This window comes from Callospermophilus lateralis, chromosome 5 (assembly GCF_048772815.1).
Source record: "Callospermophilus lateralis isolate mCalLat2 chromosome 5, mCalLat2.hap1, whole genome shotgun sequence".
NCBI classification, from domain to species: Eukaryota; Metazoa; Chordata; class Mammalia; order Rodentia; family Sciuridae; genus Callospermophilus; species Callospermophilus lateralis.
In genome coordinates this window covers 13,835,225-13,979,403 of record NC_135309.1, presented here as the reverse complement: position 1 = coordinate 13,979,403, position 144,179 = coordinate 13,835,225, and the positions used below count along the sequence as shown (strand labels likewise).

Sequence of the window (144,179 nt, the reverse complement as noted above, 5' to 3'; positions counted from 1 at the left end):
CACTTGTATGCAGTATCTCACGTCAGATCCGTAGACAGAATGTGGATGGTGTCCCCCACCGGCTGGGGAGGGTGTGGAGCTTGAGTCCTGCAAGACAAAGGTGCTCTGCAGGCAGGTGGCACTGCAGTGTGGATGTGCTCGGCATCACGGGGCCGTGAGCTGAGAATGGCTAAGATGGTGGATCTCCTGTTACAAGGGAGTTATTTTTTTCCATCATGAGTCCCTCTGAGGAGTGCAGGTGGGTTGTAACCTGGGTCCCGTGTAATTGAGAACGACAGTGTTGCAGACTCAGGGTGACAACCAGTCACCGACGAGGCACTGTGGGAAACCGGGGCCTGGGCACGGTGTGCTGGGGAAACGGGGCTCTGCGCTTGTCCTCACATAAGCACACTAAGGAAACGCTGAGGGAAGCCCCCTGGGCTTGTCTGGCCTGTCCTCGACTGTCCAGAGCTCCCCTGGCTGGATCCAAGGGTCCCATCTCCACCCCCAGGGCATTTGTCACAGGTGGTCATCTCCCTTTCTGGAACCTTCCCTTCATCTGGCTTTAAGGACTCCGCCTCCTGGTCCTCCCTTACTCCTTACCATCGCCATCTCAGTCTCCTTCCCTATTTTCCCCACCGCCCTGCGCTCCCCGTGCCAACGTGCCCAAGGCTCTATCTCCTTCCACCCACACGGACTCCCCAGGATGTTAACCCCTCGATGGCGCCTGACCTCACGTCTCCATCCTGGGCCTCTCCCCGCAAGGCCTGTCTGGGGGTTCTTCTCTTGCTGGATACTTCCACAGAGATGTCTAATTGACATCTTAATGACCAAATAGGAGAGCAACTTTTTTTTTTTTTTTTTTTTTTTTTTTTTTGGTACTGGGGATTGAACTCAGGGGCGCTCGACCACGGAGCCACATCCCCAGCCCTATTTTGTATTTTATTTAGACACAGGATCTCACCGAGTTCCTTAGCGCCTCGCTGTCCTCCTGCCTCAGCCTCCCCAGCCGTTGGGGTTACAGGTGTGGGCCAACGCGCCTGCCGGAGACCCAATGTCATATTCCCCTGTAGCTTCCCTTCTCAGGACACAGCAACTCCACTGCCATTTGCTCAGACCATGAACCTGGAGTCAGCCTGAACCTCTCTCCCACATCCCACATTCAATTTACCAGTAAGCCCCGTCTGTCCAGGCGTTGACGTCTGTCCAGGCTTTGACGTCTGCCCGGAATCTCTGTCTTTGTTTCACTGCTATCCACTTGCTCCAGGCCCAGCAGCCGCTCGTCCCCTGCGGTAGGATTGTTGCCGCTGCCTGAGGAGTGGTTTGTCTGCTTCTGTCTTAAACTCACCTCTCCACTACTTATTCCCCAAATAACAACCAGAGTGATCCTTTGAAAACACAAGATCCTGTCCTTCTCTGATCAAATCCCCAGTGGCCTCTCCTTTCAAAACAGGATGAAAGCAAAGTTCTTACAGCACCTACAGTGCCCACCTAATTGGGTGCTGGTGCCTCTGTGACCTACCTTGTCCCACCAGCCCCTCTGTTCCTGTATTCCCAGCCTATCTGTAATTCTTTGAACATGCTTAGTGGCTTCTGCCCCAGGGCCTTTATGCTTGCTCTGCCCAGAATCCTCTGCCTGCTGACAAATCTGCATGGTGCTCTCTGTCCTCGCCTCTCTCTACTCTCAGGTCTTCTTATTAGAGAGAATCCTCTGTCTCTGTATATATCCCTGCACTGGCCCCCCATCCTTTCCTGCTTCTACCCCTTACCTTGCTGAATTTTTGACAACAATACCTAGCACCCTCTGACCCTAGGTCAGGGCTATGAGGACAGGGACCTTGCCTGTGCTGCTGTATCCCAAGAGCGCAGTACGATGCGCACAGTGGGTCCTCATCAGCAGGTGTCCAGGGAGTCAGTATTGGGGGAGCATGCTCAGCGTGCCCATCTGCCAGGAGGCCACGGCCTGTCAGTGTCCCTGAGCTGTGAACTCGCGGAGCTGTGTCTTTCCCACAGGAGAGGACGTCGCTGTCGCAACAGCCTCAGAACCAGCTGCTCTAGGTGGACTTACTGGGTGATACCATGACCTGTCCCCAAACTGGAGAGCTACGTCTTGTCCCCATTTCTGCTATGGTCCCCTCAAGAGCCCACCCCCCTGCTGAACCTCTAGCCGGTACCTCTATTGCCAGGGATGCCATTTGCCCTGGGCACAGCCCGTCCTGGGAGGCTGGGCTTGCTGGCCACGGGCCGCAGAACCAAGAGCAACTTTGCTTCGAGATCAACCTGCCCCCAGCCTGCCTCTCCAAGCCAGAATCTTTCCTTCCTCCACTCTCACCAGCTGGCCTGGCAGTGACATCTGGCAGCACTGCACTGATTCCCAGGCTTTTTCTGTGCGTTGCCATGGAAATGGGCCCCTGGTACCCCAGAAAGATATATTCCAGTGTCATTCATTCCCACACCTGATTGCCTTCACAGAGCCCAGAACACACACGCCCACGTGCACACACACAGTGACCTCAGTGCGAAGGGCTCTAACTGCCCGGTGACACCACATGAGAAGGAGCGAGTCACACGGCAGGCGCTTGAGACTCACATGGGCTGCTGTGTGGCTCACGTGCAGGGTGGGGGGGTGGGGGTGGGGTAACCTTGACTCACAAGTGCATGGCTCCTGGCAGGAGTCGCTCCAGCTCCTCCTGCATCCCGCCAGGAGGCCCGTCCAGGAGGGAGGCTTTTGCTTTCCAGTGAAATCAAATCTTTGTTCTAGGTCCGCTCAGGGGAAGGGGAAGGTCAAGGCCTTGCTTTAGGTAAGGACCATGGCAACCACGATTCCCTCTTAACATGCCTGCCGCTTCACACAGCGGGCACCTCCCGTTCCTGGGCTGAGGAGGGCCCGGCTGGCCTCAGGGACCTCCTGTGTTCCATGACCTTCCTGGGGGGCCTGCCCTTCGAGGGAGGCCGAGGAGGGGCCTTGTATACTGCAGGAGCCTCAGGGGAAATTCCTGGGGTTTACAGATGAGCTCTGTCCATGTGTGCAATGCACAAGCACATGCTTCCCATACACACACGTGTGTGTGTGCGCGCACAGGCTCATCTCATCTAGGCCTGCAGAGAGCCTCTGGTTATCCCCCACCCAGATGTGTCTCTGTACAGACATCCCAGCCCACCTATCTCCCAGGCAATATGGGCTCCACGGACACCTTTCTTTTATGACACACACCTGCAGAGGATTTCTAGAGTGGTCAACCCTTTTCCATGTCATTTTGCAAAGATCCTGAAAAACCAAAAATAAACACCGATGGCCATTGTAGAGTGAGGCGCTACTCCACCCACCCAGGGGCTTACAAAGGCGGGGACCAAATCGAGCTTTCCAGCCCTCAGCGCAACCCCCACTCGAGGTCCCGACGCCCACAGTGTTGGAAACAGGTCTCAGAGAGAGGTCTGCGCTCCAGATCACAGCAGCTTCTTTCACAACAGCCAAGAGGTGGAAGCAACCGAGGATCCGTCCACGGATGGATGAGTAAAGAAAAAATATGTGGTTCATAGACCATGGAATGTTGTTACTCATTCTTAAAAGAGAGGTCACTCCAACCCACGCTACAACACGGAGGGCGCTTGCTGACGTGACACAGGTGGGAAGGACTGAGGGGTGGAGGAGGAAGGTGCTCCCGGGAGGCGCGAGATGCTGTGGCACTTCCTCTCGGGGGGGGCTGGTCCTTTGAGTCGGTGGGCGGCTGGCAGCCCCGGGAGGGTCCCCCTGAGCACTCGGCCTGGGCACCTGGAATCCGGGGGAAACATACGGGGCTGGTGGTTGCCCCCATCCAAGAGGTCCAAGGACAAAAAGAGGCTGGGCTGGCCTGTCACCAGAGGAGGGACATTGAGGTGGCAATGGCCAATACTCTGGCATGACTGGGGCAAAGAACAGGGGAGCACCTTCCCTGAATATGTGGATCTTGTGCAAAGGAAGTCCTGGTGGGAAGTTCTACCCCAAAAGGCCACCTGGGTGCAAAGAATCCCAAAAGTCCTCAGGGGTGGGCAGCTGGCCAGCCCGACAGCAGAGACAACCCCTGCCTGGTAGGAATCACAGCCGCGAGGTCCCCAATGGAACCTCGAACCCAGAGTGTTCACAAGAGTCAGGCTTGAACCTCTGCTGAGCCAGGGGGCTTGGGGGGACCAACCCCAGCCCATGGCACTGGGGGTCAGCTCTCTAAACCTCTTCCACATCGCCTGGACACACCTCAGAAGGCCTACGGAGTGGGAAAGGGAAGGGACACCTCTTTCCCAGGTGGGATCTTCTGTCCAGCCCCAGGGGCAAGTGGTCAAGGCGAGGGACACCTGATAGTTTCTCCATCATACATGGGGTTTTAATCATGGAGATGAGGGGGTTCTTGAGATGCCAGGACGTGGGGGCAGGGTCTGAGTTCCTACCTCTCCAAGATCTCCTCGGCCAGGCAGGGAGACAGCGGTCCCACCAGCATTTTGCAAGGACGGTCATTTCAAAACATGGATTTCCTGGCGGCCTGGAACCTAAAGAATTCTGCTCTTCTCTGAAGTGCTCCTCCTAGGGACAGAGTGAGCCGGACACAAGGACCCACAGGGACCTGGGTCCCAACTCACATTCACACTCACACTCACATCACCCCTCAGATTTCCTCCCCTGCAGCACCACACACCCACACACACACACACACCATTGTTATTTGGTTTTGTTGCAAACTGACCACAGCCAACCTAGGAAAGAGGGTTCCAGCAACCGCAACAAAAGGACATATTTGTTTCTTTTAGATTTAAGGAAATTAGAAACACAGCACATTTAAGGCCCCACGTGATGACTTATCTTTGAAATTTTCATAATTTTGGACACAAGAACTGCAGTGCGAGCTTGGGCCACTGTGAGCTTGGGCCACATGTCAGGTGGAGCATTGACTATCCAGTGTCCACCGCCTCTGACCTATGGGACTCTATCTTGTGGCGCTACCTAAGAAGGTGCCTTTGTAAGATTCTATGTATACAAGCGGGTAACGGCTCATGTACAGCAGGATTTCCGTGGAGATTAAATGTACAACAAATACCAGGCCCTAACTGTCTATTCAGGTCCATCAGTTTCCAGCTGTCTTGTCCACGTACGGATGGGCGGGAGGTCCTCTGCTGCCAGCTGTGTTGCTCAGTTTTCCAACATCCCTCCCTTGACGGGAGGGAAAGGACTTCAGACTCACTTGTCTTATTCTCTTTCTTGACAAGAGCTCTTGCTTATTCTCTGATCTTTTGTTTTGTACCCTTTTGTTCTCAGAAAGCAATATTCGCTCTCTCCTTCTGAACACAGGATTGTTCTTGTTCTTGGCAGTTTCCTTCTGTCCCCAGCACCATCTCCATCACCTTTGGGATCCTTTTTATCTATTTTTTGTTGTTGTTGTTCCTGAGGCTCATTTGGTTGCCTAGAGACTTTGGCTGGTTCCTGTTTAAACTGGGAAGCTGGTGGAAGCCTTTGGGGGGGGCTTGCTGACCTGAGAGCGGCTCTGCCCGCGGAGCCCAGGGATCGGGTTTGCCCTCGGCTCCTCAGCTTCCTCGGAAGGAGCACGCCAGCCTCCTGCCTGGGTTGTCACCCTGGGAGCCAAAGTGGCTCTCACTGTCCAACATGAACTTTTCATTTAATATTCCTGTAAAATAAAGTCTTCTGCCCCATCCTGATGATTCCCTAATCCGTCAGTGTTATAGGAGGGACATTCGCCTGGATTCACTGGCTGGGTGATGATGGCGGTGGAGGTGATAGTGGTGATGGTGGCAGTGGTGGTGGGAGGTGCACACAGGCAATGGGCAGGCTGCATGTCTGTGTGTTGAAGACGGCGGTGGAGGTGAGAGTGGTGGTGGTGATGGTGGTGGTGGTGATGATCTTGGTGGTGGTGATGGTGGCGGTGTGCTGGGGACGGCTGTGGAGGTGATGGTGGTGGTGGTGGTGGTGATGATCTTGGTGGTGGTGATGGTGGCAGTGTGCTGGGGACAGTGATGGAGGTGATGGTGGTGGTGGTGGTGGCAGTGTGCTGGGGACGGCGGTGGAGGTGATGGTGGTACTGATGGCAGTGGAGGTGACGCTGCTGGTGCTGGTGCTGACATCGCCCATCTCAACCATCCCTACCGTCTTCAGCTCCACTCCTCCCCCCAGCACCGAGATAACTGGTGTCCAGCTCCTGAGATGCTCCCAGTCCCCCGGCTTCCCTCTCATGGGTGTCCCCATTTGTCAAGGAAGTAACTCTTGATCCCATCGCTGCCCTTCTAAGAGAGGATGGGCAAGTGGCAGCCCCTGACCTCTCTGCTTTTGTGAACTTGGACCTCTTTTTATTCCCTTGTCACTTTAGTGGGGTTTGAGGAAGGAGCAGATACCAAAAAAAAGAAATTAATTTTTCCTTTAAGTGGAAGTTCCCCACTGCACTTTTGATACTTAAGTTTGGCTCCTTTTCATCCTATTTCCTGCCTTTTCCCTACTTTTTTTTTTTTTTTGTATATAAGGAGTAGGCTCCATCTCAGCACACTGAGACTCTGGGCTCGCCTCTGTCCCAGCCGAGCTCCACACCACAGCCCTGTGTCTCTCAGAAAATAGAAAAGGCCTGGGCCACTTTGATTCTTGAGTTTTTCTAATGATTTTTTTTTTTAAATGAAGATATACTGAGACAACAATGAGGAAAATTAAAAGATATTTTAAACATTTGCATTTGCCAAATTCATTCTTTCAACACTGAAAAAAAATTACAAAGCAATATAATTATGTTCTATTCACAAGATAATTACAGGATTTATTAAAAGTGATAGTTGGTAACATATAGGCAGAGCGGCCCAGTAATGATCTGTGGGGTAAAACAGTGTGACGAGTGTCTTCTTTGAATTTCATTTCAGCATCCAGAGACAATCTCAGCCTTCTGAGTCCTATGATTTCCACAGACAGGCTTCCACCCCCTGTCTGTGCCCTGCTCCACGGGTACACCCCTCCTGCCACCAGATGGGACCTGGAACGTGGGCCGGGCAGGCACAGAGGGCAGAGCTGGAGTGAGCGAGTGACCCAGCTGCAAGCTGCAGCAGCTGCTTTGCTCCACAGGCCCCGGGTTACTTGTGACCATGTCCCTGGGACTGAATGTCTCCAGGTCCTGCCTGACAGGGAGACAGAAAAGAGGTTAACTAACCCACATGGTTCACCCCCCTTTCTGATGCTTGGACCTCCAGACCTCCACTCCGAGGACTTGGAACGTGGGTGGAGTCCTCCCGTTCCCTGTACTTTAATAGACACTTAAATACAAAACAGGGTGGGAGGGTGACCGGTCACCATCTTCCTCCTGACCCACCCAATGAAGGGTCTGTTTCTGTTCTTCCACACTTTCTTCTACCAGTGAGGCACCACAGGCAGATGCACGTGTGCCCACAGGCAGCCCTCTAAATGAACGGAACACTGACTCTGAGATCAGACAGACAGGGGTTCAAATCCCGACTCCCTGCCTGCCCTTAACAAGTAGATGACTTTGGCTTTGTAACCCCCTCTCTGCTCCAGCTTCATCTGGACAAGTGATTTCATAATATTGTCCACTGCATAAGATGATTTCAGAATAAGATAATGTGAAATGATACATTACAATAACACTGGCTGGAAGTGCCGATCACGATGCCGTCGACATAGTAGGTGCTTGAGAAACAGCAGCCAGATGGCTGTCATGGATTCTTTCATTCAACTAACATTTAATAAGCCTTTAGGAAGTGCCAGGAAATAGGGGGGGTTAGACAGCGCACCTGTCTCCCAAAAACGCATCCTCCAGGGTCAAAGGGGGAGGTGCACACAGGCAATGGGCAGGCTGCATGTCACATGCCCAGGACTTGCCTCTGGGATGCGCCAAGGATGAGGGCAGTCAGGACTGCCCAGGAGGATGGACAGGAAGAGCCCGACCGGACGAGGGGTGGTCCAGTGAGCCCTGGAGTTGGGAGAACTTGCAGGAGACAGTTTGATATTCTGCCTTGTGTTAACTGAGCATCCAATTACAAGCACTTTTAGTGCTGCTACATAATCTTCCCGTCGTTTTTAATGACTGCATAATATTACACTGCTTCAAAATACTGTACTTGCCGTCACCTTTCCTCCGTCATTGGATTTTTTAGGTCACCAATTTGGAGCTATCATCGATATCCCTATGATGAACACGCATGTGACAGATTTCCCTCTCGGGGATTATTTCTGTAGGATGAGTTCTGGGTCAAAGGCTAGGAGCCTTTTTCAACAGCTCCTGTGACTCACTGCCAAGCTGTTGTCAAAAGCCTCGCATGAGGGAAGTGTTAATTTTACGTATTTTTGTCAGCACAGGTAAAATTGGTGCTTCCATGTTGTCTTAGTCTCCATTTCCTTGACGAGTCGTTCCTGGGGAACCTCAAGGCTGCTAGGGCAGGAGAGGGCTGCGCGCTGACTCAGACCCGGGTTTGGAAGGGTCCATCTCACTGTGAGAAGCCGGGTTTGTCTTACTGAAGGGCAGGGGGACCAGGGGCCAGCCAGTGACACTAATGGCTTTCCACCTCTCTTCTATGGCTGACTAAATGGACCATTGACCTCACAAAAATCACCATCGAATGTATTTAACGGGGGAAATGTTGTCATTTCCAACCCCGACCACTTTTTTAGGAAGGTGGCAACTGTTAAAAGGGGACTCTTGACTCCTCCACCAGCTCTTTGAAAGGTGTAGAAAAGCACTTGAAACCAGAACGCCACCTGTGCATGTTCCATTATTGATTGACAAGTTGCTGTTTGCGCATGTCCTAGAGCCAACAGGGTTCGCCTCCCTTTCTGATGCTTAGACTTCCAGACCTCTACTCCATTTTCTGTTGCTAGAATGAACTACCTGAGACCAGGTAATTTATAAAGAATAGAAATGTATCGGGCTCACAGTTTTGCAGGTTTGGGAGTCCAGGGCATGGTGCCAGCCACTGTCAGCCTCTGGTGAGGGCCTCCTTGCTGCAGCACAACATGGCGGAGGGCAGCACATGAAGGGTCTCTTTCTCCTCTTAGAGTCCCTAATGCCATCGTGGGGCTTCATGCTCATAACCTCGTCCAATACTAGTCTCATCCCTAAGGCCCCACCTCCCAAAACAGCTCACGGGAGTTCAGAGCCTCCGTTTCCACCTCCTGAACTTGGGGTGCATATTCCAACCATAGCACCTGTCCACTGTGCCCTCAGGGGAGGGGACGAGTGAAGGTCCCTCAGGATGGAGGGGAAGATTCGAGGAAGTCCGTTCTGGAGGAGACGAGGCGGAAGCACCCCTCTGCTCCCTGAGGTGGCTCCTTGGAGGGGAAGCTGGGGTGAGATGGACAAACCAGCTGCCCAGGATGCTGGCTTCCCCATCCCAGGGAGGAGCCCTGGGGATGGCCTGGCAGGAGGCCCCTGAGAAAGTGGGACAGGCAGGGTGGGGAGGCGTGTGGCATGTCCCCTGGGGCATGGCAGGGAGCCTGTGCAACTTAAGCAGAATCCTGCACACCACCGTGTCCAGCTGGTGCAGGGGCAGGAAGGAAGCCCATGCAGGAGGAAGCGGCTGGATAAGTGAGCCCGCGGGGAGGGGGGGGAAGGTGGTGTGAAGTATCTGCACCCTCCCAGGGACCCCAGCAAGGAACCCTGAGTCACTAAGAGAGGCTAGTGTGAGTGGACTCAGGACCAGAGGCAAATGGCTAATCATGGTCCTCAGCAGTGGGAGGCCACACCTTGTCCCGAAGGCCAGTTGAGACTGGTCATCCTCAGCAGACCCCCCAGGCTGGACCAGGCGGTCCACAGCAGGGTGGGTCGCAGGAACCATGCAGCTCCCGTCTACCCGCACCAACTGCCACCGCACACCACCCACACGTGGGAGAAGGTGCCTCCACCCGTCCATTCACCATTGCTATAAAGAAACATCCGATGCTAGGTGCTTTATAGAGAAGAAAGGTTTATTTAACTCACGGTTTGGGAGGACAGAAGTCCAAATGGCACGATGCCGGCTCTGGTGATGTCCCCCGTGGCTGTGACACAGCATGGAGACTTGCATCGTGACAGAAGCACATGACAGAGGGGGATCTGACACTCAGACCAGGATGACAGAGAGCTGGAAGGGGCTCTTTCAGAACTCACTCTCAGGGGATTCCAGGGTTCCAGGAGAGCTACTTAAGGTCCTTCAGAGGGCACTCCCTGCGACGACCCGAAATCCTCCCAGTGGAACCCGCGTCTTAAAGCTCCCGCCATCTCTAACATCATCACCCCGGGGACCGAGTCGGGCCCACTCTATCTCCATCCAAACATGGGGGCCAACTGCTTGCATCACAGAGGCAAAAGAACTTGGAATTCCCAGGGAATTCTGGGAAGGAGGGAGGAAGCCACGGAGGTGGGAAGGCAGGAGACGAGTTGACAGCCCGATGACAAAAGGCTGTGCCCCTGACAAGGTCTCCCTCACTCACCCCAGGACCCAGAGGAGCTCCCATCTAGCTGATGCCGGACGCTGGGTGGTGTGTGAAATAGAAAAGGAGCCTCCATTCCCAGCCTCCTCCCTCTGAACCTGAGGATTTTTTTTTTGGTGATCTCTTCCTTTTCTTCAAGGCGGCCCAGCAAGAGAACAATCTTTCCGGGATCATTTTGAGAATGAGACAAGGGAATGCTTGTAAAACTGACGGCGGTGGCAGGGGACTGGGAGCAGCAGGTGTCAGCAATGACGGTGACGATGCTGATGTGTTTCCTACCCATTGTCCGTCTCTCCTCCTCCTGCCCCCAGAGCCCTGCCCAGCCTCAGTGGCGAGTCCCTGGGAGTCTGAGCCAATTGTAATGGTGTGAAACACACCCGATCGCTCAGACTTCAAACAAAATTAAAACCACGTCCACCAGGATTTAGATCGATGCATGTTGAAATGTCAACATTGTAAATATACCGGATATGCTACTGAAGTTAATTCTCTCTCTTAATGTGGCTTCTAGAAAATTTTGAATTCCATATGTGGCTTGCATTCTATCTATGGATGGTGCTGCTGCCCTAGACAGCTGACAGCTTTTTGGAAACCGTAAGTGGTCTTTCTACAAGGGTGTGTGTGTGTGTGTGTGTGTGTGTGTAGCTGTTGCGGGAGGCAGAATGAATCCCGTGGCTGGCCAAATCCGGCCCGAGCTTGATTCCGTGGATGGGAGAGTGCTTCAGAGGCTCTGTGAAGGAGCCTGACCTGATTACATTGTTTAAAAGGCACCGGCAGCAGGGGCTGGAGGGACTCATAAACCCAGCGCCCAGAGAAGCGTTGAAGTGAAGGAGAACCAGAGGACAGTGGCCAGCCCCATGGGCTCTGGGGCCAGGCTAGTTGGCTGCAGTTCTAGCACTTGTACTAACTAGCTGTGTGACCTCCAGCGAGTTACCTAACTTGGCTGTGTCTTAGCTCATTCCTCTGCAGCAGGGTCTGTTTGATCCCTGGGTTGCTACAAGGTACCCGAGTCAGCGTGGGCTCCCCTAACAATAGGCCAGGTGGTTTATAAACAGACGTCGGCTGCGGATCTGGAAGCCTGAGGTCAGGGTGCCAGCCTGGTCAGGCCCTAGGAAGGGCCCTCTTCCAGGGTGCACACTGCTGATCGTGTCCCTGTGAAAGGGCACTAATCCTGCCCAACAGCAGGTGCCAGATAAATGCCAAGCCCTCCACAGGGTCAAAGGCTGAAGGCACTGGCTGTGGAGACCTGACTCGGGCTGGAACTAGAAAGTGACCCAGCTGTGGGAGGCGCTGTCCCCTGGGCGGACTCACACCTGGGACTCTCCAGTCAGCTCCACAGCAGGGTCGGCTGCTTCTGTCCTTGGGCTGGGCTCTGGTGGGCAGGCTGGGCCTGGAGTCTGTTCAACAAACATGTTTTCCGGGAGGTTCCTTCGCTAGCCCAGTGGCTTTGGTCCAACCTGTTCTCCTTTTGTAGCCGGGATTTTGTAAGAGTCCAAATTCCAGGTCAGCAGCACAGCCTTGCTGACCACGGGGAGCCGGCCTGGAATGCAACCCCGCGGGCTGCCCAGGCCTCCGGCCCCAGGCGTTTCCCAGGGAGGCTGGTAAAGCAGGAAGGAGGTCCAGGCTCTGCACAATGGCTGCCCCGGGGTTCTTTTTCTTTTTTTCTTTTTCTTTTTTTTTCCTCTGCCCTTTTTTTAAAGAATGAGACACACCTGTTCTCTGCCTCAATCTGCTTTACAAATAAATCCAATCCTTTGGCCCCGAGTCTTCCATTTATCGAATACTTCATGGTTCACAGACGATTCCCAATCCTACCACAGGCTTCAGTTTTACAATGGGGTGGGGGATCAGAATTCAGAGAGGGCCAGTGACTCGCTCCAGGACACACAGCCGGGAAATGGCAGGTACAGGGGTTGAGATTTTCCTACAAAGCAAATCAGGCAAAAAATAGTGTTTGTGTTCAGTCCTCAGGACTCGGAGCTAGCCCTTCCCTCTGGGAGTGGAAGGAAGGACAGGGTCCCTTGTTCCAGTGCAGGTGTCATCACGGGGAGGGATGTAGCTCAGGAGTGACCTCACACTGTCCTCTTGTCACAGTTCAAACCTAGCCCCAGCTTCTCCAGTTCATCATCCACTACACACACACACACACACACACACACACATACACACACATACACACACACACACACACACCACACACCACACACACACACACACACACACACACACACACAGCCCTGGGGATGGAAACCAGCGACCTTACAGTTGAGATGCACCCCCAGATTGCCCCCCTTTTGTATTGGGGTAAAAAGTGCACGAGGTCCACCTTTTAACACATTTTCAAGCCTACGGTTCAGGACTGCTAGCTCTGGGCACCCTGGCCTGCAGCAGCCCCTTGGAACTCTTCCACTTGGTGCGACTAAAACTCTCCAGCCGCTGAGCAGCGACCCCTGCAGCCCCCCAGCCCGCCGGCCACCTCCGGGCTCTGCTGCTCTGCACTGAACCATCTTGGATCCTCCCAGACGTGGAATCCTGCCGAGCTGCCCTCCTGGGACTGCCTGCTCCATTTTTTAAAGGTCTGTCAAAGTAGCCAGGTCGGTAGGAAGAGACCTGAGTTCCGTCCCCAGCTTGGCCCCCAGCCTGAGTCTCGATGACCTTAGGCAGATCACTAACCAATCCGTGGCCAGGCCTCAGTTTTCTTCTCTGAAGAAGGGGTGTCGAGCCTTAAAGAGCTGGTGCTCCCCTCTATGCTTCTGAACCTTCCAGAAGACGTTCCAGAAGACATCAGCTTGGCTCTGCCACTGACCACCTGGGCCCAGGGCAATGCGTGTCCCGACCCTGTTACCCTCGGTGTCCTGCTCCACCGTCCTCATCCACAGGTCCCCTGAGGCCTCCCACAGGTGGCCCAGGATCCTCTCCAGGGCCTCAGAGCAGCCTCCCGAGCAGTGACAGTAGATACACAGGACACCACAGTGAGGCGCAGTCTCCCTCTGCCCCCCACAGCAGCCAGGGGAGGCCTGGGCACCATCCCAGAGTGGACAAGGCCCGTGGGGGGCAGGTGCCATGTGCTCGTTTCCCTAATTGTCCTGGCTGGTCATTGTTTCTGCTGATTAATTCCCAATTAACACTGGGAGCCCAGCATGGGCCTGATTCTGCAGCTTCCTGGAGCCAGTTCCCAGATCTTTCTGGCATGGCTCCACCCCGGGCCTTCCTGCTTCCACAGCTGCCCCTCAGGGAGGGCCCCGGAGCTCACAGGGAGCCACCCTCCCACGGGACTGTGACACCAGGCCCATTGACACCATGCTCCATCGGTGGAGACTGAGGCTCAGGGAGGCTGAGTGGCTCCCACTGTCCCACAGCCGGTAAGACCTTGGTGGCGATGAATCTGCCCCTCGGGTCTCCAGATGGCCTGTGCACCCGCAAAATGCTGGTCTCCGCTTCCTCCTCCAATCGTCAGAACTCACGGCCCTGCCCTCGCAGGACCTGAATTCTTCAGAAGCAATAAGCCCATAGCCCAACGCCAGGCCTTGTCTTCCCGGAGGCACATCTGTGACATTCGAGGGGTTTCCAAGCTAGCCGGGGGATCTCCCGGCTGCGTTAGGAGTACACAGAGCCATTTGGCTTTTAATAACATGGTGAGAAAACAGTGCGACTTTCAAGTCTTTATTAGGCCCGGAATGCATTTTCCAAAGCAGGAATGAGCTGACACAGGCAGAGTGTCAGCTGGAAAAACAAGGTCTGGGTTAGGTGGCCCAGAAAAGCCCGCTTTGGTGCCCAGAGCTTCCCATTGACTTCAATTTGCTGGTTAGCACAGGCCAGCAGAAGCATTGTCCTGTCTGTGAATGCGCCATTGGAAATGACCCCACACAGTTAATGGGGGTTTAATAGCGGCTTGCTTGGTCCTTGGTAGGGCTCCTGTTGTCATTTTTAGTAAGAAAATTACCCCGTCGGTCATTCCCTTTAAACCCCCAACAGTAATAATTAGCCAGGCCCAACGAGAACCTGGCTACCCTTGACCTTGGCTGGACGAAAGCTCAGTGACCCTTTAAAGACTGTGGAATCATTTCATTCTGGCCGGCTAGGGAGGTGAGGTTGTAGCAGACGCTTGGTAGAAAATGGTCATAATTCACATTTGTCTCTAGTTTCATGTTTTTTTCAGAGCCCAGGGGGTGACCCTGAGTCCACAGCGAGGTCTCTCGAGTAGGGATCAGCAAACCCAGCCCAGCCCACGCCTTGGTACAGGAGTCCTGCAGGCCTGTTACTCACTCTCTGTGCAGCTTTTGCCCACCCCCCCACCCCAACAGTAGAGGTAGGCAGGCCTGGCAGAGGCCACTCAGCCTGCAGAACGTTAAATATTCACTCTGATCCTTTACAGAGAAAGTCCAAGGGTCTCTGCCCTCATTCATGAAGGCCAAGTGTGAACCCTGCATCCATCCCTGCCCAGCTGTGTGAACTTGGGCCAGGGCTTTGACCCCTCTTCTTGGAATCGTTTCCTTTACCTGTTCCTTAAAGCCTAGGCCAGCACCTGTGTGCGGGGTGCTGCTGAGCTCTCCAACCTCCTCAGCCACAACACTCCTTTGGCCCGTGGGTGGGCCTGGCTACGCGACTTTCCTGGAGCCCTGAAATATGAGGGGCGGTCATGTGCGGGTGTGGCTTCCCCGTGCCCTGTCTGAACAACACCACGTGCTTGAATCTGGAATGTCCCCAAAGGCTCATATGCTAAAGGCTTGGGCCCAGCTAGGCACTATTAGGAGATGCTGGAAACTCTAAGAGGCAGAGCCTAGTCGGAAATCTTCAGATCATTAGTGGGGATGCCAGGGGACTGTTGGACCCCAGACTCTTCCTCTATCTCTTCCCAGCCATGAGGTGTGGCCAGTTATGCTCTGCGAGGTGCCCCCACCATGATGTGCTCCCTCTCCGCAGGCCCAGAGCGTGGAGGCCAACTGATCATGGACTGAAACCTCTAAAACTGTGAGCCCAAAGGAAGCTCTCCTCTTTACAAGTGGGTCATCTCGGGTGTTCTTTACAGCAGTGAAAAGCCGTCAACACAGGCCATTTATAACCAGGCGCTGCAGAACTGAGACTCGCTCCAAGCTCCTTCCCCACCTGGGACCCCCACGGTGATCTCCATGGAGGCGTGTGGGTAAGGGAGGAAGCTGGGTAGCTCTGGTGTCTCGGGGCTGAACTGAACTTGGGGAAAGACACAGAGCCCAGACGAAGGCGGCAGGAAGGACAGCAGTGACCTTTCCCTGGCAGAGAAGCAAGTGGCAACCACAAGCCCTCTCCCGCCAGTCTGTGGTTCGCACCTCTGACCTACGCTGCTCCCACAGGCCACTGGGAGACCCGAGCTCCTCAGGGCCACCCCAGTGTCTTAACCAACCCCGGCCCTCAGAAGGCCGGCTCCCCAAGTGACCCAGCATGGGCACTTAGTCACTGTCTGGCCCGTGTGGACTGAACCGTGAGGTAAAATGGAATGGAGTGAGCACGTCCCCGGGGTGGGCACCCACAGGGAGGCGGGGCGCGTTCGTACCGATCTTTCCTCAACTGAATTAAATACTTCTGAGCACCAGTTACCAGAACCAAGTTGTCTGGCGCTGCCACCTGCCAACTAGGTGACCTTGGGCAAGTGCTTTAAAGCCTCTGTGTCTCCCTTTCTCACCTGTAGAACAGCACGGAGTCCGGGTCCGCGTCAGGGTGTAGCGAGCTACACAGAGAAAGTGCAGACAGACACTGCTGCAGATTGGATGTGGTTGGTGTCCCCCCAGGGGTCAGAGTATGGGAAGCGTGGCCCCAGAGTGTGGTGGTGCTGGGAGGGCGCAAGATCTATAAGAGGCGGAGCCTAGTGGAATCCATTGGGTCATCAGAGATGCTTGCCCTGGAAAGGAATTAATGTAGTTTCCATGGGACCCTGGTTAGATCTCTTGCATGTGGTCCACCATAACACCATCCGCCATGATGTGATGCCGCCAAGGGACCCTGACCAGAGACCAAACCTGATGTTGAACTTCTGCAAAATTGTAAGCTGAATATACCCTTTTAAAAAACAATGCACCCAGCCTTGACTATTTCATTATAGCCATGAAAAATGGACTATGACCTATGCCAAGCACTGGATGAATGCTGTTAGTGTCGTAGGATGCAGGATTCTGCCCCTCATTCCAACACCCTCCAGTTTGTCGGGCTCACAGCCCTCACATACCCGAGAGCGCTCACCAGCCCACGTTTGACTGCTCACATTATCCTGCCATCATCCCAGCCCAGCTCAGAAACCATTTTCCTGTCCCCAGGAAATTGGAGCAGCATTCCTTCTAGATCCTGACCCCAGGTAGGACAAAGCCTGATCCATACAGTGTCGGTCACCCTCTGGGCACCGTGCACCCCCCTCCCCTCTGTGAGGGCGGGGGCACCTGGCAGGCCTGGCTGCACCTGGCGTGTTTGTGTATTTCCACTTTCATGCTTCAGTTGTGGTCACCCCTGACTCATCAGTTACTTAACAAGCTCCAGGACAGTTCCTCTTCCTTGTGACATCTCGTCAACAGCCATTCTCGCTGGGAGACCACGGGCTCCACGGGACATTCTGTGGGCTCAGTCCTCCCCTATCCCTGCTCCAAGGGTCATTCAAGGGCAAAGACACTGCCTTTTCTTTCTCTTGCTGTGTGTATGTGTGTGTGTGTGTGTGTGTGTGTAGAAATTTGCTTGTCATGGGGGGAAACGTAGACCCTCTGGCTGGCTGATCAGGAAGGTTATTATTATTATTATTATTACTTTATTATCTTTTAGTCTTGGTTGGACACAATACTTTCATTTATTTTTATGTGGTGCTGAGGATCGAACCCAGCGCCTCGCACGTGCTAGGCGAGCGCTCTGCCGCTGAGCCCCAGCCCAGCCCCAGGAAGGTTATTATTTTTAACAAAGTACTAGTAGCTTCTAATCACTGAGCATTTGCTCTAAGCCAGGCAGCCTGCTAAGCACTTGAATTAACCGGTGGAGTGCTCATGATAAGATTGGGAGGCGGGTGCTTTTTGCACACTACTTTACTGACGAAGAGACTGCCGCTCAGAGAATAACTTGAAGGGTCCAGGGCAGGATCTGACCCCAGCCTGTCTGACTCCCAAACTGTGCCCTCCACCAGTGCTTCTCAAATGTTTTGGCCCACGTAGTTCAACTTGTTAAAGTTGCACATGCTGATTTGGCTGGTTTGGGCTGGGGTCTAAGACTTAGCCTTTCCGAGACGCTCTCCCGCAGGTCCGTGCCGCTGGTCTGAGCGCACATTTTTAAGTCACAGAGATCTAAATGACAACTCGAGTTCTTCCTGACCTGCAAGGTTGATGGCAGGATAGTCAGCAAAATTCTTTCCTAGAAGAATTTCCTGAAATGGAATGATGAGAAAGACTGTGGCCAGGAGTCTCAGGTCTGAATTCTAGCGGTTATTTCATGACCATGACCTTGGACAACTTCCACACTCAGAAACTCAGTGTCCCCGTTGGGAGGATGAGGACAACAGTTCCATGCGAAGGAGGACCACAGAGGCTAGAGGTGAAAATGCCCCTGGAAAAGGACTCTGTAGGCTGCGGCAAAAGCTTCTAAAGTGACTCATTATTAAAGTAATAAAAACTAAAATATTCTCATTACTAATAACAGTTTCCAATTGAGAGAGCCCTAGGTTGCATTCACTTCATTTTTCATTTATCCCCCCAACCTTTTATTATTATTTTTTTTAACCATCTGTCTAACGATCAAGGGTAAAAGACTCATTGAGATGTTTTATTGTGTTAATTAGGGACCTCGGCCACTGGCGCCCTGGAGCCCTGTAGAAGGCTCTGTGAAGAGTTGTTTTACACTCACAAAATGATTTTCCCAAGCTCCTTCCATTTTTGGCAAAATAAATGGAACAGGAGGAAAGCATGGATCGAGAGAGAGAGAGAGAGAGAGAGAGAGAGAGAGAGAGAGAGATCCCAAGGCAGGCAGGAGAGCTGGGCAAAGCTGAGGCCCACTGCGGCTTCTCCGCCTTGGGGTCCAGCCCAGAGCTCAACAGATGGCTGCAGGAGACATTGTTAATCTGACCAATGGCAGGCTGGTGGAAGGGGGCATTTCTCATGAGCGCCACGGTTTTCCCTCTGCATCACACACAATGCCATGGGCTGCAAAGTCTTCCTCCCACCATCAAGCGCTGATCCTGAACTCCCCTCCTCAATTCTACGCTGGCCTGAAGATGCGGTTATACCAACAGGACAGGGCCAACGAGATCCGGAGCCCCCCAGCCCAGGCCGTGGAAGGACTAACAATCTCTGCTGTCCCCACTTGGAAGCCAGCTGCACGCTTTGCCGGAGCTTGGCGCTGACTGCTGTGCAGAGTGAAGCCATTCCTGGACAGGGACCGCGAGGGTAGGCCATCCTGGGGCTGTGGCTCCAGGTGAGCTTCCGTTGGGTCAGGCTCCTTAGCAACCTCAGCTCCACCCATGGAGTGAGAGGACCCCCGAGCTGAGCCCAGCCAGCCCACAGGATTGTGAGAATGATACAATACAGTTCTTTGAGGCCCTTATGTTTTGGGATGGCTAGTTACATAGCAGGTGATAAATAAACTGGCAGATGTTTCTTTTGAATCTGTTTTTTTCCTATTCCCCTTCCATTTCTACATCCAATAAACATTGCTGTGTCTTAGGCAATGGCTCACAGCCTGGTGCCCACAGCAGCAGGTACATCACTTGGAAATTTAATAGAAATGCAAATTCTAAGCCCTACTACCCCAGCCCTACTAGATCAGAAACTGGTCCAGCAACAAACCTCAATGAATCTCATAAAAAACTCAAGTTTAAAGACCACTGGGCTCAGACGATGGTTCTCCCTCCCAGCTGTGCATGTTCACCACCTGTGGACCTTAGACATGCACACTTGCTTTGGGCTTCCTGACGGGTAAGGCCTAGTGAGTGTGGTATTGAGCATTCCATGCTGATTTAGCTGCATGGCCACGTCGCCTGAAAGAAATAAAGATGGTCCTCATGGTGTTTGGATTCCCTAGGTCAGCACTTCAAAGCACAAAGGATTCACCTGGGATGTGGTCCAAATGCAGATTCTGATTCAATGGTGAGTCAGACCTTCAGGATTTCTACTGTAGACATCTCTCAGCCAAACCCATAAAGGATTGGCTCCAGAACCCCCATGGACACCCATGTGTGCAGACATCCAAGTCCCTGATATGAAATGCTGTGGTATTTGCATATGGCCTATGTTCATCCCCCTCTGTGCTTTAGATCATCACCGGATGGCTTATAATACCCAATGCAATGCAGATGTTCTGTAGAAGTTGACATACTGTATTGTTCAGGGAGTGATGTTGAGAAAACAAAGTCTGACAACATTTACATTTTTAATCTGCAGTCAGAACCAGTAAATCGGAGGACTGTCTGTACCCTCACTCCCAGATGAGACTGATGTTGCACACCTCACCTGGAGGAGCCTCGATCTGGGGAGTCAACGTCATCTGGGAGGTCTTAAAAGGCGTTTTTAGGACCCCTACACACACTATAAATGCCTTGCCCTGGGTAGCTATATAAAATGCTATCAAAGTGGCCACCATGTCCCTACCATGAAGATTTCAGGGTATACCCCCATTGCAGCTTTGCTTCCGAAGATCAAAAAGATGTTGTCCAACAGACACGGAGAACGATGCTCTAAGGCAAACAGAAGGGCTCTTGTTAAGAAAGCCACTGGGCATGGCCACGGTCTAACTGGGGTGGGACAAGGAAATGTTTTGTGGCCAGATAATAAACAGCCTCGAACTTCAGACTCCAAGTTCTGAATTTTATCTATGGTTCACGGGGAGACATGGAAGTTTCTTCATAGGGGAGTAATGTCTCTGTGCAATCAGAACCTGGTTCCCACAAATGGGAGATGGGCTTCCCTGATTGCCCATCTTTTTCACGACCACAAGATTTATATCACAGGACAGAGAGACGCCAGGGAGGCTGGGGGGCCTGGAATTAAATGCAGCAGACCCATATTTTGAAACTGGCGACTCGTCTTCCCTGAAAGTGGACCGTTCCCTTGTCTTTTTGAGAAATTTGTCCCAGGCAGAAGGAATAACAAGGTCTTTGCTTGCTGAAAGCACAGCTCGGCTCACATGTTCCAAAAGTAAGGCTCTCCATACCACGATGAGCAGAAAAATGTGCGTGATGGAATGAAAAGCCTGCTGCCTGGCTACCCGTGGGCAGCCTTGGTTACTATGGAAAATTCCTGATTAAAGTCAGCAGAAGAATTTCCTAGCTAGCGACTATTATTAATAGGAGGCTCAGCCTTTCGCTGACATTCAAAATTGGGTTCTTTAATATGTCACTGCACAAGCAGGTGATTAAACCCCTATGTTTTTTAAAAGCAAAAGAGAATGTACCCACCTTCGCCGGGCTGAGCACCCTGTTTAATAACCCACGCGGTCCTGCTCAGTTAGCATGAGAACAAAACTGCAACCATGAAATTATTTTAACAAGACCATAAAAAAAAAAAACAATTTGCTTGAGTGATGTTCAGGGAGAAGGGGGGACCCACCCTCTCTCTAAACTAATTAAACTGTACTATATGTCCTTGGTTGGTTCCTGACATTTTTCTGGTTCACTCAGTTTGAAAGCCTGCAAGAGGATCGGCGCCAGGCTCCAAAATGCCTAACTCAAAACAAAAGCAGGGTCCCCGGAGAATTCCTGGGCATCCAGCAAATTGAGGGGAGTTATTTGGGGTTAATCAATGTCCTTCAGTGACAATCACATCTTGCCTCGTGGAAAAGATGGGAAACAAGGAATCCCTGTGTGAAGCTCAACTTGGGATGAACTGAGAACCGACATTGACCTGATTATGGCTTTGTTTTATGTTTTCATAAAATCATAACCTGCTCTGGGTTGGGGCGTTGGCAGGGCCTCTCCTTTCCTACCCGTCCCCTCCACTCCAGCTCACGGGGGACTTGCCTTTTTCCCACTCCCTCCGGCTATTACCAGAAGCCACTGGCAATTTCCTGCACATCTTTACAGACAAGCGCCCTCTTCCCAGCTTGGAAGGGACCAGACATTGATTAATGGCTGGGAACTTTGGTTTCTGGCAAGAGAAGCAGCCGGGTTGAAGCTGAAGAGGCCTCTGGGTGTTGGTCAAAGTCAAACTGGGACGCAGAATGAGGGTCTTGGACGCAGCACAGCTGTGCGTGGGTGAGACGGCAACCCCCTGCTGAGAGGCACGCCCTGGGCGTGGAGCAGGGATATCACAGCCCTCTCCAAACTCACGTTTCCCAGCCCTTTTGGAATTTCAAGAAAGCATTCCCTTTCGAAAAGCTCTGCCATTGATGAGGCAATTCTTTAGATTCTGAAGAACTGTAAAGCACAGATAGAACAAACCATTCACTTCCACTGAAAGCCAGAGACAGAGACAGGGCACCGTACTTGGGGGAAACAAGATGAACCCAATAGAGGTGCTCTCTGACTTCAAGGAAACAAGACTGTCCTAGTTTCAGAGAGGAATCGGTGAAAGACAGCAGCGTGAAGAGCGGCAGCACTCCCGTGGTGATAAGGTTGACCGTTTTCATTACCCGCCTCAATATGCAAAGGGCGTGGGTACCTGGACATGTGGGCACACAGCTGTCAGACCCTACTTAGCTCCTGGTGATGGATGGTCCTGGTCTCCGGACTGCTTTCCCACTCATCCCTCCACCTCAGCCCGCAGGAAAGTCCCAGCTGGAGTCATGGTTATTACGAAGGAGAAAATAGTCAGGTACAGTGGACTAAGAAAGTACCCTGTTTAGGAGTCTGAACTGTGAGTCCCGGCTGTGGAACTTAGAACCTGTCCAAAGGGGGACAAAACGTCCATCTCTCAGGACTCCAAGATAAAACACCTCAACCCAGTGCCTGAGACATTGCCAACCCTCCATGTCAGTCCTGTCCCCTCCTGTTCCATGTGTGCCTTGTACACAGGTGGCAGGCCATGCTACAGCTCTGCCATGCTGCCCCCTCCCCATGCCTCCTCTCCAGGGCCATTGCACATATTGCACATTCTGTCTCCCACCCTAGAGCGCCATAAAAGGGGTAATCTAGCTCTTTGAAGAACAGCTGCTCACATCCACAGAGAGGAAGTGTCACCAGGAAGAGAAGCTGCGGGAAGAGCAGCAACCCCTGCTGGGCTCCTTCCTGTTTTGAAACCCAGGGACTCACTTGCAATAGAGGATGGGCAGTAGAGGTTAGGGAAGAGGGTTCCCAGTGCCCTAGGCGAGAAGCCACCTGTGGCCGGTACTGGCATGACTGACCGGGAGCTCTCAGCCTGCTTCTGGCTTGTCGACAGACCCTCTCTCTCCGTGGGGTCGCATTCTGTTAGAAAAGCAAGGTGCTGGCCGGGCCATGTTGGGTGGCCCCTGGTGTAGGAAAGGTGGCCCAAGGGAAGGTTACTCAACCTTGGATCCTCCTTTCCTGTCCCCATGGAGACGTGGAGCTTCGGTAACCATTCCCAACTGTCTGTCGGCAGCTCATCAGAAGCACAAGACCTGGCCCTCAACCTGACACCAAGCCACCACCCGCTTTAAAGCCCCAGGGCGCCTCGCCTGGACGCCTGCAATTGTCTCTGACCACTGCTCTCCGCACCTCCACCCAGGTCTCCCTCACTCCCCACCGCAGTGGGCCGTCTCCTCAGACTAAGTCCACGCATTACAGGCCTGGCCCATCAGAGTATGTCACCCCAGCCAGGGTGACTGGTCCTGCGACGGGCTGTAATCTAAGCCAGTGAGTCATTGCAAGTCTCATCTGGTACACACTCACTGTGTGCCAGACACGGGCCAAACCCTGAACAGCCTCACCTCACCCGCCCACTCTGGGGTCAGCACTCTTACTCCTAGCTGGGGTGAGAGGGTGGGGGTAAAAAGCTTGCCAAAAGAACCAAATGAGGTCACGATCAGAACTTGAACTCTATTCTTTCTGACTCTGGAACCCGAATCTTATAATTAAATGTGAGTGTGGACCTAAAGCGCTCTGGGTATGTTTTCTCCCAACAAGAAGGTGTTACGCTCTGAGGGTTTGTCTTCTAGCAAAGCCGACAGGATAGTCCGATACAGACAAACCAAGGAAATAGGGACCCACCTGGGGGCCTGGCTGCCTGCAGCTCCGTGAGGTCATCCCCTGCTGCCAGCAGGGCAAGGCCAGCACTGCTTGCTGCCTTTCAAGCTAAGTCAGTGTCTCTCTCTCTCTCTCTCTCTCTCTCTCTCTCTCTCTCTCTCTCTCTCTCTCTCTTATTTTTCCTGGATAAAATCTACCATATTATAATAACCTGCTACATCTTGGTGGATGGATCAGCTCGTTCCTCTGAAATTGATGTGGATGTTTTTATGCATTCATCCTAGAATGAAATCTGCAAGCGTCCTCCTCTTTGGTTTAGTAGGAAGTAAAATGAGCTTTGTGACAAGTTCCTGTCTCCTCAGTGCAATTTAACAGCCAAACTGAGACAGGAAGAGTCACGCTGTGGCTGTGCCCAGGACCTGGTCGGAAGGGCCCAGTGTTTAGAGCCATGTGACCACCAACCAGGTGCAGGGAGGGACTGGTAAACCCAGGAGCTGGGAGCACTACTGGGGCTCAGAAAAGCATACCCCAAAATGTAGGCCTGAGAAGCAAGCTTCCCTCTGCCCTCCTCCTGCCCTCCTCTTCCTCCTGCCCTCCTCTTCCTCCTGCCCTCCTCTTCCTCCTGCCCTCCTGTCTCACTCTCTCATCTTCTCCTGAGGGAAGCCATGGAGACTGGAATTCTCCCCTAAGGTGGGGCACAGAATTCAGGACCTTCTTTCCCCAAAGCCAACCATGAAGCCAAAACACACCATAAGTTTCCCCACTTTACCCTATAACAACTGGCCATGAAAAACTTAACACCCTCATTCCGGAGGGGTTAGGGAGAAATACTACAAAGGGAGGACTGAGAAGATTCCAGGCAGATTCTGGAAGATTCTGGCTGGGTTTCCACCCTCGGACCCCAGCATTAGTTCTGACCCATTTATCCAAACATCTCCAAGGCCAGGCTGTCTCTGCTTCAAGAGACCTGGGCACAAACACGGGTGGTTCACCTGGGGCTCTGGCCCTCCTTCTGAGGGCTCTGGGCATGTAGAACTCGTACTAGACAAACGTGCTCAATTCTTCTCTTGCTGGGCTCTCTTGTTACAGGGACCGGCCATGACACTTCAGGCAATGATTACCCCTTTCTCCCCATGGCTCTGGCTGAGACGGCTAATCTTGGGTCTCAGGTCTGGTGCAGGGCAGAGCTCATTCAAGTCACATGCTCGGCATCAGGCTGCCACATACCAAAGGCTCCAAGATTGCAGCTCTTTTTATTCCTTTTTTTTTTTTTTTCCTACTAAGAGGAAGAGATGGTTTTAAGACTCATGAGTATTGGATTAATTAATTTATCCCCCAATCCAAGCGCACATGCATCTCCTCTCTCCTTTCTCCTATTTGTCCCTTTAAAATCAAATAAAATACCATTCCTCCCATCACATGATCACCGATACAGCTATTTCTTTTAAACTGGAAAGTGCACAAGACATCACTTGGTTCTCCCTGTAATAAAACCCATGATGAGGTTCTTAGAATGACCCAAATGGTAGAGTCAGAAAGTAGAATGGGGGTTGCCAGGGCAACAGGAGAAGGGACTAGGGATTGCTGTTCCAAGTGTCTAGAGTTTCAGTTTCATCACGTGATGATGATAGAGGTGCTATCTGCACAGCATTGTGAGTACATTTAGAATCAGTGGCCTCCATATTTTAAATGATTAAGATGATCCATTTTATGTTTTGTGTATTTCACCATGATGAAAAAATTTGAAAAACAATTGGATTTTTTCCTGATTATAAATTCAATATCCATGTATTCTGGAAAATTTAGAAAGTTCAGAATATTAAGAAGTAATGTCATTAACATTCACATCCTGCTGCCTAGAGAATTATCATCAGTGATCTGTTGTATTTCCTACAAAATTGTTATCTATGAATGTTTATTTTTGAAGATGAATAATATTATTCCACGTTAAAAAAAAAAAAAAAAGTTAAGGCACTTCTTTCCAATTTAGGTGACAAACTTTTTCCCATGAGGTAGTAGTATACATTGTCCTTATATGATACCAATAATTCAGCATCATATTTTCCTCCAATATCTCAGCCACTCTTGAGAGCCAAATATGTCGCTCAACTTTGAGAAAAACTTAGGATCCCTTGTGGGCTTGTTGATTCACCAGCTCCCTTCCTGGTCTTGATCTCACAGATCCACACATCCTTCATCCCTTGGTTCTCTGTTTGTGGTCTTTATTGTAGGGCTGCTGTGTGTTATATCAATACACATATGTAACTTCAGACGTAGAATTGTAATCTGCAGATGGAAAGAAGTCAACTATATCTAGTCATTGTGAAGTGATTTATCAAAACGTTCATTTTTCAAAGCTGTCATAAACGCATAATCTGGAAGTCGAGTGATAATGAAGTGTGTGGGGGGCCGTGTTCCGCGTGCACGTGACAGGCACAGACCGCGCAGAGACCGAGCCCTGCAGCCCTGCTCCACCCTCCACGAGTCGGGCTCCTTGGCCTGCACAGGCTCCTGGGAACAGTGTGTCACTGGAGCGTGTCTGTGAGCTCAATCTGCTATCTTCTGATAAGCGGATGACTCGTCCCCTCTGGTGCGCAGTGGTCACAGCCCCTGGCCACTCCCCGGCCTCCAGAACGGCACCTGCCCTCCACTGCGGCTCCCACCGTGGTTTTCTTTTTGTTTTCAGTGCAAATCTGAGCACTGACTCTCCTTAAACCTGTCAGTGTCGCCTACAAGGGACACTTCGGAGCTCCCTAGGCTGTGCCACCCTTCATTTCGAAACTGAGAAAGAGACCCACAGCAAGAAAGCAAGTGAAGGCCCTGGGGACCGAGCTACCTGGAACATCTGGGTCTGGGCATGTGCATAAGAGCGTCAGAAAGGCCCTGTGCGCTGCAGGAGGGTCAGGAGAGGACCCTGGGGAGGGCGCGAGGTCCCCTGCTTTGTCCTCACGGGCTCTGGGTCCTGAAGCTCATCGCGGACTCAGCTGTGATTTCAGGCCCAAGGCCTTTGATTGCAAAGTCGAGGAGGGATCCAGGGGCCGGCTTCGCCTGCATAAGGCGCACCCCGTCTTGCAGGACCGGGTTTACACCTGGACCGGATTTACTATTGGTCTCCCCTCTGCAGCTCGCTGAAGGCAACGACTGCGAGGGGTGGCGGATTAATCTTCGTGGTGTAGACCTGACTGCGGGTGAGAGGCAGCCGTAGTGGGAAAGAGCGTGGGCTCTGGAGTGGAGGAGAGCCGGGTCCCAAACCCCACTACTGGGCCTGAGACCAGATGGGCGTCCCAGCAAGAAGGCTTCACCTCCCCACCTCAGCGCCCATCTGCAGAGGAAGCCAGGCAGCGCTTGTCCGCGTGCTGGTCAGGTCTCCATAAATATCCCGCCGACTCATTTCCCTAAGAACCCTCTAAGGAAACTACTGTATCAAACCCATTTCACAGGTGGGGAAACTAAGGCCCAGGGAGTGCGAGCAAGCGCTGAATTCAAACCCATGCCTGCACCAGAGTCCCCTGCCCCACCATCACCTGCTATCAGCCTGAGTGGTACCATGCCAGGAGCCTTAGAGAAACCAGGGTTGGCAAAAGCTCAGCTCCAAGCCTCCATCCAGCTCCCCTTTCCTCTAAGGAAGCAGGCGGGGAGAGTAGCACTAGTGAGGAGAGGGGGTGAGGCTGGCCCCTGTGCTGTTCACCGCCCCCAAGACAGCAGCTAGATGCCAGCACTCTCTCCTGCCTCTGCCAGGGCAGAATGGGTTGACTTCTTCCCGCTGTGGTCGTGGCCGCTTGGCCAGGACCCCTTCCTCTAGATTCATCCATATTGGAAGACCACACTGTGACAGGCAGGGTGGGACCCTCCTCTGGGCTCTGACTGCGGACTCTGCCTGTTTCATGGCCCTTATCAACCTGGCTGGTAATTACCCTGACTCGCCCGGGGCAAGAGTACAGCACTCACACATCATCCGTCCAAATCTTCAAAGTTATAAATCAAGCTAAAAAGCTGTTAAATAAAAGATGTTTCATCCACAGACTTTGATAAATACATTTGCCTAATAGTCCAGAAGACCAAGATGGAATTTTAAAATGTCTGTGTGTTCCAGTGTGGTGACATAGGTGACGGGTCCCCAACTCCAGCCTGACCTGTGCTCTCACTTCTCTTCCTGCCTCAGGCTCTGCCCTGTGCTGAGATGGGCCTTGCCCAGGCAGGAACACCTGAGGGTACCCCAGCCTCATGGACAGGCCCCACCATCCACGCCCCTCCCAACACAGGCTTAGAGGACTGTTCATAGCTTGTTAAGACTTGGGAGGAAAGGCCCCGGAAAGGAACCCACACATTTCCCAGAAACACGCTATTTGGGCAAAAAACCCATGGTCCCTGGGTGTTTGCACAGAGCATGATTTAAAGCAATGATGTCTCAGAGAAATATAATGTGAGCCACAAGTGTGAGTCACATGTGGAATTTCAATATACTAGTAGCCCACGTCTTTTTTAAAAAGTAAGAAGAAACAGGTGAATTCAATTTTAGCTGGGTGTTTTACATTGCCCAATATGTCCACACTGTGATCATTCCAACATGTGGTCAGCAGTCAGTGAGAAAGGCTCGGGGGCAGAGGCAGAGGGTGCCTATTCACAGTCAACTGACCGTGTCCATCACCATCGCTGTCCCCATTTCACAGATGTGCAAAGTAAAGCTCGAAAGTGGGGCCAAGAGCTCGGTTTCATTCTGGCACCTGGAACTTTCCATGGCCTCACTCCACCTGCGGCCCTCCTCAGTTACCCAGATCAATGAGGTATAAGCAGTCAGTTCTGGGACAAACATTCAGATATGGAGTACAGTTTGGAACATAGGATGGTGGTGGAAGAGAAGTCACCAATGAGACATCCATGGGCCCTGTTCTTTGTTTGGCAAGAGATTTAAAACTTTTTTTTGTAGATTTCACTTTAAAAAATTCCAATTTCTAGTTCCATTTGAAGAAAAGTCAGCATGTCTGGGTGCCTTGGAGCACCACTCCCCCATGGCTGGAATTATTGGGAACTGAGTGGTGGCTGTTCCCTCTAGAGTAGGGTGTCCTAGCTTTCTCAACCCCACCATTCCTGCAACCTCACATCTGACCCACTTTACCTACTGGGATCACTTGACTCTTTTTGTCATCATTTGCCTCCCAACCCCTCATCCTGCCACCATGCTGATGGTGGGATCCAATAGCGTATATTCCTCCATCTGACTCCTCAAATCTGCAGCCACAAGTCCTTGAGGAAAGGCAGGGATAGTGGGAGCTTTCAGAGAGTGTATCAGTCAGCCTTCAGATACTATAATGAACTACCTGACAAAATTCACTTATCAAGAGAAAGGGGTTTTTTGGCTCACAGTTTTGGAGATTCCAGTCCAAGATTGGAAGACTGGTTGCTTTGAGCTTCTGGTGGGCATGTGAGATGGTGATGGTGGGAAGCATGAGGCAGACCAGACTCTTTACCGCATGGCCAGAAAGCAAAAGAGGAAGAGGCCAGGGCCCCATAGTTCCCTTTAAGGAAATGCCCCCAAATGACCTAAAGACCACGAGGCCCCCACCTCCTGAAGTTTCCACCACCTCCCAGTATCACCACCACAGGAACAAGCATTAAACACACAGACTTTGAGGGACATAGCAGAAGGAGTGCGAGTTTTCCCACAGGAACTCCACAGGACTGTTCTGCAGTTACTACTGAGACAGGCCCCAGGAGGGAGGCCTGTGGCATACAGCTCTGGGTGCCACTGGGGGACCCTTACCCAGCAAGCAACTTGGACAAGGGTTCTGGAGGTCAAGCTAGCTGCTGCGGAGGCACCCCAACTTTCCTGGGCAATCTCCCACTCCTCAGAGTCCTCTTGCGTCCTCTGAGCCTTGTTTTAGTTACAGAACATTCCCTGGGGACTAATTGTCTTCTCACTTCATCCACTACTCAGGGAAGTTGTGTATGAACTCCGGGACTATTTCTTTATCTTGTTTTCGGTTCTGAAGCAGGACCCTCCCATGCCTACCTTACCTCTCGGCAGGAACTCACGTGGAGGGTGTGGCCCCGGGATTACCTGTTGGAAAAGGAGAAGCAATAATAAAAAGGGAGCTGATATTTCCATGGCTGAGAATGAGGTCATGCATGGGAAAGCCTTTGCCCAGCTCTGGGCCAGCTCTGAAGATACAAATGCCCCGGGAATTTGCAGTCCAATGGGAGAGCGCGGCACCGAAGCAGGACAGCGAGACGGCACCTGCTGGGGGTGGCACAGGAGGTAAACACGAGACCGTCTTGGATCTTGGATCTTGGCACCTCCCCTGAGATGGGATAGCTTCTGCAGGAGGTGAGGACGACTTGGAACTCAGAGTCAGCTCCTCCCGGCCAGAGGAGCTGCGGGAGCACAGGGCTGGGCGCTAGAGCAGGTGAGCAGCAGGACTGACGCATCCTTGAGCTCTAGACAAGACTGCGCCGGGACTGTGGAGTGCGGGTGTGAGCGCAGTGACCGCTCCAGGCTCTGCCTGTAAGGAAAGGAGACCAGTATTTGCCCTCCTTTCCCAGGTTCTCTGTCAGTGTCACCGATGTCCACCCAGTTGACGGAGTCACAGACTTGGACGTTCTCTGGGATGCCGACTTCATCTCGTGTTTACCTCCTGCACCACCCCAGCAGGTGACAGTGGCCTCCAGAGGTTCCCCTGCCTCCGGTTCCTTCCCCTGGGGTGACTGTCTGCAGCATGGCCAAGGTGGTCTTCGTAAAACGCAGGCTTGATCTTGACCCTCGTGGGCAGAGAGGCCTCAGGAACTCCCCGTCTGTCAAGTTCCTAGAGCAGTCAGAACTCAGCTGATTTAAACAGAAAATAGAGGCCTAAAGAGGCTACAGGGGGAAGCACAGGAAACCACCAGATGGTGTTGGTAGCTGTCACAAGGCTGAGGGTGGGACTGGGGCTCCACCTTCTATTGCTGCATAATGAATCCCTCCAGCACAGCATTAGAACCACTGCCACAGGCTCCGCTCTCCTGTGGCTCTGCGGGCTGACTGGGCTCCGCTGGGCAGCTCTCTTCCACGTGGTGTTGGCAGGGTTGCAGACACCTGGGGCTCTCCTGGCCTGAGATGGTTCTTTGGTCCTGCCAGTGGATGTCCTGGCTGCCAGCTGGAGCTTAGCTGGAAATGTCAACCAGAGCTTTTCTGATCTCCTTCAGGGATCAGTAGGGGCCCAAAAGGCAGGAATCCAATCCATGGGTGTGAAAGGAGGAGCTCAGATCTCCTGAGGCCCAACCTCGGGAGTTACCCCGCATCACGTTAGCTGTGTTCTATTGGCCAGAGCAAGTTATGGGTCAGCCCAGGTGCAAAACAGTCTCCGCCCCTTCCCGGGCGGGGCCTGGAGAGGTGAATTCTGCAGCTGTCTCTGTAGGAGGCATCCCTTACTTGCTTATCCCCGTTACCTTGAAATGGAGGGTGACTTAATTAATATCTATTGGGGATTGGCGGATCAACTGATCCATTCATTTACTAATTTGTTGACTTGGGACTCACTATCCCAGAATAGATCAGTAGTCTTCAAATAAGGTGCTGGGAGCAGCCAGGTGGGTCATCAATAAAAAGGAGACACCTGTAACTTCAGATGAGAATAACACACCTTGCAAAGTATTTCTAGGTTTCATTGGCCACATGTCTGGACCCTACCAGCTAACCCTGGGTTAGACGACCCAGTAGAAGAAAATCTTAGTCTCTAGAGAAAGAAGTTTTTATTTTTGGTGGGCCAAAACCCCAAAACAGATCCCTTCTCCCCTTGCCCCGGATTCTCCTCTCATCTACCCTGTATCTCCGGCTCTTGCATGTTGCACAGGCTCATGAAGTCGATGAATATTCTGAAGGACTAGAAAAGGGAATTGTTTTTTGTTTGTTTGTTTGTTTGTTTGTTTTAAAGCTTTTTGTGTTGGTCGGCTTACTGTCACTGTGATAAAATACCTGAGACAAATAACTTAAAGGAGTAAAGGTTGATCCTGGCTCACAGAGCAGAGGGTTCAGAGGCTTGATCCCTTTGTTTTGGACCTCTAATGAGGCAGAGCAGCATGGCAGGAGCAGGAGGTGGATCAGAGCTGTTCAGCTCAAGGCGAGCAGATGCAGAGAGCAAGCTGGGGTGGGACAGGAAAGGGTGGGGACAAAACAAACCCCTCCAGGGACCTACTTCCTCCAACTGGGCCCCGCCTCCTGAAGTTAGCACTACCTCCCAATTGCCCATTAAGCCACAAATTTACGAATGGATTAAATCACTGAAGGGGTCAGAGTCCTCATGACCCAGTCACCTCCCACAAGCCTCACCTCTAAACGTTGCTACACTTGGGAACTAAGCCTTTAACACATGAGCTTTGGGGGGACACTTCAGATCCAAGCCAGAAGGCTCACCCTCATCGCCCAAACACCAACACACACACACACACACACCGAATGCATCCACAGATCCTGTCGGTTCTGGGAAAATGATCTTCTATCTAGTCATCATCCATTTCTTAAGTCTCCACCATCCCTGTCACTTATCTATAAAAATATTGCTTTGCTCTGAAAGCATTGTTGCCTGTGGTTGTTAAAAAAAATAAGAGGGCACCGCCCTTAAATGTTTATGATAACTCCTGCTCTTTTTCTGTCCTTAAATCAGGTTAAAGGGAAGTCAGACCCCCATCGAGCCAATCCCTGGTCTTCAGTGATAGGTGGATAGGTCTGTGTGGGTTGAACTGTGTCACCCAAAAAAAGATTTGTTGCAGCCCTGACCCCAGTGCCTTCCGGTGGGACCTGATTTGGACACAGAGATGTTGACGATGTAATTAGCTGAGATGAGGTCATCCAGGAGCAGGAAGGGCCCTTAATCCAATATGACCAGTGTATCAGAAGAGAGAAGAAACGCAGACCCTTGGACACTCCAGGGAGAGTGCTCTGGAACAGCAGAGGCAGAGACTGGACTGTTCTATTTGCTGGCCAAGGGATGCAGAAGATAGCCAGCCACTGGGAGAAGCCAGCAGGAGGCTAGGGAGCATTTTACCCAAGTTCTGGACAGCCCTGCTGGCCACTGGCTGGGCCCTCTGACCTCTGATGCTGTGGGGGACCTGGATGATCCCGTTCCCAGCCACCCAGCTTGTGTTCTCTCTCAGGCGCACGGATGGACACAGCTTCGTCTTTGAATCTGCAGCTGGCCGAGTCTTTCCAAAGGAAGCAGGTGATTGGTTTCAGCCGGGTGAGGGTGAAGAGGACGTTCGAAGCACACACATGCTCTCAGTGGATTCTAAAAAAAGAGTCACTTTGAAGTTAGAACACAGCTCCTCTTTTCTATCCCCAAATAAGTAAATAATAAGTTCTCGGGATAACAGGGGTGGGAACGATGTCGACTGTGAGTATCCTGGGCCCCCTCCCTCCACTTAGTCCCTGAGTGGCCTTGACCCGGGTGTCAGGCTCCTGGAGGAAGCACTGCTCATGCAACGGTCCAGAGGAAGGCCCTGCAGGGAGGGACCACGGCTGGAGGTGCCGGGAGGGGCAGGGAACAAACCAGGGTGGTGGAGCTGGCCGGGAGGGCTCAGCAGAGAGAAGGTACCACTCTAGGGCTGAGGGACAAAGGAAATGGTACTACTGGAGTCCCTGAGGAATCAAGGCATTGAAGGATGCAGAGCTGGGCAGCCAGGTGGCATCCAGCCAGGCAGGGTGGGGAGGAGAGAGAAGTCTCTCCTCCCACGAGTGCTTCCCATTGGCTGGTCCCAGCAGGAAGCCCAGAGGGAAAGGGAGCCCAGAAGCAAAGACAGAGGACAGAGGGCAGAGAGAGAGAAAGACTCTGGGGATTTAAATGGAGAATAACCAGTCCAGCCAGTTAGTCTCCATTCTGATCTTAGTATTTCCCTCTGCTGAATGGGCTTGAGAATACTGACCTGCGTGTCATTAACCGGGGAATGAGTTATTAGGCACTTAGCGCAGTAATTGGCCCAGAAGTCCATTCCTGATAAACATCTGGTGATTAAACAATCGACTGAATTTTTTTCTAAGGCATGCACATTAATTTTCTTTTTCTAAAAAAATAAAAACCTCCCATGATAGACTTGGATAAATTATGCCTCAATTCTGTGCCATAGAAGGTACAAAGGGAATTGTGCAGCATATTAGAGATAATGAACCCCAAGTTGAATCGGGGATTCCAGAATTCAGGAAGGAGGCTTCGAGTCAATCTTATCCTAAGGAAGCACCAAGGCGTAGGCACAAGGGGAGACTGGAAACCAGTTGACCCAAGACATTTGGTTCCTTGTAGGATGGGGAGCAGTCACATGGAGGCACAGGTACCATGACTGAAACAGCAAGCACCGTCAGTGGTAGATTGGCCAGAGCACACTGGGGTCCACGTCGAGTGGTCCAAAATGGTGCCCATTTCCACAGACTGTTGACTTAACGGTTACGTGGAGGATGGGGCTTTGTTGAGGCAGGTGGGCTTTGAAGGGGAGGTGAGACAGGAGTCATTTTTATCCTTAGGAGCTGTTTGAATCCTCCCCCAGTTGCAGGAAGAAAGGGAAGGAATGGATTGAGTACCTCTGTATGGGGGCTGATGGGCTAGAAGGTTCCTGGATGTTGCTTCAGTGAATCCTCATAGCAACCTGCGGGGACAGCCAGGAAAACATGCCCAGGGCTGCACCTTCCCACATGCTCTCTGAACTGGGTGGTCCAAGAGGAACTCAAACCTAGCATGTGATTTTTCCCCTCCCACCATATGAGGCAAACCCATTGGCCACGCTCCCAAGGTATGGTCTTAACAAATGCTACAGAGACCTTATCACCATACTGGGAGAAAAAAAAAATCAACATGGGAACAGGAAAGGAGGCCTAGATTTGAACTCCAGCCTGCCTCTGCCCCGGGAGTTGGTGCCACCACATACCATGGCATGTTCCATGGTCCCAACAATGGCTTCCCCTCCACACACACATTTTAACATCTCAAGAATCAGAATAGGTTTACAATCGATGGCATGTTAAAGTTTAGTGGATAGTAGTTCTTCTTCCTGAGAGATACATAAAATAAGGGGAGCCCCGTCATTGTTGGTCCCTTATGTTTATCAAATACAGTGGATTCTATATCCAAGCGCATCTGTGGCTCCAACCAACTGCACATAGAATATACTTGGGGTAAAAAGAATCACATCTTTCCTGAACATGTACAGACGTTTCTGTCATTACTTCCTAAACAATACAGTGTAACAACTTTTTATATATTATTAGGTATTATAAATACTATAAGGGTTATTTAAAGTGTAAAGGAAGATGCATTCATTCATTTGTAGGTTATTTTTTTTTTTTTTTTCATTTGTAGGTTATATGCAAAAACTATGCCATTTTATACAAGAAACTTGAGGACCCACGGATTTGGGGATCTACGGGGGTCCTGGAACCAAGACCTGCAGACACCAAGGAGTGACTGTATGTCATTGCTGTTTTTGTTTCTCACAGATGAGTAATTTTGCCTGTTTACAAGCAAGTCCGGGGGCCCCTGACCTTGCCTGTCCTGGGACATCTTGTTCTGTCTTCACTCGCCATCTCGTCCCTCCTCTAGGGTCCAGCTTGGTCCATTTGTGCTGGCTACTGTTGGGTGCTTGAATTCCCTCTCCCTCGCCCTCGTGGCCCACAGAGCCCTGATTGGATAGAAGTTTCCACCTACCAGGAGAGGTACTCCATTCCCATCCCAGTCAAATACCACCACAGGCGTGGGGGATGGCATTCCCACCCCTTGGGGTCAGTTGGGGGCTGGACTTGTGAGCCAGTTCCACTGTGAAGGAAAGGGTGCTGGGGACACCAAGAGAAAGCCAGTGTCCCCAGCTTTTAAAGAGGACATGAGAGATTTTCTTCTGTCCCCTTGACACGGTCCGGTCTTGATGTGCCTGGCACTGCAGGGACCTCAAGGGGTACTGGGTTTGGCAGAGGAGTAACACGGAAGGAGCCCGGCTCTGGTGATATGGCTGAGCAGAGCTGCCTCCCCACTTCCCACCCTTCTGCAGGACCACTCCCTGCGCCGCGAGATTAAAAGGTGACCTTATCATAGAAGCCACCTTGGGTTTGGCTTCTCTGTCGCGTTCAGCTGAAGGCGCCCTTTTCCACACAGTGTGGGAGCTTTCCCTCTACGCTGGCCGGCTCCACTTCGTCCCTCAGGTCCAGCTCAGAGTCACTCCCTGTCACCTCCCTGTGGATGTGCCTCCTTCAGGCCCGTCACTCCTTTATCCCATCCTGCTGCTTCCTGCAGCGCCCCCGGGACTCATTAAATGTCCCTTATTTAGAGAGCAGCCTCCTCCCCACGCTGGAACATAGGCCCCAAGGGAGCAGGGACGAGTCGGTCTTATGCTTTCCCTGTCTCCAGGACTTAGCTTGGTGTCTGGCACATAGTAGGCACTCACTGAGTCATTTCTGCAGGAATGAGAAGTGGACAGCTGGCCCATGCTGGCCTTCTGAGCCAGGGCTTCCCAGAGAGAGAAAGAGAGAGAGAGAGAGAGAGAGAATTATTTATTTATTTATTTATTTATTTTTTAGTTTTTAGTTTTCAGCTGACACATCTTTGTTTGTATGTGGTGTTGAGGATCGAACCCAGGCCCCACGCATGCCAGGCGAGCACACTACCGCTTGAGCCACATAACCAGCCCAGGCCTTCTGTCTTGTTGGACACTTTTAGGATTCTTCATCTGTCTCCTCTTGGATTCAGGCTTCTGGTTTCCCCTCACAGCGCCAGCTTCCAAGCTCAGGACGCGGCTTCCAGTGGATGACCAGTGGCTTCCCCTGACCACCAGCAGTCTCCTTTTGCAGATGAACTTTTAGACAACAGGCAAACATTGCGTAGGCATCTTCCTGTCTGCAGTTCCCTTCCCTGCTCAGGATGGATGATGCCATTCTCCAGGACACGACCCTGGTACAGAGTTTGGACTTAGCATCCCTCTGGTCACCCCCTGCTTTCTCTGCCAGGAGCCCCCACCTAACCTGCTGTTGCAGGAAATGTTATGGTGGTGATAACGTCAGGGACCCCCAAACTCCTCAGAAGATGAACTGAGGCTCGGACAGGGAAGGAATCTGGCACTAGGCAGTGGGCAGAAGTCATGGGAAGGGATCCTAGTTCCTCTCTCTCCACATTCCATGTTCTTTCCAATAACCGGCTACTTGTCTTAGATGGACAGAGAAAACTGGGGTCGAATCCTAAAATGTTATTAGCTCCAGGGTGACCTAGAGCCCATCATTTCAATTCCACGAGCCTCAATCAGCCCACCTGCAGATCGGGGTGTTTAGTGAATTTCCTTGTGGTGTGTGTGTGTGTGTGTGCGCACGCATGCATGCATGCATGCAGGGGTGTGTGTGTGTGTGTGTGTGTGTGCGTGTGCGTGTGCGTGCAGTCCTTAGAAGATTGTGTCGGTTGATATAAGGGTAATAAAGCAACAAACAGCTTTTACTCTAAATCCGTGTTTGAAGGCCGGCCTACACTGGGATTTTAAGGTTGGACCCTCAGGAATGTGCATTTGCTGCCTTGTCCCCAGCAAGAGGCTTGGTGTGAAGTGGGCACCCTCTGCTTGCCTCCTGCCTGGCCCATTGACCTTCCCCAGCCCCTGGACATCTGGTGCCTGCACTGATCCATTAGCTGCCTTGTCTGCCCCTAGAGAAGAGCAATTCAGGCCACCATGAAATATTTAAGCAGCCCTGACAGCCGATCACTTACTGCAATAGGGTTCTGTTAGGATCCTGGGTTGGGTTACAGATGAGAGGCCTGAGCAGCAAAGGCAGAGAAGTCAAAGGCCCTGTGCAGGGCTGCCCGCAGAACAGGACAGGGACACTGGAAGACAATGGCAGCTGAGGATGCCACTTTGTAAAGAAATGCAAACTTGTCAAGCTCACTGCCTTGCAGGTTTCTAAAGAAAAGCCAAGGCCTGGGATTCTGTTCCAGATGGCAGACAATTGCGGGCTTTAGAGTTTAAAAGGTCTGGGTTCCGATCCAGCCTGGCCATTCTCCAGCTATATTATCTGGCAAGTCACTAAATTGTGCTGAAACTCAGCTTCTCTGTGCAAGGTAGAGAGCACCTACCCTGTCACCCAGATCACAATGAGATTTAAGTGCAATCAGGTGTTTGGAGGTGCCTGGGATATGTCCCCCTTCCACCTTAATGGGGACATCGTATCTGATTTGGCTTTAGGAGTGAGTCAGGTGTCTCTTGGTACCTGTAGGATGACTGTGCTCAGGGTCACCTGCATGGGAGCCAAGTTCCCTCCATCCAGCCAGGTAAAACATACTCCAGACTCTTAGAATTTCTGTTCTGCTTCTTTCACTCCCTGCCCCCCAAAAGGATCTGAGGCTACGGAACACATTTAACTTTTATTACTGTTATATAAAAAGAGCAGGAGCAATGTTTACTGTTTACTCTATAAACATCATGAGCTCATGTTTATAGAGAGCTCACTACACGCCAGGCCTAGGTTGAGTGCTTTGCCCACGTTATCTTCTTTCAAAGATAAGCACAGTGCCCGTCCCAGCAAGCAGCAGAAGCAGAGCTGCTAAGCATTGATGGCCCTGACTGGCTCTAAAGCCGTAGCAACCCTGACTTTTAGGTCATGGTTATAAAATAAATGGTTTCAATGGGATCGGAAGAAAGATGGGGGAGGATTGTCCTGGAGAGCTTTAGAGTTACAATAGCAACAATGATTTTTTCCTGTAGAAATGTCAAACACTAAAGGTGCTTTTATAGCTGGGGGGTTTGTGACCATAAAACCTAAAACCTAAATGCCATCAGTTTCTGCTGGTGTTGGATCACATGGCACCTGCCTTATCACCGACAGCTCTGACACAGGTGCAAAGCATCCACATATTTCCTTATCCTTTATGATCTTTTTCAACCTGAATCATGATAAAGTCTCTACAATCTAGCAAATGTTACAACTTCAAGTCCTTTGGGCTATTGCCCTTGTGGTTGGGAGGTGGGTAACTGCAAAGTCAACTGTGTGCCATAAACAATCCATGGAGTAATGTCCAGTTTGCATGATGGACACCCAAAAGCTGATGGCTGAGTACCCAAGGCCTCTGAACTCCCTGGCAGCCCTTGCCCAAAGATAACCAAGTGGAATCTGAGCCAGACTTCCCTCACTCCAAGGAGACGGAGACGGCAGATACTCTAACGGGTTACCTTGGCTTAGTTGCTTGAAGGTGGGGTGCCGTCCTCCTAGGCTCGTGGTGGGACGATTGCCTCTGGCTGTGGTTTCTATAAATGAAACAGGGACTCTGTCTGCCCTATTAGGTGCAAGTCAATGGGATTTGGGGGATCTGGGCTCCCTTCCCCTTACCCCCAGAATATTCCAAACTCCATCCTCATGTCCTCACAGAATCTGGACAGTTCTCTTTTAAGGTGGGCTGTCTACTCCCCATTTGACAGATAAGGAGAAGGAGGCTCAGAGAGGTAAGATGAGCTGTCCAAGGTCACACAGCCAGGAAATGGCAGGGTCTGAACCAGAGCCCAGATCTCCTTCTGAGAGGTACAACAATGTGCCCAACCACACACAGAGAGCAGGAATCCACAGGGGACCAAGCCCAGCACCTACTCCAGTCTACCCCACAGCCTCCTGCGACCATTGAGCTAGTTAAAAAGCATCTGCTACACACCTGCCAGGAGCCAGGGACTACTGGGGGCTCTTACACTATGACTGTGAGCAAGACGGGATTTGTGTCCCCAAGGGGCTCACCTTGTAGTGGGAGAGAAGATGACAAATGAGAGAGCTGGTAGGTTGACAGAACCATTCTTCTTGGGACTGGTGTCATGGCAGAAATATTCAGGACTCTGGCAGGGAAGAAAGGCAGAGGTGTGAAGGCATGTCCAGCAGGGAGATCCAGGGAGGGCTCCCTGGAGGAGGAAACTTTACCTGAGAGCTACATGACAGGAGCAGCTATGGCAGGGAGAACAGGAGGGGCAGGGCCCGAGGTTAGAAGAGCTCCCCTGGGACAGAAGTGGAGACCAGAATGTGGCCCGGAGATCATGAATGAAGACCAGAAGGCTCTAGATGCAGCTGGACAGAGGTGGCCCCAGGGTTTGAGCAGGCAGTGGAGGGGTGGGCACCCTCAAGAAGAACGCCGGACATGAAGAGCTCAGGCAAGAGGTAAGACCACCAAGGTGCATTTTAGAAAGACGAGTGTGTGTGTGTGTGTGTGTGTGTGTGTGTGTGTGTGTGTATGTGTGTGTTGGAAATGGGGGTGTGGGGGAGAGGTATACGGGGAGAGGTATATGGGAAGTTAGAGAGATGCTGCTATGGATGCCCAGGCATGGCCAGATGAGGTTGGTGGTAATGAGATTTGGGACAAGTTTAAAAACAGCATCATCTGTATTTGATGCTTTGGGGGCAAGCAACAAGCCCAGGGCTGGGGGCTGTTCAGAATGACTGCCAGGCTCCTGGCTCTGGCACAGCAGGTGAGAGGCAGAGCTCTTCTGAGGGCATCGCAGCAGGATCTGGGGGCAGAGCTGAAGAGCCCCTGATGTGAGGCCACCAAAACCCTCCACCCACAGCACCAAGATAACAATCCCCCCTCTGCCCAGAGCCTTCCGGGAACCCTGGCCAGACAGGCCCCGTTGCAGCCAGATTGGGTTCTGTGCTCTCTAGATTGGGTTCCTGGAAGAGCTGTTCCATTATTGATAAGGAGCCCTCCTGACATCATTGCAAGATGATGAGGCGCTCCCCTGGCTGCCCTGCAGATCTGGGTCCTCCAGCTCAGTGGCCAGAATATGAGGGGGAGGGGACAACACTGAAATGCAGCCAGAAGAAAACATTCAGCACAGAGAAAAATGATGCTGTTGTAAGAACTCACACCTCCCAGCCTTTGCTGTGTCAGGCATGCTCTTCTAAGGGACCGTACTTTTCTTAAGAACTCTAACATGGAGGTCCTATAATTATTCCCACTTCACAGACGAGAGAAGTAGGCAGAGGGAGGTTAAGTAAGTTGTCCCAGGTCACCCATCTTGCAAGGGGAAAATCCAGTTTTAAACCCCCTAATCTGGCTCCAGATTATAGACTATGGACTCCCCATTATTCTGAGTGCCTGCAGGTGCTCTTGTGGGGAACTGGAGCTGGAAGCCGAGGAAGCCACTCTGCTTTCCCTTACTTAAAATGAGTGAGTTGGGGCTGGGGGTGTGGCCCAGTAGTAGAGAACTTGCCTATTATGCATGAGACCCTGTGTTCACCGCAGCATTGCAAACAAACAACAGATGAATTAGCTGGAAGACCACAGGAAAACATTTAACTAAGCCCCTATCTGGTGTTTATATTCATCACTTAGATTGATTTGCTAACCTCCTTTGAAGGGGGAATCTTGTCATCCCATCCTACAAGATGAGAATACTAAGGCTGGACAGCTAGGAAATGATAGACCTGGTAACCCAAGGGGCAATGGCTGCTCCCACCTCACTGCACATATATGTGGATAACACGTTCACACACCGTGCAAGTTCATTGCCAAGAACATGACTATTTCCACCGGAGCGCACTTGATGCATAGTGTGCAACTGCCATCTCAGGGTCTCCATCCCCACCAAAGCCCAGTGGAAAGTCCCTTCATTCTTCGGCTACACTCCCACTGCTGTTGTGTTTCTTTCCTCTGATGGTGGACGCCTGCCTTACTTTTGTGATCTGAAGAGAGGAAGCAAGATCCCAGACTCATTTCTCTAATCTTCCACCAATTTACTGCTTGGAAATATTTAATCACTTCTTTTCATTTTGCTGTCTTAGAAAATGTTTCCCTCTCCCTCTTCCTTCTCCTTCTGTCCTTCCTTTTCTGTTCACCCAACCAAATGTTCCTGAGCAGGGTGCTGTTGCGGAGACCCCAGCAGACCAAGCAAACAGCCTGTCCCAGCTCTGCCCCTCACCACCCTGTGGCCTCGAGTAAATTCTTCCGCGCCTCACAGTCTCAGCATTACCATCCACAAAACAGGCTACCCCTGCCACCTGTGCCACGTGGGTCGCCACAGAGAGGAAACAGCGGCAGAAATTCTCCCATGGGACACTTCATACCCAGTGGTGCTCAGTAAATATGTGCGGGGCACCAGGACTTCAGTGTGGAGGGAGACAACAGGAACACTTTCCCGTCCCTCCCCACCTGCTCTTGTCAGGAAGATGTTTTTCTAGGTCACATCCAAAGCTGCCCTGAATCCTTAGGAAAACAGGGCAGACAGCGGAGAGACAGAACTAAGGTGATTCCGCCCATGATTGAAGCTGCTGGCTTAGAATCAGCAGAAAGCACCCTAGGGCTGGTCCAATCCTTGAAAGAGGCAACATGCAGGTCTGCCCAAGGTCCTGGCTCTGCCAAACACCAGCTCTGTGACTTAGGGACAAAAGTCCCATCACCCCAGAACCTCGTGATCATTTTCCATAAAGTATCCTCAGATCTGTTATGAAGATAATGCGAGAACTGTGTGCAAGATCAGGGCATATGGAATATGGACAGAAGAATCTTAACTTTTGTTTTCTTTTTGCTAAGTGGGCATGGTATAGGTGGGGCGCTTGTCTAAGACAGATTTTACTGGCCAGTTAGAATTTTGGCAGCTCCATTGAGAGCACCTAAAGGGTGGGCACTTGACAATTTCATATTCTCACTATTCAACAGAAGAAACTATGAGAAATACACGTGTTCTGTCAATGGGAGGAAAGGTAAGTATGGCTGAGCCACATTTCTTGCATCCAGTTTGGAGCTAGGTTCAGGGACAGCAGTCACCTGATTGCATCTCCTGCTCCCATGGCAGAGTGGGCTCCAGGTAGGCCTTTTGGGGAGACTATGATTACTCCAGTTGTCAGCAACCATCGAAGTGAGACGAGTGGGTGATGCATGGTTAGGTAGAAGGAGTAATTCCAGGGTTCTACAGCACGGGGAGGTGACTTTACCTCACAATAGCCTAGTATATGTTTTAATAGTAAGTAGAAGAGAGCAGCTCAAAGGCTCCAAACAGGAAATAATGGGGAGAAAATGAAGATATTAATTCCCTGAATCCATCAGTACACACTCTATCCATGCATTGAAATATCACACTGTACCCCATAAGTATGTACAATTGTTAATATGTTAAGGAGAACATTTTTAAATGTTAAACAAACAAACAAAAGTGGGACAAGCACTGTGAGCAGACCCACACCCTCCACGATAGGTTCTGAGCTTCACAAAGCACACACAGAGCTTACTGGGCCCATTCATGCAGTCAGCTCATGCATATGCATGAAGGCGCTGTTCAGTGACCAATCCAGGGGCAGCTTCTCAGCAAAAAAAAAGGAAAGGGCATTAGACCAGGGAAGCGGAACTCTATTCAAATCTATGTTTTTGCTTCTTTCTTCTCTCTGAGCCTCAGTTTCCTCATTTGTACAAATGAGGACAATCTAACCAGGGCAGTGGGGAATATTGCAAGAGAAAATTGATATGAGAATTGCCAAATGCAGTGATTGGAAATAGTAGGGGCTTAACAAATGCCAGTTAAATGAAAATCTGCTGGGGACTACAGAGTTGTTATGGCTTCATGTATATTTCTTGGTATCCCAGGATATGTCAGCTTGGTGTCAGGCTCTGGGCATATGGAGATGAATAAAACATGCCATTGTGGGGGCCTTGTATTCACGAGGTCCCTACATCTACAGAGTCAACCCAATATCAAAATATTTTTTAAAAATTTTCCTTTAAACTGAATATGCACAGACCCCACCCCCCTGCCCATCATTATTCCCCAAATAATACAGAAACTATTTACATAGAACTACATTCTATTAGGCATCACAAGTCATCCCGAAATGATTTAAAGTGGGCAGGAAGATGTGCAGATGTCATATGCAAGTACTAGGCCATTTTATATACAGGACTCGAGCATGGGTAGGTCTCTTGGGGGCTTGGCATGCATAATTCAAATTAATCCTGAGAACCACTATATATGCTAGATGGCTAGGTCCCAGAGGTTCATGTGAATTCTGTCCACACAGGTCTCCGGGGTTCCTGATCTCAAATTAGACCTACAAACCACCTTTCCTGAGAACTCTTTTCCTAAGATGGGGGGTGGAGAAGGGGCAGTTTCTGGAACCACCCCCTGCAGATAGCAAAATATGCCTGTGCTTTATTACTTGTGTATGTGAAACAAACACACACACACACAATATCAGGGAAGACTCCACAGAGGTGAATTTTAAACCAGGTTTGGAGGGCATGAAGTACTCTGCAATCAAATTCACTCCTGAGCTTATCAAGTTCTCCAGGTCATTTCTTGCATTCATGAAAATGGCCACAGAGAAAACTTAGGTTCCACACAAAATTCAATTTCAGTGGGTTGAGCGACCCCACCCCAGTGCAGCAGGACAGAAGGCAATGTTCCACTTCCAGTTGGGCTTGCTCCAGTGCCTCAGCCACTGTGTGCCACAATTCCATAGACAGTCACTATCACAGGGTCCCAAATACGACTGTGCCTGCAAATCATCAGCTGCAGGGAAACGATGGCCTCTTTGTCACTCGGGTAGTTCCAAAAATCTCCCTTTTGCCACTTCACTCTCTGCCACCCTGCTTTGTACTCCTAAGGGCTGATCTGGGCTCACAGAATCAGTGGTGCCCTTTACCCATGGTACCTGGTTGGGCTCCAACAATGGGGATCCCAGGCCAGAGACTGGGGATCAGGCAGGAAAGTGAAACAGGGCTTTTCAAATATCTGCTTCTGCCTTGCTGTGTCACCATGGGTTGGCTGAACCCCTCAATCAAAGACCATAGCTCCTGCTGGGTACCCTCCACATGGTATTCTCTGTGTCCTATCTCCTCAAACCCAGGAGCAATGAGAACACTGGCTATTACCAATCCCGGGGAAATGTGGAACTATATCTCATAGGTCCCCTTCACCTTCGTAAACAGCTCCTTCATTAAACTCTCCTCCAGTCGCCTCATTTGAGCATGCCATCTGTTTCCTCCCAGCCCCCGACTGACACCTCCAGGTTCCTAGACTGCAGCCTGCTTTGCTCCGTGCATGTATTTTTCTGGACCAGTGGAAACTAAGGCTGGAAACTTAGCTGTGACGAGGTTGTCCTTTCAGATCCTCACACACCCTGTGTGCTATTCAGCTGGGGCCCTAAGAGTCACTTTGCCTCCCAGTTAGGAAAAGAGGTTTTCAGGTCTCATATGAAATCAGGAACCTCAAAGATCTGTGTGGAAAGAATCCACATGGGCCATTCATCTACCACACATGGTGGTTCTCAGGATTGATTTAAATTATACATGTCCACCCCCCAGGAGAACATCTGATCTGTCAACCCTGTTTCATCAGACCCGTGGCTTGTCTTTATTCCCTAGTGATTCCCACAGACATTGCTCCAAACATGCACTCTGCTCTGTGATTTTGTTCATTATGTGTAGAAAGGTAAGACATATTGTTTTCAAACCCTAGTTTTTACCAGGAACTGCAGACCATTCAATAAATGGTAGTCATTGGTGCAGGAAATAAATGTCTTATTCCACCTGCTTCCTGCTTTATCCACTTATTGGCTTGTAGCTCCAAACAGTTACTTAATACCCTGCTAACATCTCAGATTCCCCCATATAAAATGCATATAATATCACCTCCCTTTTAGAATTTCTGAGAGGACTAAAGAAGTAACATCTATAAAGCTCTTATAGAGATGGCTTCTGATTACATCCATTATCCATTTAATCCATATAATATAGATGTATGTGATTGTTTTAACTTTCCAGGTCTGTTTGACTTCTAAGCCTGCACACTGTCACTGTGGCCACAGAGAGTATGGCTGGCTGACAGAATTTGAAAGGGGTGTAACAAATATATTAACAATGGCCACTATGTATCAGGTCATTAAAGCACTAGGAACCAGGATAAACGTTTTACACATGTTATCCTGATTTCAACTTACTGTGATGCAGTAAGGAACCACCATCAACCTCATTTTCCATGAGAAACTGGGGCACCATCTTAACCGGGGTTAAGTTATATGCACATGGTCATGCACACCAAGTGGCACCTGTGGGACTGAACCCTGTTCCTTCCACGCTCCTAACCACCAGGAAAAGACAGAGTGTCACACCTCTCAGCCAACAGAACTCAGGCATCTTCAGGAAACCTGTCTGCAGTGTGAACTCATCCTAATATAGACCAGGACAGCATCGTGTGCTACAGAAGCCAGCAGAGCTTCGCGCGGGGGGGGGGGGGGGGGGGGGGGGGGGGCTGGCTAACGCAGCATCTGATGTCATCTATTCCATTACCCAGTGCGCAGAAGCTCATGTTAAAAAAAAAAAGTGCTGAAGAAATAGTAAGAAGGCAGGAAGGCCCAGAGCCCAGACAACTGAAAAGCAGCAGCTGGCATTACCAGTGCTGATCACAGTGGCCACCAAACAGGAAGTGCCAGGGGACCCTAAATGCCCAAGTGATCCCTGGTCCCACCCATACAGCAAGGAAGAATGAGGGCGCTCTGACAAGACCGTCCAGCCAGGCTGCCAGAGTCAGGGCAGCCGCACCGAGCAGGATCACTGCCCCAGCGGAACCCATATGGGGGACAACAGCTCTAGTACAGTCCACCCTCTGTGCGCTCTGCCATCCCCTGGCGAGACCTCAGCTTGTTGCCCAGTCGCGGCAGAACACTTCCCCATTTCCTCCTCAAACAGGTTCACGGAGGACAAAGGGAAGGACAAACAGAAGGACAAAGAGCAGTGGGGAAAACAAGATGTGGCGTCATCCAACTCAAGGACAAAGGACAATCATGTGTCCAACCCAGGAAGAAAGACACTGGGGACAAAGCTAATGAGTAGGAGCCTCCTGAGAGAGAACGACTCGACCCTGCGGGCCGCGGCTGCCACCGTGGTGGGGGCCACCCCTCCAGCTCTGGGGAGCTTGGGGACCACTCTGCGTAGGCCCAGCACCGCCTCCAGCCTGCGGGCTCCACCCTGTGGGCGGTCCCCTGGCAACGATGATTGGGCCAGGGGAAGAGTCAGCTGACCCAGATAGACCAATCAGAATGCCACTGGAAGGGCCTCCCACAAGGGCGGGGCTTTTCCCTCCCCCTTTTGTGCTCCAAGTGGCCAAAGTAAAGGTTCTCTGCATTTGGCCTCCTCTTTCTCTAAACGACTCAGTCAGTTGGTTTCCTGGGGGCAGGAACAACCAAGGTCCCTTCCAGGTGGAGCTGGGACAGTCCTGTTCTGCAGACTGGAGTGAGGAATGCTTAAGAGGGCGGAGACGGAGGATGAGTAAGGGAAGGACAGAGGCAGACCAAGCAGAACAGGCTTCCAGGACAAACACACCCGGGCTGGCTTTCGGTGTTGAAAACCAAGTCATTCTAATCCAAACAGCAGTCTCCCTGAAATACTGCCCCTAAGGTGGAGGTCCCCGTGAACTCTTGAGGTGTTTTTAGCTGAGTGCACTTGGAAGCACAAGGGACAGACTACTTTAGTCCTTCCCCAGACACCTCTTATGATCTTCCTGCTGAGACAGGAAAGAGGAAGGGGCTGCTCCAGGCCTGGAGCTGACAGCCTGGTTCCCAGTGCTGGCTTCAGGTGGCCCTGCAGCCCGGGTCAGGTGACCTCACCTTGCTGAATTTCAGATTCCTGCTTTGCAAAGTGGTTATTAGAATTGCACCCACCTTCAGGGGTCATTTAAAAAAATATATGAAGCACAAGATACTTTGCACACAGTTAGAGCTGGATAAATAGTAACAATGTGTCTGATACATTGAACAAGCAGGACTCTTAGAAGCAACTTTATTTTTGTCTACCATTTCCCTTCAAGAATATTGTGTCATCTGACCCTTGCTCCTGAATGAGAGGATGGACAGATCCATAGGTTTTCTAATCTCTGTTGGCTCATAAAAGGTCCTGTGGTCACTTTAAGATAGAGACAACGACACGATTCATCCCTTGTGTCTCCTCCTCCTGCTCGGGCCTACTGCCAGCAGAAGCCGGTGGGTCTGGCTTTTCTGCTCTTTCTCTAGCTTGCTAACCTAGTTTCTGGTCCCTCCAAGAATCATGTCAGGATAAGAAAAGCAGGTAAGGAGGATAGGAAGGCTCTTCATTGGTTCCCCTCTGGCAGATGCTTCCAGTTCACAGTGCCCCTCCTGGTGCCCTGTAGATTTTCTGGAGACAGCCTTGCTGTGCCACCTGTGATTCCAGGTACTTGTGTAAACAGAATTTTCATTTGGATCATCCTTCCCCATCACCCCTTTGGCCTCCCCTTCCAGGGCCTTCCTTCTGGACAGGGTCCCTTTCATGATGACCCAAGGCTGACATTCTTACTATTGTTGTAAAGGTGGCCCCTGCCCTCTGTCTCTCTTACCTCTGACCTGACATTGAAGGTCATATGCCCACTTTGTCTCAGTTCTCACTGGCTGTTACAGTATTTGTGAGCATGAGCTAAACCCAGGCCCACCATATTGCCCAGTTGCAGGGCACATGAAGCTCCCTCTGAGCGTCTCAGTGGACCAGGACTGAGAGGGACAGCACCAGCACCTTTCCAGAAGAAGTCTCCAGGAACTCTTCCCTGCATGTGAGTGACCCGGTCCTTTCCTACCCCTAGAGGCGAAGGGCTTTGAGGAGCATCCCATGCGTGCACTTCACCTTTCAGTTCACAGAAAGTGACCATATGCATTGTCTCACTTATTCCTCACAGCTACTCTGTTTAGGTAGTAGTTCTGCTGTCTCCATCGTTCAGATGAGGAAACTGAGACACAAGCTAGTCCAGGATCCCACCCTGGGAACTGAAGAGTCAAATTTGCACACACATCTGACTCCTTTCCACTACCACAGACAGCTAAGCTCCCCAAGGAGAGGACATGTCGGGAGCTCTGCGACCTTGATCTCTGTGGCCTGGCACTTGACCCTGGATCCAGGGCACTCTGGATCCAGGGGATGTCCCCAAGACCTGCGTGGAGAGGCAGCAGATGCCTGAATACAGAGCCAACACACAGCAGGGAGGCTTCCTTGATGTGGGTAGAGGCCCCCAGTCCTGTGACTGGCAGCTGGGTATAGAGAACTGGCCAAAAAAAAGCCTCGCTTCCTTTGCACATAAAGCCTCCATTCTCATCCGCACACACTGGCACAGGCACTCAGATCAGAGCTGCAGAGGTCAGACAATGACACAGATGCAGGCGAGAGCCAGTTTGCTTTCTCATTGCAAAACCCAGACAACGCTTCACACACACACATACATACACACACACACACACACACACGTTTCATACGAACTGGCATTTTTATAGGGAAAGCTGAGATTTCTTGTGCCATACTTTGGGGATCAGATGCCAAGGAGAAGTCTCTGTGAAGACAGCTCTATAACCTGTGTCCCAACTGAAAATACAGCCCACTCCCCGCCACAATTTGCATCTGTCCAGCGTCTGTTCCTTCTCCACCTCTCCAATGTTGACACCTTCTAGTGGCCATCCTGGGCCAGCTACTGATGAGAGATAGTCAGCAGCCCTCTCCAAGGACTCAGAGTCAGGTAGAGAAGCAAGGAGAGAAAGCCAACAAGAAAATACGGGACCACAGAGGTAAAGTGGAAATGCAGTCCTGGGCCATCTGATGATGCTTCAGTCAACCACAGGTTATGCACACGACAGTGGTCCCAAAAGATGATACTAACACAGAAAAACTCCCAGCTCCTAGAGATGCCGATGTTTTAATGTCTCAGCGCAGCGCATCCCCGGTCATTTAAAGGCATAGCATATGTGATCATATCCAGTGCCTGGCTCTTGACAATGGTGATAAATGACTGTGGTTCTAACTTATGTACTCACTATTCTATGCTTTTTATCACTATTTGAGAGTGTACACCTTCTGCTTACAAAAAGAAAGTTTACTGCAAAGCAGCCTGTCGTGCTCACTGGCCACAGCTTAGATTCACTGCCTCTCTTGGTTGCATGGAGAGGCTGCATGGAGGACTGATGAGACCATCTAGGTTTACATGAGTGCATCTGATGTTCTAATAACAAAACTTCCTGGAGATGCGCTTCTCAAAACCGTGAGGCCACGCATAAGGTCACAAAGCCAGATGAGATGGGTGGGACTTGTGGTGACTTTCCAGATATTAATGACACTGGAGGGGGAAAGCAAATTGCTGGAACATGGGCCACACCTCTCATCATAATCCTCATGGGCCATGGAGTCCACGTGGGACCGAATCTGACTCTGTGGTGGTGCCCTCAGTGCTCTTGTTCCAGTGGACCTCTTGTGGCCAAAGTGTCCAGGTGTATATGTGATTTCCATCAGGCAAGATTCCTAAATGCAAACCTAATACTTCATTTGTGCCTCAGTCAAAGCAATAGTGATCTAACTAGTCCAACAGTGGAAACTGAGCAATCTTAACTACACCACGCCCGGTGATAAGCAAGGTAAGACTATTGCCAAGGAAATTTTGACAATGTAGGCTAAGTCATCTTCAGAATGTAATGACCCCAGACAGGAGCCATTGGGCTGAGCACAGTTTCCCATGTTAGGAAAGATCGTTGGTGTGCAGATTAGAGGCCTTGGTTCAGTAGTCATCTTTGGGCCCTTTGTCCTTGGAGTACCTGGGGTCTCCTGATTCTCAGTGACCAAAGCACCTCGATTCTATCCAAAACCCAATATTGGGTTTCCCAGCTATGAAAACAGTAACAATGAAGTAGTCCCCACTCTGTTTGTGGATGTACCTGCAGGCTCTCCCCCATGCTGTTTCTTTAATTAACCTTCCTACCCCAGAAATAAATACTCCATATTAGAGCTGGGAAGTTCTCTCTGAGACAAGGAGCATCTGAGCTGAGACCTTTCCCTTGACAATCTGAACATCAAAACTCAATCGAGCGTTCATAGTCTTTGCTTAGATCCCTATTTCCAAAGTGATCTAGCCCAACAAGCCACTAAAATAACATCCAAATATTATCTTGCAAAGCAAGCAAGAAAGAAATATAAAAATCAGGCTACTTCATCATTTGTCTCTCATGAACACATTTTATGAATATTTTCTTTAAAAGATTAATCTGCTGAGGACTTGGAAAAAAAACGTATTTGTGTGCATTCATTAAGCCTTCAACTTTGAAGCACATTTTGGGACTAATTATTTTTTAACAAACTAATCAGCATGTTTCATTCATAAATTGGGATTTATCAGTATAGCACATGAAAGGAGAGAACATATTATTATTTTAATTTGGTTAATATACAAAAATGCGCTGTGTTCCTAATGACCTGCTTTCGCTAAATAGAGGCAGACTGCAAATAGTAGCAGCTTTTGTTAATGAGGGTGCTGGCTCCCAGCCCCAGCTGCTGCCCTAGACACTGGGTTTGCACCCTGACCTATTAGAACATGTGCTCCTCCCTCAAAAACTAAAGGCCTCCTGTTTGTTTTGCTGATAGAGCCAGTGACGCCTGCTTTGTTAGTGTGAGGAGGAGGCCTCCAGGCTGGGCTGGGGGCGCTGTGGTCAGGGCTATTCACTTTTGCTGGTTATAAACCACTCACACACTCCCTGAAGCTGTGAGAGTAAGGTCTAGGCTGGGCGTGTAGCTCAGTGGTACGGAGTGTGCTTGGCAGGCCGAAGACCCTGGGTCTCGTCCCCAACACACACACACACACACACACACACACACACACACACACACAAAAGAGTAAGGCCCAGCTTCACAACTGTGAGATGCCACTCTAACCTAGTGACCCGGTCTTCTCCCGCCCTGGGGTGCCTGCTGTCCAGTGTGCAGCTTGTCTGCCTTGCCCAGAAGTTTCCGGTTCTGAAGTCCTCTGATAGAGGAATTTCTTTATCAGTCCAACCCGATTATCCCACTTGCTCCTGCATCTCCTCCTTGCTTCTGGGCTGCTCCTATACACTTGGATTTAGAGCCACTGAACCAGGAACCCAGGGTCACACAGTCTATCAAGGAGCCTGGGTTATGTCCTCAGCCCCTCCAAACATGAAGGCCAGTTTGGAACTGGAATCTTCCAGCCCCCTCTGGCCTCCAGAACTGCTCTGGCCTCACCTAAAGTGCAGCTGAGGAGGGGTGAGGGCAGGAGTCACCGCTGGCCTTTCTATGACACACTGGAGCAGGGTCCAGTCGCATTCTTTCTGTCCAGCCCTGGAGCCAGCCTGCCGAGGTCTCCACCCGGGACATCCTGATGTGGCACATTCTACAGCCAGGCGGTGCTTTGTGTGTGTGTGTGTGTGTGTGTGTGTGTGTGTGTGTGTGTTTTAAAAGAGAACATTTCCTCTTCTGGTTTCTTTCTTTTTTTTTTTTTTTTAATTTTCTCTGGAGAAGCTATTTTTAAATTATGAAAGAAATACACATGCTCAATGGAGAAAATTTAGAAAGAGCAGAAAACTGTCCATTAGAAGTTGATCTGCAAGAGACAGCCAGCAGGCAGGACATTTGGAGTGCTGCCCGCCGGCCCCTGTGCCTGTGGCGGAACAGGTGGGCTCAGGCAGGGGGAGCAGCCGGGGCTTCCCCCTAAAGCTCTGGGTGGATCTGAACCAAAGAGGAAAAAATGGTGCTATATTTTAAATGTGTAATACAACAATCAGTCACATGATAAATGGCAAGAGTGCATCTATGATTGTGCATAACTGAATTTAAAAATCTCTCTCTGCTGTTTGCATAACTGCATTTAGAGATCATGTCAAAAATGTAAATCAATGGACACAAGGCCGGGTCAAATGGCTTTCCCGAATCCCTGCTCTCCCCAGGGTCTTTCATATACACATCACGTTTCTATCATATATCTGAGATTATATCACCTTTGCATTTTATACTCCTCCTTAATATTATTTTCCTAGCCTTTTCCAAATCTGTAAAAATTCTTCTACAAGATTTAATGGGACCCCAGCATTTCACTTGGTAGACTTACCATGTAGTCTTCACCTATTAGTAAACTGTTTATATTGTTCTTGCTTTTTTCCCCCTTGCCATTATGAATAATACCACATCTAACATATTTCTATGAAAATCATGGTGACATCTGGGGTTGTTTCCTCTGGATGGATTCCTAAAAGGAAAATTACTAGGTCAAGGGTAGGAACATTTTCATGTTGCTCATTTGTTCCCAAACAGGTGGCACTGATTTACTCTGAAAGTTAGACACTTTCTTTATTTTAATTAATCTTTAATTGCACAAGAGATTCATAGAGTACATTCTCCTTGAGCAGGAAGGAAGGACCATGTCCCTTTTCTGTCATTCCTTCCAGTCTCTGAATCCCTTGGAGGTAGCCACAGTTTTCAGTCTGATGGAAGACGCTGGCAAGGCTTTACCTAGTTACCTGAGTTCTTACTTGAAATTATGCAGCTATGAACTAATAAAAACCTACATCTCTCTTAATGATAGAAAACCTGGTGCTTTGTGTATGGATTTTTCACACAGGTGGTATCATTGCATATGTACTCTATAACTTTGTTCTTTTAATACGTTTGTCTTAGAGATTGTGTCCTAAATTTCCATACATTTCCACAGGATAGACACAGACCACTCTACCTAGCCATTTCTTTGTGCATACAGATTGGGGTTCATGCCAAATCTTTTCATTTTTACAAAGAGTGCTGCCAAGTCTACCCTTTTACATGAACAAATTATTTGGACAAGTAAAAAAAAAAAAACAAATAAACAAACAAACAAACACTTGTCTCCTTTTCTACTTAAGCTTGTTTTGTTCCACTTCTTCTTCTTTCTTACTTACTTAAAACTAAATAGTTGACTTTCTGGGTCTTGGGCTGTGCACAGTAATCTTCATCAATATTGCCAAATTGTGCAGAATGCTTTCCGTTACTTTTGTAGGGGTGGTTTAGAATGCTTTGGATTTAGGCTTAATTATCAAGGATGTAATCTTGAAGGGTTTTGTCATGTCGGATGTCCCCCAAAGGTCTCTGCATACTTTCATCCATTACTCCACCCATCTCCAACACTGTGGGCCCCTGTGTGGCCTCTGACCAGTGGCAGCTGGGTGGATGTGACACTCTCCCCATCCTCTTGAGCCCCGATCAGACACCTGATTCCCTTCGGCACCTGCCAAGCCCCTGCTCGTCTTTCCAGATAGCACTCAAGTGTCCCTCCTTGGAAGCCCTCCCTGGAGACCAGGCAGAGCAAGGCAGCCTCATGCCAGTGTCCCCACGGCACCTGTGTTTATTGGCTTTGATGCTTGTTGCAATAGCAATGTAGCCATCCCTCTCCTGTTCGAATGGGTGATCTGGGCCTCTCCATGGGGCACGGCATTTGGCCATGTTGTGGACCTTGGCACATTCTTATGGCTGTCTGTCAGCCTTTGAGGGAAAGGGACCCAGCTTATGCAGGTCTCTCCATAGACGGCTTAACACAGAAAGGCCGTAAGCAAGCAAAAAACAAGAAACATTAGGTGACTAATTATTGGATCTCCATGGTGAGGAGCTTGATAAAAACTAATGAATAATTGGTAACAGACTCCTGTGCACAAAAATAAGTACCATTTCCACGTCTCTGGGAAGTATCTATAACATTCCTCACTTCAATATTTCTTCATGAAATCTACAGGCTTTTTATGCAACTTATCTTTTATAATGCATCACAGGAAACGATAAACTGAAAAACCTCCTCAAACAGTTGGAATGTGGTATCTTTATTGTCATAAATCTCTGAGTAGGATCTCAACTATGAAAAGAAATGTATGAAAAAAGACTGGAAATAAGTCTATCAAAACTAGAGAAGTCAGGGCTAGGAGTGAATTTCTCTTCTTCTTTTTACATTTTTGACATTTTCAGACTCTTTTGCCGTGCATATGAATTTATTTTTAGTCATAGAAACAGAAACAATGTTTTTCAGTCATTTAATCAGGTTTCTAAGGAGAAAATTGTAAGTGCTCTGTGATGTGCATGCATACGTGACAAGAGAAAATAATTCCAAGAGAACTAACAAAATTTTCAACTTTCACATTAGATAGTCACTCATTCAGTACCAACCAGGTTCCTAGGATGAGCTGGGGATTATACTGGGGCAGAGTGTATGGTGGTAAATAAGTCAGATATAATCCTTGCCTGCACAAAGCTTCCAGTCTAGAAAGAGCCAAGAGGGGCTGGGGTTGTGGTTCAGCCGTAGAGCGCTTGCCTCACACTTGCAAGACTCTGGGTTCCATCCTCAGCACCACATAAAAAATAAATGAATAAAATAAAGATATTGGGTCCAACTACAACTAAAAAGTAAATATTTAATATAAAAAAAAAAAGAAAGAGAGAGAAAGAAAGAGCCAAGAAATACAATACCAAGGTGGCCAGGCATGAAGGAGAAAGGAGTCCAATCTACTAGCAGGCCACCTCACGATTCCCAGAACACCCAAAGGCACAGGGAAAGACTACAAATGGGTGTCCACTCTGGTATGTCCAAACACATAGGAAATGGTTCCAAAAAGGGGTTGGATGCTGAAATCCAAGGATGCCCAGAATTCCAAGTCCCTTTAGTAAATTAGCATACTAATTGCGTATAACCTATCTCCCTCCTCTCCCTACTTTAAATTGGCTGTAAATGACTTATGATACATAATTCAGTGCAGGTACCATGTGAATAGTTGGCATTGTTTACAGATCATGACAAGAAAAAGTCTGTACGTGTTCACTCCAGACACAATTTGTTTTCCAGATATTTTTGATCCATGGTGGGTTAAACCCAGGGATACAGAGGGCCAAGAAATACAATACGTTTCTATGCTCTATCTATTAGTCGTCTATTTACGTGTTGTTTGATCACTGGTTTTGAAAATGATATTCTCTAGTTCTTTAATGTCACTTGATCCCATAAATAAATGATGATAGGGCTCCATGGCTGCATGTATGTTTGAGTTTCATGAGTCCTCTGTTCTCAAGCAGAAATTTGGTTTACGTGGCATCTTCTAGGACTGGGCATGTCCCCATGAGCAGGCCTCTCTACCCTACGTCTCTGGCCGCCGTCTACCTGAGGCAGGTGCTCTCTCTGCACTGTGGGAATGCTGCTGCCCCCAGGTCTGGATGAGCTGCCACTTCCAGAATCTTCTCCATGTCCACAGGGCCTACCAGAGTCCATTGTACGTAGACACCTAGTGCACTTTGTTTGTTCTGAACTGAGTTCACTGGCGTTTGGCTCTCTCTGCTTACCTATGTCTCCCTAGTCAAAAATTAATAATGGTAGCTGACATTTCTTGGGCTTAGCCTTCGCACTATGGCTGAGAGCTCTCTGGATCTGACCTCACCTAATCCCCCAACAAGCCGCTCAAGCACTTTCATTCTCATTTTCCAGATGTAGAAACTGAGGCTCAGAGAGTAAAAAGTCCTTGTCATAAGTTACCAGGCTGGCAAGTGGCAGAGGTGGGACTGAATCCATCTTGCCTGAATCGAAAGGTCTCTGAGTACTTTCCTGAATGTCCTCGAGCCAAGAATACACAGGGGACATCTCTTATTGTGATTACTGGACATCTGTCGGAGCCACTCTGCTTTTATTTCAGAGTGTATTTGGAAAAAAGTAATGATAGCATTAACTTTCTGGCATGTCACATTGGTTTTTCTATTTATATCAGAGAAACAAAATATTCCTTTTAACTTATTTACTGAAATTCTAAAACACTGAGTCCATTTATAAATAGCGTTCAGTGAATACCAACCAAGATAATACAATAACACAACACAAATTATTTATTTGAATATATAAAAATGACTAGATTCTGAAAAACACTGACTCAGAATGGCATATGGATTTGAAAGAAATATATGAGCACACAGGCACACAATGAAACTAACTTTTAAATTCTCGTCATGAGCTTTTTTTTTTTTAAGAGAGAGAGAGAGAGAGAGAATTTTAATATTTATTTTTTAGTTTTTGGCGGACACAACATCTTTGTTTGTATATGGTGCTGAGGATTGAACCTGGGCCGCACGCATGCCAGGCGAGCACGCTACCGCTTGAGCCACATCCCCAGCCCCATGTCATGGGCTTATGAATGTGCAGAATGTTGATTTAAAAATTGCATGCCAGGCTGGGCACAGCAAATCCCAGCTGCTCGGGAGGCTGAGGCAGGAGGATCTCAAATTTGAGGCCAGTCTGGGCAACTGTCTCACAATCAAAAAATAAAAAGCGGGTGGGGATTTAGCTCCGCCTTCATTCCCCAGTACCAAATAAATAAATAAAGTAAAATGACATCTCAGACCCCACCTAATGAAGACTCTCAGCAGGCTCTACACTTCTAAATTTGAAGCATGTTTATTTCTTCCCCCCCCCTCTCTATTTTTGGAACTTAAATAGCTGAATGGATTTTTAAAAAAATGGCCTCTAAATAAAAAATGAGCTAGGGGCCTGGAGCTTCCTCTGCCTCATTTCAACTCGGAGCAAATGGTGAATTACAGCACCCCTGGACATAGCGGTTTCTAACTACCAAGCTGCCAGGCTTTTAAATAACAGCAGCACAAAGTGTGGCCATCATGCTACCTATTTCCCTTGCTAAATTATTTATGCATTTATTATATTTTACATGGGCCATTGAACGTGAAGGTACTTCTGTGGGGACTAGGTCATTTCAAGAAGCCCATTACTGAGAATCAACTCAACTATATTAGAAACCGGCACATCCACTTGTACGTGGTAATGCTCATTAATATTAGATAATTACTGCCTCTGCAGTAGTTTTGGGGTGGTGGTAACTTTATGTGTATGTATGTGCACGCAGGCACTATCCGATGACTCCAAGGCAACCCATTTCATTAAGGAGCTGTTTAACATGGAGGGTACATCAATAAAGACGAGCTTAATGCAGTCCTCAAATGTACCTAGGATAGCTCGGCCAAATGAAGCTATTACCCTGCAGGATGTGTTTTATGCAAGATTGAAATGGTTTACTGTTTATAAAAATCACTCCAGGATTTACAGTGACTAGCCTCCCGTAAGAGTCTCCATGTGTAAAAGTTTTATGTCAACGGGAACTTCACACCTGCTATCGAGAAGTTGCTGTATTCTCCCCAAACACCCAGAACAACAATCAAATTGAGAGTCCTATTTGTAAAATGGCCCAAAATGTGCTTGTTTCTAAATTCCACCTGATAGGTATTACTATGGACTTACTTGTGACTTGTATAGAAGAGAGAAAACAAATAATTCAACTTGAAGTCTGTGAACGCTCAGTGCAGGCCTACTGTGTGCGGGGCACAATGCCAGGGACAGGGCACAGAAGGGAGAAAAGAAGAGTCCCTGAGCAGCAGGAGCCTCTCCCGAGGGTGGCATCTAACAGCCTGGAACGCAGCAGTCCATCCGTCATGAAGCTGAGGGTCAACACCAGCTGCAGGGAAGGTACCGCCTCTGCATGGTGGTCACAGCCCATTGGGGGAAGGACATTTGAAAAGCAGAAAGGCCCACCGTCCTTGAGGGGCCAGCAGGGGAGGCTCTGCTGGTCCCTCAAGTGCTCTCCTCTCCCCTTGCTAGAGTATGTGATTCCGTCCATGTTTCAGGTAGGGATCTTTAGGAAGGTGGGCCCGGGTCTGGTCTAGATCAAGGCTCATGGCCCAGTCCTGAGAAAGAAGTGTGTGCTGGTGGGCCTTGGGAAAAGACCTGCCCTCCCTGATCAGGACAAAGCTCGTGACTAGAAACTCTAGGCTCTTTGTAGTCCCTCACTTCTGAAGGCCACTGTACAGTGACTAGGATTGGGGCAGCCTGTAAGACCAAGAGCCCCAGAGATTCCCACCAGCTGCCTCTAGTCTTCTTTTCAGGGGCTCTTATCAATGAGATAGATCCCCAGCCATTTTTATTTTTTTTATTTTGAGACTTTCTAAGTTGTTTGGGGCCTTGCTAAGCTGCTGAGACTGGCCTTGAACTTGCCATCCTTTGCTGGGGATTACAGGAGTGTGCCCTTTCGAGTGCTCTCAATGTGTAAGAGAAACAACCTCAGACAGCGCCCGGTACTGGGGCTCATGCCTTCTGTTATCTGCAGCTAAAGCACCTAGGACTGGCTGGGAGAGGGTTGTGGAAATAAGTTTTCCAGGGTGCTCGGAGCCACGCTCTGGAGACAGCAGAGATGGTGTTGAAATGTCAGGCAGGTGCCAGGTTGACCAGGGCCCAAGGCCATGGCAGAAGAGTCTGGCAATGATTTCCAAACAACAGGTGCTCTCTCAGTGGGGGACATGAGATGACTTCTGGGGCACAGACCAAGCAGTGCACGAGGCTGAAGCACACGGTGAGAAATACAGTTCCTCCTTGTTCTTAGTCCTTCTTGTCACTCGCAGGAGACTTTTCAGATTGGGGCTAGAACATCTTTAATGCTCCTCTCTAAACTCATAAATCTTTCCTTTCAAAAAAAAGAGGAAGAAGGTCCCAGATTCGGGGACTTGGTGTAGGTGGAGGGCCACAGCAGTGTTTTGTTTTCATGTTTATGTCTAGGCTTGGTTATGAAAAGTGATACTGGATTTTGATTTGGGGTGGGGAATCAAGTTTCTTTGAATGTATGCCTATTCTAAAATGTTTTAAAGAGCAAGCCGGCTTTCAGAAAAAAATGTCAAGTGGCAGGGTAGAAGCTACACCCATGTGACAACACCTGTAATGCTGAAGTGAAAATCACTGAAGTCTGAAGAGCATAATGGAGTCGTCAGGGAGCTACCAGAAGCACTGTTTTCAATGGAGTCATGTAATTAGCCTCCCTGTTAAAAAGACTCAGCAAGCGAGGCCAGACCTCCAACTCAAAGGTGGTGTTTGCAAAAAAAAAAAACCAAAAAAACAGGTGAGAAACAATTAAATTGGAATCAAGGCAGGAGATGGGGAGGAAAAGGAGAGACTTGAGGACCAACTGTAAGAGGACGGAAAGAGAGAAGGTGGAGTTTGAGACAACTCCTAAATTTGGCTTGGGTGATCAAGAGGATGAATCATGGCACCTTTAAATGAGCCGCAGCAGACAGGAGGACTATGGCTGGGAGGGAGGGAGGGACAGGGGTGCAGCTGGCCAGGTAGAGCTGATGCACTTTGTTGACCATGGCTCTTGGAGTGCGTTCACCAAATCAGCTGCACCTGGAAACTTGCTCTCAATGCATATTCTTGGTTTGTCCATAGCCTTTTGTTACAGTTTGGATCTTAGTGTCTCCCAAAGGCCCAGGTGCCAAAGGCTTGGTCACCAATTTGTCACAACGATTGGGAGTTGTGGGACCTTTAAGAGGTGGAGCCTAGTGGGAGGAGGTTAGGTGACCTGGGGGGGATATTAAGGTCTTGGCCCCCTTCCTTTGCTTTTTACTTCCCAGCTACCATGAGGTGAGCAACTCTTCTGCCATATTCTCTCACCACACATCCTGTGTCGCCATAGGCCCAAAGCAACAGGACTAAGCAACTGTGGACTGAATCTTTTGAAACCATGAGTCAAAATAAACCTTTCCATCTTATAAGTTAATTTTCTCAGGTATCTTGTCACAATGATGACAACAGTTTAGTGAATCAGAAATTCTAGTCTAGTTTAACTAGTTCTCCAGGTGACTCAGACACATGCTAAGATTCAAGGGTCACTGGACAGGACAAAGAGTTCTGAGGCAAGATATCCAGCTAAACCAGCTGCATTATTTCACACAAGGTCTTTCTCTGGGCCTCAGTTTCCTCAACTGCAAAATGGGGGTGTTGACTTGGCTCTGAGACTCCCTGTAAGTCACTAAATCTTTCTGGGTTTCAGTACCCCATCCCCAAGCATCCATCTCCTCCTCCTTTGTTAGTATTAGAATCCCAACTTTTTACTTAGCAGTTGTGAGCCCAGAATAAAACCAATATCTCATGCCACTAGGTATAATGGACGTGTGGCCTTTCATGCAAGGAACATTTTTGTTTTAACCATTCCTATTCCAGTTTTTCTGTGCTACATTTTCATGAGAAACCCTTTTAAGCCTTATAGTTTTATGAAACCATACTATGAGAAAAATGCAAAATACCCTCTATCTTGGGGGACAGGGCCTAGGAATCTGAATTTGATGAGTTTCCCTGGGTATAAGGCTCCCTAAAGATTGAGGTTGAGCAGTTAGAAATCACTTCTTACCATCGTTTCCTAGTAACATACATATTCCAAGAACACGGAGCAAGAGATTTGGACATAAAAGGGAAGAATCATTTTTAGTGGGCTTCTTTTCTTTTTAAAAACATTGAGATGACTTTTTTTTTTTTTTCTTAATGATTCAAGATGGAAACTTTTTTAGCAGAAACTCTGGGCATAAGGAAGTCATCACACAAACTCGACCAGCGCCTGTGATTTTCTAGCTTTGTTGGGGCTACAGTTTTGATCTCCAACTCCCAGCTTTCTGGCCTCAGGACCTGACACCGTCCCTGCATTCTTGGGAAAGCTATTCTTCTCCCATCATTGCAGGTGAAAATCCTCCAGCACAGCTTCAGGGTGTGAGATGGCAGCTGCTTGGTGGCATGGCTGTGGCTTTGATAGAGGAAGTGAAGTGCATCCAGTCAAAACAGCAAGGGGTAACCCAGGTCAGCAGCCTGCTCACTTAGGGGGCCCCCGGAGCCGCGGAATGCTCCAAGTCATTCTGCGTGATGCACGTCACAGTTTGGAAGGTCAACCCCCTGGGCCAGCTCACCTAAATCTTTGCCAGGACACAGCCATTTCAAATGAAGCATGTCCGTGTCCTGGACCTTTCCAAACCAGTTATTCAGTAACGATGCCTTGGAGGACTGGCTTTGCCACTTCCCAGCGAAAGAGCTTGTTAACTGCGGAGTCTATGCAAATGGTAATACCTCAAGTGGGAGGGCAGGAGGAAAACAGTGGTTAAAAGGCAGAGGGCTTGAGCAGGTTGCAAAACAACAAAAGCAGAAAACACAACCTACAATTAGTTATTTAAAAAGGGGGTGCTTTCTAAACCCACATACACACTTTCCAATATTGGAATGGGGTGAAGATGGGAGGTGCAATTTCATAAAACCTGCTTTTAGAACTTGGTTTTGTTTCTGTCCAGCTTGCAGTAATTATGGCAGTAATCTTCCAGCTACTCTTGGAAAAGAGTATCTTCCAAAAGTAATTCCATCCTTCTCTCTTCCCCTGCCTTCATGGATCTGCCTTTGAATCTGATGTTTTAGAGTCTACACCAGAATGCTCATTAATGCTGTCAGGCAAAGTAACTGCTGGGTATTAATCTCTAGGAGACTGGACCATTTACCTGTCTGGACCTGTCTTCTCCCTACAGCTCACTAGCTGAAACCAATACCAAGGACACTGTGTCCTTCAATTCAATTACAGAAAGCTCTGGGCCATAATGCTGAAAGGATCCACTGCTTGAAACATTTCTTCATGCAATGCACATGGGCTCATGCTATTGTGGTGTCTCTTTGTGTCGGGATGCAATGTTTCCTTGTGTCCCTGGGTCGTGAAAATAAACCGCAGCAGGGTTGATGCATCGCCCAGCTCCCATGGGCCACATTCGCAGACCAGTCCTTGTGCCTTAGGGAGCTGCACAGTGCATGGCATGGGCAGCCCAGGGTGGTGGCTCTGATTGCCATAGTCATCAGCTAGGCCCTGGTAGCTGGGTGTGGGCCCTTGGGAGAAGGCTGATAGTGTGTGTTCAAGGGCAGTGGAGAGGACATTAGAGCAGGGGTGGAGCAGAGTTCATCCTGTGTGATTACAGGGTGAGGTTTATGTCCTCCACCAAACTTTAAAAGGTCTGGTGGAGAAGGCACTGAGGCTCTGCTTCCGGGGAGGCTCCAGGTTTGGGGCGTGGTTGACCTCAAATCCCAGAGGGGCTGGGAGGCAGCCTACAGGTACAGGCATTCGCCAGCCTACAACTTCTCTGAAGGTGTATTTGTGCACTGGACAGGGAGGGCTTTGTTTTGTTATCTGGTAGCACCCTTAATGTTTGGGCAGAGCTTGCTTTCCCGGTAACCTGAAAGCTTTCTGGTGAGCATGCTTTATGGGAAGGGCTCTCTTCTCCCTGCAGAGTATTGCAGCCAGCACTCATCTGCAACTGGAGATCCCTTTGGAGATCCTAAATGGAGCACTGAATTGTTGTCATGGTTACCATGGGACAGTTTCTGAGGCCAGATATTTTTTCCAAGGAGGGCAGTCCTGGGCTGTGTATCCTGGGTTTCTGAGTGGGCGACAAACCTAAGAGAATTGAATCCCTCTTCCTTCTCTCCTGCCTCCAGTACCAAACAAGGAAACTGACTAATGTCTACAGTGATCTTCCTAGCTGCAGCCCTGCCCTGCCCGAACCTACTGCCTGCTGGATTTAGTCCTAGAAGATCAGGCTGACCTGGAAGCACCTGACTTTGGCTCAGGGTGTGGTTCCTCCTCCTACAGATCAAAGACAGGCTCCCAGATTCTGTAGTGCATGTAACTGCTTCTGTGTGAAAATGCTTGTGAAATAATTCTCTGCACTTAATATGCTGATAGGGAATTGACTTTTTTGAACACCTCCGATCAGCCCAGTACTTCTGTGCCTCTCATATCATTTACAAACCTAGTGAGAGTGGTGGTGGTGGACAGGCTGTCCACGCTTTATGAGGAAGGAAGGTTTGTAGAAGTGATGCCCAGGGCTGCACAATGAGGAAATAGCAAACCCGAGGTTCAAATTCATGGCTGTTTGGTTCTAAGGTAGTCCCTTTTCCTCTTAAGTCATAGCTGCCACTGTAGCTACTGAGAAGAATTGGTACCTTCAAGAGACCCTCTGCCATCTACTGGGAATCCATCCATTCATTCAATAAACATGTCCGGAGTCTCTCTGTGCCTGATCCACTCCTGGTCACTGGGGCATAAGGACAAATCAGACATAACCTATGCCCTCAAGAAACTAACCTACTGACAACCATTAGTAATATAATTTTTAAAAAAAAAAAAGAATCTACAAGATGCTAGAGGGAGGGAAGAGGGGAAATCATTCTGGAGGAAACACCACCTGGCTGAACCAAGTAGGTCTCAAGGCATGTCCAGTGGTGGGAAATAAAACACCAAACCAAACCAAACAAAAACCAAAAAACACCAGAGTAATATCCAATCTCTGTGCTCTAGTAACTCATAGAATTACAAAGACAAGACTCATACTTATGGTACAATGACAGAGAATCCCTGATTAAGGGCCCACACAGGTAAGCTGCATATAGGTATTGGAGAAATGAAAGACTGAGGCACATAAATTAGAGCCATTGCAGGAAGGATACAGAAATGACATTGAAGGGACTTTTGCTTATAGGATTCTTTTTAAACTGCTATGTCTTTACCTCATTAATTTTTCCATAGTCATTTCTATACTGATTCCCCCCTCCCTTTGTTTCTTTTTCATTTCCTGCTAAAGGAAAACAATTTTTCAACATTAAAGCTTGTGCCAAGAGCAGAACTATCTCAGGCCCTGATGGTGACCATAATGCTGGGAATGTAAAAGATGAAAATGACACTCAGAATTGAGCAGCAAGCAAACAGCCTACATGATAGAAAATTGAGATGTGAGCCCCAAGTCAAATGGTATAAGGAATGAAATTAATTCAGATTCGAAAATAGAAGCTGTCACTTAGGAAAGACTCCATTGTCGCTGTCTGTCCATTCATGTCTTCAGGATTCATTCACTAATGCTTCCTATCTATAATGCCTACTCCTCCAAGATCTCATAGTCCAGCACAGGTCTGGGAGACACAGACTATTACTATATAGTGTGATAAGCAAGACTGAGATGTGCATAGGCCCGTGGACACGCACGAGAGAGAATTTAGAAAGCAGAGTTGGTGGCTTTCGAACTGACCTCTAAAACCAGGAGTTTGGCAAGCAGAGATAAGAGTAAAGGACACATAGAAAGGCACTTAAGAGTATACTCAGAGGGAGATGAGGCATTAAAGATATGCCGCCCACAAGGTGAAAAGGAACCAGACCTAGTCTGGCCTTTATCCTCGAGTTAATGTGCAGACATAGAAGAGGTATGAGCAGAGGACCATGATTAAATTTTCCTTTAGGAAATGTCCCTCCGCAATGCGTTAGGCTAGACCAGCACCAGCGAGATGACGGCAGCCACGCTGCTTACCGCAGCTACACCTCTAAGACAGCATGGGAGAGTTGGGGGTGGGGGTTGGGGGATGGTGGTGAGGGGAGAATCCATCACAAGGTCCACATTCTGGGCAAGGACCTACGCAGAGCCGGGCACCGCACAGCTACTGGGAAGACGCGCTTCCTTATCCTGATCCCTCTGGGGCGGAGCTCGGGCCAGAGCACGTGACGCCTGGGGCACCACCTTTACTAAGGGCAGTCCTCTCGTTCATCGGCCGTTTCGTAGGTCTCCACTTCGATCCCCAACACCTTGACTTTATGCCTCAGAATGCGAGAAGCCCATTCTCTCCCAAGTGTCCCTGGATAATCCTCCTTCGGAGCCTGTTTCGGGAAGATAAACATCGAAGGGGTCCTTTGCCCACATAAAAGATGGCGGCTTGCTGCGCCGTCTCTGGGTTGGGGGACAGGTTCTAGGCGCCCGGCCTCACTGGGCGAGGCGCAGACGGAAGGGGCGTCTCTCCAGGCAACTTCTTGACCTTCCTGGGAGGGGCTCCGCGCCCAGGAGGCGGGGCTGGGTCTGCTCGCTAGCAGCGCATTGGTCTTCCGGAAGGTGGGCGGGGCTTAAGCGGCGCCCCACCCCTCCCTCCTCGAACCGGAAGTGTCTCTTGGTCTTTCCAGCTGGTTGTCATTTCACTCGGCTCGGTCCTGAGGAGAAGGACTCAGCCGCGGCTGCTAGACCCGGGCACCGGGAGGCGGCGGCGGCGACAGCAGGGAGGAAGAGGAGGAAGAAGGAAAGAAAAAGAAGAGCCAGGCGGAGTCCGCAACGAAGACAGCTGGGACTGCGGGACCAGGGTAGAGCGGCGGCGGCGGCGGCGGCGGCGGCGGCGGCGGCGACAACGACGGCCCAGCAACCGTGAGGAGAAACAAAAGCCTTCTAAATTATAGTTTAAAAAAACCCGGGGGAGCCGAGAGAGCGCCGGGGGGGAGGCCTTTCACTGTAGTCTACCTGCCGTACTGGGGTTTTCCTTCCTCCCCGCCCCCCCACCCCTGCGGAGAATCGAACTGGGAGAACTGAACAAACCGCCCCTGGGTCCCATGAGGGAGAAAAACCCCGGAGCCGCAGAGAGGGGAAGAGGCAGCAACCGCAGGACCTGCCCGCTCGCCCCCGTGGTCCGCGCACCCCCGGGCCGCCCGCTCACCCTGTCCGGCTAACCCTTCCCGATCGCAACCCGAGAGGGGCAGACGCGGGTTTCCAGCCCCTTTCATGGGGGAGAGGAGGCCGGGGGGAGCCCGAGAACAGCGACCGCAGCAAGATCTGCACCCAGAGCCTCGGGAACAGCCCCGGAGGCCAGAACTGCGCCCAGCGAAGGAGCAGAGACAGGACCTGGAACAGCAGAAACCTCCCTGCAATCGTCTTTCCATTAGTCAATGCTGATTTCCTCTCCCGCAACCAAGAATTCACCTCCCGCCCCAGATAACCTAATATAATCTATATATATAAATATATAATATATAATGTTCTTAAATTATTCCTGATTTTTTTAACCAAGCTGCCAAGAAGAGAAGAACGTATTCTCCCCCTTAGCACTATTCTAATTTTTATGTGAGTGAATCTAAACTGCTGAGGAAGACCATATGTGATTGTTAAATTATATATATATATATATATATATATACATACATATATATATTTTTACTCCGAGCAATGCTTATTCTTCTACATCCATAGATGCTTGAGAAGCTGTGTTTTTGTCATTCATGTATATTTTCCTTTGGAAAAAGAAAGCGCCTATTTTACTAACCAAAGACTTGATTTTTACCCTCTTCGTTTTTATTCCCTCCTAGAAATCAGCCCAATTGGATTCATGTCAATATTTTAAGAAATTTTTTTTAGTTGCTTTTTTTCTTCTTTCAGAGAGAGACCAGAATTCCAAATCAGAGCTACTTAGGGTGATAAGCTACGATCTTTGAGCTAGCTATAAATAAGATATTTCAAGCAAACAAACAAGCAACTTAAATTGGAGTAGAGGAACAAAAACGGTGTGAGACATCAGGTTGTGGCTTTTTTTTTTTTTTTTGTGAGATTCTGATCCTAAAAATAATAAATGGGGGATTACGGGTTTGGAGTGCTAGTGCAAAGCAATACTGGGAACAAATCTGCTTTTCCAGTCCGATTCCATCCACATCTGCAACCTCCACACCATCACCAGAATGCCACCCCCAACCCTGCTGCTTTTATAAATAATAACACAGCTGCCAATGGCAGCAGTGCTGGGTCAGCTTGGCTCTTTCCTGCTCCAGCTACCCATAACATTCAGGATGAGATCTTGGGGTCAGAAAAAGCCAAAAGTCAGCAACAGGAACAGCAAGACCCTTTAGAGAAGCAGCAGCTCTCCCCAAGTCCAGGTCAGGAAGCTGGAATACTGCCTGAAACGGAGAAGGCAAAGTCTGAAGAAAACCAAGGGGACAGTTCTTCAGAAAACAGCAATGGGAAGGAGAAAATACGAATTGAATCACCAGTTTTGACAGGTTTTGATTATCAAGAAGCCACAGGGCTAGGTACTTCGACCCAACCCTTGACATCGAGTGCATCCTCTCTTACTGGTTTCAGTAACTGGTCAGCAGCCATAGCGCCTTCTTCATCTACAATAATCAATGAGGATGCAAGTTTCTTTCACCAGGGAGGGGTCCCTGCTGCTTCAGCTAATAACGGTGCTCTGTTGTTTCAAAATTTCCCCCATCATGTCAGCCCTGGCTTTGGAGGCAGCTTCTCCCCTCAGATCGGGCCTCTCTCGCAGCACCACCCTCACCACCCTCATTTCCAGCATCATCACAGCCAGCATCAACAGCAGAGGAGGTCTCCTGCCAGCCCCCACCCGCCTCCCTTCACACACAGGAGTGCTGCTTTTAACCAGCTGCCTCATTTGGCGAATAATCTTAACAAACCCCCCTCTCCGTGGAGCAGCTACCAGAGTCCCTCTCCAACCCCGTCATCTTCCTGGAGCCCAGGAGGTGGTGGATACGGAGGCTGGGGAGGCTCCCAGGGCCGAGATCACCGCAGAGGGCTGAATGGTGGAATAACACCCCTGAACTCCATCTCACCTTTGAAGAAAAATTTTGCAAGCAATCACATTCAGCTCCAGAAGTATGCTCGTCCCACCTCTGCCTTTGCTCCAAAATCCTGGATGGAAGATAGCTTGAACAGGGCTGACAATATTTTTCCTTTTCCGGTAAGATTATGTTCCATTAATAGATTAAGATGAATAAGGAAATAGCATGGTGTAATATCTCTGGAACTAAAGAGTTCGAATTGTCCATATTCACCTCAGAGCTCTTCTTAGAAAATGAAGCCATTTCCAGACTTTATCAGAAGAGTGTAATTTGGAACAAAATGTTCAGCTGATTCTTTGGCAATTTTCTAATTATAGCCTTAATTTTTCCATAGATAATTATGCATACCAGGTAGCTAGTGATGTCATGATTATTAACTATAGTATCTTTCTTGCCTGACAAGAGAAATCAGGATCAGTTTTCCCTGCTTTGTTAGGTGAGACAAACAATATATAAATGTAAATGTATTTTATTGTAGAAGCCAATGAATATTTTCTGTCCATATGAAGTAGCTGTGTAACTTTAAAAAAAATTTCTTTTGAAACTGTTAAGATAGTGATTCACTGAAAATTGACTATTAAATTCCAGATTTCTCACTAGGTTGTATTTTAAACCTGGACAGTCTTATTTGGTCAATCCGTAATTCCTCTCAGACCTGTGCAAATTCTGGCCCGCCTTGGGTCAGTAAGGACTACTTGTGAGAGAGGTAATCTAAAGTGTAATTTGATCACCACTTTTGTTTTATTTTTTGTGGTGCTGGGGATTGAACCCAGGTCCTTCTCCTCCAGCAGGCTAATAATTTCTTTTGAATACTATGAAACTGTTAATCTCATGGTGACTTTTTTTTTTTTTTTTTGATGACGCCTTTCACCCATTTGTTTACTTTCCAGTGTTAACACTAGGGGTGTAGATAATTAAACCATTCCTAAAAATAGATGCAGGCAAAGATCACTTATCTTTCTTGCTACCAGTATATCCTCTCTCTGGCAAGAGTCACATTGTTGGACGTTTTGAACTAATGAGCAGCCAGTTTAGTTGATAGAAACAAGATAAAGGGAATTTCATCATTAGTTGAGTATCACATGCCTCATTAAATTTTTATACTTTGGGAGTATGATCATTTATGTATGTTTAGAAAAGTTAGGTGGTAAGATAACATTGAGTCAGTCATCACAACAACCCTACAAGGTAAGTTCTATTATTATCCCCATTTTAAGATAAGGAAATTATAGCTGCTATGGGTGTGAATTCTAGGTTAAAAAACAAGGATTAAAAATATGTGACTGTGTGTGTAATACAGACACGCATGTTGCAACTGGAGGGTTATTTAGAGCTCTTTCTGTAAGGGACAAAACAGTACAAAATAGTTGTAGTGTTCCCAAATTCCATGTTAGCATAAGCCTAAATATGTTTTTATTAGTAACTATTTAGTGGGACAGGAAGTTTGCCAAGAGAATCCTGTTATTCTGTGGAATTAAATATGTGTTTCTACCCTAAGAATTCAGGTGCAATGTAGCTTAAAATATTTAGTTAAATTTAGTTTTAGATTTTAAAAAATGCTTGTGTTGCCTGTTGAGCAGCTGTTGACATTTGCTTTTAAACACCATTTTTACTCAAAATAAAGAGGAATTATCATGTTTTAGTGGTCAGATAAATGGCTGTGTAAGACATTGACAGTCCTATAAGGTCTATTTATAAAAAGTTGCTCTTGATATTCCTTTGAACATAAATTTAAAGGAAATGTAATGGAAAGGTAACATCTATGAATTATTTATGTATTGCTAATTTTAAAAATCCAAGGTGGCATTCTATAGCTTTTAACTGAATTAAAATTTGGCTCAGAATTAAACATAATTTTCATTCTTAATTTGCTATTATACGATGACAGAATGAAATTTATGCAAACTCATGATTGTTTTCTCTCATTCTCAGCTTCTTGACTTATGATAAAGATTTGCTTTGGGGAAAATAAAAAGTTCAGAGAATGAATTAAATATGCACATGTGTACATTAATATTTTTCTGTGCAGGGTTAATGGAATGTATTTAATGTGAAATCTTTTTGATCAGTTTCTTTGGAGATAAAGCTGATTTATAAAATAATAGGCTAATACTAAAAGATATTCTTAGAAACTAACCCTTCCCTTGTCTATTTTGTTGAGAATGGAAAAAGGTCAAAGTACATGGCTCAAATATGGATAGATTTAGAAAGTAAACTGCTCATTTCTGCTCTCTTTCATCACCAGTTTTAGGAGTGTGTGTTGGGGGGGAGCTGGGAGAGACAACAAACCGTGGGGTGATTCGAAAGTCACAAGAGAAATATGTAATATGAGGAAAAAATCCCTATAACAAACAACTCCTAGTTGAAATTTGAAAAAAGTTCATAAGAAGTAAATAAACTTAGTACTGTGGTGCTTGCTTAAATGAATGCAGTTCGTGTATGTGTGTGTGTGTGTGTTTGTTAAAACAATAATTCTTTTGAACTACTTTTTGGCCAAAAAGTGCTGTGAGTTGATATAAATTGCGTGGTTAAATTTGATATGAAAAGACTGGAAGGAACATTTCTTTGACTGGGACCCAGGAGACCTAGGTTGAAGTCGTGGCTCTATCAGTAGCAGCATTGTGAGGCCTCAGTTTCTTCATGAAGAGTGGAAGTGACCCAGGTGATTCCTAAAGTTCCTTATGATTCTAAAGCAGCCTACTGTGAAACCTCAACTGGGTGACTGTAATTCATACTCTTTTTTTCTAAACATTCCTGGCTTATTTAAATTTATAATTTGAACACTAATAATTTTAAGAAAGAAAGTTTATAGATATTAGTCATTAAATTTCAATTGCTGCTGAAAAGAATTCCTAAGATGTTATGGAGAGATCTTGAAATACATTACAGAAATTATAGGCTAGAGTTTAACATGGTTATATTATAATATTGATATTCAACCAGAGGTTAGCATGGAATTGTTATTTTAAAGGGAATTATGTCCCTGAAATGTAACTGTTACTGGGCAATGTTTATTTTAATTTGAAAAGAACCATAATTATTTCTATCTTTGTTTACTGCAGGCTTGGGTACACATAGAGATTTAAAATTAATGATGCCTTTTTAATTAGTTTTTTGTCTAATCTCAACATTTCCTTTTATCCATGGTTATAAAGCATGAGAAGATTTCAAATATATGAATAATGCTCTCTCCAATAACTTACATGGAAAGGCATTGCATTTTAGAATTTTTTTGTATTAAAATGTATTTATAGGCTATTTTTGCTTAGCCTAAAACTTCATTGTACGAATTCAGATGGCATGCCTCAAATTCTATTTTCCGGCATATTAAAGTAGTATGCATCTAATGAGAGCTAAGATGCCTGCTCGGTTCTAAGTGTTTGACACATATTAACACATGTAATTCATTCAACAGTCAGTCCTGAGGTAGAAATTATTATTACTCACACATAAGAATCAACTCTTAACCACTGTGCTAAAGCATTGTGTACCCTCAAGTCATTATAACATAGGCAAGTTTGGGGATGAGGAGAGAAGGTCTCCAAGAAGTGTGGAAGATGGAAGAAAAACTTTTACAACCTTTACAAGTGTTGAACAAAGCTGATTGTAGGACTGTAGGTCCTCTGGAGGCCTGAGGCGGAGGGCCACTTGAGCCTAGAGTTTCAGATCAGCCTGTGTAATATCGACAGACCCTGTCTCTTAAACAAACAAACAAACATAAAAGCTGATTGCAGGGTTTTGAGAATGAAAAATAATAGGTTATATTTGTTTATCAACTTTAAATGTTGAACTAAGATAATGTTCAAGTCAGTACTTTTGTTTTTAATTTTGAGTGGTTGCTATATACCAGATACTGGGCTAGGTGCTTTCATATGTGTTATTTTTACTTCATGTGTAGAATGTATCAACACTGTGACTTTTGGTTTTATTGCCTGATTCCAAAAGGAAAAAAAACAGGGCCCATATTCTTGTGAGTACAAGAATGATTTGATCCTTACATTAAGCGGGGGAAAATCCTGTCTTGCCAAACTGATTCTGGAATTCTGGTGACCAAATCAAATAGTGAATTAGGACAACTGCCAACAATGATGTTTGAATATAGCACCACTTTAGTGGGATGCTTAGGTCCCTTGTCTTTGCAGGAAAGTAGAGGAGAGTTGCCTAGTTTGTGTGCTGACACTCTGTTATCTACTGCTTAATTGTGCTCTTGCTTCTAATAGCTAAGAACTGGAAAGTCACACACGTCTCTTAAAAAGATTAACCTAAAACTGAATGGTAGGAAATACTTTAGGACTTAGAACCAGCCCCATTTGCCCTTACTTTAGACCCAGGTACCACAGATTTGTCAAGTTGTCTAACTAGGCAAGTAATTCTCATCACTTTAATTTAAACTCTCCTCATGCTGTCAGTTTATTGATGCTTAAATTCTGTACCACATCTTCTATTTGCAAACAAAGTCGCAGCAGTGTTTCAGTTCTGACACTCATGGTGAATTGTTGGAACCATCTCAACATGCAATCTCATTCCATTTTATTTTTCTTAATATAATCCCAAAAGGAATTTTTGCATAAGAAACATTTTCTTTGACTTAGAAAGGGGAGAAACTAACTTTCTGACTTGCAAATATGGGTTGGATGGTTCTAGCTTTAATAGAATTGAGATTCTGAAGAAACTTTGGGAAAAGCCTCCACATAAGATTTTCTCCCTCTTTGTAGATTTATTTGTTTTTCTGATGGAGTGGGAATGATCTTAGGATAGATTTTTTTTTTTTTTTTTTTTTGTATTCTATTTTGTCTTTGGAGAAACTGTAGAATATGGTCAACACATTGTTCCAACACCTTTGAGGAAAAACCTGTTTATTGCCATCTTGGTGAAGGTGATGATTGCTAGTTGCAAGTAGAAAGATGCTTCCTAGTCATGAGGTTAAGATTTGGGAGTAATCCTTATTGATGTTTGTGAAAAGAAATGGGAAAGGTGCCCTTAACTTGTGCCTATATTTGAATTTTCCTGTCTAAATTCATTTCCTGTGTGATTTTTCTCTTCAGATAGTAGGAAAATAATCTTGGAAGCTCTATTACCACATTATTTTTAGCAATGTGTTATACTTGGGTTTTTTGGTCTCATCACAGATAAGATAATGTGAATAAGGTGTTTTTCTTTAAGTCAGAGAGCTTAGATTGTGAGCATCCATTTTAATTTTGTGGCAAATGCATTATTTCATTTTAATTGAGTAAAGGTGTCTATCAGAAATTAAAAGTATGTTTTTGCCATGATAAATTTTCAAATATGTGTATATGTATACACACACACACACACACACACACATTCAAATTTAGTGTAGATTCTCATCAAAATTTTTCTGTCACATATTATTGAAACAGAGTGAATTATATTTTTCAAGTTCTCAGAAATGCTTAAGATTATAAAATGATAAAATGTCTTATTTTATTAAATCAGTTTCTCCATGTGTAACATGAATAATTATTGAGAAGCTCTTTTGTGAGGCCAAATACATGGCATGGGCTGTGGATCCAAACAAACTGAAGTTTGACCCTGAATTCTAATTTGCATCATGGCCTTGAGTAAATCCCTTAAATTTGGAAGACAGTTCCTCATCAAGATAATAGTACCTAACAATGAAGGGTCAGGTACTTTAAGTATGTGGCCATATTAGGCACCTTAAATTTTTTTAAATTTAAAATATGGCTCCCAAATATTGAATAAAATCATAAAACAATTACAAGTATAGCTTGGGTTCCTTTAAAAGATTTTGAACAATTCTTGCTTTATTTCTCAAAGTACTCCTTTTGAATCAGTTATAGATGTGACCCAGGACAGGTAAATTGTTAGAAGAATTATCAGTTTTCTTGAAGGGGGAAGTATTATAAATAAATAAACAAATAAATAAATACACGCAGCGTGTATTTTTTAGTATTTTGAAAGAGTTTGTCTATAGTTGTTTTATTAAGAACTTTAGAACATGTATTGCTTTTATATACACTAAAGAAAACAACATTTTAATGGAAAAATTGTGACTTTTTGGTAAGAAGTAGCAGATGATACTATAGATTTGAATTGGGTATAATTTTATTTTTATCCTGGAATTAGGTTTTGTTTTCTTATATCTTAATTTTTAGCATACATTTATTGAACACCTGCTATGTTATGGACTAGGCATAGGACTCTCAAAATTGATTTTATAATGTATTCTGACCTGTGATAATCTTAAATTATACGGAACATGAATTTTTCGTCTTAAACATGATGAATAAATTATCAGCTAGCCTAATGATGTCATTTTAATCTATGATTAAACTTTAAGGCAAACTAACAGGCTCACCTTTAGGTAGGATAAAAACTATGTATAAATGTAACCATTAATGAAATGTGTGGAAACTTCCAAAAATATCTGGGCATTTGCAAATATACACTTGTGTAAGTTACCTTGAATACTTATAACATGTGCTGATTTACATTCTGTGACAAAATAGTACTGCAAAAGGCAGACTGTAACCTATGAATAACAGAATTCAATCCCATTTACATGTCAAGGAACAACTCTTATCAGCTGTCTATAGGTCCTGTCTCATGTTTTCAGACTTGATTATTAAAGTTTAGAGCCATAAGCTCTACATGTCATTTCCATATTGTAGGATATTTATTAGGTTGGACAGTTTCTTTTTGCCAAATATTTATCAAATATATTCCAGTCATTTTTATAGTCCAAAATTATTATAATTAATCCCTAGGTTTTATACATTTTAAGACCATATTTATACTTAAAACATCATGTAACCTTTTTAATAATAGTTCTTTCAGGTATTCTTGAGGATTGCATCTAGTCCGTAGGTTCATGGTGCTAGTCAGTAAAATAGCTCTTGTCAGTTTATTGTCTGTGAGACTTAAAAAAAACAGACACCTCAATATAAGAACATCACTACTAGAAAAATATCCTAATTATAGTAACGAGAGTTGAATCTGGATTTCATATTTGGCTCTGACACTTCCCAGCTATGTGACCCAGGGCAAGCTACTCCAACCTTCCCGATCCTTCATTTTCTCATTTATTTTGTCTGTTTTTTTCTTCTTTTTTTGCTTGTGTGATTTTTGAGATTAAAAAATATGTCTGATATTTGGCTTTCAGAAGATTCTGTTGTTAAACAAAAACAAGTCTTCCAATAGAAATATTAATTCAATCTTATGAATAGCAGTTTCTTTAGTTTTAAAAATAAAATGACTATACTTAGGTAATGGTGGATTGGGCTAGATAATGTTTGTTTTCTTGAACCCACTGATTCCTACTTCTACCCCCACTTTTTATAAGTTTCTTCCACAGTGTTTTTAACATTTTTTCTTTTTTTTTAGTTTTAGATGGATACAACATCTTTGTTTTATTTATTTATTTTTTTTTATGTGGTGCTGCAGATTGAATGCAGTGCCTCACACATGTGAGGCAAATGCTCAACCACTGTGCTACCCCAGCCCCGCTCTTTTAAATATTTTATCATGGAAAAATGTAAACATATTCGATAGTAGGCAGAAGAGTCTAGCGAACTGCCATGTACTTGTCACCTGGCTTCATGAGCTAAGCTGTCTGCTCCTGGTGGCCGCTCCTGGCCGGCCTTTCTTCTGTAGTGCTAACACTCTCTCTCCTTTTACGTTATCTTAAAGTACTTCCCAGATATGGTATCATTTCATCTGAAAATGGCTCAGGTATCTCTAAAAGATAAAGGAGTCTTTAAAAAACAAAACACAACAAAAGATAGCTTTCAAGTTTTTTTGTTTTTAAAGAAAAAGAGTGAGAAACTGAGGCAAAGCTGCATTTCTGAGACTACCCAGCCTGTTCCACTGCTCAGCCTCCTCTTAATCACTACAGACGACACTAATGGCTTCACCTCCTTCTCAGCCACCAAAACAAATAAAGAGAAAAGAAAAGGTCCAGCCAAAGTATCAGAACATCAGCTGGTGACCAGAAATTTGGGAGTCTTTTTTCCATCTTAGTCTTTCTCTGGGTCCTGGTTTCTGGACTCTAGTGACTGGACCTCTGGAAGGAAGAATAATGAGACAGAGAACAGGACAGGACTGAGTCTTTTGGGTTATATTTTTGTCTTTAAAGAGGAATGTAGAAGTAGCAGGTGTGGAGGCCCATGCCTGTAGCCTCAGCTACTCTGGAGTCTGAGGCAGGATCAAAAGTTCGAGGCCAGCCTTAGCAACTAAGTGAGACCCTGTCTCAAGATAAAATATTAAAGGGTTGGGGGTGTAGATCAGGGGTGGAGTGCCCCTGGGTTCCATTCCCAAGAACTAACATCCATGTGCGCTGCCCTTGGAAGGAATGTGGAGGCTTGGGTCTTCTGCAGGCCTTGGCTCCACCAGCCCTTCTCATTCCGTTCTCTTTCAGTGCACAAACATTTGATGCTTCTGATGGGCTGGGAATAATTAACCCAGGCTAAGGGCATCCTTCTTATGAAGGAATACAGTGTGGTGGCCTGTTTCATGCTTCAGAGTGGAGGAGGGGCTTTTGCCCAGGAGACTCTGGAGATCTAAGGATGTGGCAAAAGACTTGTGAGGACCCAAAAGGTAGAGACTGGGCAGACGCTGCCTGAGGATTGTTCTCCAAGCTCACAAAGAGAAGAGATGTCGGTAGTTCTGGGACAGAAGCGTCAGTTTAGAAGTAAGGATTGTGCGTTTTGGGGTGCATTCCTCTGCTGACTCTAGGCTCTGCTCAGGCCTACCAGACATAAGGAAGAGGAACCCCGATGGCCACTCAGAGTCTTCGTGGGTCTTTGTGACTTCACCTCTCTGGCCTGAGTTTTAGTAGTATTTGCTTTCCTTAAACCAATGGTCCTTTGTTCTGAATGGCTTATTAGGTAACAGAAACCTTCTGGGATACTTGTGGGTTCAGAGATTTAGGTATGTGATTATCTCTATGAAAACAGGCTATAGGAAATAACAGAACAGCTGAATTGTCCTGCAGTAGTCAGTACCTAATTTAACATGCGAGTTTCAGGCTCTTTCCCACTGTCCCACAGAGAGAAGGGGCAGAGGAAGTGTTTATTCTGTTGACTGCCAGGCTGTGGGCACCTGCTGTCGCATATCTCATCTTGTTTACTCCTTTCCATAGTTTCATAAGGGGAGCATTATTATCTTCATTTTGAGGAAGAAATCAGTGTTCATCACTTGCCTACTAAGTGATGATTTTTTTAAAAAATATATTTTTTAAGTTATACATGGGCATAATATCTTTATTTTGTTTATTTATTTTTATGTGGTGCTGAGGATTGAACCCAGTGCTTCACATACGCATGGCAAGCCCTCTGTCACTGAGCCACAACCCCAGCCCATAAGTGATGATTTGAATGCAGGTCTTATGATAGATTCCAATAATTTCTTTTTGCTAGGCAAGGTAAGAATGAGGAAGAAGGGTCTGATGGTCCAAGAACTGACTAGTGGAGCCTCGAATGCCAGTTTGATTTTTTTTTTTAGTACAAATAAATGGTGATACGAAGTGTTTACCACATTAAAGATTTCTGATGCTTTCAAAATGACTGTAGTTAGTTTAGCGAAAGAAAATGTTCTCAAAGGCTTTCTGGAGGGATCTTCTGATTCATTGGTTTAGGTGGGAAGCAGATGCAGCTGTTGATCCAGTCAGAGTGAAACACTGAAAACATTTCATCCCTTTATATGTAGTTTGTAATTCTGTTAGGGAACATTTGGTAACATAAGAGCTCTTTGCCTCCTTTTAGAGGTCATGATGAGAAAGTACTGATGAAAAAGGGAACTTGTTAAGAAATATGAGATGCTTCCTCCTAGGTCACACAACTACCTCTTTGACTTCAACCTTCGACACTTGTCTGCATTCAGATCATGTAAATAGAATGAAGGATTTCAAGCCTTGGGGATGTCAGTAGTGAAAATTCTAGTTCATGACAAGATTCATTTAAATGAACTGCCACTCACTGTGTGACTACAAGGGCAATTAGTTAAACTCTCATAGCTTCATTTGCCTAAGATGGGACTAATAACAGTAGTGACTTCATATGGTGAGAAATTTATGAAGGCAAATGATAAATCACACAAGATGCATAACAGAGGCAGGAGGAACATATCAGCCCCTTCTCTGTTGGTGGGGATGAATTTACAGCATGCTCTACATGTGCTGTGTAACATGTGGAAGTGTGAAAATGAGAGAAGCTCATGATTCAGCAGGGAAGTAGTCCTAACTGAGCCTCTCGACATCCTGTACAATGCCTGAGTGCAGAGGCGAACTTCTGCCTGCACTGGGATGTGAGTGAGGTTCATTTGGAAGTGGGACTCTAAACATGGAATGTATCATCAACTCTTGATGATCTGTGGAGTTAAATATCATTTGATCCAAAAAGAATATTTACATTTTGAAAAATATTGGATTAAACTCCCATAGTACCTCTGATTAATTATGGGCCCTACTGGCATCTCAAACTTCCTATTTATTTTGGCAGCTGACATACTGGCATAGACTTTTTTTAAACCAAAATATTTTCTTTCCCTTCTTCACCAGGGAACGTTTAAGCCAAAAAGAGAAGCTTCCATAGCCTGATAGAGATTCATAGCAGGTCTGAAAAGCAATCACAGTAACAAATATTTTACAGAAAGAGAATGAGTAAAGAGGATAGCTGATTTGGCTTTGGCTTTTAATAATTTGGTTATATTTAACTAATTACATTTTGTTTTAGATCTGGTCCAGGAATGCCAAAACATACTAACTCAAGTTTATAAACAATTGAGTGGTGGTGGGGACAGGGTGGGTAGATGGGGTATATTTAGATGAGAAAAATTGAGGCTGAGGACAGCTACTATGTCTGAGCAAAAAACTTAGCTATCAATATCCCAACATCCTGCCCCCAAAATGGAATTTGAAGGGTTACATACCTCTCATTCTCCAACGGAAGTAAGCTTTCTTTTACGTAAGAGTGAAACCTTTCAGAAAAATTTGCCTTGTGGGTTTCAAACCACAGTGTATTGGCAGACATAATGACTTTTTCCCTTGATAACATCCATAAATGTTTAGCAAATGATAGATACTACTGTTTTCTACTTATTAAAATCTGAGATCATACTGTTAAGCCACAGTTCTATCAAGGCAAGCCAAGGGGGACTGGCATATCCTAGGCAGTTGTCTGGTGACGTGACTTGATTAAAAAAAAAAACAACAAAACTCAATAAATCAGTAATGAGCCTATCCTTTGTTGAGACTCTGTTTTGAATATGGATAGCAGAGAACATTTGACTAATATTTTTGATAGAGAAGAGACACAAAATTAGTAAGCCAGACGGCAGATATTCTGTCATTGAGTGAAAATAGGACCCTATACCTAAGGTACCAGATATATAAATGCCAGAGATAATATTTTAGAGTGAAAATGTAAGTTCCAGATTTGTATTTTGTTTGTTCTTAATGATGAGCCACTTACCTCTCCAGGCTTTTTCTCAAGGAGCAACTCCCTATTTGTTGAAATGGACTTGATTATAGTCTTTTCCTGACGTATGTATCTTAGAGGTGGAGAAGAGAGCTTTGTTTCAGGTTTTGAAAACAAAGGCCTTCTTTTCCTATGAAAACCTTAAATGATTCTTGTGGAATATTTTAGGCTGGACTATACACAGCTGACCAGTCAGAGTATAAGCTACAAATCTAGTGAAGCTAACCTGTCCAATGGAATTGCTTACCGCAGTGGTTCTCAAAGTGTGTTTCCTGGCGTCACTTGAAAACTCAAAGAAATGTGGCTTCTTGGGCTCCACCCAGACCTACTGATGAGAGACTCTGGAGGTTGACTCGGTAATCCTCGTTTTAACAAGACCTCCAGTTGATTCTGATGTTTTTTCAAGTATAAGACACATTGGCTTAGATCATCATCTGGATGTTAAAAGAAGTTGCCGTGGCTAGGTATGGTGGCACACACCTGGAATCCCAGCCACAGGGAGACTGAGCTGGGAAGTTTTCAGGTTTGAGGCAGCCAGGGCAATTTAGTGAGACCTGGTCTCAAAATAAGTTGTCACAGATGATCATGATTTTGGCTTGTGGCATGATCACAGTTAAGTTGTTCTTCCTGACAGTGATGGACCGACAGGTTCCTGTGCTTCTTGTGGCTACTTCTGGAATGTTATGAGAAGCCCTGTGGGTAGCTGTGTGCTGACATAGGTCTTCCTATTTTGCCATAGCCGGCAGCATTTTTCAGGGGCGTATGAAAGGTGGGGTCTTGCCCTTTGAAATGCTCACTTTGTTTTTTAAGAAGGTCATTTTTATTAACTTTGATTTTCATAGTGGTATTGTATAGTTTTTTTCTTTAGAAATAGTCCTGTGAAATAGAGATGACAGAAACTTAACCAGCCAGTTTCTGACATGCAGCTCAGCATATTAAATATAAGAATTAAGATTACAAAACAAAATGAGGGTTAAATACTGTAATAAAGTGTACTTTGCTGAGCCTTGAAGATAATTGCTGCTCTTTTATTTTTGGGCATGATTATTAAGCTCACGTGTTCTAAGATCAGAAGGCCTGGGTTCAAGTTCTGCCTCCTCTACTTACATGGCGATGATAAACTTGTTTAGTCACTGTAAGCTTCAGTTTCTTCATCTGTGAAATGGGGTAATAACTGAACATCCCCAATTGCCTAGGGTTTGTGTGAGGAATAAATGAAGCTGTATGTAAGGTGTAATGCTAGCTGCTGCTGACATTAGTACTGCTGTCTCTTCTCCTGTGGTAATTTAGAGATAATTTGTGTGCCGCACCTGTCTGTCATCCCATGGGGAGAAGGAAGGTAAGACTTCTCTTTTCATATGGTTTTCAGAACTCTGATATCATCTTCTGTCATCCTTCTGGGTTTTGGTCATTCTTTCCTTTGTTATGTAATTCGTGGTTGCCTGTTTGCCAGGCACTGGCCATCATGTTCCTGCCCTCAAAGCAGAGGACCACCTTTATTCAAATGTGTGTCTGAAGTCCCCAGTCATGACTGCCATGACCTTTCCCTTACCTGAGGACATGTCAGCCACTTTGGCAGGAGACCTGGGCTGGAGTCCTGACTGCTGAACTCTGCAGCACAGTCTGGGCAGTAAACTGTATTTTCCCATCCCAGTGTATATTATTAAATGGAATAAGATGGCCTAACTTAGAAGTCTTGAGGATTAAATAAGACAGTATTAAGAAGGTGCTGAGAAGAGGCACCTAATAGGTGCTGAATAAAGGCGGGTTCTGCTGATTCACCTCTTCCCCTTTTAAGCTGCCAAGAGACACTGGCAAAAGTGAGTCGAAGCAAATAGTGTTTTATGTTTGTAAGAGATTCTTTAATCTTTTATCTGAAATCAGGATGCTTTACTCCTTTTCTCCCAACAAATTGTTTCAGTAATTTCTTTTTAAAGAAACTTGTTATTTTGCATTGTGTATAGTGTAATGAAAGTGAATTGAAGACTCTAAGAGGGTCTGGGAGTATACCTCAGTGGTTAGAACATGTACTGAACACCTGCGAATTCCTGGGTTTGATCCCCAAAACTAAGGAAACAAAACTCTAGAGGTTTATTTTCTTACTGACCTAACTTTGGCCCTTTGCTTTTTCATGGACAAAATGTGGTGAACTTGAATTCGTCGTTTTATCTAGATTTCTGGTTCCTGCCATATTTTCATTACAATTTATAAAATGTACATTTTGGAAGAGTCCATTTTGGAAAACTAAAATACAAAGACGGGCAGGGGTGTGGCTCCACGGTGGAGCACTTGTACAGCCTCCATAGAGCCCTGGGTTCCACCCCAGCTCTGCCCAAACTGAAACAAAACCAAAAACCAAAACCAAAAGGACGTTGGAGCTGGGAAGGAGAAATTAGAGAGCTAATCAAACCATTTCCTTTCATGGGCCAGGAAGGAGCTCTGGAGGATGGACATGCCCCCGCAGAGCTGAGCTTTCCTGTGTCAGATACTCATTACATGGATTTATGCTGATCTTCATATTTTGGTCATCAGCTCAAATTCAGTGAAGAAGAGCTGTCACTTAAGGAATTTTTTTTTTTTTTTGACAGTTTACTTTCTGGGAAATGGATCCTAGAAAATAGGTCAGTAATTATGTTTGGTTCAGTTAGTAATCAGAAGGGGCAAAATTGAGGATGGAGTACTCTTTTGATTGAACCTGGCTGTTGGGCAGGAAAGCTGGTATTGTTTTGCTGTGCTTATATGTTGGGTTTCTGTGTGTTTCTCTTCCTCTGCCAGCTTCCTAATGGCACAGACAATTCCAGTTTAAGTTTTTAAAATTATTGTATTTAAAAATTGAAGAAAATCAGCCGAGTAACATAAAAATGATAAATTTTGGATCCTCTCTGAGAGCAAAATATCTCTCTGAGAGCAAAATATTTACTTGAAATAGTGTGTGGTTTTTGAATTTTAAATTACCAAAGCATCATATGAAGTAAAATTTCGTTGGGTATGGTGGTGCTGGCCTGTAATCTGGGCTACTTGGGAGGCTGAGGCAGGAGGATTTCAAGTTGGATCCCAAGTTGAAGTTGTAGCAACTTAGTGAGACCCTGTCTCAAAATAAACATTTTTTTAAAAGGGACTTGGGAGGTAGCTCAGTGTCAGTGGTAGAATGCTTGCTTAACATGGGAGGCCTTAGGTTTTATTCCTGGTATTGCCAAAAAAAAAAAAAAAAAAGTAATGCTATTACTATTCAAATGTAGTTTATAATAAGTATAATTCCTAATATGGTTGGGTTGTGGAGAAGAATACATATTAGACTAGGATTGGCAAGAATGTGGTGCTTGTTCCACTGGGCTTTATACTTTGCGTCTAATATAATCACCAGCAATCTGTTGAGGCGCAGTGTCCTTCCAAGTTCACATAGAGTCTGAGAATTCTTCTTGATGCATTGCAATTGATTAGAGTTTGTATAATGTTATTTACTTGTCACCCCTCAACTAAATCATAAAATTTAAAGGAAAAGGGGTAAAGGATTTGTTTTTTTCAATCACACAAAATACTACTGAAATTTAAACTTTTCATTAGAATTTTAGCTCTAATGTACTCTACCATTTAGAAATGATCAGTTATTAAGTTTAGCAAAAATTTATGTTCCAGGCAGTGTACTTGGGGCAGAGGATGCTGTGAAATTATTTGCTAAGTTCTAGTACTCCATGTAGAAACTCACAGGGCTTCTTGACTTAATGAGAAGAGCTCTTATGAAAGAAACTAAGCAAAAACCTCTATGTGTTCTATTCTTTTTCAACTGCTTCTCTTTGGCGTTCTTCATCAGTGATTGTCAGAATGCAAGTTCCGGAAATTCACAAGGTCGCTTACTGCTTTATTTGCCTGAAAAAGAATAATAGGCCGAGTTCTTCCTCCTGCTCCATTATTTATTTTGGCAAAAGAAAACATACAGCTCTATAGTGGGAAAGGGGAAATCTACAAACAAACCTTAAGATAAGGAAGTAGGAAAGAAGAAATATTTAAACATTAAAAATGACTTGAAGGAATTCATCCATTCCTTGATGTTGCAACATTTGTGCACTAATAGAATGTGCTTGGGACATGGTGGTACAGAATGTGGGACAGCGCTTCTTCACCTGTTTTGTGCCATGGCACACATAGACAAAAGTTGTTTTCCAGGGAGCTCCTCACCTCAGAACCCTGCTAGTACTAGGGACTGACGGGATGACTGTTTTGGCATATAGGCGCCCATTTGAGGCGGACTCCCTGGGAACATTTGAAGTAGGATGCAGCTGCTGCCTTTCGGAACCTCGCAGTCAGGGGACAGTCAGGTGAACAGTAACCCAGAAGTCTGGCCTTCAGTATGGGCGTGGTGGGAGATGGGTTGTCGGGAAGGCCCAGTTATGACCTGGTTCTAGACTGCCAAGAGGAGGGCCAGTCCAGCTATGGCCGGACGGCTGGTGGAGCTTCGTGACCTTCTTATGCACTTCTCTGCTCAGAGAAAATACAGTGATTCAGTGCTTGACATGCAGTACTGACCTTCAGAAGTTCTGATTCTGGCCACATCCTCCTGCTGCTCTGTGAATCTTGCTGAGGAGAAGCTGGTGAAAAAAGACTCCGGAGGAGAAGTGGGGAGGAGGTTCTGGGCTGTGGCCACCACTCTCAGAGCAGAGCCCTGTGTTAAGACCCCGTTTTCTCCCCCACAGAGGAACCTGCATCATTCTCCTCTAATATTGTTTATATCTGAATAGAATTGTGTTCAGATGCCTCAAATCACAGGGATGAACAGTTTGCATTACAGAGCAGTCCATCTGGTAAATACTGCTGAGTGAGTATCTGTCTACATGGTGGGGCAGGGTGAGGAGTGGCCCTGCTTCAGGGAAGCATGATAATTGTACAGGGCGTGGTATTAGAGCAGCACAAGGGAGAAATGTCAGCTTGATCAAAAATGCTCTCCTGTGAAGGATAGTTGCTATCAGAGGTTCTAGAAGTTAGCTTGGAAAATAGAAAAGGGAGATCCCACCAATTAAGCAAAGAAACAATAAAATTATGAGGTGATTTTTGTTTTTTAATATTTTTTTAGTTGTAGATGGACACACAGTATCTTTATTTATTTTTATGTGGTGCTGAGGATCGAACCCAGGGCCTCACCTATGCTAGGCAAGTGCTTTACCACTGAGCTATGGCCACAGCCCTGGAGGTGAATTTTTTAAGAAGCTAAAGTTTTGAGTTATAAAGTAATATTGGGCTGGGATGCTGTGGCAGGAGGATTGCAAGTTTGAGGCCAGACTTGGTCTCAAAATAAAAAAATTAAAAGGGCTGATGATATAGCTCAGTGGTAAAGTGACCTTGAGTTCAATCTCCAGTAACAAAAAAGAAAAAAGAAAGAAAGAAAGAAAGAAAAAGAAAAAATAATATTGGGACTGTAGCTCAGTACTAGAGTGTGTGCTTAGAATACCCAAGTCCCTGGGTTCACTCCCTAGCGCCAGAATAAAGAAAGAAAAGAAATAAGCAAGAAAAGTAATGGAAGAGAAAGCAGAAGTGAAGAGAGTTTTATGGAACCTGCCTGTCTGTCTGCTTTGGAAGCCCATTAATATTCTGTGTGTAGGGGGTGGATCAGAAGCATGGATCGCTGCTTCCTCTCAGAGTTTAATATGAAAAGGTTTCCTCTCCTTCATTTAACTTACCAAGCCAGACTTTAATTTGAGTTATCTGTAGTTGTTTTCATCCTGAGGACTCCCAGAGCAGTAGGATATTTGCTATATATTTAGGAGTCCCCACCCATTCTTAAAATGCACCTGGTTGAGCCAGGGTTTCAGAGAACAAGTATCCTACACCTTTCTTCCAAGTTGACATGGTAAATAAGATTGGGATGGCCTTTGGTTTTCTCATCCAGATGCTGACTCTGATCTGTGTCTTTTATTCTTTACTTATCAGGGTAAGGGCTGGGTTTTTTGGGGACCTCCTACCTTGTGCCTAGGGGGCAGGGAGAGATGGAACCTGCTTCCACAGCTCCTCATGGTTTCCTCTTTGGAGAAAGCTTTGTGAAAGTAATGAGAGCTGTCCCTGTGACCCATTATTCCAGATTGAGTTTTATATTGGGAGAGGGGTGATTATATCTTTTTTAAAAATGTATTGTGTGTGTGTGTGTGTGTGTGTGTGTGTGTGTGTGTGTGTATGTATTTGGGGATATTGTCTATATTCTGAATGAGTTGTTAGTTTTAAAAAATCTTCAGAGAATGTAAATCATTAGAATTCAAGGACAGCCTTGGTAATATAGAAAGAGATTAATCAAGTATTTTTCTTTTCTTTCATTGAGGGTATAATGTCTTTTTCATGATTAACCAGTAATATTGTTTTGGAATATTATCTAACAGATATTTGATGACTATTAGCAAACCTTGGCTTATAAGAAAATATATCTATTCTGAGAGTGCTCAGAGATGCCAGTTTAGAAGTAAGTCTTGAAACAAGTTAGAAAGCTTTGCCACATTTTACAGTCTCAAGTGGTGGAAAAGATAGATTTATTTATATTTTATTTAATGTTCTTAACTGATATGGAGATTAGTTTTAATGGTTTATGCTTTATTAATAAAAATTGTGCTTTGTTGGAATACATTGTTAAAAACAAAATTACTTTCTACTGAGCTCTATGTACTTTGTAGTTTTTGATGTTTTGAAAGGATAAGTAATAACATGAAGTAATAATGTACCTGATATGGAAAGGGAGTACTTTTGCTGTTTTTTGATCTCTGTCCCATGAAGTGCAACTTGTTTTCCTCTTTTACATGTAAATGCTGTTTTAAAAAGTGGTTTGTGGTGTTTGGACTTACAGGACCGCCCCAGGACATTCGATATGCACTCCCTGGAGAGTTCACTCATTGACATAATGAGAGCTGAGAATGATTCCATTAAAGGTAAGTTGAGAAATATACTATTCTATTTTAGCAGATAGTCAGAACGTATATTATCTATTTAATCTGATGAGCATATAGCCAATATTATAAAGTCATATTTTATATCAAGTAAGTGCTCTCAATTTTGTACATGAACTTTTTGTTAAAAAATCAAACATATTTGATGAGCATCTATAATATAATAGACCCATTATGATACCAAATTAAGTCCTGCAAGAGGACAAATTGGTAGAAGTGGGCAGTTAGCTCAAAGCATGAACTGTATTCTTATTTATTTTTAATGTATCAGGCAAAAATCTTCTCAGGGCCCTAACTGTATATGTCTACCCACTTATGCTAGTGACTATAAACCAGCAAGAGTCAAGTCTTGATAGGTTTGTTTTTTTTTTTTAATTCTGCCTAGTTGTAAATTTTTAAAAGATGGCCAACAGTTCTTACAATTAAAATAAGTTTCATAATTAATTTTTTTTTTTTTTTTTTTTTTTTTTTTTTACGTATTATGTTTAAAAAGTAGCAGTATTCCTGCTTGGCTTCTGGTCTCAACTCTGGTACTGACCAGCCGTAGTATCTTGAAAAAACATTCAGCTTGAGCAGACCTATTTCTTCACCTTTATGCTATAGGACCTTATATCACCTGGGAGTTTCAGCAATAAAAAGCAGATGCCAGCCCCACCCCAAATGTGGGATAGGACGTGGTGGGTTCTTTTCATTGTCAGGTGCAGCATGTACCTTTGATGGGATTTACCAGACTACATGTTCTATAAAGGCCCTTCTTCTGATTCTGTGAAAACTACTCCACAAAATAAAATAAAACATTTTTCACAAAAATCGCAGTTTACTAAAAAGTGAGAACCAAGATTTTTTGTTTGTTTTTGGTAGTACTGGGGTTGGAGCTCTGGGGCACTCTACCACCAAGCTATCCCTCCAGCCCTTTTATTATCTTATTTTGAGACAGGTCTGGCTAGGTTGCCCAGGCTGGCCTTGAACTTGCAATCCCCCTGTCTCAGCCTCCCAGGTCACTAGGATTACAGGCTTGTGCCACTGCACCCCCAGCTGCAAGTTATTTTTTTTTCTTCCCAAAGAAATTTGGAGTGTTTAGTATATTGGTAACCCCACTTATTTGTTAGTTAGTTCGTTCGTTCATTCATTCATTCATTCATGTGGCCTTTAAGAGCCTGCTTTGTGCCAGATGTAGAGCTTTGTTCTAAGGACAAAGGTGGCAAAGGTGGCAAGTGGTGACAAGCCAGTTAATTTCCCTTTGAGTTTGGTTTATCATATTACTGCTGCAGTAATATGTTTAAATATTTTAAAAAGACCAATAGGGGTCCTTTTTTTAAAAAAAATAAGGAATGCTTTGGGGCTTCTGGAGAGATGAAAAATAATGTGTACAAACATATGCATCCATTTCACGAGATAACTTTGAAATATTAGAACTGTTTCAAGGGTCTTTAATAATATTTTGAAGGTTCTTACTGAATGCTTCGTGGGATTCTGGAAAATGATTCTGATCCAGATGCATGCTCTATCTCTTAAGAAAGATGCCTTCTCAAACTTGGTTTTGTTCGCTGCTTTCCAGCACTCTGACTTATGCAGTCCTTCCTCCTCTCCACTCTCATATTCTCATCATGAAAGGTGAAGAGGGTCTGAGGCCATTTCTAGCACCAGGAAAACTGCACTTAGAAGAGTAACTCTAGGAGGAATCTGGGTGAGGTCTGGGGTTATATGATGTCAGTGTCCTGGTTTTGTACTATGGTGATGTGAGATGTTACCATTTGGGGACACCAGATAAAGGGCACGTGAGAATCTCTCTGTAGTACTTTTTTGTAACTTGGTGAGAATCTATAATTACTTCAGATTTAAAAGTTAAGTACAAAAAAAGTAGCTGAAGGACATTCATTTATTTATTTGGTACTGGGGATTACACCCAGGGTTGTACTACCCTTGATCTATATCTCTAGTCTTTTTAAAATCTTTTTTATTTTGAGACAGGGTCTCTCTAAGTTGCTAAGGCTGGCCTTGCACTTACCATCTTTCTGCCTCAGCCTCTGAGTTGCTGAGATTACAGGCACGCACTGCTGTGCTAGGCTCTTTTATTCCTAATATATTTAATTTTTTTTTTAGCCATTTTTTTAAAAAGCCTCCTACATACTGGATCCTAGGAATGATAGGTAGTCAAATCATTTTTCATGGTAAGTGCCTATGGTTTTTATCAGAGAAAACACAGGCTACAAACAACAGTAGATATAATTTGTTATATGACTTTTCTAAGAAGCAAACCTGTAACTGGTACTGAAATAAATACGAAGAATTTGCACACATTATTATAGGATTAACTGTAGAATTTCCTTGGTCTGTCAGTTTTAGCTAGGATATCTCAGTTTTATGTCCATCTTCTAGTTTGCTAAATGGATTATTATATAAAGTTCACTTTTATTCTGTATTCCTTTTCTAAACATATTCTCATCAATTTTCCCTTAATTCTCTTTAGCTGATTCTGTAGGGAGGAAGAATCAAAAGTTAAATGATAGAAAAAATTATGTGTGATTTATCTAGTGTGGGAACCTTAAGATTTTGTGAAATTGTGATTTATAAGAAGCAGCATGGCAGGTGGAAAAACCAGGGGTTTTGGCATCAGGTCTGGATTTAAACCACCACTCTGCCACTACATTCTGTGGTGCTCATGAGGTTAAATGATGTGATGTATCTGTAAAATCCAGCACGTGCCTAGTTATAGAAGACACTCAAGAAACAATATGGCATGGCGTGTTACTAAATATCTATTAAGTCTTTTTTCATATACATCAAATGAGAAAACCAGCTTCAGTTTAAGTTTAGGTACTAAGTGTGTTTTTTTCCTTCAAAGAGCAGTAAAAAATTCATAAGTAAGGGCAGTCTTACAAAGCTAGTTTATAATTTTTAAAACTAAGATCATGAACTTGATATCATTGTAGTCTGTTACTACCAAAATGTAGTGTTGTTCAGGGAAATAGTTTATTCTTATCAAACTCTGTTCCAGGTTAGATAGTTTAAGAAATATCATGCTTGATTTTAACAGTGATTCTCTTGTGAGATTTGTTTTAAAGGTAATAAGAAAATTTGAATATCTTAACAAAATAACACTGTCTTTTTAGAATAGGTATCTAAAATTTGCCAATCCATTTTGAAAGTAAATAAATAAAATACCTCTCCCAGTGCTCTGCTTTCATTGGAACAGAAATAGAAATTGGCATTCATTCTATGAGACCAGTAGAGAGCAATATATCTCTCAGAATAAAAAATGTAGAAATTGAATTAGAAGGATCATTGAGGAATTTTTTAAAACATGAAGGCAGATTTTTTATTTGAGTTCAATTTATATTAATAATTTGACAAAGCATATCATGAATAATCCCATTTATTTTTAGCTTTTATGGCAGTGCTCATAGATATGTGGTTTGTGTTTGTATTTAAATAATGAAACCTAAAATGGCTACAAAACTAAAAGTTGAATTTATTGTTGCAGCTTAATTAATTTACATGAACAAAAAGCCAGAAAATTGAATTTATGTTTTCCATTTTGGAAAAAAAAATCTCTCTTGATATGGTGTTTAATTTTTTTATTTTTGTCATCCACAAATAAGATACTTGATATGCCTAGAGAACTTCTGATATTGTTTTTGATTTTGTTTTTGAATGTGTTGTTGATTCCAGCTGGCTTCCTGGAAAACTTTTATCTTTTTTTTCCCCAACAAATGTTCAGGAGGACTTTGTCTTCATTTCATAATTTATATCCATTTCTTTTAAAAAATAACTTATTCTTTAACTAATTTTCTAAGAATTTTAAAGCCACTGTCATCTTCTCACAGGGGCTTCGCTCCCTGGGGAGGAACGGGGTCCGCCCTCTCTCTTATCGCTGCGTCCTTTCTCTGGTCAGCTGGCAGGTCTCTGTGTTATTTTTATCCTGGAAATTGTGCCTTGCCTTCTCCATAACCAGTGCCAGCGCCAGCAACAGTCCACAGAAGCTTGTCCCCAGAGATTGATGTCGTTTTCTTTGCTGCACACCCAGTCTCATAAGCCCAGAGCCTGAGCTACAGGCTGATTCTGAATTCTGATCACTTGTGCGGCGGCTTGCGCATCGCCGCAGTATTACTGGGCTTATCAAGAATTTTTTCCCTGGATAGAAAAATATTTTACTATCATAAATGCCCAGATGCTTATTTTGGGCTTATTTTATCTTACTGTATTTGTGGGTTTTTCTCGCCTGTGAAACGGTAATTATTATTTAGAAATAGAGCAGCATGGAATAGATTAAAACCACATGTGAGTACATCTGTTTTTGGCCGTCTGAAGCATAGGTTGGGCACTGTGAAATAAAGATTCATAAAGCAGTTATATTCAGCTTATCCTGTAAGACAGACCTACCCCCCATGTGAAGGGAATAAAAGGACTTAGGAATAAACCAAGAAGCAGTAGCTATGGAATGGAGGCAGAAGGAGACGTACTGGATAAAGAGACAAAAAACAGTACTTGAAAATTATCAGATGTCAGCAGAATGTACAATTCACAATTTCATAGAGTGGCTGAGTGTTTAAAATTTGATATATAAAAACAATTCAACATCCAATTTGCTTCATTTTAGTAGAATGTCAGAATGAGACAGCAAGAACAAAGGCAATTGTCAAAACATTATAGTTGTTTTTCAGATATTAACTGAATTATGAATCAGAATATCATCCTAATTTTCCTTTGAATATGGTAAAAATGGAGTCTTTTTTCCTCGTATTGTTTGAGAATATATCTTGCTTTCAATTTTTGGAAGGGGGGGACTTGGCATACCCACCATATTTCCTGTGAGTTTCAGGCATTTCAGATATTTAGTTTGAATGCAGGCAGTAAGGGATCACATTCAGCAATGCAGGGCGATTAGAGACCTGTCTTGTCCAAATGCCTGTGTGCTCAGAAAACCGATGGTGTATGCAGAATAGAAGTGGTGCTTGTTACACAGCTCAACACGCCACTGCCTCACTTGCTTCATGCATTCATTTAATACACATTTATTTTAAACATTGTCCATCTACTCCAAAAACGCTTCATGTTTAATTCCTGATTGCCGAAGATGTTGTGACCTTTCGTTTTAACACAATCTTGATGTTTTTTTCTTTCTTTGCACATTATATTTAGGGGCCCTCTCCCACTACTTTTCATTGCTGTAAAATTTGTTTGAAACAAATGCTTAAATGAGTGGGCAAAAATTCCATCTGTGCCTCTTTTCTTTGTTGCTAAGCAAAAGAATTTATAATATTCTTCTTGAAGGAAATCATGAAACTCAGTTGCAAGTTTAGTACAAAAGCTTGTTTCATTAATTTCATATAAGATTTTTTTTATGTCACTATAAAAGAGTGACTGTTGGGATAATTATTTAAATTTTATATCTTTATTGTGGGGAGAGAATGAATTTAGTGCTGCTGTCTAAGAAGCAATATCTGAGAAACCTTAACTTTTTTTTTGATACTCACTTATCTTTATTCCTGTATTCCAAATTGCCATCACTCAGTTCTCTGTGTTGGAGAAGAGACATTATATACTGATAAACAGATGTCTTAGAACAGATTTTATATGGATATGCACTTTATGTAGACTGAGAGCTCTAGAAACTTACTGAGAGTTACAATGTATAGGATTAAATTCTTTCATTTATTTAAATTATATGTTATAAACTTGAAATAATCTGGGCATAAATAAAAATGTTAAAAATTAGAGGATCTCCTATGGAAATAGGTTCTGTTGCTTTAATATTAGAAGGATTTATTTCAAGAAGGAATGGTGTAGGGGAGCAGTATCATTCTTACAGTGTTTAACCTTTCTCTGTTTAAATGGATTTGCTGTGGCAATTTGAGAACAGATAACTCAGTACCCCAGCCACCCCCACTCTTTTTACAGGGTTAGATGGCCATTTTCCTTTAGAGACATTTAGTGGGGCGTGGTGCAAGGTACCATATGGAAGAAATGAACAGTGCAAACCAGTCAATTTTCTTGGGATTCATAATCAGATTTCTCCTTCCAGATAAATTGCTGTTATATGGTATCAAATGTCTTCTGGCAAATCCAGGAATCTTTACATGTTAGGAGTGTTTAGGATCCAGGTTCAGCCCTCTAGCTGCCCTGCATGCCTGCCCAGATCCTTCCTGAACTGCTGGCTCTTTCTTGCTCTCTTTGGGTGATACCAAGTAATTCAAAGCAGCAGAGTAGGGGAGTGGCTGAGATCTCCAGAGAGTGGAAAATTACCTTCCTTCTAAAAACCTCCTGGGTCATGGGGTGAGGTGTATACCTAAGCGTACAATTTAAACTGGGCTATAGTTAACATGGTGTGTGGCTGTTTAGACATGAAGTGGATTTCCTCTCCTTCTGAACCTCCCTTTCCTGACCAGGGACATGGAACATCCTACACAGTCTCCTTTGCCTTTACTTGTGCAAGTAGGATGGGACCTGGGCTTTCTCCTGTTGAGGTAACTGTCCTGAGGAAGAAGAGGGCATGGTTGTGGGGCAAGATGCTTTGCGTCGCTGCTGGTACAGGGCCTTTTCCTAACTTGAACAGCTGCCTGCTTTCTCGTTGACTTTTGATCAGGATTTATTGGATTCCTCAGGGCCCTGTGTGGGCAGAGTTTACGAGGTGTGGACTTTGAACAGTGTGTTGTGCTTTTCCAGATTTGGGGTTGCTATTGTTTCCCCCTCCCCCCTTTAAAGGGAGGAGGGAAAGGGAATGCCTGGGAGAGAAAAAAATGTGATGTGTGAACGTTCATTTGCTCATTGAATTGGACTGGGATCTTCCTTGCTGTGCCTCTGAACTGAAACCAACTCAGTTCGTGCTGAGCACATCTTGTACTCTGGCCAAACCCTCATGGGCCCTGGTCCTTGCGTAACATGCCCTGAAAGTCGAAAGTAGTGATCTTTTGCCATCTGCCCTCCTCATATTTGTGATATTTGACCCTTGTTTTTATTTGATCTGAAAATTACACAGGCAATTGTCATATTCATCATGTGAGTTCACAATTACTTAGGCAGTCCCTTACTTTCATCTTGAATATTGAGCAGAGGAATCCTATTTTGAGTTGGTGACACAACTCTGATTTTTACCTGGGTGAGGAGGTGAGGGTGGAGAGGAGCTGGGGGAAACTGTGTGCTATGATTGAATTTAGTTTGATATACATTCAGGGTAGGGACTGGTAAAGTAATAAAGTAGATGTGGTAACTAAACACTTCAAAGATAACAAATCAGAAAGCAAGTAATAATCAGGTAGCAAATTAATAGATAAGTTTCTTTAATGACTTACATTGTTGCATTACGTATTGTGTATGTATGGGTGGATTTTACCAGATGGACAGAAAAAAATAGTAATAGTCTCCATTTAGAAGTGAAATCTGAATAAAATTTAAGGAATAAGGCTTTTAGACTTCCAGCAGTTTATCTAAGAGAAAATGGGTCCACATTTCTAGATATCCATGTTGCTTGTGCTACACACCTGATTAATTTTGAGCATAGTGTACCTTTTGATAGTGTCACTTATATTTTTTTCTTAATGTGTTTCTGTTAAATTTTTATAAAACCACCTAGAGAGGTAATTCTTGCTTTCTCACTTGCTGGTAGCTATTGAAACAGCCCCATATACTAATATCTGCTTAATAAACCCTTTGTCATCGTGAAGGTCTTGAGGCCTTCCTTGATCCTGTTATGTAATCCTGGACTGTGGCGTTGGGTGACTTTGGGGGAGGGAAAGCTGTCATAAAAATATCCAAGGTTCTCATCACATGCAGTTCAGCAACAGGAAGAGGGAATAGTTCACACTTGAGCCTCAAAAATTATTGCTTCCTGATGATATGCATGGAATTTTTACCTGAATGCTGTATGCACTTGATTAATTTATCAGCTATCTGTGCCTGGCTTGTGAATTTCTTTTTTCCCTCATGTTGCCTCTGTCCTCCCTCTAACAGTTTAAAAGGAGAGGAAGGGGGGAGGGGAGCCAAAACCTCAGAATAAACCCACATTGAACTTGTTGCTGCTCAGCAGTAAAGTTTGTGTAAATCAGACTTTTTAACTAATTTTAAACTAGTTACTACTCTTTGAAAAAGCTGTTGTAGTGCCCATCCTCTGCTGCCTCTGGCTTCATTGTTTTGTCTAATTGGCTGGTTCTGAATTCATTCCCACACCAGTGCACTCAGATCCAAAAGCAAGGCTTTGTTTTATCCCTGGTTTTACCTGGTAACCAGTCAATTAAGAACATTAGTGGAACTCTGAAGGAAAAGCAGTTCCATAATCTCTTTGGAATCCAGTTGGGCAGATGCCAGTTGCTATACATTGGGAAAGAGAAGGAGGAGTTAGCCAATTAGAGGGCCCTTTTTAGTGCTTGGGAAACCAACAATACAGCACAAGTCTTAGTTTGAAGATCAGACATGATTAATTGAAGTATAAAGAACTTAAATCTAACTTCTACTGGCTGTAATATTCCAAATAATAAATATCTACCATAGTTGTCTAAATAGAGATATTTAAATCAGCTAGCTTGATCTCTTTATTGTAATGATCAGAAGTTGTTAACATATAATATACTTCTTGAAGTATTAAGAAACAAAAAGAGAAACATTTGGGATTTTGTTCAAATCTGGCTATGCCATCACCAGCTGTGTGGCCTGAGGTTGGTCACTTTTCTTTTCTCACCTGTAATCAGAGGGGTTGATCTCAATGAATTTTAAATTACCGTAGGCAGTTCTATATATTCTTACATTACAAAATTCAATGTTTTTACAGTTTCATGACAGAGTAGCACATGTTATCATGCGAGTCTGCATGTGGCAGTATTTGATATTGAGTAGCTTGTGGAAAGCATGTGTATAAACACAAACCAGTCAACTGAATCAACTGAATCCGTTGAATGAAGGCTTTGCTTCTAGACTACATCTTTTCTTTTTGAGATAGGCCTAAAAACTGTTTAGGAAACAGTTATTTTCTACTTGGCCTCTTGAAACATTTCTATTCTCCATTTGTGGACCATGAGTCTCTTCAGCTATAGAAATTGTTTGATGGAGCCTGTGAACCCATTAGTGACCGAGCATTCTAGTTAGATAATTGGTATGTCACTTATGTATGTGTGATTATCTTCTAAGAGCATGAGGATACTGATGTAATGCAGTCAGAATACATTTAAATGTGTTGTGAATTCATATTGTTCCTAAGGTTATTTCGTTAACATTTGAGTTGTTTTGTGTTTTTTTGCTGGATTGGGGATGAGGGTAGAGGTCTTCCATTGTTATCCTGGAGGGAACCTCTATGAAATAATGTTGTTCAAAGTAGGTCTTAATAGTTACAAAGGTTACAAAATACTGTTCTAGAGATCTTCTTCAACCATTCTACTTTATACTCCTGTCATTAGAACAGTCCCCAATATCAAAAAGAACATAGCATAAAAAAGGAATTTAATGGAGGAATGTTGAGGAAGTCACTCACCCTATCCTACATTGTCATCTTCACCAAAGAACATGTTGGAGTATCATTTTTGATATCTGAGCCATCTTTTTGCCCTTTAAGGCAGAGCTATGTGTGTAGGGATATCCTGGAATTATGTAACAAGGCTGTTCCTAGGGGGGAAGACGGGAACCACTAAAACCTTCTTTAAGCCATTTGACTTGAAAATATCTTACCTTATAGCCTCTTCTTATAATCCAGCTCCACAAACATTGGAGCATATTCTGTGTACCAGGTAGGTTGAAGGACACTTTCGCATTTTGGATTTTGAGGTAAACCTCCCATATGGACAGCAGTGTTAATACTTTTATTTTATTTATTTATTTATTATTTATGCAAGTTTCAGGGCACTGTAGGTACCATTTTGCTGACTTTTACTGAGTATCCTTTGAGAATGATCCCTAACCTGAATCTGTACAGTAACTTTTTATTTAAATTTTATCATCTCTATTTTATAGTTGAAAACCATCAAAGCTCAGTGAGATGAAACAGGATCTATAAAGTCCTTCCCCTTTCCAGTACCTAGAGGTTGGGACAGGTACACAGGGCCTCTTGTTCCTGATTCAGTGGCTCAGGCATTGATTATTGTAGCCTTTAAGGGGGAAACAAACTTTAGAAAACTTAAACACTTCAGGCTTGTTTACTTTGACAGGGAAGACATTAACACTTCCTAATTTCAATTTAGGAGTCTAAGGACTGAATTTATGTATTTTATCATGATGATCTGTAATAAAAGATTTGGATCTCATATTTGATGGTTTCATATATTGAAGAGAGGAGGTCAGTATAGACTCACTGAGGGGACTTTTCCAAGCTGGCTTACTCTCTGCCCTGATTCTGATTCACTAGGTCTGTCATGGGACTTAAGCATGTGTCTTCCCTGAGTGATTCAGATACACTGCTCTCCCTCCCAACACCCCCCCAACCTCATTCCACTTTGGAAATATCTACAAAGTTCAAGATTGGCCGAGGCCATTCATACAACAAATATACATCAAGCATCTGCTCTGTTCCAGGGAGTATGTTGGGCTGTTGATATCAAGCAGGCACTAAAAACAGGTTCCCGGCCTCGTGCAGCTTATTCTCCAAATAATTAGCAGAGATATTTGAATAGCTTGTTATTTAATTTTGAAGGCTAAGAATGAAGATTCAGACCCTGAGTGTGTATAAGAAAAATAGAGACTGAGCCTTCAGAGAGAGAGCAAAGAGAATTCTTGGATTAGGTATGAAATTCAAGTACAATCTTCATTAAGCCTTTAGACCTTATAATGAAATACATGATTAGATTGATGACAGGTCTGTGTGCAGAGCCAGCTAATGACTTGGTCAATTATTTTCAGGGATTTGGATTTCATTGACCAGTTTTTTTTTTAATATTTATTTTTTATCATAGTTGGACACAATACTTTTATTTTATTTATTTATATCTGGTGCTGAGGAGTGAGCCCAGGGCCTTGCGCATACTAGGCAAGCACTTTATTGCTGAGCCACAACCCCAGCCCCTCATTGACCAGTTTTATGGGTATCTGCTTGTCAATGTAGGGGTAGTGGTCTATTTTATAAAATAATGATTGTAAATAAGAAAAGCACTCTTACTTTTTTTCTTTAGTATCTGTGGTCAGTCAGAACAATGTTAATTAGATTTCTTTTAGTCTATTCTCTCTCATTTCCAAAGGTTTCAATCACAGCCACCTAGCCAGGGGTCCAAGGGCTATCATAAGTTTGTCGTTTTTAAGTGTTCATGTTGGTAGGGAGAGCCGTTTTTGGAAAATCTTTTTTACCTTGGAGGCAGTTCTACAATTCTTTATTCAGTGGATCTTTTAAAATGTGCTTCTGAAAACACATGTGACAGTGTTTTTGCAACGTAACTTAGAAGAACTTTAACTTATTGCATTGACTTTTTTTCCCCTGGATTATTTACAAATTTTGTGCTATCCATTGGTTGGTTTTCTACTTTTCTTTTTCACTATAGTATCCATTTTTTTTTTTTTTTTAAAGCTGGCTTTGGTTAGTTTTGTTTGGACCAAAATTATGCCTAGTTTTGTAGAGCTTTAAAAATTGCCATTAATCACTGGTATCATAACATCCTCTTAAGGCAAGTTATCTTGTAGCTCTGTCCTCTAAATGTGGCAGCCGAGTCAGAAGGCTCTGGCAAGGATAAAAATAGCCTCCTGCCTGCTTCTCCGCTGTTGGCTTTCCTGGCAGTAGGAAATCTTTTGAATTCCTTAATTGGGTCAGTTCCTTGCTGGCTTCTCTAGAGACATTCCCTTCTGCCTGAAATTCTGAGATGCTTTTAGATCTTACAACTTTGCACCTGTCGTGAGTTGTAGTCAATCTTTCCTTTACATGAAACCTTCCTTACTCTATAGAAATTTATTCCATTCACTTTTAATTGTAGATCACTATATATTTTTTGCCACTATTACAGCCTGTTTTTCACTGTCCTATTACAATTTAAAAATTAAATTTGAGTTCTTAGTGCAAAAAGGAGACCCTCCTTGATTTAATTAATAGGAAAAAATTTAAGTTGAATTTTCAAAATTCTCCTTTCCTAAAAATTCTTTTGCCTCTTGCTAGTTTGGCTATGATAAAAATAAGGAGTTAGGTTTTTCTTCCTTTTTTTTTTTTTTTTTTTTAATTTCCTGGAGAAGAATTGTATCCCTGTTTATAACCAAGGACACTAGCAAACTTTTCATTTCTCTGGAACTGAAAGATTCCCCATATTTTCCTTTCCTTCGCCAAGGTTCCAGTTTGGGACTGACTAGCCAAGAGGAACCCTCCATCTCCTTTCTCTCACAAATGGAAAGTTATTGATTTTCTCTGGATCATAGTTAGGGAGGGGAAAGAAATTAATATTATTTAGGCACCTATTGTATCCTGGAAACTTTTCTTGCTATTCTGCAAAAAATTATCTCAGGATTGTCTCACAACAGCTATGTGAAGTAAATAGAAATATGAACCTCTGTTTTCCTGAGATTCAATAAAGCTAAGTATTTGATACAGGTCACGAGATGAGATAGGTTTGATTCTGCCTTTCCCACTGTGTCTTTCAAGGCAGAGAGACCACCAGTTGCTGACTTTGTTTCATTCACTCATATATTCATTAATTCATTTGACAATATTTTATTGAGCACTTTTCTCTTTACTTGCTCAGGATGCAAAATTCAAAATCCATCCTCAAAGATTTTGTTGCCCTAGAGCAAGAGGTTGCTTAAAATGGATAACTCAGGTACAGTACGAAAAGTGTCAGGATTCTGTATGGAGCACTGGGGGTTATCTGAGCCAGAGCATGGGGTGGCTTGGGGCAGGGAGGACTTCCCATAGGATGTGAACCTAAGGAATTGTCTGGACAAGAGGGTGGAGGCTTGGGTTGACACATTGGAGGCAGGCAGAGGAGGGTGCTGAGAGAGTAACCTACAAGTAGAAGTTATGAACCAGGAGTTCTGAATGGCTGGATGCCTGATGTGAGAGGGGAAATGGCAGTGTGCAGAGACAGGAAAGGGCATGAATTCAAGGATTTTTATAAGCTCTGGCTTTGAAACTGAAAGCCAGATTCATGTCAGAGAGGGGTTTTATTTGGCTTAAACTCTGTGTGTGTGCGTTTAATGAATTTTAAATGACTCTTTGGGAAGAAACAAGACTCTCCAGTTGGTGTCAGTCCCAACCAGTTATCCTTTGTAATTTTGCATAGAAATGCCTTTATGGGAAGTTGGTTGGAGCACAGACAGATCAGGGATACAATAAGCTTGCGATTTTGATTTGGGAAATTATTTTTACATTGATAGAGTAAATTACTAAAAATTATCTTCATAGCATGAAGTTACAGAACGTATTGAATAAGTTTTGTTAGTTCCTATTAATATTGGTTCTGCATTTATGTAAAGTTGGTGTTTGCATCCAGTGAACTGCCATGTGTTGTCCAGATCCCCACAGCGCCATCTTGCTGCGAGTGTCAGGCAGTGTGGGTAAAAACAGCAGATGTAGAAGAGGTAGGTGGAGTGTTTTCTTTAAAAAAACACGTGTGTCTGGGTGTAATGGTACACACCTATAATCCCAGGTTGAGGCATGAGGATTGCCAAGTTTGAGAGTCACCTCAGCAAATTGGTGAAACCCTAAGCAACTTAGTGAGACCCTGACCTAAAATTAAAAATAAGGGGCTGGGGTTGTGGCTCAGTGGTAGAGTGCTTGCCCACCATGCGTAAGGCACTGGGTTCGATTATCAGCACCACGTAATTATAAGTAAATAAAATAAAGATATCATGTCCAGCTCAACTAAAAATATTTTTTAAAAATGAGATAAAATGGGCTGGAGATGTGGCTCAGTGGTACAGTGCCTCTGGGTTCAATCCCAGCACCTGCCCCCCGCAAAAACAAACAAACATTTGTGGCAGCATAACTTTGATTTACTTAGATGTGAACTAAATAAAATTAGCAAGAACAGAGGCAGTAGTAGCACCTCTAGTTAAACAATTGCTACAGATGTTTGTGTGTGAATAAATATGTGTGTAGTTAAAAGTTCTTAATGGTGTTCTCTGAAAACTCCTCCCCTCCTTTTTCTCTGAACTAAATTTTTATAGCTTGAGCCAATCCAAAAAAGAATAACTTAGGGTTCCATGTTCCTTGTAATCTATGAGACTAAGGGTATGTTTTGGACAGCCTTGCAGAGTCATTCCTTATTATGGTTCTTTGGTTGGTGCCATGTCACCAACGATGCTGGCATGCCTTTAAGAGAAGATCATAGCATGACACCTAGTAGCACTGAGGAACACTTAGTGTTTTTCAGCTCTTGTTTGAAATGGAAGTATTTATTTTGTCTTTCCCTCATGAATCCTTACTAGCAATAATATATGTTCCTCTTTAGGAAATAGGTCTTACCTAATTAGAAAGTAATGCATACATACATTGCTCACATAATCAAGTAATTGCTTCTAGTCTGTCTTTCTTTCATCTCTTTGATGAGGTTGCTGGGAATCTTAAAAGAATATGATAGTACATACTGTTCTTGTGAGCACTCCTCACCCCACCTGTTCTGTCAGTCTGTTTGGTAAATATTGGTTCTTTCCAACTCACAGATGCTCATGGACGCCTACTGTAGAATTGTCTAGTTGGTATATGGGTCTTTTCTAGGTTGTAGAATTTGGTGGTGTGGTTCCTCAAAGTGACAGGATCAGTTGCCTGTATTGGGCTGGGTTGAGTCATGTCACCAAATATAGCCTACGCCTTCTGCATGATGTATGCAAGGCATCTGGCTCCAAATGCCACAGCTGGCCTCCAGAGACTACTACTTTTCTTGTCATAATAGCCCTTAAGAGAAGTAGTGCTGATCAGGCAGTGTTTTTTTATATTTATAACGCAATCAATACCAAGAGCCTTTGAAGATTGAGTTTTACTCATCAAATAGAGTTAAGAGTCACTTGCAAATCCTAGTGCCTTCTTTCTCCCTTCAAAATTAAATTACAAATGTACTCAAACCTGGGTTCTGTTTGTAGATAGGTGAGTTATCACAAACCAGCCAAATGAAACCACAGGCACTAGGTTCTGTTCACATTCAGGTATCTCAGTTATTTTTGTTTTCCTTGTTCCATTCTGGTGTTTTGGGTTCAGTGGAATGAGCTAGCCTGGGGCTTGTGCAGAAGGCTCAGGTTGCTGAATTTGAAGAGCTCTAGTTCCTAAGGGCTGGGGGAGGGATGGTGATTATGTACAAGAGATGAGAGGCAGTCAGATGCCGAAATGATTGCCTACAATTGGCAAGTTAATTTAAAAAGAGGCTTCCTTTTGGGAAGGGTTTTCTAAAGAAGGTAAATCTGAAGCAAAAATCGAAAAAACTCTTCAGAAAACTGTCTCAGAACCCGCACATGGATGTTTATGGCAGCTTATTCATAATTGCTAAAACTTGGAAGCAACTGAGAATCCTTCAGTAGGTGAATGGATAAATAAACTGTGGTCCATACAGACAACCGAACACTTGTTACTCAGTGCTAAAAAGAAATGAGCTATCAAGCCCCCAAAAGACAGAGAGGAAATTTAAATGCTTGCTACTCAGTGAAAGACTTTTATTCTGTGATTTCAAGGCCGTGACATTCTGGAAAGGGCAAAACTGTGGATCCAGCCAAAAGATCTAGGGAAGAATGATTAGGTGGCTGGCGTCCTGAGAACTTCTAGGTGAAGCTGCTCCGTGGGGTGACGGATGCTGGACACGTGGCACTGTACGCCGATCAGACCTGCGGACTGCACAGTGCCAAGATGGACCTCATGTCAACTGTGACCTCCGGGATAGCCAAGTGGAGGTTCATGGTGTGACAATGTGCCACTCTGGTGTGCGATGTCTATCATTGGGAGGCTCTGCACGCGGGAAGCAGCAGGTGTAGGAAATCTGTGTACCTTCCTCATAGTTTTGCTGTGAATCTAAAACGCTCTAAAAAAAATCAGGTCTTTAGATAGATGGACTAAAAGAAATATTCCTCAACCAGAGCCACCCCTTGGTTGGAAGGTGGCATGTGGAGCCCTGGGTGCTGTCAGTGCGATGGCACCAGGAGGGCGGAGGGATATTAGAGCGGAAGTGAAACAGGCTGTGCGAGGAGTCCCTGGGGCACTCACCAAGGCCGCCTTGGGGACTCCCAGGAGGGATGCGAGGAGCTCTATTCTTAACTGTGAGTGACTCTGGATAGTTTAGTTGTGGAAAGAATTTACAGAAGAGTAGGGCAGACAGATTGGGGAAGCATTGTGAAAGTTCCCCAGAAAATCTTCTAAATGTCACTGCTTGAATCTTAAAATCGAAGTAGAAAGAATAACTGGTTGTTAAGAAAATGTCATGAGTGTACTTGCTACTTGGAGACCAAAACTGAATCTAGCCTGACAAGAATCATAAGATCAGGTCAAAAAAATCAAAAACAATTATCTTTTTCTGAGTTCAGCTGAGTTCTGTCAGTGATTTTTTTTGTCGTGTGTGTGTGTGTGTGTGTGTGTGTGTGTGTGTGTCTCTAGGTGAGGGGTAGAATTACTATATTCAGAAAGGCTAAGAGCAGAAAAGGTATCCAAGGTCACCTATCCTTGGAGTGAGGGTCTGTTTCTTCAGGAACTGTGCAGTGAGGCAAACTCTCTACTGAGTTAAGGGCATCTTCTAAGTAAAAGATACCCCAAAAGATGAGTTTCTGATGAGGTAGAACTTCATTGGTTCAACTGGGCCAGCCAGTTTGGTAATTTGTCTTTTGCATTCTCATTGTTATTGTTTTTCTCCTTCTTTAGTATCAAATAAGAGACATTTGGTTCATATAGAACAGCCATGACTTCAATTGTACTGAAAGCATTAAAAAAGTTAGAACATCTCCTTAGAATAATAATCTAAGGATTATATTAATCCTCAATTTCAATTAATATAATTAAATATTTTTATTTCTATATTGAGTAAATCATCTTTTAAGCATGTTTTATAACACATGAAGGTGGTATGTGATAGCTCGTTGTTAGTGCATTTACTAGAGTATTCTACAGCTACCCTGGTCATACATGCATTCCATCCCAGCAGGTTGGCTGCTACTTGGAGTTAGGTGATTCAGAAACTGGGCTCTGCCCCCTGAAGATTTTTACAGTTCAAGTCATGTTCCTGTGCTTAGCATCTGAAGTATATACTTTAAAAATATATATATTTATGACAAGTAACAAGATCCAGGCTAGTTAAAACAGTTGTAAGAGTTTACTAGATTTGGATACTTGGCTGTACGTTACCATTAATGAATGAAGCCAGTTTGTAGAGACAAATTGAAATGTAGAAATTAATTTTTACCTTCTTCACTCTTACCTCCATACCTGCTGTCACTCCCCAAATAGGAATAAGCTGAAATTTTAAGTGGAACAATTTAACTTTAGAATGCCATTTTATTTGGTTTAAACTGAGTTCTGATTTTTCATGATAGACTCCAGGCTTTGGGTATGGATTGATTAAAGCTGCTGGCCGTAAAGAACAGTTTTCTCTTCTCATGGCAGGAGTTCATTACCGTGGAGATCGTTTCAGAGACACGGGATTCTAAAACAGGGAAGGTCTAAAGTTCCTTTCAGAAAAGCTGTTATTATGTGGCTGCACACCTGCTCGGGTCCTGAGTATTCAACAAGCTAGGAAAAGTCTCACTCCAGTCTCAGGGCTTGGGACAACCTCTTTATCCACTTTTCAGAGCCTTGAGAGTCACAGTTCTGAGAGGTCAGAGTTCAGAGTGCTGTTTTCTAAAGGAGTGTTGATAGTTCTGAGTGAATTTTAAATTTGCACACTATTCCTGATTCATAGAGTGCTGGACCATGGCAGAGAGTGACCCACCAAGGTTTTCTGTCCATTTCTTAGCTCAGCAAATCTTGCTGAAGGCTCATCACCCTTCTTCTAAATGGGTGTGGATGGGCATGTGGGCTATGAAAACTTAAAATATACCATAGTGATTTTATTTTATATCTTCAAGTGTATGTAGTATGCACTCTTGAGAAGCTGTGGTCTAGGTTCTTCAACTTACACGTAAAAGCTCTTCCAAAACAGAAATGTCATTCCTTCAGGGTAGAAAAGATCCATTACCTTTCCCCCATTATTATGGCTATGATTTTTAAAGACAGCTTATCTAACATTTTTAGTATGTCTATAAATTCATTAAGGAGGGGCATCTTGGGTGATCATTTTAGGTTAAACATTTTTGAACTACTGCAAAATTTCAGAGGAATCTCAGGATTTAGTAAGAGCCTACTATTCTTGGGTATAATGTTAGGGACTTTCGTTATTTCCTACCATGTGTAAGTGCCATTATACAATCTTTAGTATGTATTGACCAAAGTCTGAATTTAAGTTTGTCTGTACATGCAGGCATCAGCTAGCACTTTTGTTATGGGCCACATAGGAAAATATTATTGCTAATTAAATATTTGTAAAAAGTAACAAAAAAATGCACAAATGAAAAAAATGTGAAGATTGCTATTATAAGTTGGAGTTAGAACACAATGTTATAAAGAAAATTACTTTGGGTGGGGATTTGGAAATTAGAATGACTTAGTTGTTAAACATGAGGGATATTGTATTTTGTCTCCTCCAAACTTTCTCTTTTTGAATTTTGGAGAACATGTTGATTCATTGTTTTCTGTAACACCACAAAGTTTGGTCTTATAATACAGATTTTTTAAATACTTTGCCTATTAAAAGCAATCAGTTCAGCTCTGTTATTGAATGAGTTTAAACCATCAATGAAAAAAATAAATTTAGTAACGGCCTTCTTTTACCTTCAGGTCGTCTAAACTATTCATACCCAGGATCCGATAGCTCTCTGCTTATTAATGGTAAGTGATAATTGATTTACCACAGTGAAGTTCACAAAGCAGAAGTCAGTACTAGGGGAGAAAATACAATTAATAGAGAAATTGTACTTCGATTGATAGAGAAATTGTACTTCGGTTAAGAGAGATAATGTCATTAATTGTTCTGCAATGATAGTTGAAAGTTGCTACTAATAAGCTATTTTAAAATAATTTTTTTCCCTCAAAATTTGGCAGGATTTTTTTTTTTTTTTTAAGAAAACTTGGGTGCTGATTCCCTGTCTTGAAATTGCTTACAGTAAGTGAGAATCCCACATGATAGATAAAGACCAGCTTTATTGAACATTACCTTCTGAAGAGTGACCTTTGAAATGTCAACATAAAAGCCATTTCTGTGTCAATGGAAAACTGTGCCAGAAAAAAGAGAATAATCAGAGATCTAAAACCAGATAGAGGCAGCTGGAGACCACAGTGCTTGACATTGGGAAAGACAAGGTCATTCACTGCTGCCAAAGGAGATCAGGGAAAATGAAGTTTGTTGGCTTTTACAGTACCTTCTGTAGATTCTCTCATTACCTGTTCTAAATTTTACTTCTGTGCTAATGAGTACATGTGTAGAAGCAAGTTGAGCTTTACAGAGAAGGGCATCTCCTCACAGAATTAAAGAATTGCAAAGTGTCTGTTTTTTAGTGTTTAGAATAGCTGAGTAGAATGCACAGGTCTTGCTGATTTCTTTTCTTCTCATTTACTGTTGCTGTGTTGATAATCTTTCCTCCTTGGCCAAAGTTCATTTTAAGTCCTACAGTCTCCAAGAAGTATTCTCGACCAAATAGCTGTGTTCTCATTATTTCCCAATCAACAACCAGAAAACAAAATAAAACAAATCAAAACAACAACAACAAAAAAAACAACCTTGTCTATGGTATGTGGTGAATTGAAAATTAGTTTTGTGAGTGCATCTTTTTTTGGTTAGTGTGTAAAGTCTGTGTGCTGTGGGTTATAGGCTTGTCGAGCCAAAAAATGTTGGAAGGAGATTTGATTGATGAGAGTTTGGTCTCAGACTTTGGTCTCTTCATGCTATAGTGCGAGAAATAATATCATCATAATAATAGTTACAACAGAAAGCAGTGCCTTAGGATTCCAGCATAAATAAAGATAATAGTAATATATAATAATAATCCCATGGTATAATATTCTAGCATAAAAGTGTGTAGTCCCAAATCCAAACCTAGGGGTGACAGTATCATCAGGATAAAGAGGATGTACCTGCCCCGAAGCAGGTTTAGCTTTTCCTGGGAACTAGTTCCTGCTCAGATCCAGGTTCTGGGAAGTTCAGGGACCCACCATGTGCCTTACTGCTGTGTGTTCTCAGGCAGCGGGATCAAAGCTTCTGTGTCCCATTCCCCTCAGGAGGTTATTCAGTTGTATCAGTTGCCTTCAGGCTGCATCTTTGTTGAGGTGATAAGAACTCTCTAGTGGGTTTTTCTTTAAAGCAAAATTCATTTAATTAAAAAATCCTCTATGATTATGAAGTTGCCTTTCCTTTTTTCTCCATTAATAGCCTTTCTTTATGAATAGGTTAGTTTTAATGACCCTTATTTGGCAAAGGAAACCACCCCTCCAACATTTATGTTTTGAAATTTTACTGCTTCATAAACTCTAGAATGGTTGGTTTTTACTGCTGCTTATATGGAAGTTTTGGTTATTATAAAGGTGTGTTGGCTGAGGTTAGCATTGACTCAAACTAAGAGACATGAAATAAAAGAAGAACCAAAAGAGATGTCAACAAGGGGAACCTTCCTGGCTCCTCAAGCCAGGAGCAGCAGTGCAAGGTCTTGCCCTGGCCTCTGGCCTTGATTGTAACAGATGTGATAAGTGTTAGGTTTTAGTGACCAACCAGCTAGGATCAGATGCCAGTGTATTCATTTATAAGGAAAAATAACATTTCCAGGTAGGTTGGATGCTGGTGTTGAGTAATAGACCCATTCTCTCTACTGTAGAAAAGTCCAGATTATAGCAGAATATTGCTTAAAAATCATGAAATTGGCAGGTGAGGTGGTGCATGCCTGTAATCCCAGTGGCTCAGGAGGCCGAGACAGGAGAATAGAGAGTTCAAAGCCAGCCTCAGTAATGGTGAGGCACTAAGCAACTCAGTGAGACCCTATCTCTAGATAAAATACAAAATAGGGCTGGGGATGTGGCTCAGTGGTTGATGCCCTGATTTCAGTCCCCAGTTAAAAAAAAAAAAAAAAAAATCATGAAATTGAATCTAGGCCCAGAAGGAGGCATTGAGACCAGCCCTTATTCACCTTCATTTAGATGTGGGCATTGTCTGTTTCCTACTCATATTCATAAAACATCCTCTAGAGCAGATCACTTGTAGAAATCATCTATAAAGGTAACTTCATTTCATTCTTGTATATTTCTTACTAGCTTTGTTCTTGCTGTATCTCAGGTTTTGAGTAGCAATATTAAAAAATCTCATGTCATGAATTGTGCTTAATGAAAACAAACTCAATAATTACAGATACCTGCCACCTCCTGAGGTTGTGGTGACAATTATAAATGCATATAAATCATTTCACATGACACCTGGCACATAGTAATCAAACTAAAATAATTATAGTGATTTTTTTGGTTATAAATTTTAGTGCTAAAGATTTAGAAAAGGAAACATTACAAAACAATGGGTTAAGAGGAGTTTGTAAAAAACTGTCCACTATTAAACTTGCTTTCTGTGTCTACTACTGAGATGGATGACCTAAAACTTGGTTCGATGTCCCAATGCAGTCCCTCCATATCTTATGGCCATGGAACCTTTTATTAGAGCTGAGAATAAATGCTTAATACATGGTGTCAAATTGCAGTTATAGAAGGGAACTCTAGGGACCTGTCTGTCCTTGTCTGCTGTAGCCAGTCTGTTCGGGCTGTAAGAGGCCTGTAGAGGTGGTGGCCTGGCCTCTGTACTGTTCAGCTGTGACTCTCAGGGCTCTCTTTCCAAGTATCTGAGCCCAGAGGCATTTCTTGTTTGGTTTGGATGAAAGTAGTTAGAGCTGCTGTTAGCTTCTTTTTCACGTGAACATTGTAACACAAACATTTGAATTTCCACTATGATTTTATTATCCAACTTGTTTTGAAATTTTCAAGCAATCTCAAAGCTTTTGAGGAAGAAATGGGGTTTAAGTTCTAAATAAATAAAGGGAAAAAAAAAGAGCCTTCCACAAGTTTTGGCAGTTTATATTGGAATAACCTTGACATTTGCCTGTACACAGATAAAAGGAGCTTACTCATCCACGGATCAAATTACTTATTATTATTTGGCCATGCTCCTCATCAGCTTTCATGCTACCCGGTGACCTTCATATGTCACTTATGACTTTTAAGAGTCATTGCCAATATAATTCAACAAATAATGATTAAAAAAAAAACTCTGCTAAGAATATTGCAGAGTTCATTTCAGAAAATTATTCAACTTGTTGCTGTGTGAGATTAGTTATAGAGGTTTTTTTTTTTTTTTTGCAGGGAGGTCGGGGGATCTTGGGGGAAAATTTTTGGATTTCGAATGTATTTTAAAAAACTCACTTTGTGTCCACTTTTTGGATACTGTTTTAGTTTGCTAGAGCTGCCACAACAAGTACTGCAGGTAGTGTGCCTTAGACAACAGATTTCCCTCATCCTGGAGGCTGGGTGTGTTCTCAGGGTGATTTCTTCTGAACAGCTCTCCCTGGCTTTTAGGCTGTTGTGTGTTCACATGTTCTTCCCTCTGTGCTTGTCTGTGTCCGTCTTCTTAGAAGGACCCCAGTGATATTGGATTAGGGCCCACCCCAATGACCTCATTTAACTTCAGCCCCTAAATACCCTATCTCCAAGTGCAGTCACCTCCTGAGGCCCTGGAGGCTAGGACTTCAACTTTGAATTTTGTGAGTGGATAGGGGGACAGAATTCAGCCCATTAGCTGATGCCTTTGTCAGTACATTTTATGTCATAGGAATGCAGTGAGCATATCCATTTTCTCATGGCACAGCTTGGCTAAGCTCTGCGGTAGATGTTAGGTGAAAGATTAATTTTTTTTTTAACTTAAGGAGACTATGCAGTTGCCACCACCTCTATATAAAAGTGCTGTGCATTGCTCTCTTTTTAAAATGCTTATTTTTCCCATCTCCTGTTTCACTTCTTCAGCCCTTAGGATTAGCTTCTTCAAAAATGAACCTATGGCCCCCCCAAAATTATAGAACAACAGGAAAATGTTAGTTTTTAACAGATTTATCTGTATATTCCTTTCTTCTAAGGCTGTCTGTTCATTTAGAAGCATCAACTAAATATTTGTTTGTTCCAGTGAGGAGATTAGTAAGACAGTTTTTAAAGGCTAGCATAGAACAACATCTCCTTAGCTATAGTTGTTTGGAATGGAAGGAGGGAAGATGTCTGCTTGGGGTGGTGGCAGAAATTTATTAAAAAGGAAGGTATCATTTACCCAGGAGCACTGTGGATGATAGTCACTGAAATGTATGATATGGTTCTGGTGGCTAGAATACGGGGCCTGGTGAACTATCCTTTCATAAAAAAGATGATGTGGGAACATTGTAAACTCATGTCCGCTGCAGTTGTTGGGTTAGAATAGTAATGAAAAGTTCAGAGGAACTCTTGAAGATTAAACTAAGAATGACACATTTGAGTTGTTTTTGAGAAAGGGGGAGATTACTTACTAAGCATGTGACTGTCCATCACATAAGCATGTGATATCTTCCCCTGGTCTCTCATTTGTTCCTTTTTCTTTTTAATAAACTGAGAATTAGAGGTATGCAGAAACTCGAGTTGCTCTTCTCTTGGGCAACTCTTTACAAATTAATAATGCATATCTTTATCATAGCTTATGAGTGTTCTTTGAATGTTGTTGTACCTACAAGCTAATAAAAGCTCAAGTCAGCTTGACATTGGGAAATGTAACTAGTAAGCATATATGTGGATTAAAAATTAGTGAACCTGATAAATTTGAGGTTGATTAAAAAGATAATTTGAATGACTATCGGCCTCCTTGTGTCCTTCTTGAGCCGTCCTTCTGCCTCCTGCAGCGATGGGGTCAAGCTTTCTGGTTCCACCATCTTTATTCTTTTGTTCCCAGATTTGCAACTTTTAGTTTGAGCCTGTAATTTTAAGATTTACTGATTTGGCTAATTTTCCCCGAGTTTTTTTTTGAGTCAAGTTTTCTCTGTGTCACTCCTGGATTCAATTGATTCTCCTACTTCAGTCCTGACTAGCTGGGACTGTAGAAGCTCCTCACCATGTTCGGTTCTCCCACATTTTCCTGCAGAAAAGTCAGTTCTTTCCATCTGAGCCACCACCCTTTTTATTTTCCCCCAGTAGAGTGCCCGCTTCCTTCACAGCAAGAGGGCAGCCACAGGGGAAGCAGTGGGAAGCCTGAGGTAGACCAGGAGCCTGAAGAGGCTCCGCTCTGCACTGCCTGCTGAAACTTACTAATATTTTATCTTTCCTGGCCTAAGTCTTCTTCCTTCCAGAATTATGGCTGTCATGTAGGAAAGGGGGTGTTTCTTTAGTAACATTTGTTTGTCTTTAATGCAGGTACTAACTACCAAGAAGAAAACCAGAAATGGCCCATCAGCCAATAGAGCAATGCCACATACACAGTAGTCATGAATTCAGGTAGTACAGAAGTAGATGGAACAAGAAGCAAAGGCCTTCTTTCTTTTCCTATTCTAGTTTTTCTCTTTTTCAGGATCTTGTGGTTGTTTTGGAAAAAAGGCTAATACATATTTTAACATCTCTCTATATTTTTACTTTTAAGTTTATACAAGGATCATATAATACACACTTAGACACTGCATGCAAACTAGATCTTAGAGAGCTTCCGCATCAGCCCATGAGCATGTGCCATATTTTAATATGGTTGCATACCAGATGCTTTCTCTTTATGAATGTATCATATTATGGATACTTATCCATTGTTACAGCAAATGAGAAAAAGATACTTTTGAAGAGATAAATAATATTTTATTTTTACAACGAAATATGTATATATGTGGAGGGAGAAGGAAAAGTCCTGGACAGTCTTTCTGTACCTTCTTGGCAAATCAAGCACTGTAGATTAATGGAATATTTTAGTAAGAGGAATTTCATGATGAACACAGGGCTAATAAGAAGAAAAACATGTATAAGCAGTCCTGTAAAGACATTATAGAAATAAAATATTTACTAATACATCTAATAACATGTAACTGGAAATTTTAAAAAAATTATCACCATAATGCTTAAAACCCATTTTAACATTCTGGACTCCTATTAATTCTGTATGTAAATTATTGAGGACTTTATAAATCAAAGCTAAGTAATAAAAATAAAGGTAGCTACACATATGTATAGCATTCATTTTAACTCAGATGGGGAAGGGGAGATTTTTATTCAGTGGTGTTTACACGTGTATTTTTCAAATCTTTAAATAGTTTATTCTTAAATAGTTAAAGGAAAATTCTGAGCAGAGTTTATTTCAGCTAAGTTTAGAACTTTCCTAAAACAGATTTCTTTGAACATAATTAAAGCCATTTTGTTCCTTGCTATTTCCTCAGATGCTTACAAAACATCAGATAGCAGGCAACACTTTATGGTCATGAGCTTAGACATCTTCCTGACATTTTTCTCAGGGAAGTGATGGGAATCTGTTTCATTGTCTTTCACCAAAAAGTTTGCTTCAAATATAATTTGGAATAAATGAGAAGGGGGTATTTAGTACATCTTTTATACATGGAGTAAAGTGGCACCATTTAGCATTCTGTTCTGGGTATATAGACGTGTTCACTTCATGGAAGAGTCACTGAATTTATGGTTCATTTACTTTTCCTTTATTGTGTGTCAAAATAATTTATAAACTATTATAATAACTGGAAATAAAAATTTACACATTCTTATTTTGTGTGTTCCAGAATGTCATTTCCTCCCCCAGCTTTATTAATTAATTCATCTATTGCCTGGGCAGTTTTTGCAGTTTGCAAGGATGTACACCTGTAGTTGATTTTTCCTGTTATATAGGACAGTGTCTGCATAGTTTTCAGATATTTGGTCTTAGAATCTAACCATGAATTCCTCTATATTAACCAGCTTAATTTTGTATAACATTATCAAATTTTGAAAGTATACATTTGAAGATTTTGAGATGTTTTATTTTTAACTGTTCCTGAAACGACATTAGTAAATAGAAGGTATGAGCATTTTCACGTTAGTTTTGTAGCTTTTAAAATCCTACTCTTTTCAAGTATCTCTGTCTCAGAAATCCAAGCAGCGTGAATCTTCTTTTTAAGATAGACAGAACCAAGCAAGATCTTCAAATCATTGTTTTCCCAAGTTCCCTTGTCTTCAAAACAGTTGTGTAAATGGAGGCTCTTAAGCAGGCATCTGCTTTTGTGATACTATTTGTCTTTCCAACCTCTGTCTGGTAAGTTGGAAAATACCTATTCCTCTTAAACTTAAAACCTATGAAGTTTTCCTCAAGAAAGGCTTTATTTTGTTTCAGTCTGCTTAGTCAGGTACTTTGGTGAAATCCTGTTTTATCTGGTAATGGTAGAAGTGTATTTTGATATGAGATGCAATTTCATTTTGGAAAATAACTCCTGAGATGCTTCTAAGTTATACATACTTAGAACTTATACTTACTTAGAAGGTGAAGAATGAAAACCCTGACCATTTTGTAATGTGACTTCTAAAAGGTGCTATACCTTCTAACTCAAAAACCTATCCCACCGTCCTGTTAAACCTCATCCCTAGCCAAGCCGTAGGCTTCTGTTCTGGTTCACTCTCCCTGAACTTTACAGCATCCCGCCTATGGCCCTTCCAGGCCTCAGGTGCTATTCCTCTGATTTTCCCTGAAGGACCATCTCAGATGCCAGCTAATCAGATTTGTCGCTTCTCTTCTGTCCTGTCACTCCTACCATATAACTAGGAGAGTTAACTAAGGACTGTGTTCCAAGACTCCGTAGATGACTGAAGCCAAGGATAGTACTGAACCCTACATATACTAAGGTTAAATACATAAATATACATATTGAGAGATATGTATATATACATACACAAATATATGATAAAATTTAATGTACAGATTGAGTATAGTTAAGAGATTAGCAATAACCAATAATAAAAGCAAAGCTGCTATAACATATACTGTAATAAATGTTTTGTGAATGTGATCTCTGTCTCTGAAAATGCATCTCAAGAGTGACAAACAGGCAGGTAGCATGAACAGCTTGAATTCTCTGGGTGAAGGGACAATTCACATCCCAGGCGGGATGGATGGGAAGGTTCCATATTTCATCATGGTACTCAGATGGTGCAATTTAAAACTTATGAGTTGTTTATTTCTGGAATTTCCTGTTTAGTATTTTTGGACTGAGGTGGACACCTGATAACCAAAGCTTAGGACAGAAACCAGGGATGAGGGGAGAATTGTGTAGCAGCAGGCATGGTACATTATCCTTGTGTTGGCTTATGTGGCCTGTGACACATAAAGTCGCCAGTCCTTTGAGGACAGGCCCTTGTGCTGTTATCCATAGTGCTAGCAAGATAGGACATTTACAAAAAGTTTGTTGTACAGAATTGAGGCCTTTGACTGTCAGGGCTTTAAGTGCCAATTTGTTTGTTTCTCCAAAATTTCCTGACTTAAGGTTTGTGCTCACGTTTCCTGGGTATTCAATGATTCCCTTTTCCTTTCCCCTTGGCTACAGCCTACCTGGTGATATAATGCCCAGCCTTTTACTTTTCAGCATTTGGGTTTGGTAGAAGATTTGATTAGGGTCACAAAAAATTGTTGGTTAAAAAGAAGCTTTAAATTGCCTAAATATTCATTTGTTATGATTTTTTTATTAGGAATGAACTGAGAAATACTGTAAAAATGTTGTTTATCCTGTAGTGGTGAAAAGACATAAATTAAATACCAGTATATCTACTAAATTGCTAGTGAACAGGAAAATCTGAAAAAAAATATGATTAATATAATAGTTGGTTTAAATCTTGTTACATGCTGTTTCAGTTTTATAATGGTTTGGACTTTGGGTGACAACTACAGCTAAAAGTTTCCCTTAAAACAAGTAAGATTCAGTAAAGATTTACAATGTCTTTGAAGAACTTTTAAAAAATGCATTCAGTTGACTTCTCACCATTTAGTTCCTTGTTTTGGAAACATTAACCAGGACATGAAAAATATAGCCAAATTTTGTTTCAAAAGCTGATAGATGAAATCTCAGTTGATTCTTTTGACAATGTTTGAAAGGTTGTTTTTTTTTGTTTTTTTGTTTTGTTTTGTTTTGTTTGTTTTTTGTTTTGTTTTGTTTTGTTTTTCTTCTCATTTGACATGCAGCAAGGACATATGGGCGAAGGAGAGGTAACATTATTGTTTCTAACTTTTGAATGTATTGGTTGTGTTTGGAGAGGACCTAAGCTTGCACTTTCTATAGCCTTTGAGGGGAAGGAAGGGGTAAGGGAAGGCAAAGCACAGAAACACAGCTTTGATCCTCCATGGCCTCTGTGTCCTAGTTGGCATTCCTGAAATTGTGTTTTGAAGGAGTTAATGAGCTCTAGTCAAATTGTCAGAATGCTGGGATTTTGATTTAAATTCATGTGACTTCCCTATATTACATTAGATATTCAACTTACTTATATCTAAAGACCCCCCCCCCACTTTTCTTTTTGAGGGAATTTCTTGGGAGAAAAAAAATTAAAAAAAAATTTTAAAAGCAATAATGTAGACTAGTCTCAAAATACCTCATTATCTTTGAGGCTCAATTTCACTTAAAGTAATTTGGGTCAGCTGATTTTACTAAGTAAGCATAAAACATTTGGTTTAAAATAAGCTGAGCTAAATAAATGACTTCCTATATATTTCAAATACTGGGGGGGGGAGCTCTAGAAGTGTTAGGGAATCTTAAAGACTCATTTCCTAGAGGTGCCTGAATAAACCTTATTTTTGCTGTCTGTAATAGTTTTGCCATTTTCCAAGCAAGAAGATAGTTAAATAGCTAAGATGTAAAATCTAAGTGATTTTTGAAGATCATTCAGAAAACAATATCTAACTTTATAATTACTTTTTGTCTTCATTTGACATGGAATTTAGGATAAATGTGCAATAAAGATACTGTTATTGTTTGTGTTTAGTAATGAAAATTAAAGACAAGGGTGGCCGCAAAAGGGTATTGGGATGTTCTGATAAGGGAAGAGCACTTGAAATAAGTTTTAGAGGACCCATTAGCAAGTTCCTTTTGTAGAACTTAGATGTCAATTGGCAGCTGAACAGTGATAAAAAGCAGTGGTTGAGAGATTTTGCAGTTATTTGTAGCTCTGTGTTTTGTTGATGGTGTACAAGTTCCTATTTTCTGTCAGGTAAACATGGGAAGACTGTCCACACAGAGGCATCTCTGGTCTTTTCTCCTTTTCTGACAATATCATTTTCAAACAACAAATTTAGTGACTAGTTTTTAGAAATAGACAACATCCTTGGTGAGCTAATAATTACTCAGCTAATAACAAATGTGTCTTTAGCATGCCTGTGGGTCTTATATTCAGACAGTGAACGTGGGTAACAATAGTAGGTGGGGTTTGGTTGTATCCCCTTAGTAAAGGTAAACAAAATGTGGGTTCACTTAAAAATTGACTTGTTCATTTTAAACCCATTCTTAGAGGAAATTGGGCAGGCTGTGCTATTTGATCTGTTGAAGAAATTTAAGGACTTAGCATCTTACAATCAGATCCCATACTTAGTGTCCATATCTAGTGTGCTGGCGGCCCTGGGGCCCTGCCAAGGCAGTGCAGTCTGCTGCCAACTGCTTTCAAAGGAGTGCTCTCTCCTGCTGGACTTCCCTTTCACCTCGCTGAGGCTTCTGGGTCCCAGTGGGATACTCGAGCAGCCCTCTATTTAACCATGTACTTTCTCTGACTCAGTTGGGACTTAAAGGTGATGGGGACTAAAGAGCAAATTCAGTGAGAAAAATAAAAGTAGTTTTATTGGATCTGCTGCTTTCTTTGTTCTTATGCATAATAATCAGTGACAAGCAGCATTTCCTGTTAGCTTTCTGTCCTGCTTTCTATTTCAGGTCAGTCTTCATTGTTCCCAATGGAAGATGGGTTCCTGGATGATGGCCGTGGAGATCAGCCTCTTCATAGCGGTCTTGGCTCCCCTCACTGCTTCACTCACCAGAACGGGGAACGGGTCGAGCGGTATTCTCGCAAGGTGTTCGTTGGCGGATTGCCTCCTGACATCGATGAAGGTATATTTAGAAAAAACTGTCTATAGTAGGGTGCCTGTGGTGGCACTTAGTAGGGCTCTCGTCTTTATAGCTGCAGTGCCATCTGACTCCGGGAATTCAGGCTCCATGGCATTGTTGTCTCCTGCCTTCCTGTCCTACAGAGCCTAGGTGCAGTGGTGAGGGAGGCAGGCTGCAGGGACCTGCTGAAGCAAGGGGTGCATTCAGTGAGAAAGAGCGCAGGTCGCTGGGAAAAGGGCAGCCATTCTATTGTCATGAGCACATGTGGTGCTGCTCATCCTGCCTTGGCCAACTCAGTTATGTGTCTCCATCTTTCTTTCCCACCTTTTATAAGTGCTTCATAAATGTGCAGTTCATTGTTTCAGACTTTTAAATCTTAGGTTAATAGTGAACTTTTGATAAATGTAGCCTATAATTGTAGTACAAGAAAAAGAATCTTAAAAGTTATTCATTCAGCAAATATTTACTTTCTAAATGCTGTGCACCACCCTCAGGTTTGTTTACAACAGTAAACAAGATGGAATGTCCCTGCTTGCATAGAGTTGATATTCTGGTTAGGGAAGGCCCATTAAAAATATGTTCACATGCAAGAAAATACCAGAGTAAGTATTGAAAAGCAAACATGGTGACCTGAGCTAGTGATGCAAGTGGTGAAGGAAAGCCTCTTTATGGAGGTGAAATGTGAACTGAGACTTTAGTCAGGAGCCACCATGCCAAGGGTTAGTGGGGCCAGTTATCTAGGAATCCGCAATTCATCTCTGGATCTAAGTAACTCTAAGTAAAATTCGAAGTAGACATACAGTGATCATATAACTTGGTTGCTTTCTTCTAAACTTCTTTGGTCTTGGTTTCCAGAATGGAAATGGAAGTAAACTAATTCATATTTTAAGAATAGAGCAGGTTTCTCTAAAAAATCTGTTGGGTCCAATAATAATATTTAATAACTCACCATTTAGACTGGAATTAAAACTTATCAAGCCACTTCATTTTCTACAAGATGATCAGTCTTTTGGAAGGCTGAGACAGTAATGGTTCTGAAAAGTCAAAGATTGAAATAAACACAGGGTGTGGTTTGTTTTTCCCCATACACACACAGTGAAATGTCTTGGGGAAATTTCAATTTAGTCTGAAACCATCTCTATCCTTTCCTTAGAGAGCATATCTTGAAGAGTATTGTGTTCTATAGAATTATGTTCTAAAAATTTCAGGATTTATGAGGAAAATAGAGGCAGATCATTTAAAACCAAGTGAATCTGTACCTGCAACATGAACAAAAAGAGAATTAACCACTGGACATGTCACAGACATGGATGTGATGATGGCCGTGGGGATCAGCCTCTTCATAGGACCAGTGCTGCAGGGTTGTGAGGGCTCAATGCAGCCTGTGTTCTGGGTAGAACTCCAGATCAAAAATTGAAGGAAGAAGCTCAGCATGGCAGGGGCAGCCTCAAGGAGTACTAAATATGTCCCAAACCACTAGGGCAGTGTGAGAAGAGGCAGAGGGAACCGGGCCTCTGGACCTGAGGATGTGTAAGTGGTCAGATGTCCTTCAGGGTTGGAGATGCACCTGTGGTGAGAGAACCCTGGTAGTCCTCGTTCCAGTGTGCTTAGAGCAGAGTGGGGCTTACTTGCCCATCTCCGGAGCCGGGCTTTTGTCTTTTCTGATGGCTGTCATTCTCTTTTCCATGTTCTGCTGACGTCATTCTCCTATTTACCAGTCTCACGTGAGTCCCCTGTAATGTAGAAACAGGCGTAGCAGAACAGACTGTCCTGCTTCACAGTCTGGGGGAAATGAAAATAGTTCCTCCAGAGTGGAATTTGAACATAGTCCCCATCTCAATTTTTTGTTCTTCCTGACTTTCATCAGGTCTCCTTTACAATGCTTAACCAATTTTTTGCAGAAGCTTTTTGGAAATATATTTTCCTAGAATTTACCTGCTAGTTATCCAAATATATGATGTAGCACAAATAATATCATTAAATTAATGATTAAGTATGATCAAGCCTTCACTTTTCTCTCTCTCTCTCTCTTTTTTTTTTACTATCTTTCCCTTCTTTCCTTCTCCCTTCCTGCCTGACTTAGGTTTCTTGCTGTCCAAGGAGGTGGGCTGATAAGAGGAGCAATGACAAAGTCAAGGGGTGTGTTTTACTGTATGTGCACAGGGCCCAGGAGCCTTGGCGGCAGCAGGCATGGTGTATACAGGAGTCAGGGCCAACCCAAGCCGGAGCACCAAGCTAGGAGGCAGAGGAGTCTAGCAGGGGCTGGAAGATTGGTTATACTGAACAAGTAATAAGGGTGTTGCAGACCAGAGGAGCTAAGTTTCTCACCATGAGAAGGGAACTTACAAATATGGAAGGAAGGCTAGAAAAAACTGAGAATTTAGAGTGGAACTGGGAATACTAATGTAAGATCATAGGTTTTTATAATACACAGATATAGAAATAGCCATCAACATGCATGTACATGTGCATATTTCATTTGTTTTCTAGCTTTGTCCACTGGGTAGACTTGGAAATAATGAAAACTCACTAGTAATGAACCTGTGGCACACCCAAATTTTAGTTTTTTAAGTATCTTTTCCCACCAAAAGGAACCAGGACTTCATGGAAAAAAAAAAATAGTTGCTTCTAGAGCTTGAGCAATGGAAGGTCAGGATAAGTCTCAAGTATCTTCTTGTGCCACAAATTATGGAAGTGTTTAAAAAAAATGGTAGGGACACGGCAGAGGACAAGGAAGTTCCTATGGACAAAATCAGGGATAATATTTTTGGACAAAGTGAGCATCAAAATAAATAAGAATTGGATTATATGACTTATAAAAAAGTAGGCCTACGGCTGGGGTGTAGCTCAGTGGCAGAACGCCTGTTTGGCATCCTTGAGGTCCTGGGTTCAATTTCCAACATCTCAGAAAATAAATTTAAAAAAATCTTTGTTGATATAAATAAATGAGTAAAAGGGAAAGAAGTATTACTATTTAATTCTAACTAGTAAATGTAGAAGGAATGATGAAGATTGGTAATTATCATTTGGCGACCATCATTGAGGTAGTGGATAGAAGCAGGGCTCTTCAGGATGCCAAGGCTAATGAGGAAATGGGATATTGGTGACTACACAATATTTCTTTGTAATACACTTATCAGATACAAAGGGGGAAGTGATCTCCTTGAGATGGAGAACCCAGGCAGATACCAACTTGATCAGTGATCATGCTTAACATGTCCAGTGTGGTAGGATAGGACAGCAGACTTTCATCTTGGTGGTATTTGTATTCAAATGTGTAGCATGAATCTGGTCATTAGTAAACAGAGTACAGACTCACATCAAGGGTCCTTGACTTATCACAAATTACCTAAGACTGAATAGCTTATTAACAACAGAAATTTCCCACAGTTCTGTAGTCTAAGAAGTTCAAGATCCAGGCCGTAGCAGGCTCAGTGTCTGATAAGGGCTGGTTCCTCATAGCAGCTATCTTTTCTTTGTAAGCACACATGGAAGAAGGGATAAAGGCTGTCTCTGAGGCCTCTCTTATAAGGGCATTGATCACATTGATGAGGACCCTGCCCCCAAGACCCAATCATCTACTGAAGGCCACATTTCCAAATACCTCACGCTGGAGGTTAGGTTTCAACATGTGAATCTGGGCATGGGTGGGGAAGGGACACAATATTCAGAGCATAGCAGCATCCTGTAGAATGAATGTGAAAAATGGAAGAATGGGGAGCTCTTCCCAACTAAAAAGGACCAGCGCTGCAGGGTTGTGAGGGCTCAATGCAGCGTGTGTTCTAGGTAGAACTCCAGATCAAAAGGGGAAACAAGGATATTGTTGGGATAGATTGAAATGTAAATGGAGTCTGTGAATTGGGTGGTAGTGTTGTATCCATGTTGATTTCCTGATTGTGAATACTCTATATGTTGGTATATAAGGAGGTGACCTTGCTCTGAGCAGATACCAACTGTCGTGTTTTGGGGTTACAGAGTATCATGTCAGAAAAAGATGGTGTGTGGGTGGATTGCTAGATTGGTTCATGCATGTGCAGATGGAGTGGGGGAAGGGGAAGAGAGAAGGAAGAGGGTGAAGGCAAATGTGCCCAACATAGATAGCTGGTGAATCTGGCTGAAAGGAGTTCTGTGAACTGTTCTCGGAGATGGCAGATTTAAGGCTTTTGTTAATAAAACTACTACTTTAAAAAAGTAACCCTAAAATATTTGAATTTTTTTTTTCTTGTTCATTAGATGAGATCACAGCTAGTTTTCGTCGCTTCGGCCCTTTGATTGTGGACTGGCCTCATAAAGCAGAGAGCAAATCTTATTTTCCTCCTAAAGGTAATTCCCAAGATTCATTATACAAGTACAGTTTAACCTTATATTGTTCAGCGTTCAGCCTTTTCATAAATGTTTACCTTCATCGCAACATTTCCTATTTTTCAGCTTATATTTTTCTAAGTGGTCTTTAAAATTTCTATATAAGTTACTTTTAATTCAAATTCAATTCTACTCTATGTTTTACTACAAAAGTGAATTATGCATTGATATTATCAGATTTTTGGTATGAATATTAAGTTTTAAATTTTTTTATATTTTTCTATTCCTTTTCCTTTCCTTGGTATTAATTTACACTTTCTATCTCTTGAAGAATCACAAAGAAGATTGGAAAAAGTATAAGCCCTTTCTTCTTTTTTCCTCAGGCTATGCATTCCTGCTATTTCAAGATGAAAGCTCTGTTCAGGCTCTCATTGATGCATGCATTGAAGAAGATGGAAAGCTCTACCTGTGTGTATCAAGTCCCACCATCAAGGATAAGCCAGTAAGTGCAGTCTAGCGTAAAATAGCTGTTAGTTTTTGCCTTGATCCATCTGCTGTATTTGAAAAACATCTTGATGTGTCTGTTGTACTTAATCGACATGTTTGTAAGTAGAATCTAAATAAAAAGGTTTTGTTATTGTCAGATTCCTAACATTGACATTCTGTATTTCCGTGCACATTATTTTGACATTGAATGTGTAGTTAGTTGAAATATTTGGTAAGTCTTCACTATTTAAAGTCTTCACTTGAAAAAAAAAAAAATTTTACAAAGGTAAAGCAGCTGAATTTCTTCTGAAGAATAAAACTCAAATCACAAATATGTTCCATGTCTTTCCATCTCTATCCTCTCTTGGATCAAGATTTTACCCAAAGAGTCCTTAACTTTTTACCTGTGATGCTTTCCCAAAGTAGAATTGATTTATGTGTATTCTCGTAAAGGTATATTGGGTGCTATTTTTTCTTCCTGGAAGTTTTTCTTTATCATGGAATTTCATCATTAGGGAGTGTAGTGATGAACTTGACCAATCAGCGGTTCCTTCTCAGCCAGGTAGCAGTTAGTGAAGAGACACTTCTCTACCATCCTGATAAAGTGGTGCAGGAGCACAGCATGGGGTGCCGCTCAGGCAATGATTTGTGGAGCTTGTATTAGTGTCTGGGTCAGGAACATACTTTTGAGTTCCTATGGCCTGGATTCTTTCTGCTTGACTTGTTTATGTTCCATGCCAATTCTTATAGGTGTTTGAATTGGGTACCTCTGGCTTCAGACATTATTGGTGTGCATATTTGGAAATACCTTACCTTTGGTGTGGGCACCTGTAGCAGTTAGTAAATGCAAACAAATTTAAATGAGGTACATGATTCTCGACTGATTGTGATTGACATACTGAAGTCTTTATCACAAAATGGTTTATTACAGATATCAGTGATATTTTTACTTTGAAATGTTTTTTGAAATAATGCAACAGATTTATTAAGATCAGAAATAATTTGCATTTTCTGTACATATGTTGATTTGGACATTCAATCCTAGTTTATCACTATAAGCTGATCAGTGTCAGATAGCATGCTAAATTTTAATTATGCAGATATTGAGGGGTTGGATAGAGTAGAAGACCCAATAAGCTGAAAAAGAGCTAATTAACTTAGAAATAAATAAGGACCTGCTAAGTGATTTGGCTTATAGTAGACATTGAAATTGAACTTTCCACCTTGGTTTAGTTTGCTCTAACAGATGAAATGAAGGGTTAGGATATAGATTATTTTTAAGTCTTTGAGCTTTATACCTTTTTTGATTTGTCATGACATAGATTTTGACTTTTAAAGATACAATACTCTTTGATAATTTTAGACCTTTTGATAATGAGACACTTTTGGTTTCTGTACTCCCTAGGTACAGATTCGGCCCTGGAATCTCAGTGACAGTGACTTTGTGATGGATGGTTCACAGCCACTTGACCCAAGAAAAACTATATTTGTTGGGGGTGTTCCTCGACCATTACGAGCTGGTATGATCAAACATCCAAAAACACTCCCTGCCCTTTAAAATAAGAAATATAAAGATCATTAGGATGAACTCTTAATGAGTGTTTGAGCTCATTGTCTAAGAGTGAGAGTTCTAGCAATCAGTTTTGTGAGGGTTTGAATTTACATGCTCTGCTCTGAGTGGCCTTGGACAAACGACATAATTTTTCTGATTTTCAATTTTCCCATCTGTCAAGACAGTGGAAAGTGCATGTGCTTCGTAGGGTTATTTTGGATCGAATGGGGTAACCGATGTGAAGGGCTCACATTATCTTTCTCATCATTGTCTGAAGAAAAAAGAAGCCCTGTACTGAGCCACTCAGTGCTGGTTTCCTATGTCCTCAGTTGCTCAGCAGCTATTTACTGAGCTCAGCTGTTTGCTGAGAGCTGTTTACTGGCTCTCAGCAGTGCATCATGTTTTTAGAGTAGTAATTATAGAAGAAATTACATCTCCACCATCTAGTAGCTTGGGGTTTAATAGCATGAATGAGGTAAAGAACATAAGATGAACAGAAATGCAGTTTCAGAATTGTAACAGTTCATGGAAAGGATGCTTTAATTATTTCAAATTTTATATGAGAAATAGATGAATAGCTAGACTATATGATGGAGAGAGGCTGCAAAGCCCCTCTTAATTAGTGTTTAATTAGTTATTTATAGTAAGAAATACCTTGCTAACTGGTGACCATGCAGCAATAACATGGATAGGAAGCAAAACTGTTTGCCAAGCCCAGGACTGTCACTTAACAATCTGAGACTTTGGACAGATGGATCATCTTTGTGCCTCAATTTCCTTAGGAAATTCTTACCCATTTCCTAGAGTTGTGAAGATTAGAAAAGAACATGTAAAACCACAGAGCCCCTGCCCACAATTAAAAAATTGATGATTAACCCACTGTACTACTGGTCATAGTAATGAGTTTAATTAATAATAACTGTAATAATGTGAGCTCAGAGGAAAATGAACTACTTTGAAGGAAACCGTCGATGAACCAGATGAATTTTCCTGATTTAAATGCTCCCTTTGCTCCCCTCATTCAGTGGAGCTGGCTATGATAATGGATCGGCTGTATGGAGGTGTGTGCTATGCTGGGATCGACACGGACCCTGAGCTGAAATACCCAAAAGGAGCTGGGCGAGTGGCATTCTCTAATCAACAGAGCTACATAGCTGCTATCAGTGCCCGCTTTGTCCAGCTGCAGCACGGAGAGATAGATAAACGGGTAAGTCCTAGGCTGCTGAATGGGGGATTTTGTATTGCTGTAGTTGACAGCTGGCAGTTATGCCTATAGAGTCAGTCACATGTGGGCTCTAAAAATTGCCTCTGAGTTTCTTCTCTTTGATTTTTGGATAGCTGGACTAGGACACTGGACACCGTAACAACTTTACTTTAGTTAATTTAATCTTTCCTAGACTGTCACCCCATCCTTTCATTCATTCAATAAAAATTTACTGAATCCTCTGTCCTACCTTATATCAGTTATGGAAACATGAATGCATATAATATCTCCTGATTTTTAAAAAAATCTTGGAACATCATGAATACCCCTGTAAATCTATTTTTCAATGCACGGTGGTAACGTGTTATTGAATTAATTCACTTCTAGATCCACCTTGCTTAGAAATCTTTCATTATAATAGATGAAATAGAAGGAATCATCTTTTTATTAGTAGTCTGTTTTTCCACCTAAAATTAGGTAGTATTACTTAGCATTATTTTTAACACTTTTTAAATTCCTCTTTGTTGGATTTACCCTCTGAATCACAAGACTGGGAAAGAAACCCTCAAAGATAGTTCTTTCCTCTTTCCAGTATATTATATCAGCACTCTGTATTCTATTATGTCTTATTTTTTTCCCACAGATTTATTCCCTTTCTTTGTGTTTCAGGCATTCCACAGATGTTTTAGTACCTAGGATAAGAAGTTACCATTCTCATGAGCCCACATTCTGATAGAACCATATTTTATGCCAGTATTACTGAATGTGTGGCCTATGAGCCAAAGGCCAGGCCAGAAACTGTTAGTAAGTTGTGTTGAGATAGGAATTTACCCCAGAATCTGAATCCACTGCATGACCAGGTGCAGTGCTGGGTTCAGCTGACAGTGGTTTTCGATGAGAAAGACCTTCCTCATGAGGGAGGCAGCGTGCTGAGGTGCATTCTGGTGCAAGCCCTATTTTGCGGCAGACCAGCACTCTCATTAGCACTGATGTTGATACCCAGCACTCGGGGGCCTTGTGCTAAAGTCTTTATTGATTGGTTTCCCCATGCCATTCTCACTCCGAGGTGTGGAAGCTGGCAAGTCAGTAGTGGTCTACACACACCGTTTATGTTTCACGTCATGTGTTTTCTGCTTCAGTGGCAGTAAACATTTTGAAATAATAGTGGTCATTTACAATACTGTGATTACGTTAAACAGAAAGGTGTACATTATAAACTCTGGTAAAAGGGGCAGGACTCATTGCAGTGTATGTTAACAATTTATGTCCTCTACAATGACATCCTGTGACATGTTCTTGCCACTCTGTAGATGACATGGAGTGGCCTAGAGGCCCGAGCCTCAGGGCCAGCTCTGTCTGCCCTTGGCATCTTCCATGTCACTCCTGACCCTTCCTTCCTGGCTAACCTTTGTGAGGATTCCTTTCAGAATTGGATGGCCCCAGTGGTACCAATGCTGTGATGTGAGGGAGCCTCCACTACGGGTGTCTACTGCAGTAAGAATGACCAGCTGTCTTCTAGCTGGTGAGCTGAGAGCCATGTGACATTTATTTGTCGAGAGGCTCCAATGACAAGTTGGCCTATTGAGTACTGATCAGCCCAGTTTTATAAATTCACCTCTGACTTTTAGACTCAAGTAAACCATTCTTACTGACAAAACTAAACAAGGTTTCAGATTGTGAGTGCCCTGGCCAGGTCCTGTTTCACCAGCATTCCAGGGTTGTGATTATGACCCTTGATGTGGATGCTGTAAATAGAAACTATGAGCCCGCTCGGTGACAACTCAGATGCTGGTGATGCAGAAGTCAGGCCCCTTCCCACTGGTCACGGTCATGGAGTGCTGTTTTATGGAACCTGGGAGCTCTTCATAGGTTTTGTTTAAATTACAATTGCACCTATGACAAAAGTCCAGATCCACTAGTGAAAACAAGGGTTTGAAAATTCCCCATGAGTTTAATCATAGTGTGCTGTTCTGAACAGCTGGCTTCACTTTCTGATTTCTAGTGAGATCCTCTTTTCCCTCTGAAGGAAATAAGATGAAACCATAAAAGCAAAAGGTATAAAAGTCTTATAACCAAAGTTCTTAAAAGATGGTCCGTCTTCAGTACAGTAAAGGACTTGTTGGCCTCCCTTTTGGGCACGTTGGCACAGGTTCATCTAGATGGTAGAGGGAACCACACTGTATTCCTGGTAAGAGGTGCCTGGTCCAGTCACGACAAATGTGAACTCCCTCTTTATTGTTTCATTGCAGGTGGAAGTTAAGCCATATGTCTTGGATGATCAGCTGTGTGATGAATGTCAGGGGGCCCGTTGTGGGGGCAAATTTGCCCCATTTTTCTGTGCTAATGTTACCTGTCTGCAGTATTACTGTGAATATTGCTGGGCTGCTATTCATTCTCGTGCTGGCAGGGAATTCCACAAGCCCCTGGTGAAGGAAGGCGGCGACCGCCCTCGGCACATTTCATTCCGCTGGAATTAAAGGCTACCTAACTACAGTGCTCGTTTCCAGGCCTCAGAATAAGTGCACTCTTCGTCCTTTTGACCCTTCCTCAGCCTCTTCACGCTGGCATGTCCTTTTGTAGCAGTGTGTAACTTAACAATAGTATAACGAAAAGAGTGACCTATGGTATAGGTGTTTTGTAGATCCTTGTGTCACTGCAAACAACGTGTCTGAACTCCTTTTTGTATTGGCACCTGCTGCGTGGAAGTTCTGTTCTCTTGCTTTGCTGGAGACCAAGAGGGTCCCAACTTCCTGCAGCATTTTCTTAGAGGAGAGAGAGAAATATTAACAGAGAAATGAAACAATAGAGTATTTTGGGTTTTTAATTAAATTATTGTTAATAATATAACATATAAGAATACTTTTATTAAGATAACCATGCAACAAGAACACTATCGGTCTGTTCTGACACAGTTCCCCCCAGGGAAGTGCTTCTGCCTTTTCCTTCCTTTTCTTCCTTTTTTTTTTTTCCTCTCTCTTTTTTCCATCCCCTTCTAATGCTTTTAACAGCAATGGAGGAAGTGAACAGTCACTACCAGGAAAGAGCGTGTCACAGCACACAGATGCCTGAGCAAGGGTGAGCAGCGTTGTAATTCATATTAAGGGTCCTGAGGCTGAAGAGAACTCACTCTGCCTCAGCGTTATTAGGACATCAGAAAAAATAGTCAAGTAGGCAGAGCTAGGTTTACTTTCTTTCAAATATTTAAAAAAATTTAAAAATTCAGAATGTAAGAATTGGGTAAATTTACTACTGAGGGGAGTGCACTTATTTATTTAACTGACTTATTTGGTCACAGCCCCAGGAAACCTACCAAAGCTAGAATTCATGACAACTGGTGGGAAAAGTAGCATTTCCTCTCCTGAAGAACAAATGTGTGCATTTTGTTTTTGATATTATATACAAACTCTATATCCTAATTCACTAACACTCGTCAGGTGTCAGCCTTTGCTCTCCATTTTGACATTAAAAGCAACAGATTTAGAGATACCTCAAGGATTCCATTTTTAATTTTGTTCCAGAACACTTGTAGCCAAAACCCAGAGACAAAAAACAATATACAAATTGGTTGCTGATTGGCTTAAATACTTTTAGATTTAAACTTACTTTGGATATCCTGTAATTTAGTTGTAACATAGAAAATGGAAAAAAGTTTTTAAAAAAGTTAAGTAGTTGCAAAGTGTTTTGCACTGTTGAACTAAGTAACTGTGTAAATCTGTGCAAAGGTACGTATGTTTATCTTACTCTTCCTATAAAATAAAATAACCTTACAGTTTCAGAACTTAGCATGGGACATAGTCAGTGTTTGAAGTGCCAACTTCATCAAGTAATGCATGCTTTCTTATAAATAAAATTCTTGCTTCGAAAGGCGTTCTTATGTGTTGAACAGTATGCTTCAGGAGTAAATTTAAAATAGTCTCTTGAAGTCCTAGTCATGGAAGTAACTTTTAATTTAATTGACATTCTTTTATTAAATGCCCTATCAACAATTCAAAGGATTCTTATCAGTGTGCAAAACAGCAAACAACAACAACAACCTAACGGCAATCTTGCTAGTTGTGCTACCTAACAGTTACCATCTTGGATCCTTCAAAACCAAAGACTTGCCCAGCACTGCTGTGGAACCATCTGGCTGATGACCCCCACTGATTATCTTTAGGAAAAGCAGTCCTTTATTTTTGATACAGGCTTTAATGAACTATACCTGTTAAGTTCCAAAGGTCAAAATGGAGGCATTGCTGTCTAGGAGTCCAACACAGAGAGGGAGCTGCTTTTTCAAGAACTCCCTGTGAACAGTAAAGCAGTCATGCGATGGAGGGTGCTTTCGCGTAGCTAGCTGGTCAGGGACTTTTGTTTTCCTTTTCTCCTGAACCACATGATTCTGATCGGAATGTTCATTTGCCTCTTTTGATTCTTTTCCATGCTTGTAAGTGGCTTGGGGTGTGCTATGTGCTGTTCCTACTCAGTAAACAGGTGTGGTGAGTTAACAAGAAAACAACACTGTTTGAAAACTAGCTTTGGATAATAATTTTCCCCTTTGTACATGACCTGCTGAATTTCGGTACAGTGTTTTTGTAGCTAACTTATTTTGTCATGCACATAATGTATATTTGTTATGCACTACTTTTGTATATCTTGTTTTTCCAACAGTGAACATTTTTAGGCACACTTTTCACTGACGGGATATCTCTTTATGCAATACCTCAATTTTTCATATTGCAAAGAGTAGCTTTTTGTACTTTTATTACTGAGAGATCTTCATATACTTCATTTTTTAATATAAATAATTTTAATAAATTTTATTTTCTTATATTCTGCTTTTTATACATTTCAGTGCTCTGCATACATTTTAAATTATGAATGTTGTGCACTGGCAATGCTATTTTAGAGTCTGCAGAGAAGAGAAAGCATGTTGCTTAAACATCCCTCCCCGGCACCAGCTCTTGGTGTGCCTGTAATTTAAGAAATAGTCTATGTAAAGTCACAAATTAATGAAAAAAAAATTCGCATGAAAATGACAGATAACACTGTAGTTCCTAAAAGAAAAAAAAAATTAAATGCATAAGCATAGGGTAGAAATTTAAAATAACAAAATTGTCTACAGCTTCTTACTAAGTTTTTAAAATTATTCATAAAACGCAGACATTTTTGGTGAATGTTTAGCCATTTTTAATCTTAATAAATTGATGTTAAGTGTTTGATTCAGAGATGTCTGCTCTTTTAAATTATATATAAGGAAAAAAAAATAGCCTGCCATGGGGCAGGTGTGTAATGTTAGTATGCATGACTAATGTAAGAAATTGTTATTCTACTAATATTTACTTGTGATTGTGTGACAAGCGTGTTTACAGATTATTTGGTTACACTTCAATTTACAGGGCATAAACAATGATTATCTATTACTCTGAATTTTATTGATTACATGTCCTTCAGATTACATGGGATTGTAGTTGGGAGTTACCATGTAACTCAAACATAATTAACATGTAATTAGTTTACAGATTTTAGGGTCTCACTTCAATTTACCAAGCATGTAGTTCTAGCGCACTAGCATGGCACCAGCCATGTACTTACAATGTAGTTACAGAGTAATTACATGGTTATTTTTGCAATGTAAAATAAAGTGTTTCTGATTATTTTCTATGTAAAGGAACCCTCGCCCTCCCTTTTCCGGTCCCCACGCTTTGGTATAATATATATACTTCTCCATACACAGACCTCTGCAGAATGCAAAATAAAACTTGCAGTGAATGAATTTAGCATTTTATGAGAGTGCTGTTGGAAAGACTTGATAACTCACCCCTTTTGTTTTGAAGAGTTGAATCTTCTGTTAAAAGGTGATTTAAAACTTGAATGTGATGAATTGTGGCAAGTTAACTTCAAGTTATGTGCAATACTTATTTCAAACTTTTGAAAGATCTTTGCAGTGTAATTCTTTGTTTTTAATTGCAGACATTTAAAAATGTCATTTTCTACTGTTAAGAGTAATCCTCTTTCTTGCTGGTGTTTCTAAAGAAAAGAATCAGAAATCAATCTTTCTACTAATGTAAATTTGAGATTATTTTTAAAAATGGAATAAAAGAGGTTTTGGTCATTTGCTTTATTTTATTATCTTATTTTAAAGCTACTGTGATTGATAGCATTGTAAGAATTGGGACAATATTGTATTCAACTTTTATTTTTTATATTTTTAAAATTTAAAGTATAATTAGTTTTTATAATTTTCATCAGATTTTTGTTATATTTTTTGGAAGTGAAACTTTTAGCAAGTGGGTGTCTAGTTTTTACTAATCCCTAATTTTTTTCCCAGTGTATTGCTCATATTATCAGAAGGAAAAGTTATTTAAGTGTGTCAGTTAATTGTACTACTTGGCTGAATTTCCATATAGTTTTTACTGTGTATGGGGAGGTTGTAGTATTTATTATAGCATTTTAAATAAGGGTAATTCATTTTTTATTAAAGTCATTTTCACGTTAAGTTCCTATTTTTGTATGTTCTACTCTTAAGTTATATAACACAGTTCCTTTTTTAAAAGAGTTCATTTGTTGAAGTGCTAGTGGAAAATTAATGTTATTAAATAGTTTGCAAATGACTATTTATACCAGTATGCATATAATTTTTAAATATTTGTAATGTGAGATGTTGAATGAATAAAACTTTTAACTCAGATTTCTTTTAATATTTCTTTTCAACATAAGTTCATTATGCTTCCGTGGTTGGGAATATATTGCTTAAAAAAATATTAGGTGTACCTTTGGGCTAAGGCAAGGCAACCGACAAGGCAAATTGTTCAGTGGGGGTGCCCGTGGCGAGCGCCCCTTGCTGGCTTCATCCTGGAAATGTGGGCGGCTTGCGGTGTCCCTGAGCGGGCTGTTGGCTCACAGGCCCCAGAGTTCCTTTTATCTGTAGCCCTCGGCATGTGCGTTGGGGCCTCAGCCTGGATCTGAGTGTTCAGCCACCTGCCTAAGGCCAAATGTCAAAAAAAAAAAAAAAAAAAAAAGAAAAAAAGAAAAAAAAAAGTAAAAGAACAAAATGTAAATGTAATGAAGTCCACATCCAGGAGTTTCAGTTTGGGGTGTTTGTCAGGGAAGATTTCTGGTTCCTCTGCCAGAGGACTTAGAAACAATCTCTCTTTTTTTCTTTTTTTTTGGTGCTGGGGAATGGAACCACGGGCCTCACTCATGCTCTGCCACCGAGCTAAACTCTCAGTTCAAAAAGCAAGTCTCGTCTGACTTTGAAGGCCTAGTTTTCTCTAGACCCCAGGTGACAGGATATGGCCTCTGGGATCGTGGTCTCTGCAGCATGTGAATCAGAAATATCATCTTTGAGTTAGTTCATGGGGGTATAGACTACTGAGTACTGCAATGTGTTCGTATTTATATTTTTAGACTATACACTTCCAGGTTAAGGGTTGGTTGTGACAAAATGTGTGACCTGAGAATCTCCTGTTTTGTCAGAGGTAACGTCTCTTCTTTCTTCCCACTAGTGCAGCCTTCTCAGGACTGGAGGCAGGTCTGACCCTAAGGCAGGCGGACTGCGGGATGGTTGGCTTCTAGACTGTCTTTCCCTGCATGCAGCTTTCCTGGTCACTGGGACATTCTTAAATATTTGTAATGTGAGATGTTGAATGAATAAAACTGGGGGTGTAAGGGTCCGGCAAACGTTGGAGGAAGAGACCACTAAGAGACTGACTCATGCAATTGGCTGAAGGGGATTTATTGAGGATCCGATTCAGCGCGCTGAGGCTCCAGGCTCACTTAAGAAGGGAGAGCAGCCCAGAGCCCAGAGCAGAGGTCAAGCAGTACTTAAGTACACTTTTTGGGGAGGGCGGGGGCTTTGCATACATCAGAACAAATCATCATGAGGCGTGGGAAAATTGAACAACAACTCTGAGACATGATTAGTACATTCATTGGCAGGAACAGATTGGGCGGGGGTGATTGGTCACTCCTAAGCGGGGTACACATTCAAACTGATTGGTTTTAGGGCCTAAATGCCTACGTGACAAGCTACACAGGGTCCCAGGTTATTAAACAACCAGGGAGTCAGTGGGAATATTTACTGGGCAGTTCGGGTATTGTCCTAACAGCTACAGGAATTTCAGGTTTTGGGGGCAGCAGAGGAACTTAACAATACCTGGTCTTTTAACTCAGGCCTTGCAGCTTAGAAACTTTACAATGCCCGGTCTTTTACACTTTAACTTCTACACTTTAACTTCAATTTCTTTTACCCTTACAGGGGTTAGGGTGGGGCCAGGGATTCTGACCTGCTGGCAGGGCTTTGGCTTGGTCGCAGTATCCCAGACTTCCCTTCAGATTTCAGGGAAGGCTCCTGAGGAAGCCCAGGGACATCAGAGACGGGGGTGGCATTTGGTTGCCACCTCCACGATCCTCTTAAGCCTACTGGGATGGTTTCAGCATTTTAAGAGGAAAAAGAGAGAAAGGGAGACATGAGCATATTTAGTTTCTTTAATTTGGGAAATATTAATTTTAAGCATGTGAAACACTGGCTCTGCACAATGCGCTCGACTGTCTTGGTGCAGGGTGGACATGGAGGAGCAGCGCCCCTGCTGTTGGCAGGCCCAGGGTGGTGAGCCCAGGACTCCCAGCCTGCCGTACTGGCTGTTCACCCAAACCCACTGTGTTCTTAACCATCTAGTTATTTCATAACCTCATTGGGTAGTGGGTTTGTTTTCATGCTGCGTTCACAAAGAAAATAAATGAAATTTTAGATTTTTTCTTTAAGTTTGAGAAACTCTCTGAAAGTCTGATTTAAAAATTCCCAGGAAAAGTGTATTCCTGATTTTAAAAATTAAGGAGCAGTTACAGGTGTTGATGAGATGAGTGAAAACGTTTAAGGGTGTATTTTTCCCTGAAGTATGTGTGGGGTGACAGTAATACCCATGAGGAAATGCCAATATTTACTTCTCAAGTCGAGGACCAGGAACACTGCTGTCAGACTCCATCCAAGTCTGACAGGCTTTGGGACAGCTACCTGTTTGGGGGGTTTTGATTTTTTTCTTCTTTGTTTATTCTGCGTCAATCCAAAATTGAATGCACATCTCCTTGAAAATAATTTTATTAAAAAGAACAAAAAATTTTAAAAGCCACATCATTAACTAAACTTAGGAAATGAGGTCACCTGTTCCTTGAAAAAGTAGAACTGTGCCTTAGCTGCAGGCTTGAAGCTCTCCAGTGAAGAAACCTATTTATTTTGTTGGAAGTGATCCTTCCCCCAATTTCTTAGAATATAAACTCTGTTTGCAGGTGGCCCAGGATCCCAAGGAACATACTTTGAAAAACATGATTGTGACATTTTAGTATTATTTACTAGTTTCAGAGAGCCTTAGAAACCCCACTTTTTTTTTGTTTTGTTTTGTTTTGGGGATTGAACCAGGGCCTCACACATGTTAGGCAAGGGCTCCACTGAACATCCCCAGCCCTTTTTATTTTATTTTGAGATGGGATCTTGGCAGGCTGCCCAGGCTGGCCTCTGATGTGGTCTTGCTGCAACCTCCTGGGTGGCTGGGATAATAGGTGTGCACCACTGTGCCCCCATAGAATCCCACTTAGCGACCTGCACAGGTACTCAGCCCCTAGTTAGTCACATCCAGAGCTGATTCCCATGTCCACATTTGTTTTACTGGGGTCCTATCCACCTATCTAGCTTCTAGCCCCTGTCCCATTTCTAATTCATCTCCTTAATTCCCACCCCATAAATAAATAAAGAAAAAAATAGAAAAAGAAGTTACTCTGTGGATAAATCGGCATCTTGCAGAGCCCTGTCGGTCACACATTCCCTGACTTGGACTAGCCCTATTTCTCAGAAGTACCACAAGCCCGCTTCAAACAAGCAACCTGTACTTAACATCTGCCATTCTGTGATATGAGAGCTTTCTGAGAATTCGTGTCATTTCCTCCTTCAAAAGTTTTCTTTGCAAACTTTCCCCAGCATACCTCCTCCAAGCACTGAGGATCTGAATCCTGGCTTTGAGTAAACTAAGAATTCCCAACTCTCACCTAGCAGTACTGATCTGGTGCCTTATTAGAGAACATTCTGTTCTGTCATGAGTTGAGTTTTCTCAGGATATTTTAAGTTCTAATCTTTCTCTAGTCAAATTGGGTGTCACTGTTGGTCGCCTGGAAAAAGTGTCTTATTGTGATTCAGCATGGTGACCAGAGTTGGAAAAGTACAGTTTGTCTCAAGGAAGTTAAAAATGAACAGCAGTGTCCAAATCCAGAATGTGAGCAAACTGCCAGTGTTTTGTACTGCATATAATCTGATTAAGTGTCATGAAAAACTGCTCGTGGGCAGATGGGGGCGGAGGGTGATGGTGAATCAGCGAATACAGACGCCAAGGCAAAGCGTGATCTTCTTCCTTTTCTTTGGAGGTCTATTTCAGGAAGCAGAACTTCAATACCACAAAAATGTCAATGTGATCAAGCAAATGTCACCATTTTAAAGAGATTATTTTCAACTCTTCTCCCAACCCCTGCAACATCATAAGAGACAAAAAAACAGATCTAGTCATGACTCCCAGCACCCTCTAAAGCCAATAGGGCATTTGAAGCATAATCTGAAATGAGTTCCTCTCCAGGAGAACCTGGAGGGCCATGGTAATCTAAATTTATGAACCACCAAAAATGATTTTAGGTAGCATCCAGTGAGGACTCAGAGCCTCCTGAGACAAGTGGTATTGCCCTTGTGTCTATAACTGTAGGATATTTGATTGCAGTGACCTGCTGGGGCAGGGTGGGCTGCGGTGGGAAAATGGAATGGCCTCCACCATCCCAGGCCTCTCAGCGTCCCTGACTGCAGTGGCCAAAAGATTTGGTTCTGGAAGAGGAAACTACTCATTGCCGATCACATGTTCTATGTCAGGCACTTACACACATCAGCAAGGTTAATGCCCCCTTGAAAAGAACATGGGACTGTCCCACAGAGAAAGTGGGTGCTGCAGCAAGGCCAAAGCTCAGGCCCCGTGAAGCCCAGATTCCTGTTCTCATCTGAGCAGTCTCCATGGCTTCCCAGGAAGCCTCAGCCACTGGGTTAGCAATGGACAGGATCAGGAATTTTTTTGTTTTTAAAAAAGTTGTACTTTGTTTGTAAAACCAAATTACCATCCCTAAGCCTAACCTGGTTATAAGTGCTATATTCAAAAATATAGAGATAAGCTATGAAACAAACGTTGTAAGAGGGAGTGTGAGTTTTGATAGTGAGTCCTCACGTGAGTTCACCTTCTCCTTAAGAACTGACCTCTAAGTCTACTAAGAGATGCGCTGCGGGTCATGGATTGGCCAGTTGGGGGCGGTAAGGAGGCCACACTAATGTCCTTGAGTTTATCAACCAGGTGGCCCCGCTGTCCCCCTGCAGGTCTGTCTGCCTTACTGGCCTCCTGTGTGAGCCCAAGCCTGTGGTCCTGTGGCCATTTTCAGGAGTTGGGGACAAAAGGTTCACATGTTATTTCTATTCACTGTGGGGAAGGAGAGATGGCTGAGTCCATGTCCTTTCTGTTTGATTCAACCACAGTGGAAAGACACTCAGCAGTTGAGGTGGGAAACAAAGGAAAAGGACAGCCCTGTTCCCTAGCAGTGTGCGCTGGATTTCCAGAAGTAAATTTCTGGGAGTAAGAACGGCATCTCCTAGCCTCGGTGGAGTGCTTCCCAGGTGCCAGGTGTTGTGCCACAGAAGCCCTTTTCCCCACAACCCGGGGAGACGGGTACAGGAGTTCTACTCCATTTAAGGTGACCAAACCAGAAAGGTTAACCAACCTGCGAATCCGGGATTCGCATCCAGGGTCACAGATGGCAGGTCCTGCTTCACATCTCATAAATTTCTAAGCTGAGAAGGAGAAAGTTCCTGAAAATTTCATTTCCCCTGCACTGACAGGGAGTCACCAAGAAGTCGCACTCATGGACACATACCATCCTACAAGCCCATCCAAAAATCCTTTATCCTTTGCTGACTTTGAGAAGGATGCCTGAGACCATAATGTGAGAGCTACTGTTTGTCCTAGTTACAGCATCCCCTAGATGGTCAGGAAACAAAGACAAGTGGCCCAAACCACCCAAATCACATGGGTGTCAAGCAAGGCTAACTAGCTGGCTCAGTGGATGGCTGTGGTGGTTGGGTAGCTAGGTGGAAAAGTGACACACACAGATCCATCTATACACGTTATTATGATGTTTGCAGCACTGGGTATTGAACCTGGGGAGCTTTACCACCAAAATACACCCCCAACCCTTTTTAAGACAGGGTCTCCTTAAGTTGCACAAGGTGGCCTTGATCTTGCCATCCTCCTGTCTCAGCCTCCTGAGTCACTGGGATCATAAGCGTGAGCTACCACCCGGCTGTATTTTTAGATATCAAGGAAAATCCCAGCAAGGAGGAAGGGTTTTACTTCCTCCTCTAAAACTCTATTAGGAGCACACTCTGCGCCTGTTATGCATCCTATCCTTCGATTCTCTGCATAGTCTCTGTGCTCTCACAAAAATAGTCCTGAAATCCAAAGGCGTGGAGGAGGGGCTTTGTCACTCGTGTGTCCTTGTGAATTCTTAAACAGCACTTGAACATTTTGCTTCAGCACTGGGATGTTGGAAGCATCAAAATAGATTTCTGCAGAGAATTTATATTCCAGATTTTGTATGTCTTTACAGAAGAGAGAAAATGCTTTCCATTTTTAGAGCACCGGCCCTCTGGAGCATACAGCTTTGATGTGCTGCAGCCTAAACAGCTGTTCTCAAACAGATGTGATGCTGCAGAGCCCGGAAGAATCAACTGAGAAGATCTGAATCTTGATTTGCAGCAAAATGTCCTTCTGCAGGCGATGATGTGTTCAGGCCACAGCTGAATGCAGTCATCAGCTATTTCCTTTTCCTTGGCCACCCCCAAAATTCAAATCCAACACAACTGAACATGAAATGCTAAAATTAGGATGCACATGGGGTGAGATTTAGTCCCATAATGCCCTATTTAGGTCAGGATTGGCAGCCTTAGGGGTATGAGAGGTGGAGTGCAGGAGGGTGGGCTAAAGCGAATCCAGCAAACCCAGGAGGGAGGGTACAGGAAAGGGACTTCTCATCCGGAAGCCAAGGGCCCCAGCTGTGCACACAGGCACCCATGACTAGGGATGTGCCACTTCCACCTCCTGATCACATTCTCAGCTCTCGGAGTCCCAGGCAATTTTACAGCCACACAGCCGCCACTCAAATGGAGCAGATGGAGTCTGTCTGTCTTTCTTTTTTAATGTCTACTTTATAATTCAATGCTTTTTCTTTGAATTCCACATGGAGAGCGGAGTGTCGTGGTCTTTGGAGGTTGGGGGCTGGGGTCCAGGTCTTGGAGCCCTGGGGCCACGTCCTGCCACGAGGAAGCGCTCAGCGAGTGGGAAGCCTTACTGTGACCACGGCCATCCCAGTGCTGCTGTCTCCACTGTCTGCTCAAAGTGCTGGTGCCGGGCTGGCGGGCGCAGGGGTAGGTGTGGGTGGCCACAGGAGCCCTGGGATGCCCCTCTTCCACGCCAGGTTCCTGGCTGCCTTCTGGGCTCCCCACTCCTGAAGCCTACAGCAGTTGCCATGGTGATGAAGAAAGCTGAGACTCCTGGGCCATGGTGCTGCAGCAGTGTCAGCTGTTGGCATCTTTCTCTCCATCTTGCAAACAGGAGACTCCTCCCACAGCAGAGGGTGTTGTGTGTGCCACCAAATGGACAGACTCCAGAGGGCTGTGTCCCCAGGTGTGGTTTTCTGGACCCATTTGGGATGAGCCCCAGATCATTCTCTTTGGGAAAAGAAAGGGAGGGGATTGCAAAGCGGGCCTTGACCCCCGGTGGCAGCTCAGTGGCATTGCTTTAAGGACATGTGGATTTTAGTTTCTCTGATTGATCCCCTTGCCCTGGAGGCTGCAGATGTAGGTGAAGGTGGCCGCAGGGCAGCGCAGGCCAACACAATGGACTTGGGCTTGATGGTCTGGCAAAGCTGGGCTCAAACCCCAAAGACAGGGATCCCTGTGTCTCTGCCACACCTCTGCAGGGACACTGCTGGACTCTGCCCCTGCACCACCTCTGACTGGCCAGGTGCCCTCAGTAACTCTGAGAATCCATTTTCTCCTGGGTCAGGGAGGCAAATAATATCCCATAATTTGGGGTCAGGATGAAATGAAGTAATAATGAACAAGCACGTAAACCACACACACCGGTGGCTCCCACGACTATAGGGTTATGGTTCACATCCGGCCACCGGGGCAGAGGGGTCCCTTCCCCTCCCTGAGATGACCACCTGCACCATCCACCTGATGCAGATGAGTGGAACAGAAGCCCAGTTTTGCCGCAGCCTTTCGAGCTCTGTCCAGTAGTTTCCCGTTGCCCTGGACATCAGGTCCACGTGTCTCCGGGTCCCGGCCTGCAGGATCTGCCCTTGACCTCCACCCCAGCCTCCTCTTGATCAGGGACTCCAGTGACACTGAGGGGCCTCCTTCCATTCCTCTAGTGTGAGACCCTGTCCTGGTGCAAGCTCTTCTCACTGGCCACGTCCTCAGTGTAAATGACCTTCCCGCCTCTCTGCCCCTTCCCTCACTCCAACCCAACCAACCCAGAGCTGGCTCCTCCCTCCTGCCCCAGAGAACCTGCTGGATGATGACAATGGTTTTGGTGCTGAGGCATGGACCCAGGAGTGCTCTACCACTGACCTGTATCCTCGGCCCTTTTTATTTTATTTTGAGGCAGGGTCTTGCTCCATTGCCATCCTCCTGCCTCAGCCTCCTGAGCAGCGGGAGACTGCAGGCCTGCCCCACTGGGCCCAGCTGCCTGGGTCACTTTCTAAAGACCCCATCTTGTCCATTTCTGGTGCTGTCTCAGAACCCTCTGGACTGGGTGGATGATAACAGAAACCCAGAAGTCCACAAGCTGGGCCCCAGTCTCTGTTCAGGGCCTGGAGCTGGCAAGAGGGTCCAACTCCTCCAGACGTGGCGCCCACTGCCAGGCACAGTACTGACCCAGGCCTGAGAGCCACGTACCCACAACCCAGTCACCTCCTGCGGGTCCCACCTCTCAGCACCATTTCAGGGGTGGCAAAGTTCAAGGAGAGTTTGGGAGGGGCCGTCAGGACCACAGCAACCCCTCCCCTTCGTCACCACTCCACTGTCATCAGAAGCCCCCTCTGACGCACACTTACCACAGTGGGTAGCTGTCACTCACAGCATCCCTTTGCCTTCTTGGGGACGGGGGACAAGCACTGCTTTTCCCAGTGAGCGTGTCCTGGGGCCCATCATGCGACTTGTTGCTGGTGAGTGAGGGATTCACAGGGTCAGGAGGTTCATTCTCTTTCCTAGACCTGCTCTTAAAGTCAGCAGGGACAGGATTTCTGTGTCCCAAGAGGATGTTCACAGCCCCTGGGCTCCAAGGCTCAGCCTTTTCACAGGGAAAATGGAGGCCGGAGTGTCTGATGAAGAAAGCGAGGCAGCCCCTGGGGCCAAGGTGCAGAAATCTCCCCAGGGACAGAGTCACAGTGAGGCTGAGGCCTGGCACCCCACACTGGGCCCAGAGGGAGGTGAGCCCCGTGCTACGCCTTCTCAGGAGCGAGCAGGTCCTGAGAGGTATTCTTGGCCCTTGGGAGTCACCGCAAGTGAGGTCCTGGGAGCAGTGCCCTCCGCGGGCGGGGTGCCCGGCCTCCTGAGCTGGAAGGCTCCTGGCCGCAGCTTTAGGCAGGGATGGGAGGCACAAAGGAAGAGCTGGCCTCTCCCCAGGCCTGAGCAGACCAGCCTGACAACCCCCGAGAGGGGACGGGCCAGTTCCCCACTCACTCAGTCATTCGTCCATCCATTCCTTCAACAAGGATACTGGGCCAGGCCCCAAAGGCACCGTGGAGGAGGACAGGCAAAGGCCCTCTTGGCATGGCTTTCTTGGGACAAAGGCCTACGTTTGAGCCCTTGGCGTGCCCGTGCGTGTGCATGTGGGCATGTGTTTCTTTCTGTGACTGATCTGGTGAGTCTTAGAGAACTCTGACTGTCCTCACCAGGACGGGGACCTGGGGGGCATCTAGGGAGATAAAGTCTTGCAAAAGCAAGGTGTGACAGTCATCCTTTAGCCCCGAAGGACACCAAAATGCTAGGAGGCTCAAGCCCCTTATCTAACAGCAGAGTGTTTGCCTGCCACCTGTGTACACCCTCCTGTATATTTTAAACCACCTTTAGGTGACTTGTGACACCCAGGACAATGCAAACGCCAGGGAAACAGGTGCCATCCTGTTCTGCTTAGGGATGGGATGTCTGCACATGTTCAGTACAGATGAAGAATTTTTTTCTGAGTATTTCTGATCCAAGGTTGGCTGAGTCTGTGGTTGGGTTAAATCTGCAAAGGTGAAGTGCTGGGACCCCAAGGGCTCACTGTACATAAGTGCTAGTCTGAATGCTGAACATGACAGCTGCTAGCCATAGTTGTCAATCTGCAAAGGAGAATTAACCAGGGAGTTTTCTTATTCACTTACTCATTCATCTAACAAGACTTTGCGCTGTCCCAGTGTCTGGGGACATTGTGGAGGCAAAAGTAGCAAAGTCCCTATCCTCTTGGCATTTGCATTCTAGAAAGAAAACCCAGTCAATTAACACGTAAACACGTCCACAAACAAGAAAGTGTTAGTGCTTAGTGTTGTGAGGGGATTAAATTAGGATAGAGAGGTGGAGACCAGGAAGGAGTGGGGCTACTTGGCTGCAGAGATGGGATGGCAGGTAAAATCTAAATAACAAGAAAAAACAAGCAGTGCTGCAATCTGGGGGGAAGTGTTCTGCAGAGGAAGCAACCTGTGCAAATGTCCTGGGGTAACACCAAGCTGGATAAACACACCTGGAGGGCAGTGTGGCTGGACGCCTGGGCAAGGGGTGGGCAGGAGCTGAGCTGAGAGGCCAAGAGGACACCTCGTAGGGCCTCACCAGTTAGGTTGGAGACTCTGGTTTCTATTTTAGTTCTATTTTCATTTATTTTTAAAGGAAGCTCTGCACTGTTTCCCGTAATAGATGTGCTAATTCAATTCCACCAACTGGGGCAGGGGTTCCCTTTTCTCCACATCTTCCCAGCAAAAACCGGCTTCTTTTTTGCATAACCGCTGTCCTCACTGAAGTAAGGTGTTATCTAGGTGTGGTTTCGATTTGCATTTCCCTGATGATCAGGGATGTGGAGCATCTTCTAGGTACCTCCTTGAATATCTTCTGGGGAGAAATGTCTATTCGGGCCCTTTGCCCATTTTTAACTGGGTCGTCTGCTTTCTTGCTACTGAGATGCCAAGTTCTTTGAGTCCTCTAGACATCAACAGCTTCTCAGTATATTATGCGAATATTCCCTCCCATTCTGTGGCTGTCTCTTCCCTCCACGGAGCAGAGCGTTTCCTTCTCTGTGCAGAAGCTCTTCCGTTTGATGTCAGCCAACTTGTCTATTCTTTGTTTTTATTGATGGGGCCTTTGAGGTCTTGTTCAAACTATCCTTGCCCAGTCTGAAGCCAGGATGCATTTCTCCTGTGTTTTCTCCTAGAAGGTTCATAGTTTGGGCTTTTACATTTATTTTACATTTATTTTTACATTTTAAAAACTGTATCGTCAATTAGATTTAGGGAGAGCCACTGAAGAAGGGTGTCAGGGAGGCTTCTGAGCCGATTCCTGCTCATCCAGGCAATTGGGAGACCTGGTGTGGAGAAGCCAGGGTGGCAAAGCCCTTCAGGAGGGGACGGCTGCTGTCCTGTGGATGATGCAGGTCTAGTGGAGGGTCCGCGGGCAGTGGGAAAGGCAGTGCAGATTCACTGGTTCTTGGCAAAATCCCACAGCCCACCATTTTAGGGGGAAACACTGTTTACAGTGCATTGCTCACCCTTCCCCAGCAGAGGCAAGACCTTTGTGAAATCTGCCTGACACCAAGGGACCCCTCCCTGTCCTCCAAAGTCTCCATGAGATTCTTGGCTTGTCTGAAAGGGCAGAAAGTTCGGTTTTAACAAGAAGGCAGGTGACACTGCGATGCATTGAACTGATCCTAATTGCGATTGTTACTCTACCTTATTCTGATACTTGCCTGAGGCGGCTTATGCAAAATGATGTAGGAAACTTAATTAATTTTGACACGGAGTGTGGCTTAGTGCAGGGGGGTGGGGAGGGCAGGCTCGACCTTCCTGCTCCAGGCCTGGAGAACGGTCTCTCAGCCCCCAGAGGGGTGGGGGCCGCCATTTACTGGGGCCCAGCTCAGCTCAGCTCAGCGTAGGGCTGGGTTCCCTGGGGCTGGCCGTCCTCTCACTACCCAGGACTGAAAATGGAGGCGTTGATATTTGAGGTGGAACAACAGCCATGGGATCCGCTGACTGCTCTGAGAACAGACTCAGGCACCTCTAAACTTGGGTCCCAAGATCCCACCCTGAAACCCAGTCTCAGAAACAAGAAGCCCTGGCATTGTCCAGGAGGCTCTGAGCCCGCTGCCTGGCCTTCTGGAGGGTCGCAGCGCTCCTGTTTCCCTCACCGTGGACTGGCCTCCTTCCCTCCCCGGCCTCGCGGACTGGCCTCCCTCCCCGCAGTCCCAGGTTCGCTTTTTGAAAGGCGAAGCTGCCTGGGAGCTTTCAGCCCCCACCTCCCACGTGGAGTCGGGAACGTTCTCGGAAACACAGTGGAAGCCGCCACAAGCCGGTGGCAGTGCCAGCGGAGGGTGACAACGCACTTCAGGCGCAGACGAGGTGGAAGGCCCTTCCCACAGTCCTGGACGCTGTCCCTTCGGAGGACCATGTGGAGCGCTCGCCGGGAGGAGCTGCTTCTGTTTCTCCGGGCTCCTGCAGCGGACGGGGGGAGGAGGAGCAAAGCTTCTTTGACTTGGGCTGAAATTACGTTTCACCCTGGCCCCGGCGGCTGTGAGGTGCACTGCCCAAGGGCATCCCTGGCTCCACCTGCCCTGGCCCACCTGGCAGGGGGGCGGGGATGCGCACGGTGTGCGAGGATGGGGACTCTTTCTCTAAGTGCCATTTCCCAAAGTCCAGTCGGGAGTTGTGTTTTGAATTCAAGCTCACTTCTTGATAACAATAAAAATTGACACATTTCTATTTTTAAAAAGAGAGGGAGGGAGGGAGGGGGAGGAGGGAGCAGGCGTTCATCTGGGAGCTGTGACTGCCACCTGGTGGTTGACGGTAGCTGAGCAGCGGCAAAGGCGCCTGGCTGTCACAGTTAGACTCATTCATGTCTTCAGGCTCCCCTCCATCATTTCTGTCTGGGAGCTGCTCAGTTGAGGAGGAGAGAGACAGGTACTATGCAGTGTGACAGATGTGGCGACAGGGACGTCTGGAGCAGGGGTTAAGGTTTGCCTGCTGGAGCCATGCTGCCTGGTTCTGAAACCCTCTGTGATTCTGGGATTTTTTTCCCCCTCTGCAACTTGATCTATGCCTTTTATTCCTTATCTGTAAAATGGGGCTAATGATCCTTATGATAGAATCATAGTAAAGTAATCCCCTCCTTATTCAAGGTTTCAGTTAGCCTTGGTCAACCTTGGTTTGCAAATATTAAATGGGTAATCCATAAGTTTAAATCACATGTCCTTCTGTATAGCATGATGAAATCCCTGTCATCCCGCTCCGTCCTGCCATGACATAAATCATCCTTTTGTCAGCGTATCCATGCTGTATATGCTACCCACCTGTGAGCTACTTAGTTTGTCTTAGTTATCAGATTGACCGTGATGGTATCACAGTGCTTGTGTTCAAGTAACACTTATTGTACTTAATAACTGCCCCAAGGCACAAGAGTACTGATACTGGCAATTTGGATATGCCAAAGAGAAGCCATAAAGTGCTTTCTTCGAGTGAAAAGGTGCAAGTTTATCATAGGTATGTATGTATAGGAAACAATATAGAGAGGTGTCAGTATTATTCTAGGTTTTAGGCAACCACTGGGGGGTCTTGGAATGTGTCTCTCAGATAAGCAGGGGTGACCATACTTGTCTCATACGGTGTGTATATGAATTAAATGACACACTCCAGGTACACGCTTGTCACAGGTCTGGCTCAAGAAAGTGTTCAGTGAAAGTTGTATAAGGAAAAGGTGGGGCCGTGTGGACCTATAGTGTGTCGGGTGCTCTGCTCCACATTGAAAATACAATGGTGAACCAAGATGCTCCCGATCTCCTCGAGGTGGCTCTGGTGGGGAGAGGGTATGAATGAGTCAGCGTGTGAATGGAGAATGGACCGGCGCTGAGGCCAGCTGGGTCTAGCTGGGCAGGTAGACCTGTTAACGGGTGATCACGATTTGTGATAAGCTTGTTCTGGGTGCTCCTCAGAGCCATAGGGAGCCAGGCACCTGGTGAGAAAGGGCTCCTGAGCTGAGCTTTGAGGTGAGGGGAAGCCAGTGGATGCAGGGGAGGGTCCAGCAGGTGGAGCGAGGCTGGAGGTGGAGCAGCTCGGTGGGGCTGAGGCCAAGGGCACAGGTGGGTGAGGCTGAAGGGGGAGGGGCCGGACCCTCTGAGGACTGCGACGGGGCCCTTAGGGGGCAAGGCTCAGAAGGGAGAAGGCCCTTGAGCATCAGGGGCGGGTGGAGCAGCCCACTCCAGGCTGAAGGTTGGCCCTTGGCTTGGGTGGGATGGGTCAGCGGTGGATGAACCCGAAGGTCCCCTAGCACCAAAGGAAGGCCGAGGAAGCAGATAGGGCAGGCTGGTGGCATTTCTCAGAGACAGTTGACGTCAGGGTGTGTGTATTTGGAGTCCACCGAGAAGGATGGATGGGGTGGGAGAGGATTGCTCTTAAAGCCTGAACCATGCTTACAGAAGAAACGAGAAGTG

The 144,179-nt window shown here is 44.5% G+C and overlaps 1 protein-coding gene and 1 long non-coding RNA gene across 8 annotated transcripts in view; both read left to right on the top strand.

Moving 5' to 3' along the window:
* Positions 1-3,521, top strand: part of LOC143398974 (uncharacterized) — a 5,482-nt gene extending 1,961 nt beyond the window's left edge. For 2 of the 3 annotated variants that reach the window (XR_013091385.2, XR_013091384.2), the window contains 2 exons: positions 2,741-2,780; positions 3,245-3,521. This is a non-coding gene — a long non-coding RNA (uncharacterized LOC143398974). Of the gene's footprint in view, positions 1-1,992; positions 2,565-2,740; positions 2,781-3,244 lie in introns of those variants that run through there. The other variant, XR_013091386.1, reaches the window with a different exon arrangement.
* A 61,529-nt stretch (positions 3,522-65,050) lies between these two features.
* Cpeb4 (cytoplasmic polyadenylation element binding protein 4) lies at positions 65,051-130,069 on the top strand. 5 transcript variants are annotated; one of them, XM_076856326.2, is made up of 10 exons: positions 65,051-67,586; positions 85,744-85,825; positions 104,574-104,624; positions 113,959-113,982; positions 115,688-115,861; positions 120,092-120,181; positions 120,544-120,662; positions 122,052-122,166; positions 123,224-123,405; positions 125,652-130,069. In XM_076856326.2, exons 1-10 carry the CDS (start codon positions 66,462-66,464, stop codon positions 125,877-125,879), a joined length of 2,190 nt encoding a protein of 729 aa, XP_076712441.1. In that variant the 5' UTR covers positions 65,051-66,461; the 3' UTR covers positions 125,880-130,069. The 5 variants fall into 5 exon arrangements, with proteins under 5 accessions (XP_076712441.1, XP_076712443.1, XP_076712442.1 ...); XM_076856330.1 differs by lacking the exon at positions 65,051-67,586 and adding an exon at positions 68,511-68,655; XM_076856328.2 differs by lacking the exon at positions 104,574-104,624.
* The last annotated feature ends 14,110 nt before the right edge of the window (positions 130,070-144,179 follow it).

Coding starts and splice junctions, on each gene's coding strand:
- Cpeb4 (XM_076856326.2), top strand. CDS start 66,462: ATGGGGGATTACGGGTTTGGAGTGCTAGTGCAAAGCAATACTGGGAAC. Junction 113,983..115,687: donor GACATATGGGCGAAGGAGAG/GTAACATTATTG, acceptor TTTCTATTTCAG/GTCAGTCTTCATTGTTCCCA. Junction 123,406..125,651: donor ACGGAGAGATAGATAAACGG/GTAAGTCCTAGG, acceptor GTTTCATTGCAG/GTGGAAGTTAAGCCATATGT.